This window comes from Salvelinus alpinus, chromosome 2 (assembly GCF_045679555.1).
Source record: "Salvelinus alpinus chromosome 2, SLU_Salpinus.1, whole genome shotgun sequence".
Lineage (NCBI taxonomy): Eukaryota > Metazoa > Chordata > Actinopteri > Salmoniformes > Salmonidae > Salvelinus > Salvelinus alpinus.
Window position 1 is genome coordinate 90561311 of NC_092087.1, and position 129579 is coordinate 90690889.

Below are 129579 nucleotides of genomic sequence, written 5' to 3' on the forward strand. Positions count from 1 at the left end.
ATATAGTGTGAATGGTCTCTGGTCTAAAGTAGATAACTATATATTTTTTGGTCCCGAGTGGCGCAGCGGTCTTAGGCACTGAATCTCAGTGCTAGAGGCGTCACTACAGACCCTGGTTCAATCCCGGGCTGTATCACAACCGGCTGTGATCGGGAGTCCCATAGGGCGGTGCACAATTGGCCAGCGTTGTCTGGGTTAGGGGAGGGGTAGGCCGTCACTGTAAAAACATAATATGTTCTTAACTGACTTGCCTAGTTCAATACAAATAACAAATAAGTATAGGGGCAATGGTCTCTGGTCTAAAGTAGTGCACTATATAGGTAATATCGGGCTATTTGGGACATCACAATATATATTTTCATACATAATGACACCAGACCAACAGCAACTTCAATCAGTACTTTTCTTCTGATGAAAGCTCACCATAGCATTACTTTAGATCAAGGCTCTCTTGTGCATGGTATATGTCCCCCATTCACAATACTCACAACAGAACCCCCCATCTAGTAGGCTGCACAAATGGTACCCTATTCCCCATATAGTGCACTACTTTTTAGTGCACCGAATAGGGAATAGGGTGCTATTTGGGCCGCATGCGTAGGCTTCAACTCATAAATCAGCTCACAAGTAATAATCATGAACATATTGAAGTCATTGGAATCATATTGAAGTCATTGGAATCATATTGAAGTCATTGGAATCATATTGAAGTCATCGGAATCATATTGAAGTCATTGTTATGATAATACCTCATACACATACAGCCACTAAATAAATACACAGTAGTAATATGGAAGTTATACAGAGGGAGGAAAAATAACACAATCTTGGCAGTTTGGTTGATTTGGCATTCTGGAGTTTTATAATACTTTGTGTGAGACAAAAATCACACATACTCGCTGTACACACACACACACACTGACACACACGTAAAAGGGGCACCACCTTTGAGTCGTATCATCATCGCGATGACATCAGCGCGTGGCTGTGTTCTATTGGCTTCAGCACTTGATTAAACCATGCATCTCTAACTATTTACATACTTTAATAAAACTCTTGATAAAACTCTTGATAAAACTCTTTGTTGAAATTTACCACGCTGAAAAAGAAGCTTAACAGTAACTTGGATTCAGAAAAAAACTCAAGTTTCAATATAGGGTTGCAAAATCCAGTCATTTTCCCCCAATTTCCCAGGTTTTCTAAAACATGGTTGGATGATTATGGATTTTGTGCAAATTCCTGTCTGATTCCAGAAAAATTCCAACCAGGATTTCTGTAAAATCTGGGAATTTAGGGAAAGTTACTGAAACTTTGCAACGCTAAATACAGTACAGGGTTTAATGTGTTTGTTTCTCATCCGGCTGTCTAACATGTCCTCACAGCATTATCATTCAGAATAATCTCATAGGCAGAGGTTTATTTAAATCCTGTGTCCACAAGCACATCCCAATCCTTTCAGATCATCGAAAGCAGGTCTTCAACACCTCGTCTTCTCCTCTTCCTCGTCCTCTTCTTCCACCTACGATGAGTCATGGGAGGTAGATTGCTACGGGTCCTTTTTCATTGTGTAAAGTTCTCAAGTCACCCTGGTTCCAATATGAAAAGTTCTAGAAGTCCTGGTGGTTCCAAGGTTCCAGTGGCGTATCACTTCCTACTTCAGGACCAACCAACCACACAACAGCATGGAGATGGTGTCATCCTATCGCAGAGATTTCTCTATTCTCCACCTAAAGATTCACGGGGGGAAAAAGTCATATTGTGATCCTTCTCTTGAGGTTTTGTCAGTAGTGAACTGGTAAAGGGTTTCGTTTTTGGTCAAAGTCTTGAAGCACCGTTAGTTGTCAAACATGTCCTCACCCGTTGTTAATGCAGCGAGAGAAAAGCCCAACTCAGTAGTAGAGAAGCCAGACGGCTAGTTTTCAAAACCAGAAACACCTCCACATGCAGCGCAGGCCATGTAAAACGTCACACGTGTTGTCATAGAAACCATGTTGACACTTGCAACCACAAAGCTTCCACACGGTTAGACATCACTTGGGTGCAGGACTTGAGATGTCTCTCTCCGTTATTTTATTCATTCCTCCCTTTCTCTCTCGCCCTCCTTCGTTCCCTCCCTCCGTCTCCTCTCACTGTGTCTTTAGGCGTGGTCATGCAACAAGCACATAGCTGCCACCCACATTGGTCTGTCTCGTCTCCATCCCCCTCTCTCTCTATCTCCCCTTCTCTCACCTCATTCTCTCCCCCATTCAAATGCATCTACGATCCCTCCCTCCCTCCCTCACCTTATTCTCTCCAAGGCATCTATGATATCTCTCTCCCTCCCCTCTCTCCACCCCCCTCCACCCTCATCTGTATCTCTCCACCCCTCCCTCCCTCCCTCCCTCCCTCCCTCCCTCCCTCCCTCCCTCTTTCACCTTATTCTCTCCAAGGCATCTATGATATCTCCCTCCCTCCCTCCCTCTTTCACCTTATTCTCTCCAAGGCATCTATGATACCTCCCTCCCTCCCTCCCTCCCTCCCTCCCTCCCTCCCTCCCTCCCTCATCTGTATCTCTCCACCCCCAGGACGTTCCTCATGTGTTCATAAACTACGTAGGAGATCTCTCCACCCCCAGGACTTTCCTCATGTGTTCATAAACTACGTAGGAGATGCTGACGGCGGGGATGACTTTCAGGAAGTTGGGGGCGATGCCGCGGTAGAGGCCGGCCACGCCCTCCTGGGTCACAATGTTCTGGAACAGACCTAGCATGGAGAGCTGAGGGCCGCCCTTCACAGAGGCTGGAGGAGGAGAGGAGGAAGAGGAGAGGGAGGAGGAGGGAGGGAGAGGAGGATAGGAGGAAGAGGAGAGGGAGGAGGAGGGAGGGAGAGGAGGATAGGAGGAAGAGGAGAGGGAGGAGGAGGGAGGGAGAGGAGGATAGGAGGAAGAGGAGAGGGAGGAGAGAGAGCGGATGCACATATGGGGAAAAGTGACAGGTAGATAAATGTCAGTTTACTGTTACCCCCCCTCTCACACAGCCCTATCTCCCACCTCCCCCTCTCACACACCCCTACCTCCCACCTCCCCCTCTCACACACCCTACCCCCCCACCTCCCCCTCTCACACACCCCTACCCCCCCCACCTCCCCCTCTCACACACCCCTACCCCCCCACCTCCCCCTCTCACACACCCCTACCCCCCACCTCCCCCTCTCACACACCCCTACCCCCCTACCCCCCCTCTCACACACCCCTAACCCCCCACCTCCCCCTCTCACACACCCCTACCCCCCCACCTCCCCCTCTCACACACCCCTACCCCCCCCACCTCCCCCTGTCTCACCCTGTGCCTGCATGCGTGTCCTGACCAGAGCCAGAGGGTAACTGGCTAGTTGACCACAGGTACTGGACATGGTACCACACCCCACCAACACGAAAACACCTGGGTCTGCTGAATCTGTGTGCCTCGCTAGCCATGCATTCTTCATAGTCTGGGAGAGAGGAAGTAGAGAGAGGGGAGAGAGAGGGGAGAGGGAGAGAGAGAGAGGGTGAGAGAGAGAGAGGGTGAAAGAGAGGGGAGAGAGAGGGGGAGAGAGAGTGGAGAGGGAGAGAGAGGGAGCGGAGAGAGAGAGAGGGTGGAAGAGGGAGGGGAGAGAGAGAGGGTGAGAGAGAGAGGGAGGGGAGAGAGAGAGAGGGAGGGGAGAGAGACATTACCAACTACATCAGTGATGTGGTCCCCCCCACACCCTCCCACATTCTCCCCCCCCCCCCCCCCCACACACACACACACCTCGTAGACGGCGAGGTCAATGCCAGCGTAGGGTATGATGCCTATGATGTTGGGTATGTATCCTTTATAGAAGGCCATGATGCCCTCCCTGTGGAGGATCTGTCTGGCACAGTCTAACACACTGGTGTACTGGCCTGTCTTCCCCAGAGTCAGACGAGTCTTCAGGACCTGGGGGAGGGAGGAGGGAGGAGGGGGGAGGGAGGGAGGGAGAGTTTGTTAGTGCATTTGGAAGAAATAATGTTTTTCCACATCAGTGTATGTGTGTGTATACAAGTGTGTGAATGTGTGTATTTTTGAGTGTGTGTGTGTGCTGGAGTGCATGCGTAAATGTGTTTATTTTCGTGTGTATTTTACTGTGTTTGTGTGTACATTATTTTAGTGTGTGTATGTGTATTTTAATGTGTGTGTTTATGTGTATTTTAGTGTGTGTATGTGTGTGTATTTTTGAATGTGAGTGTGTGTGCTCTAACCTCCATAGGGTAGATGGCTGTCTGAGCGGTAGCTCCTGCTAATGACCCAGCTACAAACCTCTCATGAACCCTCAGAGGTCCCCTCTCCTTACTGCCACTCATCCACCTCTTGATCTACAGAAAGAGAGAGAGAGAGAGAGAAAACGAGAGAGAGAGAAAACGAGAGAGAGAGGAGAGGAGATGGAGGGATGGAGAGAATATAGAGAGAGGAAGAGAGAAAGTATATAGAGAGAGGAAGAGAGAAAGAGGGAATGGACAAGGATAAGGGGGAGAGAGGAGGATAAGTCAGATAAGGGAGGAAGAGATGGAGAGTCAATGAATGAGAGACAATGACAGAAAGAGGGGAAGACAGAGAGAGAGAGTGTACTGTAGTGTAGTATAGTATAGTATAGTATAGTATAGTATAGTATAGTATGGTGTGGTGTGGTGTGGTGTGGTGTACTGTAGTGTAGTGTAGTGTAGTGTAGTGTACTGTACTGTGGTGTGGTGTGGTGTGGTGTGGTGTGGTGTAGTGTAGTGTAGTGCACTGTAGTGTACTGTAGTGTAGTGTAGTGTACTGTAGTGTGGTGTGCTGTAGTGTAGTGTAGTGTAGTGTAGTGTACTGTAGTGTAGTGCACTGTAGTGTAGTGTAGTGTAGTGTAGTATGGTGTAGTGTAGTGTAGTGTACTGTAGTGTAGTATGGTGTAGTGTAGTGTAGTGTAGTGTAGTGTAGTGTGGTGTAGTGTAGTGTAGTTTAGTGTAGTATGGTGTAGTGTAGTGTAGTGTAGTGTAGTGTAGTGTAGTTGTCTGTGGCTCCCAGTCCCGCTCCACTCCACCTGTTCGTAGGCCCAGAACTTGATGGCGGTCTCGGGGGCGATCTTCAGGACGTTGACCCCGTTGCCCCTCCACAGGGAACTGAACCCCCCCTCCTTCACCATGGCCCTCAGCCCACTGATCATGTTCCCCACCCCAAGGGCCCCTGCAGGGTTCCCCGGGGTCGAGCCATGCACCTGGGGGGGGGGGACAGACACAGTCTATCAGGAGGGGTGTCCTAAATGACACCCTCTTTAGTACACTGCTTTTGACACACCCTCTAAACAGCTCTTATTCAGACCTGACTAGTCGATCATGTCATATAATATTAATAGCACAGAGTGATCTGGAGTGAACACATGATGTACAGTACACAAGTTAGATAACGACTCTATAGTTAGAATCTTTCAGTGGTGATACTTCACATTCCCACCAGGTGGAGCTGAATACACGTCTCCACCTCAGGACCAGATCTAGGAACAGTTTACCTTCCCCCTATCCTAACCTGAACCATTTAGAGGAGACATGTGAAGCTGAACTTAGACCAGTGTGTAGGGGCAACTTCATTTCACCAACCACCTTTCTCCTCTCCTCTCCTCTCCTCTCCTCTCCTCTCCTCTCCTCTCCTCTCCTCTCCTCTCCTCTCCTCTCCTCTCCTCTCCTCTCCTCTCCTCTCCTCTCCTTTTCTCTAGTCTGCTCTGCTCCCCTCCCCTCTACTCTTATCTTCCCTCCTTTCCTCTAGTCTCCTCCCCTTCCCTCTACTCAACTCTCCCTTCCTCCCCTCTCCTCTAGTCTCCTTTCCTCTCCTTTCTTCTCCTCTCCTCTCCTCTAGACTCCTACCCTCCACTCTCCTTTTCTCCTATTCTCCTCTTCTGTCCTCTCTTCTCTTCTCCTCTCCTCACCTGCAGGAAGACTTTAAGGCGATCCAGTGGGGCGGTGCCGGTCCGGGAGACTGATCCTGCCATAGCTCCAGCCATCAGCTGTCTCCAGACGAACCCTGACTTCTTCTCCTGCTCGGAGAACTCATCAGGACAGGTCAGGTTGTCTCCTATGTCCAGCATCTAGACAGAGAGAGAGGGGGGAAGGAGGGAGAGGGGGGAAGAGGTAGGGATGGAGGGGGAGGAGGGAGGAGGGAGAGGTAGGGGGGAGGGAGAGGTAGGGATGGAGGGAGGGAGAGGTAGGGGAGGGAGGGAGAGGTAGGGATGGAGGGGGAGGAGGGAGAGGTAGGGATGGAGGAGAGCAAGGGAGAGGAAGAGGGAGGGGGGAGGAAGGAGGGGGAGTCATTTGACAATCTACTTAGTTACTAAACAACAAAGTTGTCAAACTGGTATCCAGGCTACATCTCTGCTGTGTTTCCTGTGTGTGTGTGTGTGTGTGTGTGTGTGTGTGTGTGTGTGTGTGTGTGTGTGTGTGTGTGTGTGTGTGTGTGTGTACATCCGTCCATGCGAGTCTGTGTGTGTGACTCACATGAGAGTGTTTCCAGAAGCGAGAGATGTCTTCCAGACTGTGTATGGGGTTGAACAGGAAGTGATCTCGCCACTCATCCCAGTCGATGGTCATGTTACCATCCCTGTCAATACTGACCAGAGACAGACAGAATGTTACACACAGCACGACACGTACACACACATAGACACATAGCACGACACGTACACACACACAGCCACATAGCACGACACGTACACACACACAGACGGACACACACACACACGGACGGACACACACACACGGACAAACACACACACGGACGGACACACACACACGGACGGACACACACACAGACGGACAAACACACACACAGACAGACACACACACACGGACGGACACACTAGGGCTGACCCCATCTAGTGGACTGGTGGATTGTTCGGGTTGACAGGCTGTTGGTCGACCGACATTTCTTTAGTCCAGCAGTAGCACATGATTATATCTTGTTTTTGTACAAGACACCGTCTGATTGGCTCCTGTCTCAGTGGACTGATCCATTGTGGAGGCCGTGGGGGTGGCACAGTCCATCACTCTAAGACGTGATACTGAAATTGTTTATGGTTATATTATGTTAAAATAATGTTATATATTATTTATTATTATTATTATTATTTCATAACAAATGCTCTTTCTCCCGCGTCGGATACGGTCGCTGTCCGCGGTCCTGAAACATAATCTTCAGTGAGCCGTAGAATTGGCACCTTTCCCTGACAACAAACCAGCGTATTGGGGTTGAGAACAATGTGGCGGAGGCAGCAGAGTCGAGGAAACAGCCCTTCCCTTGAACCTAATAGTCTAAGAACATTGAGGAGAGAGGAAACTATTTAACTAGATCTATAATCAATAGCCTAAGTGTTAAATGTACCAGGCTTTATAAATCATCCATATATATCTCTACAGAAAGAAGACAGATCCTGCTTCTGTCCCCTGTTTGAGTGTGTCTTTAACAGCCTACTGATTCCATGAGCACCAAGCCTCACGCAACGGCAAAATGTTGGATAAAGTCATTTCACAGATTCGGCTGTTTTTAATCTTTGCTGTAATAAAGTAGGAGGAGAGAGAGACAGCCCAATAAACTCTCAGCTGTGGTGCCTTTTCTCTGCAGTAGGAGGAGAGAGAGACAGGACAATAAACTCTCAGCTGTGGTGCCTTTTCTCTGCAGTAGGAGGAGAGAGAGACAGGACAATAAACTCTCAGCTGTGGTGTCTTTTCTCTGCAGTAGTAGGAGAGAGAGACAGGACAATAAACTCTCAGCTGTAGTGCCTTTTCTCTGCAGTAGGGGGGAGAGAGAGACAGCACAATAAACTCTCAGCTGTGGTGTCTTTTCTCTGCAGTAGGAGGAGAGAGAGACAGGACAATAACCTCTCAGCTGTGGTGCCTTTTCTCTGCAGTAGGAGGAGAGAGAGACAGGACAATAAACTCTCAGCTGTGGTGTCTTTTCTCTGCAGTAGTAGGAGAGAGAGACAGGACAATAAACTCTCAGCTGTGGTGCCTTTTCTCTGCAGTAGGAGGAGAGACAGCGTGCGCCAGTCACACAGTGTGACCATCGGACTCTTTCTTGAGTCATTTGTGCGTCTTAATTATTTAGTCAAATCAGTGTGCTTAAAGCATCAGACAAGCTCAGTGCACATGGTTTTATTCAAACACATAGGGGGTGTGTCTGTCTATATACTGTCTATACACTCACATAAAAGGCGCCGACCGAGATGGCCGCCTCGCTTCGCGTTCCTTGGAAAATATGCAGTATTTTGTTTTTTTATGTGTTATTTCTTACATCGGTACCCCAGGTAATCTTAGGTTTCATTACATACAGTCGGGAGGAACTACTGAATATACGATTAACGTCAACTCACCATCGTTATAACCAGGAATATGACTTTCCCGAAACGGATCCAGTGTTTTGCCTTCCACCCAATACAATGGATCTGATCCCAGCCGGGGACCCTATGCGACGCCGTAAAAGGGGCAAACGTAGCGGTCTCTTGGTCAGGCTTCGGAGACGGGCACATCGCGCTCCACTCCCTAGCATACTACTCGCCAATGTCCAGTCTCTTGACAATAAGGTTGATGAAATCCGAGCACGGGTAACATTCCAGAGAGACATCAGGGATTGCAACGTGCTCTGCTTCACGGAAACATGGCTAACTCAAGAGACGCTAACGGAGTCGGTGCAGCGAGCTGGTTTCTTCACGCATCGCGCCGACAGAAACAAACATCTTTCTGGTAAGAAGAGGGGCGGGGGGGTATGCCTTATGATTAACGAGACGTGGTGTGATCATCATAACAACACACAGGAACTCAAGTCATTCTGTTCACCTGATCTAGAACTCCTCACAATCAAATGTCGACCGCATTATCTACCAAGGGAATTCTCCTCGATCATAATCACAGCCGTATATATTTCCCCCCAAGCAGACACATCGATGGCCCTGAACGAACTTTATCTGACTCTTTGTAAACTGGAAACCACACACCCTGAGGCTGCATTCATCGTAGCTGGGGATTTTAACAAGGCTAATCTAAAAACAAAACTCCCTAAATTCTATCAGCATATCGATTGTGCTACCAGGGCTGGTAAAACCCTGGATCATTGTTATACTAACTTCCGCGACGCATATAAGGCCCTCCCCCGCCCTCCTTTCGGAAAAGCTGACCACGACTCCATTTTGTTGATTCCAGCCTACAAACAGAAACTAAAACAACAAGCTCCCGCGCTCAGGTCTGTTCAACGCTGGTCCGACCAATCTGATTCCACGCTTCAAGACTGCTTCGATCACGCGGATTGGAATATGTTCCGCATTGCGTCCAACAACAACATGGACGAATATGCTGATTCGGTGAGCGAGTTCATTAGGAAGTGCATTGACGATGTCGTACCCACAGCAACGATTAAAACATTCCCAAACCAGAAACCGTGGATTGACGGCAGCATTCGCGTGAAACTGAAAGCGCGAACCACTGCTTTTAACCATGGCAATGTGACCGGAAACATGACCGAATACAAACAGTGTAGCTATTCTCTCCGCAAGGCAATCATACAGGCTAAGTCCCAGTACAGAGACAAAATAGAGTCGCAATTCAACAGCTCAGACACAAGAGGTATGTGGCAGGGTCTACAGTCTATCACGGATTACAAAAAGAAAACCAGCCCCGTCGCGGACCAGGATGTCTTGCTCCCAGACAGGCTAAATAACTTTTTTGCCCGCTTTGAGGACAATACAGTGCCACTGACACGGCCCGCTACCAAAACCTGCGGGCTCTCCTTCACTGCAGCCGAGGTGAGTAAAACATTTAAACGTGTTAACCCTCGCAAGGCTGCAGGCCCAGACGGCATTCCCAGCCGCATCCTCAGAGCATGCGCAGACCAGCTGGCTGGTGTGTTTACGGACATATTCAATCAATCCTTATCCCAGTCTGCTGTTCCCACATGCTTCAAGAGGGCCACCATTGTTCCTGTTCCCAAGAAAGCTAAGGTAACTGAGCTAAACGACTACCGCCCCGTAGCACTCACTTCCGTCATCATGAAGTGCTTTGAGAGACTAGTCAAGGACCACATCACCTCCACCCTACCGGACACCATAGACCCACTCCAATTTGCTTACCGACACAATAGGTCCACAGACGACGCAATCGCAACCACACTGCACACTGCCCTAACCCATCTGGACAAGAGGAATACCTATGTGAGAATGCTGTTCATCGATTACAGCTCAGCATTTAACACCATAGTACCCTCCAAACTCGTCATCAAGCTCGAGACCCTGGGTCTCGACCCCGCCCTGTGCAACTGGGTCCTGGACTTCCGGACGGGCCGCCCCCAGGTGGTGAGGGTAGGTAACAACATCTCCACCCCGCTGATCCTCAACACTGGGGCCCCACAAGGGTGCGTTCTGAGCCCTCTCCTGTACTCCCTGTTCACCCACGACTGCGTGGCCATGCACGCCTCCAACTCAATCATCAAGTTTGCGGATGACACTACAGTGGTAGACTTGATTACCAACAACGACGAGACGGCCTACAGGGAGGAGGTGAGGGCCCTCGGAGTGTGGTGTCAGGAAAATAACCTCACACTCAACGTCAACAAAACAAAGGAGATGATTGTGGACTTCAGGAAACAGCAGAGGGAGCACCCCCCTATCCACATCGACGGGTCAGTAGTGGAGAAGGTGGAACGTTTTAAGTTCCTCGGTGTACACATCACGGACAAACTGAATTGGTCCACCCACACAGACAGCGTTGTGAAGAAGGCGCAGCAGCGCCTCTTCAACCTCAGGAGGCTGAAGAAATTCGGCTTGTCACCAAAAGCACTCACAAACTTCTACAGATGCACAATCGAGAGCATCCTGTCGGGCTGTATCACCGCCTGGTACGGCAACTGCTCCGCCCACAACCGTAAGGCTCTCCAGAGGGTAGTGAGGACACCTACACCACCCGATGTCACAGGAAGGCCATAAAGATCATCAAGGACAACAACCACCCAAGCCACTGCCTGTTCACCCCGCTATCATCCAGAAGGCGAGGTCAGTACAGGTGCATCAAAGCAGGGACCGAGAGACTGAAAAACAGCTTCTATCTCAAGGCCATCAGACTGTTAAACAGCCACCACTAACATTTAGCGGCCGCTGCCAACATACTGACTCAACTACAGCCACTTTAAAAATGGGAATTGATGGAAATTATGTAAAAATGTACCACTAGCCACTTTAAACAATGCCACTTAATATAATGTTTACATACCCTACATTACCCATCTCATATGTACAGTGGGGAGAACAAGTATTTGATACACTGCCGATTTTGCAGGTTTTCCTACTTACAAAGCATGTAGAGGTCTGTCATTTTTATCATAGGTACACTTCAACTGTGAGAGACGGAATCTAAAACAAAAATCCAGAAAATCACATTGTATGATTTTTAAGTAATTAATTTGCATTTTATTGCATGACATAAGTATTTGATCACCTACCAACCAGTAAGAATTCCGGCTCTCACAGACCTGTTAGTTTTTCTTTAAGAAGCCCTCCTGTTCTCCACTCATTACCTGTATTAACTGCACCTGTTTGAACTCGTTACCTGTATAAAAGACACCTGTCCACACACTCAATCAAACAGACTCCAACCTCTCACAATGGCCAAGACCAGAGAGCTGTGTAAGGACATCAGGGATAAATTGTAGACCTGTACAAGGCTGGGATGGGCTACAGGACAATAGCCAAGCAGCTTGGTGAGAAGGCAACAACTGTTGGCACAATTATTAGAAAATGGAAGAAGTTCAAGATGACGGTCAATCACCCTCGGTCTGGGGCTCCATGCAAGATCTCACCTCGTGGGGCATCAATGATCATGAGGAATGTGAGGGATCAGCCCAGAACTACACGGCAGGACCTGGTCAATGACCTGAAGAGAGCTGGGACCACAGTCTCAAAGAAAACCATTAGTAACACACTACGCCGTCATGGATTAAAATCCTGCAGCGCACGCAAGGTCCCCCTGCTCAAGCCAGCGCATGTCCAGGCCCGTCTGAAGTTTGCCAATGACCATCTGGATGATCCAGAGGAGGAATGGGAGAAGGTCATGTGGTCTGATGAGACAAAAATAGAGCTTTTTGGTCTAAACTCCACTCGCCGTGTTTGGAGGAAGAAGAAGGATGAGTACAACCCCAAGAACACCATCCCAACCGTGAAGGATGGAGGTGGAAACATCATTCTTTGGGGATGCTTTTCTGCAAAGGGGACAGGACGACTGCACCGTATTGAAGGGAGGATGGATGGGGCCATGTATCGCGAGATCTTGACCAACAACCTCTTTCCCTCAGTAAGAGCATTGAAGATGGGTCGTGGCTGGGTCTTCCAGCATGACAACGACCCGAAACACACAGCCAGGGCAACTAAGGAGTGGCTCCGTAAGAAGCATCTCAAGGTCCTGGAGTGGCCTAGCCAGTCTCCAGACCTGAACCCAATAGAAAATCTTTGGAGGGAGCCGAAAGTCCGTATTGCCCAGCGACAGCCCCGAAACCTGAAGGATCTGGAGAAGGTCTGTATGGAGGAGTGGGCCAAAATCCCTGCTGCAGTGTGTGCAAACCTGGTCAAGAACTACAGGAAACGTATGATCTCTGTAATTGCAAACTAAGGTTTCTGTACCAAATATTCAGTTCTGCTTTTCTGATGTATCAAATACTTATGTCATGCAATAAAATGCAAATTAATTAATTAAAAATCATACAATGTGATTTTCTGGATTTTTGTTTTAGATTCCTTCTCTCACAGTTGAAGTGTACCTATGATAAAAATTACAGACCTCTACATGCTTTGTAAGTAGGAAAACCTGCAAAATTGTCAGTGTATCAAATACTTGTTCTCCCCACTGTATATGTATATACTGTACTCTATATCATCTACTGCATCTTGCCATCTTTATGTAATACATGTACCACTAGCCACTTTAAACTATGCCACTTTATGTTTACATACCCTACAGTACTCATCTCATATGTATATACCGTACTCTATACCATCTACTGCATCTTGCCTATGCCGTTCTGTACCATCACTCATTCATATATCTTTATGTACATATTCTTTATCCCTTTACACTTGTGTGTATAAGGTAGTAGTTGTGGAATTGTTAGGTTAGATTACTTGTTGTTATTACTGCATTGTCGGAACTAGAAGCACAAGCATTTCGCTACACTCGCATTAACATCTGCTAACCATGTGTATGTGACTAATAAAATTTGATTTTGATTTGATTATATATGGAAAAATAAGTTTCAACATTTCAACCAATCGATTGGTCAAAAGAACAGGACGACTCTCGGGTCGACCAAGACAACCCTAGAAGACACACACATACACACACTTGCATGGACCGACGCAAACAACACACACACACATACACTTGCATGGACCGACGCAAACACACACACACACACATACACTTGCATGGACCGACGCAAACAACACACACACACACACACACACCCACATATGGACGGACACACACATGCATGGACGAACACATACGCACGCACGCACACACACACACACACACACACACACACACACACACACACACACACACACACACACGCATGGACGGACAAACTCATGTAAACTCACACTCGCAAACATAAAAGTATAATTGTCTGAAAACTCAAATTGTAGAATACAAAAGCCATTCTACAATTCATACTAGACTGTGCAATTACAGCATAGATATAACCAGAGTAGACTGTATCATTATAGCGTAGATATGAGTAGAGTAGATTGTACAGACCTCTTCATGATCGTGGCAGCCTCCTTCAGACTCACAGCTATTCCCAGAGATTGAAGGGACTGCTGAATCTCTGATACATCTATCTCACCTGCAAACACAGTATCCACGTCAGAGTTGGTGTGTGTATTTGATTGTGTGTTTTGATTGAGTTTTTCAGTGTGTATTTTATTCACATATACCTTACGTACGTACGCAACACAAGAACCCAGTGAGCTTTGCAAAATTGGCTATATTTTATATTTGCATCAAGTTACAAATTGTAGGTCTGCACACGTCTGCGTATTTTGGCTAGACAACTACAGAGACTCTCCATTTAGCTGTAATTCTGGAGCCCGTACATATGTAGGGTTCATATGTATCTTTACAAACCATCATTGTTGCGGTCCAGGCTGCGGAACATGAGTCGCAGCTCTTGCTCGTGGGAGCGGAGGTATTGCCTGAACTCCTGGAAGTCCAACTCTCCATCATTGTTGCTGTCCCCCTCCTTGACAATCTGCTGGGGAGGGGGCACAGAAGGGGGGTGGAGAGGGAGTGGGGGGGGTGGAGGAGCGGTGTAGGGGCAGAGGTGGTGGTGGAGAGGGGGATGGAGAGGGGAAGGGGGAGGAGGAGGTGGTGGTGGGGTTGAAGAGATGGGGGAGTGGAAAGGTGGTGCAGGGGCACAGGGTGGAAGGGTGGAGAGGGAGATGGAGAGGGAATGGAGAGATGTGGGGCGAGGAGAGAGGAGAGGTGGGGGAGGAGGAGATGGAGAGATGTGGGACGAGGAGAGAGAGAGAAGAGGTGAGGGAGGAGGAGATGGAGAGATGTGGGACGAGGAGAGAAAGAGGAGAGGTGGGGGAGGAGGAGATGGAGAGATGTGGGGCGAGGAGAGAGAGAGGAGAGGTGGGGGAGGAGGAGATGGAGAGATGTGGGACGAGGAGAGAGAGAGGAGAGGTGGGGGAGGAGGAGATGGAGAGATGTGGGGCGAGGAGAGAGGAGAGGTGGGGGAGGAGGAGATGGAGAGATGTGGGGCGAGGAGAGAGAGAGGAGAGGTGGGGGAGGAGGAGATGGAGAGATGTGGGGCGAGGAGAGAGAGAGGAGAGGTGGGGGAGGAGGAGATGGAGAGATGTGGGGCGAGGAGAGAGAGAGGAGAGGTGGGGGAAAAGGAGATGGGGAGATGTGGGGCGAGGAGAGAGAGAGGAGAGGTGGGGGAGGAGGAGTTGGAGAGATGTGGGGCGAGGAGAGAGAGAGGAGAGGTGGGGGATGAGGAGATGGAGAGATGTGGGACGAGGAGAGAGAGAGGAGAGGTGGGGGAGGAGGAGATGGAGAGATGTGGGGCGAGGAGAGAAAGAGGAGAGGTGGGGGAGGAGGAGATGGAGAGATGTGGGGCGAGGAGAGAGAGAGGAGAGGTGGGGGAAGAGGAGATGGAGAGATGTGGGGCGAGGAGAGAGAGAGGAGAGGTGGGGGAGGAGGAGATGGGGCGATGTGGGGCGAGGAGAGAGAGAGGAGATGTGGGGGAGGAGGAGATGGAGGAGATGGAGAGATGTGGGGCGAGGAGAGAAAGAGGAGAGGTGGGGGAGGAGGAGATGGAGAGATGTGGGGCGAGGAGAGAGAGAGGAGAGGTGGGGGAAGAGGATATGGGGAGATGTGGGGCGAGGGGAGAGGAGAGGTGGGGGAGCAGGAGATGGAGAGATGTGGGGCGAGGAGAGAGAGAGGAGAGGTGGGGGAGGAGGAGATGGAGAGATGTGGGGCGAGGAGAGAGAGAGGAGAGGTGGGGGAGGAGGAGATGGAGAGATGTGGGGCGAGGAGAGAGAGAGGAGAGGTGGGGGAGGAGGAGATGGAGAGATGTGGGGCGAGGAGAGAGAGAGGAGGTAGAAGAGTTGCCAAAATGGTTAGGAACAGGAGAAAGTGGTGGATGGAATGTTAATGTGGAGGTGAAAGGGGGGAAGAAGATGCAAAGCCAGCCGGATGCACAGACAAGAAGCAAAATCAATACACTGAAACTGACAGACAACCTGAGAAAGACAGAGTTAAAAACCACTCTGAGGTCAATACACTGAAACTGACAGACAACCTGAGAAAGACAGAGTTACAAACCACTCTGAGGTCAATCCTGGATCAGTCACATTACATCACAGACACATTGACATTTGATGCATTCCAAATGGTACCCTATATAGTGCACTACTCTAGACCAGAGACCATTCCTCCTATATAGTGCACTACTCCTGGCCGTAGTAAGTAAGTAGCCTTGGCTTGATCAAGCCGGAACAGCTCAAAGGGGCAGGAACCTATTTTCTGTTTCTGTAGGGTGAGGCAGCTTGATGTACCAGTACACCCCCTGGACAGGACACTAGTCTATCTCCTGTTTCTGTAGCGTGAGGCAGCTTGATGTACCAGTACACCCACTGGACAGGACACTAGTCTATCTCCTGTTTCTGTAGGGTGAGGCAGCTTGATGTACCAGTACACCCCCTGGACAGTACACTAGTCTATCTCCTGTTTCTGTAGCTTGAGGCAGCTTGATGTACCAGTACACCCCCTGGACAGGACACTAGTCTATCTCCTGTTTCTGTAGCTTGAGGCAGCTTGATGTACCAGTACACCCACTGGACAGGACACTAGTCTATCTCCTGTTTCTGTAGGGTGAGGCTGCTTTCACCGACTGGACAGGACACTAGTCTATCTCCTGTTTCTGTAGGGTGAGGCTGCTTTCACCCCCTGGACAGGACACTAGTCTATCTCCTGTTTCTGTGGTGTGAGGCTGCTTTCACCCCCTGGACAGGACACTAGTCTATCTCAGGGCCTGACCCCCAATCCATCTAATTAATGCTCTCTTTGGTATGACCCAGCCGGAGATCAAACTCCCAACCCTTCAATCTCACGGCGGCCACTGAGTTGGTCTTTTGACCGCAGCATAGGGCAAGATGTAGTGCACTATATAGGGAACAGGGTGCCATCAGAGACTCAGGCCGATGTTTGTTAGTCATGGACACAGTAGGCCTGCTCTATAAATCTAGTCCTTCACACAGCTCCAGTCAACCTGTCTGTCTACCAACCTCCCACCAGCCCTACTCCCTCGTTAACAACAGAGCATTATTCTCCCCAGCACACACACACACACACACACACACACACACACACACACACACACACACACACACACACACACACACACACACACACACACACACACACACACACACACACACACACACACACACACACACACGTGTTGCCATAGGTAACAGAGTCATCTGTGTTCTCTGCTCCTCGACCCCTAGGGTCACCACTCAGCACAACTAACATTCCACAGGAAGAGGAGGAGGAGGGGGAATGGAGGATGAAGAGTAGGAAGAGGGGAAAGGAGATAGGGAATGGAACAGGACAATGAGGAGGGCAGGACAGGAGATGAGGAAGATGAGGAGAGGAAAGATGGAAAGGTAGGATGAGGGGAGAGAAGGCAAAGTTCTGGGTTGTCGTCAGAGCAACAACAATAATACTCTCTTCATGAAAAAGTACTACACAAAACCTCTTCTATGCAGAGACCTGTAGGGATTGTGTAGTGAATGTGTAGTTTACTCAAGATACACAAGTAGAGTTGTGTAGTGTTCAGTAGGAAAACAGTCGTGTTTCCATAGTAATCAGGTAGAGTTGTGTAGTGTTCAGTAAGAAAACAGTCGTGTTTCCAGTAGTAATCAGGTAGAGTTGTGTAGTGTTCAGTAGGAAAACAGTCGTGTTTCCATAGTAATCAGGTAGAGTTGTGTAGTGTTCAGTAGGAAAACAGTCGTGTTTCCATAGTAATCAGGTAGAGTTGTGTAGTGTTCAGTAAGAAAACAGTCGTGTTGCCAGTGTTAATCAGGTAGAGTTGTGTAGTGTTCAGTAGGAAAACAGTCGTGTTTCCATAGTAATCAGGTAGAGTTGTGTAGTGTTCAGTAGGAAAACAGTCGTGTTTCCAGTAGTAATCAGGTAGAGTTGTGTAGTGTTCAGTAGGAAAACAGTCGTGTTTCCATAGTAATCAGGTAGAGTTGTGTAGTGTTCAGTAGGAAAACAGTCGTGTTTCCATAGTAATCAGGTAGAGTTGTGTTGTGTTCAGTAGGAAAACAGTCGTGTTTCCAGTAGTAATCAGGTAGAGTTGTGTAGTGTTCAGTAAGAAAACAGTCGTGTTTCCAGTAGTAATCAGGTAGAGTTGTGTAGTGTTCAGTAGGAAAACAGTCGTGTTTCCAGTAGTAACCAGGTAGAGTTGTGTAGTGTTCAGTAAGAAAACAGTCGTGTTTCCATAGTAATCAGGTAGAGTTGTGTAGTGTTCAGTAGGAAAACAGTCGTGTTTCCAGTAGTAACCAGGTAGAGTTGTGTAGTGTTCAGTAGGAAAACAGTCGTGTTTCCATAGTAATCAGGTAGAGTTGTGTAGTGTTCAGTAGGAAAACAGTCGTGTTTCCATAGTAATCAGATAGAGTTGTGTAGTGTTCAGTAAGAAAACAGTCGTGTTTCCATAGTAATCAGGTAGAGTTGTGTAGTGTTCAGTAGGAAAACAGTCGTGTTTCCAGTAGTAACCAGGTAGAGTTGTGTAGTGTTCAGTAGGAAAACAGTCGTGTTTCCATAGTAATCAGGTAGAGTTGTGTAGTGTTCAGTAGGAAAACAGTCGTGTTTCCATAGTAATCAGATAGAGTTGTGTAGTGTTCAGTAAGAAAACAGTCGTGTTTCCAGTGTTAATCAGGTAGAGTTGTGTTGTGTTCAGTAGGAAAACAGTCGTGTTTCCAGTAGTAATCAGGTAGAGTTGTGTAGTGTTCAGTAGGAAAACAGTCGTGTTTCCAGTAGTAATCAGGTAGAGTTGTGTAGTGTTCAATAGGAAAACAGTCGTGTTTCCATAGTAATCAGATAGAGTTGTGTAGTGTTCAGTAGGAAAACAGTCGTGTTTCCATAGTAATCAGATAGAGTTGTGTAGTGTTCAGTAGGAAAACAGTCGTGTTTCCATAGTAATCAGATAGAGTTGTGTAGTGTTCAGTAAGAAAACAGTCGTGTTTCCAGTGTTAATCAGGTAGAGTTGTGTAGTGTTCAGTAAGAAAACAGTCGTGTTTCCATAGTAATCAGGTAGAGTTGTGTAGTGTTCAGTAGGAAAACAGTCGTGTTTCCAGTAGTAACCAGGTAGAGTTGTGTAGTGTTCAGTAAGAAAACAGTCGTGTTTCCATAGTAATCAGGTAGAGTTGTGTTGTGTTCAGTAAGAAAACAGTCGTGTTTCCATAGTAATCAGGAAGAGTTGTGTAGTGTTCAGTAAGAAAACAGTCGTGTTTCCAGTAGTAACCAGGTAGAGTTGTGTAGTGTTCAGTAGGAAAACAGTCGTGTTTCCATAGTAATCAGGTAGAGTTGTGTAGTGTTCAGTAGGAAAACAGTCGTGTTTCCATAGTAACCAGGTAGAGTTGTGTAGTGTTCAGTAAGAAAACAGTCGTGTTTCCAGTAGTAATCAGATAGAGTTGTGTTGTGTTCAGTAGGAAAACAGTCGTGTTTCCATAGTAATCAGGTAGAGTTGTGTTGTGTTCAGTAGGAAAACAGTCGTGTTTCCAGTAGTAATCAGGTAGAGTTGTGTAGTGTTCAGTAGGAAAACAGTCGTGTTTCCATAGTAACCAGGTAGAGTTGTGTAGTGTTCAGTAGGAAAACAGTCGTGTTTCCAGTAGTAATCAGGTAGAGTTGTGTAGTGTTCAGTAAGAAAACAGTCGTGTTTCCATAGTAACCAGGTAGAGTTGGGTAGTGTTCAGTAAGAAAACAGTCGTGTTTCCAGTAGTAACCAGGTAGAGTTGTGTAGTGTTCAGTAGGAAAACAGTCGTGTTTCCAGTAGTAACCAGGTAGAGATTTTCACTACTTGATGTTGCTAGTAAATAAGTGGTCAAAACACTACAGCTTTACAAAACAGGCTTTTCGCGACCGCAGAAGAAGACAAAACAGGAAGTAGTTGGTTATTGTTAGCTAGCTACTGTTTTTGACAATCCTTCGTCATCCTGTCTTCCATAGCCGCTATGCTGGCACCATCTGTAAGTTCAACTTTCCTGTATGCTTTATGAGTTACTTTCCTGTCGTTGTTTAGCCGTTTTATATCACTTTTACCAGATCAAAAAGATTACAAACCAAAACGGTCTTGTGTTTATCCTAGCTGTTTGCTAGTCCCATTGAAATATAGCTACGTAGCCTCTGTTTTCATCATGCTAGCTATTAAGTATTTGTGTTTGTATGCAAATGTACATTATGTTCATATTGCCATACTTACCCATTCTACTAGGGCTCTTTTGACCTGTTGCCAAGAAGGCCCTTGACATAAGAAGACTGAAGGCCATTGTTGGTCAGATTAACATTGTTTCTAAAAAAATATATGTGTGTTGGTTTATGTGACCTCTGTTAGCGGATGTGACCTCTGTTAGCGGATGTGATCTCTGTTAGCGGATGTGACCTCTGTTAGCGGATGTGACCTCTGTTAGCGGATGTGACCTCTGTTAGCGGATGTGACCTCTGTTAGCGGATGTGGCCTCTGTTAGCGGATGTGGCCTCTGTTAGCGGATGTGGCCTCTGTTAGCGGATGTGGCCTCTGTTAGCGGATGTGGCCTCTGTTAGCGGATGTGGCCTCTGTTAGCGGATGTGGCCTCTGTTAGCGGATGTGACCTCTGTTAGCGGATGTGACCTCTGTTAGCGGATGTGACCTCTGTTAGCGGATGTGATCTCTGTTAGCGGATGTGATCTCTGTTAGCGGATGTGACCTCTGTTAGCGGATGTGAGCTCTGTTAGCGGATGTGACCTCTGTTAGCGGATGTGATCTCTGTTAGCGGATGTGACCTCTGTTAGCGGATGTGACCTCTGTTAGCGGATGTGACCTCTGTTAGCGGATGTGACCTCTGTTAGCGGATGTGACCTCTGTTAGCGGATGTGAACTATGTTAGCGGATGTGACCTCTGTTAGTAGATGTGAACTCTGTTTACGGGATGTGATCTCTGTTAGCAGATGTGACCTCTGTAAGCAGATGTGACCTCTGTAAGCAGATGTGACCTCTGTTAGCGGATGTGACCTCTGTTAGCGGATGTGATCTCTGTTAGCGGATGTGATCTCTGTTAGCGGATGTGACCTCTGTTAGCAGATGATTGATAATGGCTTATAATTGGTTGTCTCTTGTCTTTATTTTTTCCCAAAAATGATGTGGTGGACAAATGTGGCTGCAACACAAAAGACGATGTGGAGACAGTTTACGTCAAAGGGATTAACAAAAGTATATCTATTGTAATATGTTATGTAATGTAATATGTATTGTAATATGTAATGTAATATGTTTTGTCATATGTAATGTAATATGTAATATGTATTGTAATATGTAATATGTATTGTAATATGTAATATGTAATGTAATATGTAATATGTTATGTTGTATGTTCTGTAATATGTTCTGTAATATGTATTGTAATATGTAATTTGTAATGTAATATGTATTGTAATATGTAATATGTATTGTAATATGTTATATGTTATGTAATATGTAATGTAATATGTTATGTAATATGTAATGTAATATGTAATGTGTATTGTAATATGTAATATGTTATGTAATATAATATGTTATGTAATATGTAATATATAATGTAATATGTAATGTAATGTAATATATGTAATATGTTATGTAATATGTATTGTAATATGTATTGTAATATGTAATATGTTATGTAATATGTAATGTAATATGTTATGTAATATGTAATGTAATATGTTATGTAATAACTTATCTTTTTTAAATGCTATTACGTTTGTAGAAGGTTATTATGTCTTGTTTGATGATATTAACTCCAGTTAGAAACTAGAGGAAGTAACATGTTCACTGGCCAAGTAGTGACACAGGAGTGAAACAACAGTGATTTTGAGTAGACAAACAGTAGTAAATGGGTCAGTTTCCAAGTAATTCAAAAGGGTTTATGTAGGAAATTAAACAGGATCAGGAGGAATTCAGTAGTGATCAGTAGTGACACAACCCCAGTTGAGAGAGAGAGAGAAAGAGAGAGAAAGAAAGAAAGGGAGAAAGAGAGACAGAGAAAAGACAGAGAGAGAGAAAGCAATGAGAGAGAGAGAGAGAGAGAGAGAGAGAGAGAAAAGACAGAGAGAGAGAGAAAAGACAGAGAGAGAGAGAGAGAGAAAAGACAGAGAGAGAGGGAGGGAGGGAGAGAGAAAAGACAGAGAGAGAGAGAAAAGACAGAGAGAGAGAGAGAGAGAGAGAGAGAGAGAGAGAGAGAGAGAGAGAGAGAGAAAAGACAGAGAGAGAGAGAGAAAAGACAGAGAGAGAGAGAGGGAGAGAGAAAAGAGAGAGAGAGAGAGAAAAGAGAGAGCGTGAGTGGGAAAGGTTAAATGCTTTCTCGGCTTACCAACTCTCTCCTTGAACTAAAATAGGGAACGTACTCTCACCGACACACGTGAACACAGACAAAACACCACTGTGTGTTTGTCTGCTACACTCTTTCTGCCAAGAGAAACAGCCATAAACTGATAGCGGGAGGTGTGTGTGTGTGTGTGTGTGTGTGTGTGTGTGTGTGTGTGTGTGTGTGTGTGTGTGTGTGTGTGTGTGTGTGTGTGTGTGTGTGTGTGTGTGTGTGTGTGTGTGTGTGTGTGTGTGTGTGTGCGTGCGTGCGTGTGTAGAACAAAGTCAACAGTAACACATTCAAACACACAAAACAATGCCCTATAGCTCTCCAACAGAATGGTGATTTAGTAGACTTAAGGCCTATACTGTCTGTGTCCAGAATGGAACCCTAAATTACCTATGTAAAAGGAATAAAGTTCTATATGGGACACAGTCTTAACTGTGAGCAGTGTTTGACTTGGGCAGGATCTTACCGGAGCTGAGGACCGGCACCGGCTTTTATACTGCTTGAGTTCATGCACCCCTCTTACCTATAATAGCCTATATACAAATATATTAGCTTGGAAATATAGTGGAGTTCCTGCAACTACTAAACTAACGTGGACTTTAAAAAAAGGTTACCTTACAAAAGGTTAAGACTGTTTTTTTATGAAGATTGTAATAAAAACCTAAACAGGAAGTGTTAGGATACCTAATGTAGGCCTATAACTGTCACTGATGGATAAGGAATGAAAATACACATATTGGTTTTGGGACATTGATTTTGAGTGACATTGACAATATTAATAAAAATAGATGTGTAATTTTTTGTAGTAAATGTTTAGGCAATAATTAAAAGGATTCCACCCTGTCACTGTAAAACATGTGGAAATGTGTTTGAATCATAGCAGACAAAGAACTGTGGCAGATAACTTATGACCACTGTGAATCTGATAGCAGGGAAGGAGGTCTCCCCACCCAGAGAGGGGGGAAACTGTTGGGCTTGCAATAGATGGTGTAACATATAGCAGGATATGATAAGCAATGTATTGGTATGGATTATTCTTGTATACAATTGATGTATCAGTGTGTATTATTTAGTCATTCAGGGTGGATTGTTAGGTGAAAATGATCTGTTAATTGAATGATTAGAATATTCCGCCCTGAAACATATAATTGTATGGAATTGATTAGAATGTATAAAATCATAATCAATAAATGTGTAGTCCTAGTCAGAATTAGGGTAAAACAATATGTCTTCATGGTATTTTAAACACAGACTGTCTGAGCTCGGTGCTGACCTGACTAGAGATTTGGGAGAGAACAGGGAGTACGTGTCAAGGACAAGGTCACTAATCTCTGGCGGCTGGGTAGTGAGTGTGTGAATGTGTGTGCATATGGTTGTGTGAATGTGTGTGTGTGTGCGTATGGCTGTGTGTGTGAATGTGTGTGCGTATGGTTGTGTGAATGTGTGGGCGTGAGAAGCCAGTATAAAATGTATTGTTTTGTATTCTTGACTTTAGAACGTTCCCGTGAATAAACCTTTTTGACTATTTTAGTCTGTTTCATTCGACCAGGATCTTACAAATTCTGGTTTGCAGACGGAGTAATATAATTAAATTGGGTTATTTACCTGGAGAACATCATTCTCCTATCAGTTACCTATCTTCATATAGCCTGGTAGTCTCAGGAGGTTACCTATCTATCTTCATATAGCCTGGTAGTCTCAGGAGGTTACCTATCTGTCTTCATATAGCCTGGTAGTCTCAGGAGGTTACCTATCTATCTTCATATAGCCTGGTAGTCTCAGGAGGTTACCTATCTATCTTCATATAGCCTGGTAGTCTCAGGAGGTTACCTATCTATCTACATATAGCCTGGTAGTCTCAGGAGGTTACCTATCTATCTTCATATAGCCTGGTAGTCTCAGGAGGTTACCTATCTATCTTCATATAGCCTGGTAGTCTCAGGAGGTTACCTATCTATCTTCATATAGCCTGGTAGTCTCAGGAGGTTACCTATCTATCTTCATATAGCCTGGTAGTCTCAGGAGGTTACCTATCTATCTTCATATAGCCTGGTGGTCTCAGGAGGTTACCTATCTATCTTCATATAGCCTGGTAGTCTCAGGAGGTTACCTATCTGTCTTCATATAGCCTGGTAGTCTCAGGAGGTTACCTATCTATCTTCATATAGCCTGGTAGTCTCAGGAGGTTACCTATCTATCTTCATATAGCCTGGTAGTCTCAGGAGGTTACCTATCTGTCTTCATATAGCCTGGTAGTCTCAGGAGGTTACCTATCTATCTTCATATAGCCTGGTAGTCTCAGGAGGTTACCTATCTATCTTCATATAGCCTGGTAGTCTCAGGAGGTTACCTATCTATCTTCATATAGCCTGGTAGTCTCAGGAGGTTACCTATCTATCTTCATATAGCCTGGTAGTCTCAGGAGGTTACCTATCTATCTACATATAGCCTGGTAGTCTCAGGAGGTTACCTATCTATCTTCATATAGCCTGGTAGTCTCAGGAGGTTACCTATCTATCTTCATATAGCCTGGTAGTCTCAGGAGGTTACCTATCTATCTACATATAGCCTGGTAGTCTCAGGAGATTACCTATCTATCTTCATATAGCCTGGTAGTCTCAGGAGGTTACCTATCTATCTTCATATAGCCTGGTAGTCTCAGGAGGTTACCTATCTATCTTCATATAGCCCGGTAGTCTCAGGAGGTTACCTATCTATCTTCATATAGCCTGGTAGTCTCAGGAGGTTACCTATCTATCTTCATATAGCCTGGTAGTCTCAGGAGGTTACCTATCTATCTTCATATAGCCTGGTAGTCTCAGATGTGTTAGTGCTTTTGCCAGCTCCATTGCTGTCATTGTCAAGACATGTTTGGCATGATAGCACAAACTGACTGGCACTCAGGCTACCTTCGTATAGCCTATACCAGGGATGGGCAACTGCAGTCCCCGGGGCCCTGATTGGTGTCAAATGTTTGCCCCCAGCCCCAGCTAACACACCTGACTCCAATAATAAACTGTATTTGTCACATGCGCCGAATACAACAAGTGTAGACTTTACCGTGAAATGCTTACCTACAAGCCCTTAACCAACAGTGCAGGTCAAGAAGAGTTTAAGAAAATATTTACCAAATAAACTAAAGTAAAAAATTACAAAAAAAGTAACACAATAACATAACAATAAAATTGTAATTAGTTTAACCAGCTGTGTTTGCTAGGGATGGGGGAAAGTGTGACACCACTCGGCCAGAGGACTGGAGTTGCCCACCCCTGGCCTATACTGTGGAATTCAGCGCCCTGCTCTTGTCTGAGCCTAATACAGTCAAATACATATCCAATCTACCCACAGCAGACTACTGTCTGACCTGTAGAGTCTAATAGAGTAGAACAGAACAGAGTAGGATAGAATATGGAAGAGGTGAAACAGTATGGGTGATGCAGATACACGGGGGAATCCTCATCAGGGACATCACACACACACACTCACACTCACACTCACACACACACACACACACACAACATGCAATTGGTGGCTGGTGATGGCTAGGGGGAACCCCCACCGTGTGAGTTTAGGCTATAGCCAAACGTTTCACGTAAAAAAACGTAATTCGTGATCATCATCAAGGTATACCGAATGACAGCCGAGTTGCTGCCCGGGCTCGTTGGCTGCTTACCCGGTCCACCGCGCGGCGGGAGAGTCCACGTTTCGCCAACCCCACCCGGAGCTCGTGGATATCGATGACTCCATCACTGTTCAAGTCCAGTTCGTCGAACAGTTCCACCCATTTCTTCTCCCTCTCCGGGTCGACATCCTCCTGGCAGCGGGCCTGGGTCCTCCAGCCCCGGGGGATCCGAGCCCCCGGCTGACCCATGCGTAGTGACGGTTGGCTGCGTCGGTTAGATCCGGGTGGAATAGCCTATAGAGTCATCGACGTCCGGATGTCCAAATCAGGATAGATTTGTTGTTGTAATATTCAGGCTACTCAGCCAGTCAGTAAATCTCTCGGGAGAAGGACAGAAACAGATGTGCAGATTAAAAACAATCGAACGATGGACCTCACGACGCGTTCCCACTCGCAGTCATGTTATACATGTTATACATAATCTCAAAATTTTAACATCCGTTTTTATTCCGTAATTGGTTGTAAATAGTTGTTTATTTATCCGTCAAGAAACCAGGAAGCGACGGTAACCTAACATAGTAGTAAAGACAGAAAGCCCTTCCTTCTTTCGGTGCTTTAGAACGGAGCGCTGCAAACTGCCAGAACCGAAACCTTAATCCAGTGTCAAATTCATCTCGGTAACGGATATGCCCGAGACGTTCAAAGATTAGGCCTGTACATGTCGTCCTCTTGTTTTTTTTGGGACGCACACCAACCCCGGGGGTTTGTAATGCACCGTCCTGACGTAATGATCCGTCCGAATGTGACAGCAAATGCGCGCTTTACAGCGTTGCAAATAGTTGGTCTGTGTCGGGTCGCTGTCATGCGAAGAAGATATTATTTCGGCCAATGCTGCTAATGTATCCTTGCTTCACGTGAGAAACCGTCGCCGTCGCGTCAACTGAGAAAGTGAAGCGTCGAAGGAATGTGTTGTCTTGAGTCTGCGCCGTAGCCCCCTGTAGACGACCAGGGACAAGCCTTTAGTTCAGTCCCCACGCACAAAGACCCCAAGGTGAATTGAAAAACACCGTTGAAACGGTCTCGTAGTCAATGGTGGGACTCGCTCTCATAATACAATACTGAACTATCGTAGTAGGAGTTCTTGAGTCTATGACAGTTGATTGACACTGTACATTTTCTATACCACATGTTGTGATGTATATGATGTTTTATTTCAGTACATTATGAATCACTCTGTTGGACGGGTGCCAGGAATGCCCCTTTATAAACCATGTTTGCAACAATAACATGGTCCTGTGTTGCAGTAACACTCACAGATACGGGCGCACACACACGCTCAGATAAAGTCAAGTGGCCTTCTCAAACAAATGTCCATGCACACACCCAACCATCTGGCTTATCAACTAGTCACACCTGTTACAACTAGACACCTGTTACAACTACTCACACCTGTTACTACTACTCACACCTGTTACAACTAGTCACACCTGTTACAACTAGTCACACCTGTTACAACTAGACACCTGTTACAACTAGTCACACCTGTTACAACTAGTCACACCTGTTACAACTAGTCACACCTGTTACAACTACTCACACCTGTTACAACTACTCACACCTGTTACAACTACTCACACCTGTTACAACTAGTCACACCTGTTACAACTGGTCACACCTGTAACAACTAGTCACACCTGTTACAACTAGACACCTGTTACAACTAGTCACACCTGTTACAACTAGACACCTGTTACAACTACTCACACCTGTTACAACTAGTTACACCTGTTACAACTAGTTACACCTGTTACAACTAGTCACACCTGTTACAACTAGTCACACCTGTTACAACTAGTCACACCTGTTACAACTAGTTACACCTGTTACAACTAGTCACACCTGTTACAACTAGTCACACCTGTTACAACTAGTTACACCTGTTACAACTAGTCACACCTGTTACAACTGGTCACACCTGTAACAACTAGTCACACCTGTTACAACTAGACACCTGTTACAACTAGTCACACCTGTTACAACTAGACACCTGTTACAACTACTCACACCTGTTACAACTAGTTACACCTGTTACAACTACTCACACCTGTTACAACTAGTCACACCTGTTACAACTAGACACCTGTTACAACTGGTCACACCTGTTACAACTAGTTACACCTGTTACAACTAGTTACACCTGTTACAACTAGTTACACCTGTTACAACTACTCACACCTGTTACAACTAGTCACACCTGTTACAACTGGTCACACCTGTAACAACTAGTCACACCTGTTACAACTAGACACCTGTTACAACTAGTCACACCTGTTACAACTAGACACCTGTTACAACTACTCACACCTGTTACAACTAGTTACACCTGTTACAACTAGTTACACCTGTTACAACTAGTCACACCTGTTACAACTAGTCACACCTGTTACAACTAGTCACACCTGTTACAACTAGTTACACCTGTTACAACTAGTCACACCTGTTACAACTGGTCACACCTGTAACAACTAGTCACACCTGTTACAACTAGACACCTGTTACAACTAGTCACACCTGTTACAACTAGACACCTGTTACAACTACTCACACCTGTTACAACTAGTTACACCTGTTACAACTACTCACACCTGTTACAACTAGTTACACCTGTTACAACTAGACACCTGTTACAACTGGTCACACCTGTTACAACTAGTTACACCTGTTACAACTAGTTACACCTGTTACAACTAGTCACACCTGTTACAACTAGTCACACCTGTTACAACTAGTCACACCTGTTACAACTACTCACACCTGTTACAACTAGTTACACCTGTTCCAACTAGTCACACCTGTTACAACTAGTTACACCTGTTACAACTAGTCACACCTGTTACAACTAGTTACACCTGTTACAACTAGACACACCTGTTACAACTAGACACCTGTTACAACTGGTCACACCTGTTACAACTAGTTACAACTGGTCACACCTGTTACAACTACTCACACCTGTTACAACTAGTTACACCTGTTACAACTAGACACCTGTTACAACTACTCACACCTGTTACAACTAGTTACACCTGTTACAACTAGACACCTGTTACAACTAGTTACACCTGTTACAACTAGTCACACCTGTTACAACTAGTCACACATGTTACAACTAGTCACACCTGTTACAACTACTCACACCTGTTACAACTAGTTACACCTGTTACAACTAGACACCCGTTACAACTGGTCACACCTGTTACAACTAGTCACACCTGTTACAACTAGTCACACCTGTTACAACTAGTCACACCTGTTACAAGTAGTCTCACCTGTTACAACTACTCACACCTGTTACAACTAGTTACACCTGTTACAACTAGACACCTGTTACAACTAGTCACACCTGTTACAAGTAGTCTCACCTGTTACAACTACTCACACCTGTTACAACTAGTTACACCTGTTACAACTAGACACCTGTTACAACTAGACACCTGTTACAACTAGACACACCTGTTACAACTACTCACACCTGTTACAACTAGTTACACCTGTTACAACTAGACACCTGTTACAACTAGACACCTGTTACAACTAGACACCTGTTACAACTACTCACACCTGTTACAACTAGTTACACCTGTTACAACTAGACACCTGTTACAACTAGACACCTGTTACAACTAGTCACACCTGTTACAACTACTCACACCTGTTACAACTAGTTACACCTGTTACAACTAGACACCTGTTACAACTAGTCACACCTGTTACAACTAGTCACACCTGTTACAACTAGTCTCACCTGTTACAACTACTCACACCTGTTACAACTAGTTACACCTGTTACAACTAGACACCTGTTACAACTAGACACACCTGTTACAACTAGACACCTGTTACAACTGGTCACACCTGTTACAACTGGTCACACCTGTTACAACTAGTCACACCTTTTCCAACTAGTCACACCTGTTACAACTAGTCACACCTGTTACAACTAGTCACACCTGTTACAACTACTCACACCTGTTACAACTAGTTACACCTGTTACAACTAGACACCTGTTACAACTAGTCACACCTGTTACAAGTAGTCTCACCTGTTACAACTAGTCTCACCTGTTACAACTACTCACACCTGTTACAACTAGTTACACCTGTTACAACTAGACACCTGTTACAACTGGTCACACCTGTTACAACTAGACACCTGTTACAACTAGTCACACCTGTTACAAGTAGTCTCACCTGTTACAACTAGTCTCACCTGTTACAACTACTCACACCTGTTACAACTAGTTACACCTGTTACAACTAGACACCTGTTACAACTGGTCACACCTGTTACAACTAGTTACACCTGTTACAACTAGTCACACCTGTTACAACTGGTCACACCTGTTACAACTAGTCACACCTTTTCCAACTAGTCACACCTGTTCCAACTAGTCACACCTGTTACAACTAGTCACACTTGTTACAACTAGTCACACCTGTTACAACTGGTCACACCTGTTACAACTAGTCACACCTTTTCCAACTAGTCACACCTGTTCCAACTAGTCACACCTGTTACAACTAGTTACACCTGTTACAACTAGACACCTGTTACAACTGGTCACACCTGTTACAACTAGTCACACCTTTTCCAAACTAGTCACACCTGTTCCAACTAGTCACACCTGTTACAACTAGTCACACCTTTTCCAACTAGTCACACCTGTTCCAACTAGTCACACCTGTTACAACTAGTCACACCTGTTACAACTAGTCACACCTGTTACAACTAGACACACCTGTTACAACTAGTCACACCTGTTACAACTAGACACACCTGGCACTCTCTCTCTCTCTCTCTCTGTCTCTCTCTCTCTCATATGTTATGTTCTATCCTCATGGGGACCTAAAATGTATTTCTATTCCAAATCCTATTTTCCCTAACCCCTAACACAAAACCCTAAACCTAACTTCTAACCCTACTCCACTAACCCCGTACCCTAATTCTAACCCTAACCCCTAAACTTAAAATAACCTTTGTCATCATGGGGAAGTGGGAAATCTCCCCACAAACCAAGCCGCATGCACACACACACACACACACACACACACACACACACACACACACACACACACACACACACACACACACACACACACACACACACACACACACACACACACACACACACACACACACACACACACACACACACACACACACACACACACTTTCCATAGTTGGAGTGGTGAGGCCAGTGTATCACCTGTTCGTCTGTCATCACCCCTCTCTCTGGTGAATGGACTTTTCCCATCACACTGACTGGTTGGCTGAGAAGTGAGAACACACATGCTGACAGACTGGCCAATTGATCTCTGACACACACTGTCTCCTGATTACCTCATTGTGTGTGCTGGCCCGTCTTTCTTTTCCCGGTGTTAACGGTTCCGGTACATTAACGGCCAGGTGGTGTCGGAGCGCACGTACACCTCCTCTCTGACATTACCCTCCATCTCTCCCCATCCATCCATCTCTCCGTCCGTCCATCCTCCACTCTCATTCTGTTCTCAGATGTGTGGTAGATGAACATGTGTGATAAGCAGGTATATTAAAGGGACTGATACACTGTAGGGAGTTAGTTTGTGCACAGACACAGAACAGGAAGGAGCACACAACAGGACAGGAAGGAGCAGACATCAGAATAAAACAGCTGGTTTCACATTTTTTGTTTGTTTCATTCTAAAATGTGTAAAGGACTGTCCTCCCTTCCCTCGTCATGCTTGGAGAAGTGAGTATTGGAAGTATGTAGTACTGTATGTAGTGTGTAGTGTGTAGTATGTAGTGTGTAGTATGAAATGTGTAAAGGACTGTCCTCCCTTCCCTCGTCATGTTTGGAGAAGTGAGTATGGAAGTAAGTAGTACTGTATGTAGTGTGTAGTATGTAGTATATAGTGTGTAGTGTGTAGTACTGTATGTAGTGTGTAGTATGTAGTACTGTATGTAGTGTGTAGTATGTAGTACTGTATGTAGTGTGTAGTATATAGTGTGTAGTGTGTAGTATGAAATGTGTACCACAGGAGGTTGGTGGCACCTTAATAGGGGAGGACAGGGCTCGTAGTAATGACTGGAGCAGAACTAGTATCAAATACATCAGACACATGGTTTCATGGTAATGACTGGAACAGAACTAGTATCAAATACATCAGACACATGGTAATGACTGGAGCAGAACTAGTATCAAATACATCAGACACATGGTTTCGTGGTAATGACTGGAGCAGAACTAGTATCAAATACATCAGACACATGGTAATGACTGGAGCAGAACTAGTATCAAATACATCAGACACATGGTAATGACTGGAGCAGAACTAGTATCAAATACATCAGACACATGGTAATGACTGGAGCAGAACTAGTATCAAATACATCAGACACATGGTAATGACTGGAGCAGAACTAGTATCAAATACATCATACACATGGTTTCATGCCATTCCATTTGCTCCGTTCCGGCCATTATTATGAGCCGTCCTCCCCTCAGCAGCCTCCACTGGTATGTAGTGTGTAGTATGTATTGTGTAGTGTGTAGTATGTATTGTGTAGTGTGTAATATGTATTGTGTAGTATGGATTGTGTAGTATGGATTGTGTAATGTGTAGTATGTAGTGTGGATTGTGTAGTATCGATTGTGTAGTGTATAGTATGTAGTGTGTAGTATGTATTGTGTAGTGTAGTGTGTAGTGTGTGAGGATGCGTCATAGTTTCTAAAGAGAGACCGGTTGATGTGATTGTCGAAGCAGAAGGTTGATGTGATTGTCGAAGCAGAAGGTTGATGTGATTGTCGAAGCAGAAGGATGTAGTGATTGTCGAAGCAGAAGGATGATGTGATTGTCGAAGCAGAAGGTTGATGGGATTGTCGAAGCAGAAGGATGTAGTGATTGTCGAAGCAGAAGGTCGATGTGATTGTCGAAGCAGAAGGTTGATGTGATTGTCGAAGCAGAAGGATGTAGTGATTGTCGAAGCAGAAGGATGATGTGATTGTCGAAGCAGAAGGTTGATGGGATTGTCGAAGCAGAAGGATGTAGTGATTGTCGAAGCAGAAGGTCGATGTGATTGTCGAAGCAGAAGGTCGATGTGATTGTCGAAGCAGAAGGTTGATGTGATTGTCGAAGCAGAAGGATGATGTGATTGTCGAAGCAGAAGGTTGATGTGATTGTCGAAGCAGAAGGTTGATGTGATTGTCGAAGCAGAAGGTTGATGTGATTATCGAAGCAGAAGGTTGATGTGATTGTCGAAGCAGAAGGTTGATGTGATTGTCGAAGCAGAAGGTCGATGTGATTGTCGAAGCAGAAGGTCGATGTGATTGTCGAAGCAGAAGGTTGATGTGATTGTCGAAGCAGAAGGTTGATGTGATTGTCGAAGCAGAAGGTCGATGTGATTGTCGAAGCAGAAGGTTGATGTGATTGTCGAAGCAGAAGGTTGATGTGATTGTCGAAGCAGAAGGTTGATGTGATTGTCGAAGCAGAAGGTTGATGTGATTGTCGAAGCAGAAGGTTGATGTGATTGTCGAAGCAGAAGGTCGATGTGATTGTCGAAGCAGAAGGATGATGTGATTGTCGAAGCAGAAGGTTGATGTGATTGTCGAAGCAGAAGGTTGATGTGATTGTCGAAGCAGAAGGATGATGGGATTAGATTTTTAGATATAGAGCACAAACTAAATGTGTGTGTGTTCCAGAGCAAAGGGGATGCGGGTGAAGTTGAGCCACCTGGCTGACAAACAGGAGTGGACACATCACAAACACAGGTAGCCTGTCTGTCTGTCTGTCTACCTATCTGTCTGTCTGTCTGTCTACCTATCTGTCTGTCTGTCTGTCTGCCTGGCTGACAAACAGGAGTGGACACATCACAAACACAGGTAGCCTGTCTGCCTGCCTGCCTGTCTGTCTGCCTGCCTGTCTGTCTACCTATCCACCATTCTACACCAGTGAGCTACTGCAGTCTTGAGTCACGTCAGGAACTGTGGGATGTTTAACTGACAAAAAAGTGATAATTTTCATCAGAACTTCTCCCTAATCTCAATCTTTCTCTCCATAACCTCATGACTCGTCTAAAAGGGCCCATGAGGACAGGACTCTTCAGGGTCTGGAGTCTCTACTCAACGGCAAGAGTAAGATCTAGTCCATCTCTTCTCTCTCTCTCTTCTTTGTCCCCCTCTCTCTTCTATCGCTCTTCTCTCCCCCTCTCTCCTTCTCTTCTCTATCCTCTCTCTCTCTAATTACACTGATACGTTTCCGTGGCAATGTATAGTTTGACTTGTTGAAATGCCCCCCCCCCCCCCCCCCTCCCAGTTGGCCAGAAAGCTTTCCTCTGGTTCCTGCAGTCTGAGTTCAGTGAGGAGAACCTGCAGTTCTGGTTGGCCTGTGAGGAGTACAGGGTTACCCCCCCATGGCAGCAGGGGGCCAAGGCTCAGTCTATGTACTGCCAGTACATCAACCCTGGTTCACCACAGGAGGTAGGTGGAGTGTTGTGTAGATGCTGTCTAAACGTTGTATATACATTTTACAAACGTTGTATAGATGTTGTGTGAAGGTTGTATAGACATTGCTTGAATGTTGTAGAAGTAAGTAAGCCTTGTCTGAGCCAGAACAGTCCAGAGGGGCAAGAGCCCCCCATTTCTCATATTTCTGTAGCTTAAGGAAGCTTGATGTAAAGTACACCCCCTGGACAGGATGCTAGTGAACGTTGTACAGGCGCTGTCTGAACATTGTGTGTGATGTCGCCAGGTGAACCTGGATGCTGAGACCAGGGAGGCTCTACTGAGAGTGATGGAGGAGCCTGCAGGCGACACATTCCACGAGGCCCAACAACACGTCTACCACCTGATGGCCAAAGACTCTTATCCTCGCTTCCTGCGCTCCCCACACTGCCTGGAGGCCCTTAGGGTTCCTTAGATACTCCACAGCGCCACCTGCTGCCCCGGAGGACCACACAACATAATAACAAGCTGTGTTTTATAACTACATTAGAATTTATATCATTTATATTTATACTCAAGTCTTAGTATACACTCATATGTGAGTAGTAAGATGTTTGTGTTTATCATAAATGTGGAATAACTATGGTACGTGTCCATGCAGTTCTTAATCAAGTGTTTTGACAGGAAATGAGATCATGAGTATTCTAGTCAAATCAAATTGGTCACATACACACATTTAACAGATGTTACTGGTCACATACACATATTTAACAGATGTTATTGGTCACATACACATATTTAACAGATGTTATTGGTCACATACACATATTTAACAGATGTTATTGGTCACATACACATATTTAACAGATGTTATTGGTCACATACACATATTTAACAGATGTTACTGGTCACATACACATATTTAACAGATGTTATTGGTCACATACACATATTTAACAGATGTTACTGGTCACATACACATATTTAACAGATGTTATTGGTCACATACACATATTTATCAGATGTTATCAGTCACATACACATATTTAACAGATGTTACTGGTCACATACACATATTTAACAGATGTTATTGGTCACATACACATATTTAGCAGATGTTACTGGTCACATACACATATTTAACAGATGTTACTGGTCACATACACATATTTAGCAGATGTTATTGCGGGTGTAGGGAAATGCTTGTGTTCCTAGCTCCAACAGTAGTATCTAACATTTCACTGAGTAACTAGTCTTACTAGATGCTCTTCTGTAGAGGGAGTTATAACTGTATTACTATTATAAACGTGTATGTGCCCAGGATTACATGTATGTGCCCAGGATTACGTGTATGTGCCCAGGATTACGTGTATGTGCCCAGGATTACGTGTATGAGCAGAGTTCATTGGATCGCATGCTGAACTAGAGTGAAATGTAGCCGTAACGAGAAACCGGTCTACTTTATGTTCTGGGGAGGTCAGGGCTGTACATTTCCCCTAACTTTACAGAAATCCTGGTTGGAAGATTTCCTGTCATCTGAATGGAGCTCCTCAGATCTTCCCTGTCTTCTCTCTACTGTTCTCCGTCTGTCCAATAAAACCACCAAAAACACAGTTGAAAAAGCAAGGCGTTACCTGAGCAGCATGTGCTTGACTGAGGTAAACACACGCCAGGTGGAATTTCACACTGAGAGCAAAGCATCATGGGAGTCTAAACATAGTGTGGGAGGAGAAAGTGAGACCTGCACTAAAGAGCAGCTCTGAGGTAAAGAGAAAAGTGTATGCACACAAAACACCTGACACAGCCATACAGAGGTCTGGATAGGCCTACACACAAAACACCTGACACAGCCATACACAGCCATACACAGGTCTGGATAGGGCTACACACAAAACAACTGACACAGCCATACACAGGTCTGGATAGGCCTACACACAAAACACCTGACATAGCCATACACAGGTCTGGATAGGCCTACACACAAAACACCTGACACAGCCATACACAGGTCTGGATAGGCCTACACACAAAACACCTGACACAGCCATACACAGGTCTGGATAGGCCTAAACACAAAACACCTGACACAGCCATACACAGGTCTGGATAGGCCTACACACAAAACACCTGACACAGCCATACACAGGTCTGGATAGGCCTAAACACAAAACACCTGACACAGCCATACACAGGTCTGGATAGGCCTACACACAAAACACCTGACACAGCCATACACAGGTCTGGATAGGCCTACACACAAAACACCTGACACAGCCATACACAGGTCTGGATAGGCCTACACACAAAACACCTGACACAGCCATACACAGGTCTGGATAGGCCTACACACAAAACACCTGACACAGCCATACACAGGTCTGGATAGGGCTACACTAAAAAAAAACACCTGACACAGCCATACACAGGTCTGGATAGGCCTACACACAAAACACCTGACACAGCCATACACAGGTCTGGATAGGGCTACACACAAAACACCTGACACAGCCATACACAGGTCTGGATAGGGCTACACACGCCCATACAAGACAAAAGAACTCTGTTGCGTTACAAAATGTCCACAGCTTTTTATTCACGCCCTTTGCATTGGAATACAGTATATGGGAGAAACTAGTGTCTCAGTTCTGAAGACAGTGCAACACAAGACAAGAATCACACAAAAAATACTCGATGGCCCCTTCAATATACACCACAGAGATCACAAATGTAGACCGTTGACTATCTAGGGTGCATCTCAATATTCTTCTGTGGCATCCTCACGTTCCTCGTCTCCTTTCCTTGTCTCCTCGAGGCGATAGCAAGCAGCCAAGTCTACCAGTAAACTCACCAAAACTGACTACTATAGCACCATCTATTGGAGACTTGGATATTACACTCCTCAACCGTCAATAGAGGTATATGACTTCATGTCAGTCCATTCAGCCTAGCAGGAGTGCCAAACACATTGTATGCGTTCCAAATGCCGCCCTACTCACTATACAGTGCACTACTTTAGACAGTGCACTACTTTAGAGCCTTATGGGCCCCCGTTCAAAAAGTACAACACTATATAGGGAATAGGGTGCCATTTGGGAGCCATAATGAACTTCTATCTAGCACAGCGAAAGCAGTCAGAGCAGACAGACAGAATAACAGGGTGTTTATTTGGAGGTGCTGGGTGCAGGGTGGTTGGGATGATTGTTTCCTTTAGAGGGGGTTGGTTTCACCTCCGCTCCCTTCACAACACTCAGCCTCTTGTGGAGTTTAGTACTGGCTCTGTGAGTCACCTCTTCCTCTATCTTGTTCCTGATCGCCACCTCCAGGCCCTGGGGGGAACAGCAGGGGACATGGGATTAGGGAGCAGCCACTCAGATTCATTCATGTATGACGTACATCAGTGCCTAAAAAAAAGCATTCCTCACCTCAGGACATTTCAATGGGGTACTATCCAGGAAAATAAAGAAAAATAAACACGCCATGTATTTATTTAAACATGGCGTATTTATTTAAACATGGCGTATTTATTTAAACATGGCGTATTTATTTAAACATGGCGTGTTTATTTAAACATCTGCATTGATCTGCGTTTTTGTCCGTCAAAGTACAACTCATCTCTACTTTTTCAGATGAGTCGCGTAATAAGATGGACAATTTCTGGGTGATGTCAGGGTCCAGGTTCTCTGAGAGGATTCCATCTGCAGACAGTGCTGACTATCCCAGTGCATGTTGCCTCAGATGGTATGTCCCTCAGAGACAGACAGACAGTAGTGGATTCTCCTCAGATGGTATGTCCCACAGAGACAGACCGTAGTGGATTCTCCTCAGATGGTATGTCCCACAGAGACAGACAGACAGTAGTGGATTCTCCTCAGATGGTATGTCCCACAGAGACAGACAGGCCGTAGTGGATTCTCCTCAGATGGTATGTCCCACAGACAGACAGACCGTAGTGGATTCTCCTCAGATGGTATGTCCCACAGACAGACAGACCGTAGTGGATTCTCCTCAGATGGTATGTCCCACAGAGACAGACAGACAGTAGTGGATTCTCCTCAGATGGTATGTCCCACAGAGACAGACAGGCCGTAGTGGATTCTCCTCAGATGGTATGTCCCACAGACAGACAGACCGTAGTGGATTCTCCTCAGATGGTATGTCCCACAGACAGACAGACCGTAGTGGATTCTCCTCAGATGGTATGTCCCTCAGAGACAGACAGACAGTAGTGGATTCTCCTCAGATGGTATGTTCCACAGAGACAGACAGACGGTAGTGGATTCTCCTCAGATGGTATGTCCCACAGAGACAGACAGACGGTAGTGGATTCTCCTCAGATGGTATGTCCCACAGAGACAGACAGACCGTAGTGGATTCTCCTCAGATGGTATGTTCCACAGAGACAGACAGACGGTAGTGGATTCTCCTCAGATGGTATGTCCCACAGAGACAGACAGACCGTAGTGGATTCTCCTCAGATGGTATGTCCCACAGAGACAGACCATAGTGGATTCTCCTCAGATGGTATGTCCCACAGACCGTAGTGGATTCTCCTCAGATGGTATGTCCCACAGACAGACAGAACGTAGTGGATTCTCTAACCTTCCCCAAAGTGTTTACTTCCCTTCATGGAGTTCACTGTAAAAGCATGGAGTTGGTGTAGGCAGTGGTTGGAGGGCGTGTCCACCGTCCACGACGAGGAGAGAAGGGTGCAGATTCAGAATCGGGACGTAGCCAGCTGGAAGAAGTAGAAGTGTCCCTAAACCCGGGAGAGGGCTGAGACGAGAACACCACGGGAAACTGGCCACCTCCATTTCACCCTTTTACGGTTTTATAATCTTTAAGCGCCAAACGCACAAAAACAACATAGAACATCTTCATTATCAAAAGGCAGCGGGTAGAAGTCAATAAATCCACAAACATCTTAAACGACTGTTCTACGTGTGAATTTGATTCTATAATCTTGAAGCCCATTCAAAACCAGTATGGGACTGGATCTTGGAAGTAAGGGGAAATGAGCGGTCACTTCCCCATCGTATACAAGTGTTAGCCCCCAGGCAGAACAGATAGATTTGAAACCCTCTCATTACTCCGTAAGGGACAGTATGGGCTGTCCTGTAGCTGCTGTCTTACCTTCTTCAACTGCTGTTGCTGTACCACTTTCACCTTCTTTGGTGCAATCGTCCTCCCTGTGAAACAACAACCAGTGAGGGTGAGATCTGTAACCAACAACAAAACCTCGCTGTAGACATTTATGGACCCCCTTACAACACACCGTGGTTAAAGGGGCCAACAATAACAAAGCCAACATCCCGTTTCTGTTTTGGTAAATCGTTGAGGGATGGTTCTGATGGGTTGAACTATGCTCATCGTGAGGCATTTATAAAAGTTATATTCTTCAAGAATCGATGGCTATAACCTTACTTTAAAAGTCAAACAATGTATGTAGCAATTGCGGATTGTACCCTTAAGCCAAACAGATTCGTAACAAGTACTGTAGAAGTTAAGCAAAGTTTCCATTTGGAACAGCCCATAAGGGGATCAAGGTTAGCTAGTTGGCAGGGGAATAGGCCAGGCACTGTGTAATCTTTGTGTGGCTGATAATGCTATTACAAATCTCCCTATAAATAGCTATAAGCTGCCCTACAGTTCTCCTTCACAAGCTGGCAGCAGGGCCAGTAAGTAGGCCTAAACATTGGGACAACTTTCGAATGTGTCTTGTTATGCACATGCAATGGTATGCGATGCAATTCAAAATATTGTGCTATGATGAGTTCCATTTGAGGGGGCGCCCGCACCCTTCATAGTCTAGTTCCCACGCTGTTTTCAATTGAAACTCTCCTCACTGAACCGTGTTTGAGCATGTCTGCCGCCACACGTCGCAAATACTTTGAGTATATATATACGAAGTCCAGGCGAAATCGCTAGAATACAAGATATCAACCATATCACTCTGAACGTACCTCCTTTTCTGGGACCTTTGATTTTTTGAGGTTTCTTGGCTCCACCGGGTTGCGCTTTGAACTTCTGTTTACCTTGCGCCATCTTGCCTCGAAGCTGTTTTCACCGTATTGTTCCAGACCGGATGCAGATGGGCGTTACAACATGGCATTCTGGGATACTGGAGTACTGAGGTGTGGAAAATACGAAAATAGTCTCTCTGGAAGATTTTTTGAACTGAATCAATAAAATGTTTGAATTGTGCGAAGTTAGATACATTACTTATTTAACATGTACCTTGACATGAAATTAATGTATAAATTAGATAGGCTATCATTGTATGTACAAAGAAATGTCCCACGACCTAAAAGATACAACACAGACAGCTGTAATGTTTTTGTTCACTCTTTATTGTATTGTCGTGAAAGAGAAATCTCTTCTTAATTCAGGTATGCAGTTTACAGCATTATATTCATATACATATTAAAAAAAACATCAATTTTTGAACTATTTCCACATGATACAAAACTAAACCCCAGATATGAATATAAACAATAACGTAACTACACGTAGAAAGGCCTTCTAATCGACTACACCACTACCCACACTAATATCACCAGCCATGCTTCCTATTGGCTTATTCACAAACACCCTGTCATCAGGACATTCTCCCGCTGGTTGAAATCTCAGAGGGAGTAGAAGTGATGATAGCGATAGCGTTGCATTTGGCACTTAATTTGGCATGTTCCTCACCCAAGACTAGACTCATTAGGCCATGTCCCGAAGTATCCACCCTTGCATACTACTTAGTATGAAGCAATTCTGCCCGTGCATACTAGATAGTATGCTAGTGTGGTTATTGGGGACAGAGAATAAGAGGGAGGACAGAAGGTTTCCTACAAGTACACTGGGGATTTACTGCATCTTAAGATACCCTCAGTAAAGAGAGTGGGAGATATTTTACACTATTCAATATGGTGCCCTCTGTCTAGATCTAGTATGCGTCCAAATGTCACCCTATTCCCTATATAGTGCACTACTTTTGACCAGAACCCTATAGGGCCCAGGTTAAAAGTAGTGCACTACAAAGGAAATAGGTTGCCATTCGGGACACACACTTAGCCTGCAAAATACACAGATAACCTCTGGGTGACTAACTGGCAGCTAATTCCGATAAAATGTCTGGATAGACTACGTTTAATCAGTGTGTGTGTGTGTGATAGTGCGCGTGACCGAGGAGGCCTCTCAGTGTAGTCTAATTAACAACAGTTTTATCACTAAGAATCACGATAATAACAAAACTGATCACAGCCAAACAAGAGTAGCCTGGGTGCCAGTCTGTTCGTGCCATCATTCCACTCTTTGTCATGCAAAACAATGCCCAGGAGTACAAGGGGTGAAATGTTAACACAGAACAGCATCTAGTTTCCAGTCAACAACAAAAAAAAGTCTGATAAGTCTGTTTTAAGAGACAAACGGATTCTCGTACCCTTTAAAAAAAGTTTTCAACGTAACAATCTAAGGATGGCGACAAAGTTGCTACATTGTTCTCGACCGTTAAAACTCTCCCCTCTGATTTCTTCCAGTTCAGTTTCTCAAAATAAAAGACAAAGAAAGGAACCCAAAAACACAACAGTGGTGTTTGATTCTAGACCCTTGTGGTTTGACAGCCAACAGCATCGTTGTGAGAGGAAGGGAGAGAGGGGTAAGTTTGACAGGGAGAGGTTGGGGATGGAGGGGTCTCTGTTCTACTGCGATTCTAGAATGTGGAACAGTTATGACACTATGGATTCTAGAATTCAAAATAATGTATTCTTTTTTTGACAGGAAAGTTCTAGATAAGAATGCCTGGTGTGGACCAGAAACGGTCCAATGGGTGAGGAGGAGGTGTGGTGTATTTAGAGATCAGAGGTTTCTGAATGAGGGATGATGGAGTAGTAAAGTAGTGGATTTGGGGATGTATTTCACCTTTGACCTTTCAGACTTGCCTGACAACTCAAACTACTGTACATTTCTCCCCTGCTCTATGTTGGCTACATACTTCAGTCAGACTGCCATCGTTGAAGTAGTTTGTGGTGACGTCAAAATGAGGGGTGTTGTAAAAAACAAAGTCATCAGCGATTGGATCATCTCTAACCAATCAGAGTATCAAAGCCAATGATGATTTTTCAAAATGCCGCCTTTCTGGCCCAAACTATCGGTTTCTGGGACCAATCAGAATGGTTAGAATGTGTTTGCGTTCTAGAAATCTTCGGGGGGAGGGGGTACTCAGATCCAGTCTCATTGCGGAGAAGAAACTAACGTCAGTGGGCGTTGCCTAGCGTTTCACTAGAGCAAGGAGTTTGGGTAGCCAGGCAACTTTCAGATCTCCTCTTGCATTTTGAGGGGGGGGTTAAAGGGCTACGTTCCTCCCTGTTAGCCTGCTGTCCTGGGACCTGTCCCAAATTACAACCTATTATTCCCTCTATTGTGCACTACTTACGACCAAAGCTCTGGTCAAAAGCAGTGCACCATATAGCTAATAGGATGCCATTGGGGACGCCTGTCCTGTGGTGTGTGTGAGCGGGGGTGCTGGTGGTGTAAGGCATGGAGCAGTGCAGGCCCCTGTGACATTCAGTACATCATAGAAATACAATCTCTAGAACAAACAGCTCCATTCCACATTCCGTTCAATTGTTGTTTAAAGCCGAGACTTCCATCTCGGGCCAAGAGAAAGAAAAGGTTTTATTTTGCTTGATTTGTTGTCCAGGCCTAATAACACGGAGATTGGTGTTGAGTGTATATATAGTGTTTCTGTGTATTCTGTGTCGTTTGATATGGTACACAGTAGGACGGTGGTTGTTAAACCTCTCCCCAGGGACCCAGGTCCACAGCTAGCTCACCTGATTCAACTTGTCAACTACTTATCAAGCCCTCGACCAGGTGAATCAGGCGACCTAGTTCAGGGCTACAACAGAATTGTGAAACGCCTGAGGAGAGGTTTGATAACCCTGGGAGTAGGGGACGATGTGGTACAGATTGGAACAGCGAGGTACAGACATTATGTGAGGTATAGGGAGGTAGCCACAAGTTATACACATCAGCTGACTAAAGAGGTTTGCTCTAGATAATGTCATATCAACTGGCTTTGATTGTTTTGGTGTGAATAGTTCTAATTTCAGTTACTTTGGTAATGGTTGTGTCTCAAATGACCCCCTATATCGTGTACTACTTTTGGCACAGAGCCCTATTCCTTATAAAGGGAATAAGGAGCTATTTCAGACTCACCCAATGTATTTTCAGCAATCAAGTGTCATCACGGGCTATCAATTTTCTTAAACTCACATTTCTATAAAACACTTTTCCAGAGAAAACTACATGTTAATATATAATATTGTGATTGGGTATAAGTGTTACATTTTTCCTTCCTAACGTTGTTTGGAGAAGTGTGAATATGATTAGGATGTAGTTCAGGCCAGTTCTTCTGAAGGACAGTGGCTAGTTCTGTAGGTGTGTTCCCTACGAGGTCATATTTATTTACAGGTCACGCAGCAGCACAGACACCTCACCTTCAGCACCACAAAGTGTTAAAACAACTTCTAATAGACACATGTGTTCACTAGTAAGAACCCTGTGAGGGAAAACACACAGGCCACTGTTCTCTTCCTGGTTGAACAGGTTTTGTTTATCAAACAGAGGTCAGCATTTTTGTCACGCTACTCATTAACCAATCATTGTTACTGGTCTGATTTAAGGGCGGAGTCAAGCTGAGTGTTGATTGTCACTGCGGAAGCCATTTTGTAGGAGGGAGAGAGAGAAGGAGCGCAAGAGCTTCACACAGCGACAGGGATGTAGATCACTGGACAAGAGATGAACACAGGAGAGACCAGAGAGAGGAGAGAGGGAGGGACAGGAGAGACCAGAGAGAGGAGATGAACACAGGAGAGACCAAAGAGAGGAGAGAGAGAGGGACAGGAGAGACCAGAGAGAGGAGAGAGGGAGGGACAGGAGAGACCAGAGAGAGGGAGGGACAGGAGAGACCAGAGAGAGGGAGGGACAGGAGAGACCAGAGAGAGGGAGGGACAAGAGAGACCAGAGAGAGGGAGGGACAGGAGAGACCAGAGAGAGGGAGGGACAGGAGAGACCAGAGAGAGGAGAGAGGGAGGGAGAGACCAGAGAGAGGAGAGAGGGAGGGACAGGAGAGACCAGAGAGAGGAGAGAGGGAGGGACAGGAGAGACCAGAGAGAGGAGAGAGGGAGGGACAGGAGAGACCAGAGAGAGGAGAGAGGGAGGGACAGGAGAGACCAGAGAGAGGAGAGAGGGAGGGTAAGGAGTGGGAGGGGGTTGGATGTATGTCTGAGTTCCTGCATAATGTGTGAGACCGTAAAACGTGTGAGTTTGTAGAACACTGACTGTGTGTGTAAATGTAACAAAACTGGACTTCCACCTCGTCTGTGTGTGTGAGGACGTGGAAGTCGTATGAGAGAGTGAGAGCAGGAATATTAAGGTGCAGTAGCGCACGGCGGCCAGCGGGTGGTGATAGCGCCGTCTACAGGGCAGTGAGGCGGCCGGTGAGTGCTGCCTGCAGCTCTGAGGGCAGAAACACCCCCAGCTCTGTGATGATGCCCCCCGTTATCAGCTGGTGGGGGGTCACGTCAAACGCCGGGTTCCACACATCAATACCTGGACAGGGAGAGAGGGGGGTAGAAAGAGGGAGAGAGACGGGGGAAGGGACAGAGAGCAAGATAAATTAGGGGGTGGGGGGTTAGGGAGAGAGGGGGCGAGAGATTTGAGAGAGTGAGACGGTAGAGAGAGATATAGGAAGAGGGGGGAGAAAGAAGGGAAGGTAAATAATGATAGAGTGAGGAGGTAAAGGGAGGGAAGAGAAGGAGAGAGAGCAGGAACACCCTGGGGAACAGCGTCTCCATTAAAGGAGAGGATAATATAATTACTGTGATGTCACAGAGCTCCTCTTCTAGTTCTTTAATTAGAGACACATGTCACAAGTCAATCAGCTCCGGTACATTCTCCAGAGAATACACTGTTCCCTCTGTCTGTCTGTCTACCAGAGAATACACTGTTCCCTCTGTCAGTCTGTCTACCAGAGAATACACTGTTCCCTCTGTCAGTCTGTCTACCAGAGAATACACTGTTCCCTCTGCCTGTCTACCAGAGAATACACCGTTCCCTCTGTCTGTCTGTCTACCAGAGAATACACTGTTCCCTCTGTCTGTCTGTCTACCAGAGAATACACTGTTCCCTCTGTCAGTCTGTCTACCAGAGAATACACTGTTCCCTCTGTCAGTCTGTCTACCAGAGAATACACTGTTCCCTCTGCCTGTCTACCAGAGAATACACCGTTCCCTCTGTCTGTCTGTCTACCAGAGAATACACTGTTCCCTCTGTCTGTCTGTCTACCAGAGAATACACTGTTCCCTCTGTCTGTCTGTCTGTCTACCAGAGAATACACTGTTCCCTCTGTCTGTCTGTCTACCAGGGACTATACTGTTATATCTCTACCACTCTCCCCAGCTCTATCACTATCTTTCTATCAATCTGTCTGTTTCTCCCTCTCCCACTCTCTGTCCATCACCACCTAGCTTCTCCACACATTAACTCACGGTCTGTCATCACACACACACACACACACTCGTACCCGGGGCAGCGATGGGGACTCCGTTGATGCTGGTGAGTTCCTCGGCGGGGCGCTCCTCGATGACAATGTGCCGGCCGCTCTCCAGACTCAGGTCACATGACGTGCTGGGCGCCGCCACGTAGAACGGGATCCCATGGTGCTTTGCGGCGATGGCCAGCTGGTACGTGCCGATTTTGTTGGCCGTGTCGCCGTTAGCAACCACCCTGTCCGCCCCTACGACAACAGCTGAGACAGGGAGAGAGAGAGAGAGAGAGAGAGAGAGAGAGAGAGAGAGAGAGAGAGAGAGAGGGAAGAGGTAGAGAGAGAGAAAAAAAATAACAGTATAGTGAAAAGAGATGGATAGAACATCAAACCAGACCAGTTATTGGAGGAAGAAAGAGAGAGATAAGACAGGAAGAGAAGGAAACAAAAAGGCAGGCAGTCAGACAGGCAGTCAGGCAGTCAGACAGGCAGTCGGACAGGCAGGCAGGCAGTCAGTCAGTCAGACAGGCAGGCAGTCAGTCAGTCAGACAGGCAGGCAGTCAGTCAGTCAGTCAGACTGTGTATACCTGTGATGCTCTTCTCTCTCATGGTGAGTGCAGCCATGCTGTCTGTGATGAGAGTAGCAGGGAACCCTTCAGCCACGGCCTCATAGGCTGTCAGTCTGGCCCCTTGGTTATAGGGTCTGGTCTCTGTACAATACATCCGCTTCAGTCTGCCGAGAGCATGGAGGGAACGCACCACACCTGGAGACACACACACTGGTTACAGTCTGGTACTAGAGCACAGAGACACACTGGTTATAGTCTGGTACTAGAGCACAGAGACACACTGGTTATAGTCTGGTACTAGAGCACAGAGACACACTGGTTACAGTCTGGTACTAGAGCACAGAGACACACTGGTTATAGTCTGGTACTAGAGCACAGAGACACACTGGATATAGACTGGTACTAGAGCACAGAGACACACTGGTTACAGTCTGGTACTAGAGCACAGAGACACACTGGTTATAGTCTGGTACTAGAGCACAGAGACACACTGGATATAGACTGGTACTAGAGCACAGAGACACACTGGTTACAGTCTGGTACTAGAGCACAGAGACACACTGGTTACAGTCTGGTACTAGAGCACAGAGACACTGGTTACAGTCTGGTACTAGAGCACAGAGACACACTGGTTACAGTCTGGGACTGGAGCACAGAGACACACTGGTTATAGTCTGGTACTAGAGCACAGAGACACTGGTTACAGTCTGGTACTAGAGCACAGAGACACACTGGTTATAGTCTGGTACTAGAGCACAGAGACACACTGGATATAGACTGGTACTAGAGCACAGAGACACACTGGTTACAGTCTGGTACTAGAGCACAGAGACACTGGTTACAGTCTGGTACTAGAGCACAGAGACACACTGGTTACAGTCTGGGACTGGAGCACAGAGACACTGGTTACAGTCTGGTACTAGAGCACAGAGACACACTGGTTACAGTCTGGGACTGGAGCACAGAGACACACTGGTTACAGTCTGGGACTGGAGCACAGAGACACTGGTTACAGTCTGGGACTGGAGCACAGAGACACTGGTTACAGTCTGGGACTGGAACACAGAGACACTGGTTACAGTCTGGGACTGGAGCACAGAGACACACTGTCAGTCTGGTACTGGCGCAAAGAGACACACTGGTTACAGTCTAGTACTAGAGCACAGAGACACTGGTTACAGTCTGGTACTAGAGCACAGAGACACACTGGTTACAGTCTGGTACTAGAGCACAGAGACACACTGGTTATAGTCTAGTACTAGAGCACAGAGACACTGGTTACAGTCTGGTACTAGAGCACAGAGACACACTGGTTATAGTCTAGTACTAGAGCACAGAGACACTGGTTACAGTCTGGTACTAGAGCACAGAGACACTGGTTATAGTCTGGTACTAGAGCACAGAGACACACTGGTTACAGTCTAGTACTAGAGCACAGAGACACACTGGTTACAGTCTAGTACTAGAGCACAGAGACACACTGGTTATAGTCTGGTACTAGAGCACAGAGACACACTGGTTATAGTCTAGTACTAGAGCACAGAGACAGACTGGTTATAGTCTAGTACTAGAGCACAGAGACAGACTGGTTATAGTCTGGTACTAGAGCACAGAGACACTGGTTATAGTCTGGTACTAGAGCACAGAGACACACTGGTTATAGTCTAGTACTAGAGCACAGAGACACACTGGTTACAGTCTGGTACTAGAGCACAGAGACACACTGGTTATAGTCTGGTACTAGAGCACAGAGACACACTGGTTATAGTCTAGTACTAGAGCACAGAGACACACTGGTTATAGTCTAGTACTAGAGCACAGAGACACACTGGTTATAGTCTGGTACTAGAGCACAGAGACACTGGTTATAGTCTGGTACTAGAGCACAGAGACACACTGGTTATAGTCTAGTACTAGAGCACAGAGACACACTGGTTACAGTCTAGTACTGGAGCACAGAGACACACTGGTTACAGTCTGGTACTAGAGCACAGAGACACACTGGTTATAGTCTAGTACTAGAGCACAGAGACACACTGGTTACAGTCTGGTACTAGAGCACAGAGACACACTGGTTATAGTCTAGTACTGGAGCACAGAGACACACTGGTTACAGTCTGGTACTAGAGCACAGAGACACACTGGTTATAGTCTGGTACTAGAGCACAGAGACACACTGGTTATAGTCTGGTACTAGAGCACAGAGACACACTGGTTATAGTCTAGTACTAGAGCACAGAGACACACTGGTTATAGTCTAGTACTAGAGCACAGAGACACACTGGTTATAGTCTGGTACTAGAGCACAGAGACACACTGGTTATAGTCTAGTACTAGAGCACAGAGACTCACTGGTTATAGTCTAGTACTAGAGCACAGAGACACTGGTTACAGTCTGGTACTAGAGCACAGAGACTCACTGGTTATAGTCTAGTACTAGAGCACAGAGACACACTGGTTATAGTCTGGTACTAGAGCACAGAGACTCACTGGTTATAGTCTAGTACTAGAGCACAGAGACTCACTGGTTATAGTCTAGTACTAGAGCACAGAGACTCACTGGTTATAGTCTAGTACTAGAGCACAGAGACACACTGGTTACAGTCTGGTACTAGAGCACAGACTCACTGGTTATAGTCTAGTACTAGAGCACAGAGACTCACTGGTTATAGTCTAGTACTAGAGCACAGACACACTGGTTATAGTCTAGTACTAGAGCACAGAGACTCTCTGTCTTACCCAGTGCGGTGCCGTATCCTGCCGTGGCCAGTGACCCTGTGTTGCAGTGAGTTAAGATGGTGACAGAGTCTCGGGGAACACCAGACAGGATGTGTTGAGCTCCGTAGTTACCGATCTTCTTGTTGTCATTGACATCCCGCTCCAGCATCTCCTCGATCCAGCCAATCACACTGCAAGATGGGCGGGGATTAGAGGAGAGGGAGTGTGTCTGTCATAAAGCAGTTTTCACTATCATCTTCCCTTTTCAACTTCTGATCTACTCTTTAGTTTAGTCCACTTTCATGTTCTCTCACTGTCTGGTCTCCCTCTCTCTCTCTCTGGGTCTCCCCCTCTCTCTGGGTCTCCCCCTCTCTCTCTCTGGGTCTCCCCCTCTCTCTCTCTCTGGGTCTCCCCCTCTCTCTCTCTCTCTGGGTCTCCCCCTCTCTCTCTCTCTCTGGGTCTCCCTCTCTCTCTCTGGGTCTCCCTCTCTCTCTCTCTCTCTCTCTCTGGGTCTCCCCCTCTCTCTCTCTCTCTGGGTCTCCCCCTCTCTCTCTCTGGGTCTCCCCCTCTCTCTCTCTGGGTCTCCCCCTCTCTCTCTCTCTGGGTCTCCCCCGCTCTCTCTCTCTGGGTCTCCCCCGCTCTCTCTCTCTGGGTCTCCCCCTCTCTCTCTCTCTGGGTCTCCCCCTCTCTCTCTCTCTGGGTCTCCCCCTCTCTCTCTCTCTGGGTCTCCCCCTCTCTCTCTCTCTGGGTCTCCCCCTCTCTCTCTCTCTGGGTCTCCCTCTCTCTCTCTCTCTCTGGGTCTCTCTCTCTCTCTCTCTCTGGGTCTCTCTCTCTCTCTCTCTGGGTCTCTCTCTCTCTCTCTCTCTCTGGGTCTCTCTCTGTCTCTCTCTCTCTGGGTCTCCCTCTCTCTGGGTCTCCCTCTCTCTGGGTCTCCCTCTCTCTGGGTCTCCCTCTCTCTCTCTGGGTCTCCCTCTCTCTCTCTGGGTCTCCCTCTCTCTCTCTGGGTCTCCCTCTCTCTCTCTGGGTCTCCCTCTCTCTCTCTGGGTCTCCCTCTCTCTCTCTGGGTCTCCCTCTCTCTCTCTGGGTCTCCCTCTCTCTCTCTGGGTCTCCCTCTCTCTCTGGGTCTCCCTCTCTCTCTGGGTCTCCCTCTCTCTCTGGGTCTCCCTCTCTCTCTGGGTCTCCCTCTCTCTCTCTCTGGGTCTCCCTCTCTCTCTCTCTGGGTCTCCCTCTCTCTCTCTCTGGGTCTCCCTCTCTCTCTCTCTGGGTCTCTCTCTCTCTGGGTCTCCCTCTCTCTCTCTCTGGGTCTCCCTCTCTCTCTCTCTGGGTCTCCCTCTCTCTCTCTCTGGGTCTCCCTCTCTCTCTCTCTGGGTCTCCCTCTCTCTGGGTCTCCCTCTCTCTCTCTCTGGGTCTCCCTCTCTCTCTCTCTGGGTCTCCCTCTCTCTCTCTCTGGGTCTCCCTCTCTCTCTCTCTGGGTCTCCCTCTCTCTCTCTCTCTGGGTCTCCCTCTCTCTCTCTCTCTGGGTCTCCCCCTCTCTCTCTCTCTGGGTCTCCCCCTCTCTCTCTCTCTGGGTCTCCCCCTCTCTCTCTCTCTGGGTCTCCCCCTCTCTCTCTCTCTGGGTCTCCCCCTCTCTCTCTCTCTGGGTCTCCCCCTCTCTCTCTCTCTGGGTCTCCCCCTCTCTCTCTCTCTGGGTCTCCCCCTCTCTCTCTCTCTGGGTCTCCCCCGCTCTCTCTCTCTGGGTCTCCCCCTCTCTCTCTCTCTGGGTCTCCCCCTCTCTCTCTCTCTGGGTCTCCCCCTCTCTCTCTGGGTCTCCCCCTCTCTCTCTCTCTGGGTCTCCCCCTCTCTCTCTCTCTGGGTCTCCCCCTCTCTCTCTCTCTGGGTCTCCCCCTCTCTCTCTCTCTGGGTCTCCCCCTCTCTCTCTCTCTGGGTCTCCCCCTCTCTCTCTCTCTGGGTCTCCCCCTCTCTCTCTCTCTGGGTCTCCCTCTCTCTCTCTCTCTCTCTCTCTCTGGGTCTCCCCCTCTCTCTCTCTCTGGGTCTCTCTCTCTCTCTCTCTCTCTGGGTCTCCCTCTCTCTGGGTCTCCCTCTCTCTCTGGGTCTCCCTCTCTCTCTGGGTCTCCCTCTCTCTCTGGGTCTCCCTCTCTCCCTGGGTCTCCCTCTCTCTCTCTCTGGGTCTCCCTCTCTCTCTCTCTGGGTCTCCCTCTCTCTCTCTCTGGGTCTCCCTCTCTCTCTCTCTGGGTCTCCCTCTCTCTCTCTCTGGGTCTCCCTCTCTCTCTCTCTGGGTCTCCCTCTCTCTCTCTCTGGGTCTCCCTCTCTCTCTCTCTGGGTCTCCCTCTCTCTCTCTCTCTGGGTCTCCCTCTCTCTCTCTCTCTGGGTCTCCCTCTCTCTCTCTCTCTCTCTGGTCTCCCTCTCTCTCTCTCTCTCTCTGGGTCTCCCTCTCTCTCTCTCTCTGGGTCTCCCTCTCTCTCTCTCTCTCTCTGGGTCTCCCTCTCTCTCTGGGTCTCCCTCTCTCTCTCTCTGGGTCTCCCTCTCTCTCTCTCTGGGTCTCCCTCTCTCTCTCTCTGGGTCTCCCTCTCTCTCTCTCTGGGTCTCCCTCTCTCTCTCTCTGGGTCTCCCTCTCTCTCTCTCTGGGTCTCCCTCTCTCTCTCTCTGGGTCTCCCTCTCTCTCTCTCTGGGTCTCCCTCTCTCTCTCTCTGGGTCTCCCTCTCTCTCTCTCTGGGTCTCCCTCTCTCTCTCTCTGGGTCTCCCTCTCTCTCTCTCTCTGGGTCTCCCTCTCTCTCTCTCTCTCTCTGGGTCTCCCTCTCTCTCTCTCTCTCTCTGGGTCTCCCTCTCTCTCTCTCTCTCTGGGTCTCCCTCTCTCTCTCTCTCTCTCTGGGTCTCCCTCTCTCTCTCTCTCTCTCTGGGTCTCCCTCTGGGTCTCCCTCTCTCTCTGGGTCTCCCTCTCGCTGGGTCGCCCTCCCTCTCTCTCTTTGGTATCTCTCCCTCTCCGCCTATACCCATCACTCCCTCTCTCCCTACATCCATCCCTCTCTCTCTCTCTGGGTCTCCCTCTGGGTCTCCCTCTCTCGCTGGGTCGCCCTCCCTCTCTCTCTTTGGTATCTCTCCCTCTCCGCCTATACCCATCACTCCCTCTCTCCCTACATCCATCCCGCTCCCTCTCTCCCTACATCCATCCCTCTTTCTCTCCCTACATCCATCCCGCTCCCTCTCTCCCTACATCCATCCCGCTCCCTCTCTCCCTACATCCATCCCTCCCATCCCTTTCTCTCCCTACATCCATCCCTCTCTCTCTCTCTCCCTACATCCATCCCTCTCTCTCTCTCCCTACATCCATCCCTCTCCCTCTCTCCCTACATCCATCCCTCTCTCACTCCCTACATCCATCCCTCCCATCCCTTTCTCTCCCTACATCAATCCCTCTTTCTCTCCCTACATACATCCATCCCTCTCTCACTCCCTACATCCATCCCTCCCATCCCTTTCTCTCCCTACATCAATCCCTCTTTCTCTCCCTACATACATTCATCCCTCTCTCACTCCCTACATACATCCATCCATCCATCCCTCTTTCTCTCCCTACATCCATCCCTCTTTCTCTCCCTACATCCATCCCTCTTTCTCTCCCTACATCCATCCCTCTTTCTCTCCCTACATCCATCCCTCTTTCTCTCCCTACATCCATCCCTCTCATCCCTTTCTCTCCCTACATCAATCCCTCTTTCTCTCCCTACATACATCCATCCCTCTCTCACTCCCTACATCCATCCCGCTCCCTCTCTCCCTACATACATCCATCCATCCCTCTTTCTCTCCCTACATCCATCCCTCTCATCCCTTTCTCTCCCTACATCCATCCCTCTTTCTCTCCCTACATCCATCCCTCCCATCCCTTTCTCTCCATACATCTATCCCTCCCTCTCTCCCTACATTCATTCCTCTCCATACATCCATCCCTCCCTCCATCTCTCCAAATTCATCCCTCTCTCCATACCTCTCTGTGAGTTGTTCTGGGTTTTTCTCCATGCTCTCGTTCTCGGCAAACTCCATCAGTTCTCGGGCGGCCCGGCCCATATTGACGGCCGTGGGTCTTGCAGAAGTCAGGTGACACAGAGACTCCCGGATGAAGGTCACGGGGTCGTTGCCCCCGGCACCTGCGCGCAGCTCCACTGCCAGGCTCAGACAGCCCACGATGGCGATGGCAGGAGCCCCCCGCACCTGGAGGGGGAGAAGGAGTGGAGGGGGAACCAGACATCATATTGGAATTGAGCCTTTGAACATTTCTTGTAATCCTCCAGGTAAACCAGAGGGGGAGGACCTGTGTGTCTATCAAACTCTCTCATTGGTCTTCATCATACACCTGTCTCCTCCCATCTCTCCTCGCCACACTCCTCCAAAACTCTCCTGTCCAGAAGACCTTGTCTTGCAGTTAGCTGGATGACTGAAACTATGCAGTACGAGGCAATACCAGGCAGGACCGTCTGCAGGCAATACCAGGCAGGACCGTCTGCAGGCAATACCAGACAGGACCGCCTGCAGGCAATACCAGACAGGACCGTCTGCAGGCAATACCAGGCAGGACCGTCTGCAGGCAATACCAGGCAGGACCGTCTGCAGGCAATACCAGACAGGACCGTATGCAGGCAATACCAGACAGGACCGTCTGCAGGCAATACCAGACAGGACCGTCTGCAGGCAATACCAGACAGGACAGTATGCAGGCAATACCAGACAGGACAGTATGCAGACAATCCCTGACATGACTGTACACACACACACGCCCAACCCTCTAACCACTAGGCTACCTGCCGACACAAAGCAGGGCGATAGTCAGAACACACAGACAGCAGGACAGTGAGTTGTGGTGTATGACGTCACCAGTGTGTGAGATCAGTGTCAGCTTGGTATCATCCACCCCCAGGGACACTACTATTACTATCACCATGACGACATCATACTGTTTAAGAGGCATTCCATCACAGGTCTGAAATTGGGCTGATGCTCAGATGGAGAGTAACTGTGTGTGTGTGTGTGTGTGTGTGTGTGTGTGTGTGTGAGACAAAGAGGGAGATGAAGAGAGGGTGTCTGTATCAATGGAAGGAGGTTTATTATGAAGAAGAAAAAGAAAAGAGAAGCAGTCTATTTGATGATCAACAAAACACCTCTCCTCGTCACAACCGCTCTGATAAAAGCCGTCGCCAAACACTAATAAAACGAGTCAACAAGAGGCAGAGCACCGACTGCAGGCGCGAACAAAACCCCGGGAATCGGTCATTAATAATGCATAGACAATCTTTACCGTGAGAGCAAGAGAAAGGGAGCGAGGGGGGTGGGCGTTTTCATGGTTGGGTGCGGATACCTGGCACGGTGGTTTTGTCGGTTAACGGTAAATAAATAATTGGATCCATTGTAGCTTAGGATCACGTCAAATTGACCAACCGGGCCGATGGCTGGTAAAAACGAACGAGTGACACACTGTGTATGTGATCCAACCCCGACCGTCCACACCGAGGCCGCTATTCCATGCAATACGGCCCTGCGGACGGTAGTAATCGGTGGAAATAGCGGGGACGGTCAAAACACACAGGCCCTGGACTTCAACAAAGAGCCTATCACAGGCCACAAGACCTTCGCCCATGCACAACACCGTCCAGATCTGCTCTGTGACAGAACCGAGGGCAGGGTGCACAGCTCACACAAAATATCCACCCTGTTTGACACAAAGACACCCGCAGTCAACATAGCTACACACACTGTGGTGGAAACACTGCTAGGAAAAACACACACACACACACACACACACACACACACACACACGACGAGGTGACACGTAGTGAGGGTGGAATAGGAAACGGAAGAGGGAGAAGACAGAGTGAGTAATATTTCTTGCCTTCATGGACTTGATCGCTTCATAGCCGTCCTGCACTGTGCGGACCTCGTCGAACACAGTCTCCTGCGGTAGGAGCAGCTGGTTAAGAATCTGCAGAGACCCGGCCCGGTAACGGATCGCCTCGAGCGTCATGACCCGCGAACGAGATGGATCGGATGGCACAACACACACACTCCGCCCGGTTGCTGTTTCGAATCGTCGTGGGTTGGTAGAGGATAAAAGTGCTGGAAAATGAATATTAACTGTCTGGGGGGAAAAAAGAGAAGGGGAGCTCAGAAAACCTCTGTCTGACACACATACGGAACCACGTGCTTACCCCGACAGGAAACCGACCCTGCCTTTCTGAGCTCTGTCCACGCCCACCTCTCGCGCGCTCTTTTCGACGGTGACAGGCCTTCTCTCTTCTCCCTTCTTCTCTCTGCCCTCTGTTTTGTTTGTAGAAATGTAACGTTCAGATCACTTGTATTAGCGTAACTGGAGGAGTTGAGCCGGTGCTCTTTCTTTCCCTTCAACAATGGAGCAGGCTGCAGCCTCCTCTCGGGGTTTAGGGAGAACGACGGAACAAACACCGAAGCCATTGTCTATAGTGTGGGGTTTTATAAAGGTTTTTTGACATGCTTAACTAACTATAAGCTAGTAGGGCTTCGTATGCATTAAAGTTTGAATTGCTGACTCTTGTGAACCTGCATTTTCCATTGTTCTCACTCTTACCAGTGCTCAGGGCCTAACCATGAATATCAGCCTGAAATGTGTGTGTATGAAATATGTGTGTGTATGAAACAAATGTATCAGTAGTGTGAAGCTGTACTGTGTGGCCGAGACTGTGCTAATCTTAGAGAGACACAGGAGGGGGGTGAATCAGGAGACTGCTGACCAGACAATAACAGATAAACTATACACACGAAAAACATATGTGAGGTTCTGAGTCATGCACTATAACCCAATACTATAACAAACATGATTGAATATTAGCAACTGTATGATATGTGATTGAATACTACAACAAACGTGATTGAATATTAGCTGACTGTTGGTCTGGGCGCCTGGGTGTCTGTGTGTGTGTGCCGAAAGTAACAGTTAGCTCAGATAAGAAGCTGGGAAGCTGTAGTTAGCCTTGAGCGAGAACAGTGGACATTGTATAACAGGTGTGAATAGCTCAGACAATATTACAGAGCTGTCTGACCCCAGTCTTTGGGGTGAAGAAGCGTAATCTACACAGCAACAGTGACGGGACAACAGAGAGCGCAAAGGGGCTAGGACTAGCTTATGTGCCAACACCAACGATAGGCTGGGTGAGTCTAAACCACGCCCAGTCTCTACTCTGACAGGCCGGCTCGGAAGTGGGAACTATCTCTGTCATGAGTATTTATTATAATGTCTTTGTCAGTAACAAGTGTCTTCTCTGTTTCCACCCTGCGGGGTGGGGCAGTGGACCCATATATACGAAAAATGCATTTGCCATTTATTAACTTTTGAATTAAACAATTATTTTAATCAAGTTCAGGTGTCCTATTGTTCCTATCTCAGTTGAACTTACGCAACCCTAACAATAGTCCTCTCTCTGCAGCTATAGAGCTACACAGATTATACTGTACAGACTAGACTAGCGCTATAGTGAGTCTGAGCTATATACAACGTTATAAACCTCTCTGTATAGATTGTACTGTAGTAATCTCTGCAGCTATAGACTGTACTATAATCCTCTGTATAGATAGTCCTCTGTGTAGACTGTACTATAGTCCTCTCTGTATAGACTGTACTATAGTCCTCTCTGTATAGACTGTACTATAGTCCTCCCTGGAGCGGTATACTGATTTATAGACTATAGTCAGTCTAGAGTAGACTATAGAGTCTATAGAATGTACTATAGAGACTTGACTAGCTGTATACTGAGCTATATATGATAGTCAGTCTAGAGAGATGATGTAGACAATACTGGTGTCTGGAGATGTGATCTGGAACCTCCACTGACTGGTAGTTCATCAATCACTCTTACACACACACACACACACACACACACACACACACACACTAAACAAACACAATATACAGGCTTAATTCATTCTGATATTTTAATCCAACCATGATTCCCCTCCCAAGACATTTGACCACATCATTGTAATGCCAGTTAATAGTTCATTATCCATCACCTTTGGACACACACACACTTCCTTCATTTAAAAATAGAGCCATAGTCAATGCTGTGTATATAATATATTAACAGGTCTATACTGACTGATTGCCAACAATGGATACATTTTTTAAAACATAAAAAAAAAAAAAAAAAAAAACAGTGCTGATCTGGGATCAGTTTAGCCACCAGGACTGGGGGACTGGGCCTGTATCCACAAAGCTTCTCAGAGCAGCATCTGGGATCAGTTTAGCCTTTTAGATCATAATGAATCAGATTATATGGACAGGTTGGGACCTGATCCTGGATCAGCACTGCCTTTTAGATCATAATGAATCAGATTATATAGACAGGTTGGGACCTGATCCTGGATCAGCACTGCCTTTTAGATCATAATGAATCAGATTATATGGACAGGTTGGGACCTGATCCTGGATCAGCACTGCCTTTTAGATCATAATGAATCAGATTATATGGACAGGTTGGGACCTGATCCTGGATCAGCACTCCAAGTCAGATGCTGTGGATACGGAGACAGATCCCACTACAGTAGGCTACTAAACTACTGTTGTAGTGTATAGAGAGAGAGAGAGAGAGAGCAAGAGAGAGAGACTGATAGGGGTACAGGAGACCTCAGGGTGTCTGGGTCTATAGAGGGGTACAGGAGGAGACCTCAGGGTGTCTGGGTCTATAGAGGGGTACAGGAGGAGACCTCAGGGTGTCTGGGTCTATAGAGGGGTACAGGAGGAGACCTCAGGCTGTCTGGGTCTATAGAGGGGTACAGGAGGAGACCTCAGGGTGTCTGGGTCTATAGAGGGGTACAGGAGGAGACCTCAGGGTGTCTGGGTCTATAGAGGGGTACAGGAGGAGACCTCAGGGTGTCTGGGTCTATAGAGGGGTACAGGAGGAGACCTCAGGGTGTCTGGGTCTATAGATGACGTCATAGTGACATGACGCAAGCCTAATTGATGACATCACAATAGGCTAAATATCGTCCTATAAGAAGGGTCCTTTTAAACGGGCTCCCAAACTCCGTACCATAGAATTACAATGAATAGAGAATCTATATCCCAATTCAAAGACAATCCAGTGGGTTTTACAGCTATAGGTCTGTTCTACACAAATTCTAACCCTGTCCTCTTCAATTTAACCCCTGGGGTACCTCCTCTCCTCACTTCCCTGAATGAGGCGTATCCATGGCAACACTAGTGTTAGCTAATCCCTCATTATAGAATATAGTTCCCGTTTCCGTGTAGTTCTTAAATGTAAATGTAAATGTAGTTCCCATATCACACGGCACCAAACAAGTCAGATTACAGTAATCTGGGAATAGTGGAGCAGACAGATTAGATTAAGGTCATTAACATCGCACGCACGCACGCACGCACACACGCAATGTGTAGACCAGGAGTTGCACACACCACTCTCTGAACAGAGGGAAAGACAGAGAGCCATTGAAGGACTTTAAAGAATATAGTGAAGGCGGCAGCGTTTTAATAATCGGTAGTGTTTTTGTTTTCAAGTGCAAATAAGCCTTTCTCTGTCCTGCCCTGCATTCTGTCTTCATGTCACTATCAATCTCACAGGATCCCATTCTGCCGTGTATCTCAATGGTGCCCTATTCCCTATATTAGTCCCCATGGGTCCTGGTCTGAAGTAGTGCACTATATAGGGAGCCATTTGGGAGGCAGACCTGTTATTATTCAAACTGGTTCTTCTTCCTAACTGATTGAATGAATGACAATACAAAGTGAAGAACAGAGTAAAAGGGAGAGCATTAGTGGAGGAGGCAGAGAGGAGCAGAGGAGTGGCAGGAAGATGTTGAAGGTGATTGGCTGTGTGTGTGTGAGTAACATAACAGTAGTCCAGCCAACTCTCCAGTCCCTCTGTCCTCTTCTTCTCAGACCAGGCGTTTCCTCTTGAGAGATTCCAACTGACGAATGGAGAGAGAGAGAGAGAGAGAGAAAGGGGGGGGAATGAGATGGGGATAGAGAGGAGAAGGGGAGTGAGAAGAGACGAGGAGAGAAGGAGTGGAGATGAGAGTGAGAGAAAGAGAGAGGGAGAGGTGAGGCAGGGAAGGATGGAAGGAGTGGTGAGGGAGGAAAGGAGAGGAGGTGAGGGAGGAAAGGAGAGGAGGTGAGGGAGGAAAGGAGAGGTGAGGGAGGAAAGGAGTGGAAGATAGGAGTGGAGAGGAGGGAGGGAAGGAGTGGAGGTGAGGGAGGAAAGGAGAGAAGGTGAGGGAGGAAAGGAGAGGAGGTGAGGGAGGAAAGGAGTGGAGGTGAGGGAGGGAAGGAGATGGGGAGAGAGGAGGGCAAGAGGTATGTGTCAGATACAATTCAAACTAAATGATATTACACATCACATAGTGCTCGTATACACGATGTGGTCCGATGACTACAGGCTGTTTAAACAGGCAGTCCAGTTCTGATCTTTTGACACTAACTGGTCTTTTTTCTATTTTTATTTTGACCAGTCAGATCAGATCTTTTGGCAATAATTGGTCAAAAGATCAGAATTGGTCTGCCTGTGTAAACTCAGACAGAGTCATATATACACTCATATGTACAGATGATTAGGTATATCCATCTAGTACCAGGTCAGACCCCCCTTTGCCTCCAGAACAGCCTAAATTCTTTGGGGAATGGAATCGTTGCTAACGTAATGTCAGGAAAACATTCCCCACACCATTACACCACCGCCCCCAGTCTGTACCGTTGACACCAGGCAGGATGGGGCCATGGACTCATGCTGCTGACGCCAAATCCCGACTCTGCCATCAGCATGACGCAACAGGAACCAGGATTCATTGAACCAGGCAATGTTTTCCCACTCCTCCGTGTTGGTGATGTCATGCCCACTGGAGACGCTTCTTCTTCTTTATAGCCGATAGGAGTGGAACCCAGTGTGGTCGTCTGCTGTAATAGCCAATCAGTGACAAGGAGGGGCGAATTGTGCGTTCCAAGATGCCGTTCTGCGCACCAAGTTATTTGCCTGTTTGTGGGCCGCCTGTTAGCTTGCGCCAGTCTTCCGTTTTCCACCCACAGGACTGCCGCTGACTGGACGTTGTTTGTTTGTCTCATGATTCTCGGTAAACCCTAGACACTGTCGTGTGTGAGAAGCCCGGGAGGTCGGCCGTTTCTGAGATACTGGAACCGGCGTACCTGGTACCAACCATCAAACCACGCTCAAAGTCTCCTAGGTCACTTGTCTTGGCCATTTTAACGTTCAATGGAACAGTAACTGAATGCCTCGATGCCTGTCTGCCTGCTTTATATAGCAAGCCACACTGTCTGTAGGAGCTAACCATGTCGGTGTACCTAACACTGTCTGTAGGAGCTAACCATGTCAGTGTATCTAACACTGTCTGTAGGAGCTAACCATGTCGGTGTATGAGGTGGAGTACCTAACACTGTCTGTAGGAGCTAACCATGTCGGTGTACCTAACACTGTCTGTAGGAGCTAACCATGTCGGTGTACCTAACACTGTCTGTAGGAGCTAACCATGTCGGTGTACCTAACACTGTCTGTAGGAGCTAACCATGTCAGTGTATCTAACACTGTCTGTAGGAGCTAATCATGTCGGTGTATGAGGTGGTGTATCTAACACTGTCTGTAGGAGCTAACCATGTCGGTGTATGAGGTGGAGTACCTAACACTGTCTGTAGGAGCTAACCATGTCGGTGTATGAGGTGGAGTACCTAACACTGTCTGTAGGAGCTAACCATGTCGGTGTACCTAACACTGTCTGTAGGAGCTAACCATGTCAGTGTACGAGGTGGTGTACCTAACACTGTCTGTAGGAGCTAACCATGTCGGTGTACCTAACACTGTCTGTAGGAGCTAACCATGTCGGTGTACGAGGTGGAGTACCTAACACTGTCTGTAGGAGCTAACCATGTCGGTGTACCTAACACTGTCTGTAGGAGCTAACCATGTCAGTGTACGAGGTGGAGTACCTAACACTGTCTGTAGGAGCTAACCATGTCGGTGTACCTAACACTGTCTGTAGGAGCTAACCATGTCGGTGTACGAGGTGGAGTACCTAACACTGTCTGTATATAACAGTGTTTACCTCAGTCTCCACCATCTTCAGCCGTCCTAGAGCGTCCTTAGCAGCATCCTGAATAGGCAGAGGGACAGACACGTTACACACACACACACAGACAAACATGCGATAACACAAAGACACACACACAACCCTGACCCTTTGCTCACCCTGTTGCCTTGGCTGGAAAACTTCTTCACTGACTCAGCAAGTCCCTGGGCGAAACGCTGCAAAATATTCTCATACTCTACAGACAGATAGAGAGAGAGAGAGAGAGAGAGAGAGAGGGAGGGAGATCAAGAGAGGGAGGGAGATCAGAGAGAGAGAGTGAGAGAGAGATAGAGCGAGAGAGAGAGATGGAGGGAGAGAGAGAGAGAGAGGGAGGGAGATCAGAGAGAGAGAGTGAGAGAGAGATAGAGCGAGAGAGAGAGATGGAGGGAGAGAGAGAGAGAGAGGGAGGGAGATCAGAGAGAGAGAGTGAGAGAGATAGAGCGAGAGAGAGAGATGGAGGGAGAGAGAGAGCGAGAGAGAGATGGATGGAGATAGAGAGAGAGGGATGGATGGAGATAGAGAGAGAGGAGTGGATGGAGGGAGGGAGGGAGGGAGATGGATGGAGATTAGAGAGAGAGGGGGAAGGAGGGAGGGAGAGAGAGAGAAATATATAGATGAGTATGCTGGTGTTCATATTTCTCTGTGTATGAACATGCTTCTGTAGTGTCACCTGATAGTAGAGTAGCTGGTCTTTCTGCCACTGCAGCCTGTGTGTGTGTGTGTGTGTGTGTGTGTGTGTGTGTGTGTGTGTGTGTGTGTGTGTGTGTGTGTGTGTGTGTGTGTGTGTGTGTGTGTGTGTGTGTGTGTGTTACCTGACAGTAGAGTAGGGGAGCCTCTCTCTAACTGGGCTTTCTGCCACTGCAGCATGTGTGTGTGTGTGTGTGTGTGTGTGTGTGTGTGTGTGTGTGTGTGTGTGTGTGTGTGTGTGTGTGTGTGTGTGTGTGTGTGTGTGTGTGTGTTACCTGCCAGTAGAGTAGGGGAGCCTCTCTCTAACTGGGCTTTCTGCCACTGCAGCATGTGTGTGTGTGTGTGTGTGTGTGTGTGTGTGTGTGTGTGTGTGTGTGTGTGTGTGTGTGTGTGTGTGTGTGTGTGTGTGTGTGTGTGTGTGTGTGTGTGTTACCTGCCAGTAGAGTAGGGGAGCCTCTCTCTAACTGGGCTTTCTGCCACTGCAGCCTGTGTGTGACCTCCTTGTGTTGCTGTACCAGGTCAGACGGAGGATCCCGCCTACTCTTCCTGTAATCACCAATCTGACGGACACACAGGGTGATTGACATCATCTTAGACCAATCACAGCATAGATTGGCTACCTCCAATTCTGAACGGATCTAGATGACACGTTCCCACGGAGAAGAGGAGAGGAAAATGAAAGGAAGAGAAGTATAGAGAATGAAAACACACCTGTCTCTCCAGTCTCTCCTTGTCGTAGTGCAGCAGACTGAAACTGTGGAGTTTATACTGGGGAGGAGAGTGGCTGGACTGGTTACACTGCTTGTTCCTCCCATTGTCACTCTTTGGTTTGGAGCGAGGAGAGGGGGCCTGCTGGGGGGGGGGGGGGGGGACTTCAGTTAGACTGGTATTAATATAACATGTTAACTCTGACAGAGACTTCAGACTGGTATTAATATAACATGTTAACTCTGACAGACTTCAGTCAGACTGGTATTAATATAACATGTTAATAACTCTGACAGAGACTTCAGTTAGACTGGTATTAACATGTTAACTCTGACAGAGACTTCAGTTAGACTGGTATTAATATAACATGTTAACTCTGTCAGAGACTTCAGTTAGACTGGTATTAATATAACATGTTAACTCTGTCAGAGACTTCAGTTAGACTGGTATTAATATAACATGTTAACTCTGACAGAGACTTCAGTTAGACTGGTATTAATATAACATGTTAACTCTGACAGAGACTTCAGTTAGACTGGTATTAACATGTTAACTCTGACAGAGACTTCAGTTAGACTGGTATTAATATAACATGTTAACTCTGACAGAGACTTCAGTTAGACTGGTATTAATATAACATGTTAACTCTGACAGAGACTTCAGTTAGACTGGTATTAATATAACATGTTAACTCTGACAGAGACTTCAGTTAGACTGGTATTAATATAACATGTTAACTCTGACAGAGACTTCAGTTAGACTGGTATTAATATAACATGTTAACTCTGACAGGGACTTCAGTTAGACTGGTATTAATATAACATGTTAACTCTGACAGAGACTTCAGACAGACTGGTATTAATATAACATGTTAACTCTGACAGAGACTTCAGACAGACTGGTATTAATATAACATGTTAACTCTGACAGGGACTTCAGTTAGACTGGTATTAACATGTTAACTCTGACAGAGACTTCAGTTAGACTGGTATTAATATAACATGTTAACTCTGACAGGGACTTCAGTTAGACTGGTATTAACATGTTAACTCTGACAGAGACTTCAGTTAGACTGGTATTAATATAACATGTTAACTCTGACAGAGACGTCAGTTAGACTGGTATTAATATAACATGTTAACTCTGACAGGGACTTCAGTTAGACTGGTATTAATATAACATGTTAACTCTGACAGGGACTTCAGTTAGACTGGTATTAATATAACATGTTAACTCTGACAGAGACTTCAGACTGGTATTAATATAACATGTTAACTCTGACAGGGACTTCAGTTAGACTGGTATTAATATAACATGTTAACTCTGACAGGGACTTCAGTTAGACTGGTATTAATATAACATGTTAACTCTGACAGAGACTTCAGACTGGTATTAATATAACATGTTAACTCTGACAGGGACTTCAGTTAGACTGGTATTAATATAACATGTTAACTCTGACAGAGACTTCAGACTGGTATTAATATAACATGTTAACTCTGACAGACTTCAGTCAGACTGGTATTAATATAACATGTTAATAACTCTGACAGGGACTTCAGTTAGACTGGTATTAATATAACATGTTAACTCTGACAGAGACTTCAGACTGGTATTAATATAACATGTTAACTCTGACAGAGACTTCAGTTAGACTGGTATTAATATAACATGTTAACTCTGACAGAGACGTCAGTTAGACTGGTATTAATATAACATGTTAACTCTGACAGGGACTTCAGTTAGACTGGTATTAATATAACATGTTAACTCTGACAGGGACTTCAGTTAGACTGGTATTAATATAACATGTTAACTCTGACAGAGACTTCAGACTGGTATTAATATAACATGTTAACTCTGACAGAGACTTCAGTTAGACTGGTATTAATATAACATGTTAACTCTGACAGACTTCAGTCAGACTGGTATTAATATAACATGTTAATAACTCTGACAGGGACTTCAGTTAGACTGGTATTAATATAACATGTTAACTCTGACAGATGTTAACTCTGACAGACTTCAGTCAGACTGGTATTAATATAACATGTTAATAACTCTGACAGGGACTTCAGTTAGACTGGTATTAATATAACATGTTAACTCTGACAGAGACTTCAGACTGGTATTAATATAACATGTTAACTCTGACAGACTTCAGTCAGACTGGTATTAATATAACATGTTAACTCTGACAGAGACTTCAGTTAGACTGGTATTAATATAACATGTTAACTCTGACAGGGACTATACCCCTTATAGTCCTGAATACTCCAAAAGGTAGGTCTCTCTCTCCCCCTCCCCTCATCCCTCTCTCCCCCTCCCCTCTCTCTCCTTACCTGTTGTCCTCTCTCTCTGTCGGGGGTGGTGATTGGTACAGGGTCTAGGACCAGCCATTTCTCCCCCTCCCCTCATCCCTCTCTCTCCTTACCTGTTGTCCTCTCTCTCTGTCGGGGGTGGTGATTGGTACAGGGTCTAGGACCAGCCATTTCTCTGTGGTGATCTGAAGTTGTGCTCCTCCCAGCGGCTCCCGAATCTTTACCCTCACCTCCAGCTTACCCCCCGTAGCCTTACGACCATCCAACACCTAGCACAACACAGTTAGACAGAGAGGGAGGGGGGGAGACAGAGAGACAGGGAGGGAGACAGAGAGAGGGGGGGGACAGAGAAAGACAGACAGAGAGAGATGGGGGGGAGACAGAGAGATAAGAGACAGGCAGGCAGAGAGATACAGTGGGGAGAACAAGTATTTGATACACTGCCGATTTTGCAGGTTTTCCTACTTACAAAGCATGTAGAGGTCTGTAATTTTTATCATAGGTACACTTCAACTGTGAGAGACGGAATCTAAAACAAAAATCCAGAAAATCACATTGTATGATTTTTAAGTAAATAATTTGCATTTTATTGCATGACATAAGTATTTGATACATCAGAAAAGCAGAACTTAATATTTGGTACAGAAACCTTTGTGTGCAATTACAGAGATCATACGTTTCCTGTAGTTCTTGACCAGGTTTGCACACACTGCAGCAGGGATTTTTGCCCACTCCTCCATACAGACCTTCTCCAGATCCTTCAGGTTTCGGGGCTGTCGCTGGGCAATACGGACTTTCAGCTCCCTCCAAAGATTTTCTATTGGGTTCAGATCTGGAGACTGGCTAGGCCACTCCAGGACCTTGAGATGCTTCTTACGGAGCCACTCCTTAGTTGCCCTGGCTGTGTGTTTCGGGTCGTTGTCATGCTGGAAGAACCAGCCACGACCCATCTTCAATGCTCTTACTGAGGGAAGGAGGTTGTTGGCCAAGATCTCGCGATACATGGCCCCATCCATCCTCCCCTCAATACGGTGCAGTCGTCCTGTCCCCTTTGCAGAAAAGCATCCCCAAAGAATGATGTTTCCACCTCCATGCTTCACGGTTGGGATGGTGTTCTTGGGGTTGTACTCAAAGTTCTTCTTCCTCCAAACACGGCGAGTGGAGTTTAGACCAAAAAGCTCTATTTTTGTCTCATCAGACCACATGACCTTCTCCCATTCCTCCTCTGGATCATCCAGATGGTCATTGGCAAACTTCAGACGGGCCTGGACATGCACTGGCTTAAGCAGGGGGACCTTGCGTGCGCTGCAGGATTTTAATCCATGACGGCGTAGTGTGTTACTAATGGTTTTCTTTGAGACTGTGGTCCCAGCTCTCTTCAGGTCATTGACCAGGTCCTGCCGTGTAGTTCTGGGCTGATCCCTCACCTTCCTCATGATCATTGATGCCCCACGAGGTGAAATCTTGCATGGAGCCCCAGACCGAGGGTGATTGACCGTCATCTTGAACTTCTTCCATTTTCTAATAATTGCGCCAACAGTTGTTTCCTTCTCACCAAGCTGCTTGCCTATTGTCCTGTAGCCCATCCCAGCCTTGTGCAGGTCTACAATTTTATCCCTGATGTCCTTACACAGCTCTCTGGTCTTGGCCATTGTGGAGAGGTTGGAATCTGTTTGATTGTGTGTGGACAGGTGTCTTTTATACAGGTAACGAGTTCAAACAGGTGCAGTTAATACAGGTAATGAGTGGAGAACAGGAGGGCTTCTTAAAGAAAAACTAACAGGTCTGTGAGAGCCGGAATTCTTACTGGTTGGTAGGTGATCAAATACTTATGTCATGCAATAAAATGCAAATGAATTATTTAAAAATCATACAATATGATTTTCTGGATTTTTGTTTTAGATTCCGTCTCTCACAGTTGAAGTGTACCTATGATAAAAATTACAGACCTCTACATGCTTTGTAAGTAGGAAAACCTGCAAAATCGCCAGTGTATCAAATACTTGTTCTCCCCACTGTATATGAGGATGTCTAAGTGAAAATATGTGTGTGTACAGTATCTCTGTGTTAAAAGTGTGTGTGCGTGTTAAAATTGTGTTTACCTCTATAATCTGTCTGATGTCACATTGGTTCTCCAGTGAGTCCAGCTTCAGCTGAGCGTTCCCCAACACTTTGTCCCCCTTGAACAGACCCCTACACACACACACACACACACACACACACATTAATATCCCCAAAGGTCTATTGAAGCACCGGTGCGTCAAACTAAGTGACATAATAAAAAAATATCCATCATAATCTGTCAATTTAAGATAGAGATATGTTTTCTATTTAATTGGATGCGTCTCAATCCACCTATGGCGGCCGTCCACATCGGTGGTGGAAGGTGACCAGCTACAGCGGTGTTTGTCAGACCATGAGACATCGGTGGTGGAAGGTGACCCAGCTACAGCGGTGTTTGTCAGACCATGAGACATCGGTGGTGGAAGGTGACCCAGCTACAGCGGTGTTTGTCAGACCATGAGACATCGGCGGTGGAAGGTGACCCAGCTACAGCGGTGTTTGTCAGACCATGAGACATCGGAGGTGGAAGGTGACCCAGCTACAGCGGTGTTTGTCAGACCATGAGACATCGGAGGTGGAAGGTGACCAGCTACAGCGGTGTTTGTCAGACCATGAGACATCGGCGTTGGAAGGTGACCCAGCTACAGCGGTGTTTGTCAGACCATGAGACATCGGCGGTGGAAGGTGACCCAGCTACAGCGGTGTTTGTCAGACCATGAGACATCGGCGGTGGAAGGTGACCCAGCTACAGTGGTGTTTGTCAGACCATGAGACATCGGAGGTGGAAGGTGACCCAGCTACAGCGGTGTTTGTCAGACCATGAGACATCGGTGGTGGAAGGTGACCCAGCTACAGCGGTGTTTGTCAGACCATGAGACATCGGAGGTGGAAGGTGGAAGGTGACCCAGCTACAGCGGTGTTTGTCAGACCATGAGACATCGGTGGCGGAAGGTGGAAGGTGACCCAGCTACAGCGGTGTTTGTCAGACCATGAGACATCGGCGGTGGAAGGTGACCAGCTACAGCGGTGTTTGTCAGACCATGAGACATCGGCGGTGGAAGGTGACCAGCTACAGCGGTGTTTGTCAGACCATGAGACATCGGAGGTGGAAGGTGGAAGGTGACCCAGCTACAGCGGTGTTTGTCAGACCATGAGACATCGGAGGTGGAAGGTGGAAGGTGACCCAGCTACAGCGGTGTTTGTCAGACCATGAGACATCGGAGGTGGAAGGTGTCCCAGCTACAGCGGTGTTTGTCAGACCATGAGACATCGGAGGTGGAAGGTGGAAGGTGACCCAGCTACAGCGGTGTTTGTCAGACCATGAGACATCGGAGGTGGAAGGTGACCCAGCTACAGCGGTGTTTGTCAGACCATGAGACATCAGAGGTGGAAGGTGTCCCAGCTACAGCGGTGTTTGTCAGACCATGAGACATCGGAGGTGGAAGGTGACCCAGCTACAGCGGTGTTTGTCAGACCATGAGACATCGGAGGTGGAAGGTGGAAGGTGACCCAGCTACAGCGGTGTTTGTCAGACCATGAGACATCGGAGGTGGAAGGTGGAAGGTGACCCAGCTACAGCGGTGTTTGTCAGACCATGAGACATCGGAGGTGGAAGGTGACCCAGCTACAGCGGTGTTTGTCAGACCATGAGACATCAGAGGTGGAAGGTGACCCAGCTACAGCGGTGTTTGTCAGACCATGAGACATCGGAGGTGGAAGGTGACCCAGCTACAGCGGTGTTTGTCAGACCATGAGACATCGGAGGTGGAAGGTGACCCAGCTACAGCGGTGTTTGTCAGACCATGAGACATCGGAGGTGGAAGGTGACCCAGCTACAGCGGTGTTTGTCAGACCATGAGACATCGGTGGTGGAAGGTGACCAGCTACAGCGGTGTTTGTCAGACCATGAGACATCGGAGGTGGAAGGTGACCAGCTACAGCGGTGTTTGTCAGACCATGAGACATCGGAGGTGGAAGGTGACCCAGCTACAGCGGTGTTTGTCAGACCATGAGACATCGGTGGTGGAAGGTGACCCAGCTACAGCGGTGTTTGTCAGACCATGAGACATCGGTGGTGGAAGGTGGCCCAGCTACAGCGGTGTTTGTCAGACCGTTTCCAGCTACAATAGTCATTAACACAGACCTCAATCTGCATGTATTAACCAGGTCTGGTGTGTGTCTGTGTTAATATTCTATGTTACCTCAATCTGCATGTATTAACCAGGTCTGGTGTGTGTCTGTGTTAATATTCTATGTTACCTCAATCTGCATGTATTAACCAGGTCTGGTGTGTGTCTGTGTTAATATTCTATGTTACCTCAATCTGCATGTATTAACCAGGTCTGGTGTGTGTCTGTGTTAATATTCTATGTTACCTCAATCTGCATGTATTAACCAGGTCTGGTGTGTGTCTGTGTTAATATTCTATGTTACCTCAATCTGCATGTATTAACCAGGTCTGGTGTGTGTCTGTGTTAATATTCTATGTTACCTCAATCTGCATGTATTAACCAGGTCTGGTGTGTGTCTGTGTTAATATTCTATGTTACCTCAATCTGCATGTATTAACCAGGTCTGGTGTGTGTCTGTGGATCTCACCCCTTGTGGATGATGTCAAACTTGATGCCTTTGGCCTGGACGACCCTCTTGAAGCCTCTGTGTTGACGGTTGATGTTCAGGTTAAACTGCTCTTTAAACTCTGGACTGTTGCTGTTCTTCACTGTACTGGTCTTGTCCCTCTGGGCCTCTTCCTGCACACACACACACACACACACAAACACACACACACACACACAAGACAGAGAGAGAATATTTGAGTGGATCTAAGTGGAAATGTGTGCATGCAAAATGGTTGTGTGTGTATGCGTGTGTGTGTGTGTGTGTGTGCGTGTGATTGTGTAGAGTGTGAGTCTTACCGCACTAGGAAAAGGAAACTCAAAGCGCACACTGGTGTCCAGATCACTGGCAGAGACTCCTGAGAAGAGGGGGATGAGAAGAGAGAGATCAGAAGAGAGGGGGATGAGAAGAGAGGGGGGATCAGAAGAGAGGGGGGATTCAGGAGAGAGGGGGGATTCAGGAGAGAGGGGGGATTCAGAAGAGAGGGGGGATTCAGAAGAGAGAGGGGGGATTCAGAAGAGAGAGGGGGGAGGGATCACGTGACCCCTGAACGAGATGGCCGCATGAACTAGGAGCTCCGCACAAGTAGTTTCCAATTCCTAATCTTACCTCCACTTCAAGTTTAAACTCATTTAGCTTTAGTCAAAAAGTCATGGCGGCTACAAAAGACGACACTACAGGTGACATTTTTACCCGGACTCGAGCACTAGCGACGGAAAAAGCCTCCAAGAAGCAGCTAGCTTCAGAAAAAGCTAGCGCCATTAGCCAGGAGCAAGAGGACCCGTTCCCCCCCGAGGCCCAACGAAGGCCAACCTCGCACTCTGTCGAAGACATCTTTTCTGAGCTGAGATCCCAACGTACAGAACTCAACACTAAACTAGATGGCATTAACGCTCAGCTCAGTGCGATAGGGGGCAAGGTGACAATCCTGGAAAATGCTTTGCCTGACATAAACAACAAGATAACCATAAACGCGGGGCGCCTGGACGAGGCAGAGGGGCGAATCCTATCCACGGAAAACTTATTGACAGACGCCATGGAAACAATAGCATATGCTAAAAAAAAATAGAGCAGCTGGAAGAGAAAACAGAGGACCTGGAAAACAGGGGGCGAAGGAATAATTGTGTTCTATTAAATCTGGGCGAAAAAGAAGAGGGAAACATGCCACTGATCCGCTACCTGCAAGACAAACTTCCCGAGTGGCTCCACCTGTCCACCGACAGACCCATAGAACTCGAGAGAGCTCACCGAGCACTGAGGCCCCCACCAGCAGCCAGACAACCACCGCGCCCAATCACCATACGTTTCTTGAGATTCACCGACAAGGAACGAGTCCTACAGGCGGCGAAAACCAACACCATTACAGTGGGAAACGCCAAACTCATCTTACTCCAGGACCTGTCAGCTGGAATACGCCGAAAGCGCCGAGAGTTTGACGAGGTGAAGAAATGCTCCATTGACCGAGGCATCTTTAGGGGATTCAAATACCCAAACGAGCTCAGGATTCTTTACCAAGGAGCCCTGCGACACTTCAAAACTCCCGAAGAGGCAAAACGTTTTTTGAAAGACAACCCCGGTCAATGAGAAATGGACCAATGACTAAATGCGATTACTATTATTACTAAAGGAGGTAAGACAACATATAGCCGATATCCAAAGACCCACCCGCCCTGCTAAATGTCATTATAGCCGTCTAATCTATATTTATGTTCCTTTAGCTGAGAGGGATAGGCTCCATATTATAACCTAGGCCTACTATATGTAGGCTGGGCTATTGATTTTATTTTCTCCCATTTTTAATGTGGTCTGGACGGGGGCTACGTTGTCATTTACCCAATGCGGGGCGGAGAGGATGAGGCATTTCTTTGGTGGGGAGGGGGAGACGTTGTGCGTTGCTAACTGTTCCCGTTTTTTTTGTTGTTGTTGTTGGAACACAGAATTGTGACTGAGCGGGGAGGTAATAGATCCAACGGGATATGTCGAGTTGTTTGGGAACTCGGCTGGGGTGTTCAGAGACTGTTATTTTATGTAAACCATTTATTTTCCTTTTATGTGAACGCAGCTGTAACTACTATCCACCTTTACCCAGAGATGACTTGCACTAAAGTTCGATTACTGTTCGATGACGATGACTAGTACCTTAAATCTATTGACATGGAACTGCCATGGTCTAGGTCATGCAATAAAACGGAAAAAGATACTATGTGCTCTAAAAAAGGAAAAAGCAGACATCGCGCTATTGCAAGAGACACACCTCTGTGATGCTGAACATGCCAAACTCCGCAGAGCTTGGGTGGGACAGGTGTATTTCTCATCTTTCAAATCCAACAGTAGAGGCACAGCCATACTTATCCATAAGAATGTTCCATTCATAATTGACAAAAACATATCTGATCCGGAGGGGAGATTTATTTTGATAACTGGGTCACTGTATGGGCAACCAATTACTCTCTTAAACATATACGCCCCTAACACAGATACTCCTGCTTTTATGTCGAAAATGATAACCCTGTTCAATGAGCATTGTGTTTCCTTTGGAGTGTTGGCCGGAGATTTTAATTGTACCCTGAACCCAACCCTAGACAAATCATCTCAAGTCCCCACCACAAATCCTAGATCTGCAAAGATGTTGAACTCTCTTACTAAAGAGATGGGACTGATAGATATCTGGAGAGAGACTAATAGCTCATCTATGGACTATACATACTACTCTAATGTCCATAACACCTACTCCCGTATAGATTACATTTTTATCCCAAAGAGTTTCATAAATTCAGCCACGTGTAGAATCGGACCCATAGCGCTTTCGGATCACGCCTTTGTCCACCTCCGCTTTGACCTCTGCAAAAACATCCCGAGGTCAAAGAGCTGGAAATTCAACACCTCCATGCTATCAAACGAAGCATTCCATACATTGGTAACTACATGGATAGACAACTACACACAAGACAACAAAGATTCTCCTGTTTCTCCGGCCACAATGTGGGACGCTGCTAAAGCCACACTAAGAGGTCATCTAATTGCATATGCTTCCTCTAAGAAAAAAGCAATGGAAGCACACAGGCTAGATCTGGAGAGGGAGCTGGAACGCTGTGAAAAAGTACATAAACAATCCACAGACAGCACCTCCTGGAGTCAACTTAAAGCAGCCAAAGCCAAACTGAATTTGGACTATACTCGGGAGATTAAAAAAAAAGTTTTCTTTACTAAACAGAAATACCATGAGTATAGCAATAGGCCTAGTAGATTGCTTGCTTATCAATTAAAAAAAGAGCAGTCAGAGCGTACAATTATGGCTATCCGAACAGCAGAGGACGAGGTCACATATGACCCAAAAAAGATCAATTGAACTTTTCATGATTTTTACTGCAAACTATATACCTCTGAGAGAAAACACACGGAAGCAGAACTCCACTCCTTCCTAGAGGGAATCTCGCTACCTAAACTATCAGAGACTGACCAAGAAGATCTCAACTCCCCCTTCACTCCTGAGGAGATCCTGGAGGCAATTACCTCCATGCCACCTAACAAGTCCCCAGGCCCAGATGGATTCCCCAGAGAGTTCTACAAAGCTTTTTGGCCCCAGCTTAGCCCTATTTTCATGCCAATGCTGGAGGATTTTTGCAAAAACGGAGTTCTCCCAGACTCAATGCGCACAGCTCGCATTACAGTGTTGCTCAAAAAAGACAAGGACCCCCTATCCTGCTCCTCCTTCCGGCCCATAAGCTTGTTGGATTTCGACTACAAAATAATTACCAAATTGCTGGCCAAAAGACTAAACACTCTTCTTCCCAAAATAATAAAAGCGGACCAAACTGGATTTATTAGAGACAGATACTCTTCTGATAACATTCGCCGTCTTTTTGATATTATTGATCAAGTAAACGCACAGAAGACCCCTGTCCTGCTGGCTTCACTGGATGCTGAGAAGGCGTTCGACAGGATGGAGTGGAGCTTTTTGTTCTCAGTCTTAGAAAAGTTCAATATGGGCCCAAACTTTATTAAATGGATCAAATCACTATACTCTCATCCAAATGCCATGGTGACTACTAACGGACTGAACTCTGACAGATTCCCTTTGGGACGGGGCACAAGACAAGGGTGCTCGCTATCCCCCCTGCTCTACTTGTTGGGGGCGGAGCCTCTGGCAGAGTTGATAAGGAGCAATTCAAGTATTACAGGTGTTCCTGCAGGCGGCCTGCAGCACAAGATTTCGCTTTACGCGGATGATGTCTTGCTCTACATATCCAACCCTGAGAAATCCCTTCCTCCCATTTTAGACACAATTGCTCAGTATGGCACGTTTTCAGGTTATAAGATAAATTTTAACAAATCCACTGTCTGCCCTCTCAATATTACACTCACCAGTTCTATGAAGACACTATGCCCATTCCAATGGAAGACACAGGGGTTTCAATACCTTGGGATATTCATAACACCAGATCTGAATAGGCTTTTCAAGGAGAATTATCTTCCACTCCTGGATCGAATCAAAAACAACCTCCAAACCTGGATCTCCCTCCCAATTAGCTTAGTAGGAAGAATTAATGTAATCCGTATGAACATCCTCCCTAGACTGAACTATTTATTTCAGATGCTCCCATGCTATCTCCCAGCTTCCTTTTTCAAAACAATTAACCAAAGCATCACCAAATTTATATGGGGCAATAAAAAACCTAGGATCAAGCTCTCCACTCTATCGAAACCTGAATCTAAGGGCGGTCTTGCCCTTCCCTCCCTTCAATTGTACTACTGGTCTGCCCAAATCCGCAACATGCTAACATGGATCACAAACAGACAAGAGTCAACGTGGATCCAGATAGAAGCCCAATCCTGTGGTTCATTGCCACTAAGCTCAACTATATTCATTAATAACTTTAGTGAAGTGGGCAACATAGCCAAAACATTTGTGATTTACAGCACCCTACTAGCGTGGAGGGACTGTAAGAAATACCTGGGCATCTCCTCCCAAATATGCTCTCACTCGCCTATAGTAGGCAACCCAGACTTGCCAAAAGCCCTGAGGGATGCCAACTTTAATCTTTGGCATACTCTAGGAATCAGGACCTTTTCAGACCTATTTCATCAGAAGACCACTACACTGAAATCCTTTCAAGAGCTCTGCAGTGAATTCAATGTGCCAAGATCCCATTTTTTTTAAATATCTTCAAATTAGACATGTCATCTCCTCATTTACTTCCAAGAGGAGGTTTAGAACTCAGTTCAACGAAGTTGAAACCCTTCTTGTCACAGCACAATCCATTAAAGGCAAAATATCCTATATCTATAGACTCCTTTCTGAGAAAGGAGGCTCCTCCTTTACTCCTTTGAAAATAATCTGGGAAAAGGACCTTGGTCTGACTATCAGTGATGAGTTATGGGCGGAGGTTTGCGACAGGGTATACTGCTCCTCTACTAATGTAAAAATGAAAGAATCGAATTACAAATTTTTGTACAAATTTTATTACACTCCCTTGAGACTCCATAAAATGAAAACAGACATTTCTCCTAACTGTAAAAGATGTACCTCTGAAAGTGGAACCTATATGCATGTATTTTGGAGCTGTAGAGAGATTGCCAGATTTTGGCAATCTATACATACTGCTGCACAGAAAATACTAGATGTACAGTTTGATATGACCCCGTGTCTCTATCTTCTTAATGCCCAGCAGGACTTTGTTCTTGATCCTGGCAGAGAAAATTTGCTCATGACCATTACATACTTTGCTAAGAAATGTATCCTTCTATTGTGGGCCTCTAGTACCTCTCCTACATTTAAAATGTGGATTGACCAGATTGTTGACTTTCTCCCTCTTGAAAAGCTCACTTATGACCTCCACAAGAGACAGCCCAAGTTTGATAGACTCTGGTCTCCACTACTCCACTATATCTCAAATTGGACAGAGTGAATGGGGGGATCGGGGAGGTGAGCAGATGCGTGTTGTGTAAGGTGCTGTAAAATCTAAAAACTAATCATTGGCTCGTCATCTCAGCTAAGGCTGGAAATAGCAAATAAGAACCTTGATAGTGCTGCTGCAAGTTCTACATTTTAAATTTTGTTATAATTATTATTTGTGTGTATGTGGGTATGTATGTATATGTAGGTATGTATATATGTATATATATATATATAACATTTTTTTATTTTTTATTATTATTATTATTATTATTTTTTTAAAGTTTGTCACATCTGTGAATGTGGAATGTGTTTGGTTGGTTGTTTGAAAACTTAATAAAACTTTAAATTGAAAAAAGAAGAGAGAGGGGGGATCAGGAGAGAGGAGGGATCAGAAGAGAGGGGGATTCAGAAGAGAGGGGGGATTCAGGAGAGAGGGGGGATCAGAAAAGAGGGGGATTCAGAAGAGAGGGGGGATTCAGGAGAGATGGGGGATTCAGGAGAGAGGGGGGATCGGGAGAGAGGGGGGATCAGAAGAGAGGGGGGATTCAGGAGAGATGGGGGATTCAGGAGAGAGGGGGGGATCAGAAGAGAGGGGGGATCAGGAGAGAGGGGGGATCAGGAGAGAGGGGGGATCAGGAGAGAGGGGGGGATTCAGGAGAGAGGGGGATTCAGGAGAGAGGGGGGATCAGAAGAGAGGGGGGATTCAGGAGAGAGGGGGGATTCAGGAGAGAGGGGGGATTCAGGAGAGAGGGGGGATTCAGGAGAGAGGGGGGATTCAGGAGAGAGGGGGGATTCAGGAAAGAGGGGGGATCAGGAGAGAGGGGGGATTCAGGAGAGAGGGGGGGTTCAGGAGAGAGGGGGGATCAGAAGAGAGGGGGGATTCAGGAGAGAGGGGGGATTCAGGAGAGAGGGGGGATTCAGGAGAGAGGGGGGATTCAGGAGAGAGGGGGGATTCAGGAGAGAGGGGGATTCAGAAGAGAGGGGGGGGGATCAGAAGAGAGGGGGGATCAGAAGAGAGGGGGGATTCAGAAGAGAGGGGGGATTCAGAAGAGAGGGGGGGATCAGAAGAGGGGGAATTCAGGAGAGAGGGGGGGATCAGAAGAGAGGGGGGATTCAGGAGAGAGGGGGGGATCAGAAGAGAGGGGGGATTCAGAATAGAGGGGGGGATTCAGAAGAGAGGGGGGGATCAGGAGAGAGGGTGGATCAGGAGAGAGGGGGGATCAGGAGAGAGGGGGGATCAGGAGAGAGGGGGGATTCAGGAGAGAGGGGGGATCAGGAGAGAGGGGGATTCAGGAGAGAGGGGGGATGAGAAGAGAGGGGGGATTCAGGAGAGAGGGGGGGATCAGAAGAGAGAGAGATCAGAAGAGAGGGGGGGATTCAGAAGAGAGGGGGGGATCAGGAGAGAGGGGGGATCAGGAGAGAGGGGGGATCAGGAGAGAGGGAGGATCAGGAGAGAGGGGGGATCAGGAGAGAGGGGGGGTCAGGAGAGAGGGAGGATCAGGAGAGAGGGGGGGATCAGGAGAGAGGGAGGATCAGGAGAGAGGGGGGATCAGGAGAGAGGGGGATCAGGAGAGAGGGGGGATCAGGAGAGAGGGGGGGTCAGGAGAGAGGGAGGATCAGGAGAGAGGGAGGATCAGGAGAGAGGGGGGATCAGGAGAGAGGGGGGATCAGGAGAGAGGAGTCAGAAGGAGGCATATAAAGTTCAAAACAACACACCTGAGGGAGCAGGTAGATTGATGCCCTTCACGATGTACAGCGTCATCTCATTGGCTGTCAGGTCAGTATACATTCTACAACAGACAGAGAAGACAGATTACTTTCCTCCTGCTTTGTATATATGTGTATGTGTGTGTAAGAGATGTATTTTTATATGAATGTAAATTGTATGGCATTGTGGTGTTAATATGTTAGTAACAGTATAGTACTTGACAGTGTTGAAGGTCCTCAGTGTGATATTAATATGTTAGTAACAGTATAGTACTTGACAGTGTTGAAGGTCCTCAGTGTGATATTAATATGTTAGTAACAGTATAGTACTTGACAGTGTTGAAGGTCCTCAGTGTGATATTAATATGGTAGTAACAGTATAGTACTTGACAGTGTTGAAGGTCCTCAGTGTGATATTAATATGGTAGTAACAGTATAGTACTTGACAGTGTTGAAGGTCCTCAGTGTGATATTAATATGTTAGTAACAGTATAGTACTTGACAGTGTTGAAGGTCCTCTCCTCAGTGTGATATTAATATGGTAGTAACAGTATAGTACTTGACAGTGTTGAAGGTCCTCTCCTCAGTGTGATGTTAATATGGTAGTAACAGTATAGTACTTGACAGTGTTGAAGGTCCTCAGTGTGATATTAATATGTTAGTAACAGTATAGTACTTGACAGTGTTGAAGGTCCTCTCCTCGGTGTGATATTAATATGGTAGTAACAGTATAGTACTTGACAGTGTTGAAGGTCCTCTCCTCAGTGTGATGTTAATATGGTAGTAACAGTATAGTACTTGACAGTGTTGAAGGTCCTCTCCTCAGTGTGGTATTTGGGGACAGGTTGGCCCTTGGCGTGGGCCATCTTCAACACCTCAATGTTCTGCATACACTCCTCCGCCAGCTTCTCAAACCTGACAACAGCAACACACACGCACATTACACACACACACACACACAGTACACGCAGGGTTCACACCCGCCAAATGGGGGTAGATGTTGTCATTGGCGGGGTTGAATGTCTATTTCACCAGCCACGTTTGCGGGTGGTCACACAGAGCATTTGGGAACAGTTTTTTTCATGCAAAACCCACATGTAGAAGAAGTTGGTGGAATTTACAAGGCTACTGACGTGTGACTTTGTCCTCGTGTTTCTTGGCCAGTTAAAATGTTTTGTTCACACGCCAGGTTGTTTTTCATTGTTAGTTTGAGTTTGCTGCAACTGTCCGCTGCTAGGAAGACGTCGCAGTCTGAGATGCTTTTCCCGTCACAGACAAGCCAGTGCCACGGTTACCGTGGTAATGGCCCGTCCCTTAAAGGACCAGTTGACAATTTCTGTCTCGCCTAATGATTGTGCTTGATCTAGCACGGATCACTCCAAAAAACGTATTCATCAGCTTTTTTGTCACTTTCTTATCATTAAAACACTCAAATACTTGAAATTGTTCTCCTAGATTTATTTGTGTGCTTCCACATTTCTACTTAGAAACAGATGATGTACTCCTTGTAATACACATCAGTGTGGAGCCCTGAACTACAATATTAAATAACCCATATCACTCAGTATTTTGTGGCAGGGCAGGCACTTGTTGATTGTTGATGTTCAGTTGTAGAACTGTTTATCTGTTTTTACTATAGTATCTAAATGATTTATTTAACTGTTTATCTGTTTTTACTATAGTATCTAAATGATTTATTTAACTGTTTATCTGTTTTTACTATAGTATCTAAATGATTTATTTAACTGTTTATCTGTTTTTACTATAGTATCTAAATGATTTATTTAACTGTTTATCTGTTTTTACTATAGTATCTAAATGATTTATTTAACTGTTTATCTGTTTTTACTATAGTATCTAAATGATTTATTTTAACATACATTGGTTAAAAGACGTAGGTTACAAACATTTTATGGAATTAAGAAATATACCACATTACTTCTTACTGGTGATTAATTTATTGTTTTAAAACATTACAAAACATGCTCATCCGTTACTATTTTTGGGGTGTAATTATGGAGCAAAAAATATTATGGCTGATAAAAAAATCTGAGTGGAACAAAAAGTTACATTTCCCACCCTGATTCACACGGTACACACGGTACACACACACACACACACACACACACACGGTACACACACAGTGAAGATGGCATTTCCCTAAATTCAATGCATCTTCACTTATATTTGTAACATGTGTGTTACAGTAGTTGGGCCCATATTGTATCTTACTATTCAAACATGCCATGGTGTATGTGCATCATCAACTTCACACTCAACAGTTTCAAGTGTTTGTCTGTCAATTATAGTGTGTTCAGGTGTGTTGACCACACCCACTAATTGACCACACCCACAAAATAGCCCCGCCTACGAAATGGCCACGCCTGATCCTAATTATTGTGTGTCTCTTTACAGAGTGTTTCTGAACTGTGTGGGAGGAACGAGGTAGATCTATACATACCGTGTGGGAGGAACGAGGTAGATCTATACATACCGTGTGGGAGGAACGAGGTAGATCTATACATACCGTGTGGGAGGAACGAGGTAGGTCTATACATACCGTGTGGGAGGAACGAGGTAGGTCTATACATACCGTGTGGGAGGAACGAGGTAGATCTATACATACCGTGTGGGAGGAACGAGGTAGATCTATACATACCGTGTGGGAGGAACGAGGTAGATCTATACATACCGTGTGGGAGGAACGAGGTAGATCTATACATACCGTGTGGGAGGAACGAGGTAGATCTATACATACCGTGTGGGAGGAACGAGGTAGATCTATACATACCGTGTGGGAGGAACGAGGTAGATCTATACATACCGTGTGGGAGGAACGAGGTAGATCTATACATACCGTGTGGGAGGAACGAGGTAGATCTATACATACCGTGTGGGAGGAACGAGGTAGATCTATACATACCGTGTGGGAGGAACGAGGTAGATCTATACATACCGTGTGGGAGGAACGAGGTAGATCTATACATACCGTGTGGGAGGAACGAGGTAGATCTATACATACCGTGTGGGAGGAACGAGGTAGGCCTATACATACCGTGTGGGAGGAACGAGGTAGGTCTATACATACCGTGTGGGAGGAACGAGGTAGATCTATACATACCGTGTGGGAGGAACGAGGTAGATCTATACATACCGTGTGGGAGGAACGAGGTAGATCTATACATACTGTGTGGTGTGCAGGTCCTGGTTGCTTTAATGACCTTTTAACGCGGTCTGTTTTTGAACCTCTTTTTAAACACATCTGTTTTATAATAAATATGTATTGAACTGACTTTTATCAGTCCGGTAATTCTTTGAACCTCTTAATGTGCTCTGTGTACTAACGTACGCTCGTGCACACTTACGCTCGTGCACACTTACGCTCGTGCACACTTACACTCGTGCACACTCACACTCGCATACAATTGTTGCCACTAACCTGGAGGTCTCCGCCACGCTTCCCATGTGAGTGAACTGCTGGGAGTAACCCAGACATTTCTGTAGAGAGAAACAGATCATGTGTTATTAATGTACTATCAACATGTTAGGAGTCTATTATAACGTGTTGTACTGACACACACACATATATATATAAAAATATATATAAAATATATATACATACACAGTACCAGTCAAAAGTTTGGACACACCTACTCATTCCATGTTTTTTCTTTATTTTTACCTTTTTCTACATTGTAGAATATTAGTGAAGACATCAAAACTATGGAATCATGTAGTAACCAAAAAAAGTGTAAAACAAATCAAAATATATGTTATATATGATGACAGCTTGGAATGAGTAGCTGTCCAAACTTTTGACTGGTACTGTACATGTATGTATGTATGTATGTACTGTACATGTATGTATGTATATATATATATGTACTGTACATGTATGTATGTATATATATATATATATATATGTATGTACTGTACATGTATGTATGTATGTACTGTACATGTATGTATGTATGTATGTATGTATGTATGTATGTATGTATGTATGTATGTATGTATGTATGTATGTATGTATGTACTGTACATGTATGTACTGTACATGTATGTACGTATGTATGTATGTATGTATGTATGTATGTATGTATGTATGTATGTATGTATGTATGTATGTATGTATGAACGTTTGTACGTATAAGGGTTCAATGAGGCATTTATTATTGGTGAGGTGCTGTATAAATATATTGTTTTAAATATATGCTGAAGGGGTAGGCTGTTTAATAAGTTGTCATAACAGTGTTAATAAGCATGTCATAAGAGTTGTAATAACCTGGTGCTGCTGTCGGAGGAGCTCCATGAGGCTGCTGTATTGCTCTGAGGAGCGAGGAGAGGAACGAGACCGAGCCAGAGAGTAGTCCTCCTCACTGACTGGAGCACTGGGGACCTGTGGGAGGAAACAGAAAGGGGGAAACCTAGTCAGTTGTACAACGGAACGCTTTCAACCAAAAATATGTCTTCCGTATTTAACCTAACCCCTCTGAATCAGAGAGAGGAGATGGGGAGATGAGAGGGGGGGAGAGGAGACAGGGGAGAGAGAGACGGATGGATAAATCAATGAGAGAGACAGGAAGAGAGGATGAGGACGAGAGAGAGAGGAGTGAGAGAGAGGAAGGGGAGTAAGGAGGGGGAGAGAAAGAGATGGAGGAAGCTGAATGTGTGTGTGTGTGTGTGGGGTGGGGGGGTAAGTGTGTGTGAAATTATGTCAAAGGATGAATTTAACACATAACAAATATGTAGACACACCGACACAAAAAGAGAGTGAGAAAGAGAGGTGTGTAGTAGAGGAGGAAAATGAAGTGGAAATAGAGAGATGTGAAAAGTCAACAGCAGGAGATTATATATCACACACACACACACACACACACACACACACACACACACACACACACACACACACACACACACACACACACACACACACACACACACACACACACACACACACACACACACACACACAGGTGTCTTGGTCCCCCCTGTCCTCTCCATCTGTTCCTGGCTCCTCTCCTGCAGTCTCAATGTTCCTCCTTCCCCCTCCCTCCCTCCCTGTCTCCCTCCCTCCTTCCCTGTCTCCCTCCCTCCTTCCTTAACCTTGACACACACAGTCCTCCTCGTGTTGCATAATAAAAAAACTTTCCCCAAAATTCTGGTTGAAGATTTCCTGCTGTATTATTCCCTGCAGATTCCTGGAGAAACTGTGAATGTGAAAAGTAACCCTCCACCAGCCCAAACACACACCTTGGTGATGTCTACAGGCAGGCCTCCCTTGGTGGCGCTGATCATCTGGTCCAGTCCTTTAGCGTGTCGGAGATGGACCGCCGCTCCCTGCATGTCCTTCATCTGTTTAGAACGCAGCGCCGCCCGGACGAACGCCTGCCGCCGCAGCAACAGGAAGTCCAACTGCTGCTGGGCTGCACCACAGGAAGAGACGCCACAGGTGGGAGGGGGGTACGTGTGTGTGTGTGTGTGTGTGTGTGTGTGTGTGTGTGTGTGTGTGTGTGTGTGTGTGTGTGTGTGTGTGTAGGGAGACATCAGAGTGGCTAATGTAGAGGTGTCAATGGGAGAATGAATTTGTTCATGTCAAGGGATGAATTTAACACATCTATGAATATGTGCACACACACACACACACACGTACCGACACACTGACATACAAACTGACACCAACACACACACACCTTTAAGCCCCAGTCTGGAGCCCTGTGTTGTGTTGCCTCCAGAACCTGGTGTGGGAGGGGCCGGGGCTTTGCCTTTCTGGACTGGAGCTCCCACTGCAGGCTGGAGGGGGGGAGAGAGAGAGAGTTAAGTGAACAGAAGTTAAATATTGTAAACATGAACATAGTATCCATATTTTCCCACTTTCCAGAACAATCTTGAGCGTCAAGAAATCTCATGACATCATGTGTGTCAGGGTCATAGGTCATGGTGGTTACCTTGGCCAATTCCCCTGTTCCGTCCTCGTCCTCTGCGTCTGCGTCTTGATTGGCTAGTTTCATGGCCGTCTCCAGGACGCCCATGAAGTTCTGCTGGCTGCTCTCTGTGCCCTGCAGCGGAGGACAGCCTGGCCCACAACAACACAGTAAACACAGAGAACAAAAACACGCTATGGCGTACACGCTAAAAACACGCTACGGCATACACGCTAAAAACACGCTACGGCGTACACGCTAAAAACACGCTACGGCGTACACGCTAAAAACACGCTACGGCGTACACGCTAAAAACACGCTACGGCGTACACGCTAAAAACACGCTACGGCGTACACGCTAAAAACACGCTACGGCGTACACGCTAAAAACACGTTACGGCGTACACGCTAAAAACACGCTACGGCGTACACGCTAAAAACACGTTACGGCGTACACGCTAAAAACACGCTACGGCGTACACGCTAAAAACACGCTACGGCGTACACGCTAAAAACACGTTACGGCGTACACGCTAAAAAACATGATGCTGGCAAGGGCCAGCCTGAGAGTAACAAAGTATAAAAATTAAAAACTCTCGTACAACGAATCCATCATATAAACAAACACGGTACAGACTGAACACACACTAGGCTCAAACACCTATTATAGAGGTCACGTGTGGCTCAGTGGGTAGAGCATGGCAGCTGCAACGCCTGGGTTGTGGGTTGGATTCCACACGGGGAATAAGAGCATCTGCTAAATGACAGAAATGTACATGATGGAGGCTGCAGCTAAATGTTACCTGGTGGTACAGGAAGATCAGCCAGGTTGACTGGTCGTCCAGCCTTATGAGACCTGATGGCATCCTGGTATTGCTGTTACACACACACACACACTGAATATTAGTACGACATATCCAAGCAGGTATACATTACAGTGTGTGTGTGAGGCGTTTCTGCTGTTAAAAGCATGGAACTTTTGGAGTTCTTTCTCATTCTTTGTGTGTGTGTGTGAACCACCAGTCATTTCTTTGATGTGTGTGTGAACCACCAGTCATTTCTTTGATGTGTGTGTGAACCACCAGTCATTTCTTTGATGTGTGTACCTTGACGATGCGCTGGTGCATGCGTGCCTTGCGGTCGTCTCCTTTGCTCCTGGCCCCCTCTGCTGCAGCTTTGTATCTGTCCATCCTCTGTTGTAACGCTTCCCCTACACTGCCTGGGGCTGGGAGGGCTGTCTCACACACACACAGACACACACACACACACACACACACACATCTCCACTGAGCGACCTGGCACAAAATGGCTGCCGTGCATCAACCAGATGGGAGCTACACATCGGTGATGGAGGAGGTGATTTCCCCCTTTAGAAAGGCCCTTTATACATCCAATGCATCATTATTATTAATAGTATGTGTGTTACCGGAGTCGGCCACCGGGGGAGCTGCAGGGGGAGCAGCAGGGGAGGGTCTGGAGGAAGACTGGGGAGGAGGAGGAGCTGAACGCTCTACCACTGCATGAGAGAGAGAGAGGGAGGGATGAGAAGAAAGAGGAGTTATGCCGTATGGGGGGAGTTGAGATCAGATGTTTAGGGGTCAGGGTGGAATGTACAAAGCGTCTCAGAGTAGGAGTCCTGATCTAGGATCAGGTTCCCCATGTCAGCTTTTTCATTGTGATCTAAAAGAGAAAACTGATCCCAGATCAGCACACTCTCAGAGACTGAGACACTATGAATACAGATCCTGGTCTTCTGGTCTCTAACAGGTCTTTAGGGATGAGACTGAGACACTATGAATACAGACCCTGGTAATCTAGTCTCTAACAGGTCTTTAGGGATGAGACTGAGACACTATGAATACAGATCCTGGTCTTCTAGTCTCTAACAGGTCTTTAGGGATGAGACAGACACTATGAATACAGACCCTGGTCTTCTAGTCTCTAACAGGTCTTTAGGGATGAGACTGAGACACTATGAATACAGATCCTGGTCTTCTAGTCTCTAACAGGTCTTTAGGGATGAGACTGAGACACTATGAATACAGACCCTGGTCTTCTAGTCTCTAACAGGTCTTTAGGGATGAGACTGAGACACTATGAATACAGATCCTGGTCTTCTAGTCTCTAACAGGTCTTTAGGGATGAGACTGAGACACTATGAATACAGATCCTGGTCTAGTCTCTAACAGGTCTTTAGGGATGAGACTGAGACACTATGAATACAGATCCTGGTCTTCTAGTCTCTAGCAGGTCTTTAGGGATGAGACTGAGACACTATGAATACAGATCCTGGTCTTCTAGTCTCTAGCAGGTCTTTAGGGATGAGACTGAGACACTATGAATACAGATCCTGGTCTTCTAGTCTCTAGCAGGTCTTTAGGGATGAGACTGAGACACTATGAATACAGATCCTGGTCTTCTAGTCTCTAACAGGTCATTGGGGATGAGACTGAGACACTATGAATACAGATCCTGGTCTTCTAGTCTCTAACAGGTCTTTAGGGATGAGACTGAGACACTATGAATACAGATCCTGGTCTTCTAGTCTCTAGCAGGTCTTTAGGGATGAGACTGAGACACTATGAATACAGATCCTGGTCTTCTAGTCTCTAGCAGGTCTTTAGGGATGAGACTGAGACACTATGAATACAGATCCTGGTCTTCTAGTCTCTAACAGGTCTTTAGGGATGAGATTGAGACACTATGAATACAGATCCTGGTCTTCTAGTCTCTAACAGGTCTTTAGGGATGAGACTGAGACACTATGAATACAGATCCTGGTCTTCTAGTCTCTAGCAGGTCTTTAGGGATGAGACTGAGACACTATGAATACAGATCCTGGTCTTCTAGTCTCTAACAGGTCTTTAGGGATGAGACTGAGACACTATGAATACAGATCCTGGTCTTCTAGTCTCTAGCAGGTCTTTAGGGATGAGACTGAGACACTATGAATACAGATCCTGGTCTTCTAGTCTCTAACAGGTCTTTAGGGATGAGACTGAGACACTATGAATATAGATCCTGGTCTTCTAGTCTCTAGCAGGTCTTTAGGGATGAGACTGAGCCACTATGAATACAGATCCTGGTCTTCTAGTCTCTAACAGGTCTTTAGGGATGAGACTGAGACACTATGAATACAGATCCTGGTCTTCTAGTCTCTAACAGGTCTTTAGGGATGAGACTGAGACACTATGAATACAGATCCTGGTCTTCTAGTCTCTAACAGGTCTTTAGGGATGAGACTGAGACACTATGAATACAGATCCTGGTCTTCTAGTCTCTAACAGGTCTTTAGGGATGAGACTGAGACACTATGAATACAGATCCTGGTCTTCTAGTCTCTAACAGGTCTTTAGGGATGTGACTGAGACACTATGAATACAGATCCTGGTCTTCTAGTCTCTAACAGGTCTTTAGGGATGAGACTGAGACACTATGAATACAGATCCTGGTCTTCTAGTCTCTAACAGGTCTTTAGGGATGAGACTGAGACACTATGAATACAGATCCTGGTCTTCTAGTCTCTAGCAGGTCTTTAGGGATGAGACTGAGACACTATGAATACAGATCCTGGTCTTCTAGTCTCTAACAGGTCTTTAGGGATGAGACTGAGACACTATGAATACAGATCCTGGTCTTCTAGTCTCTAACAGGTCTTTAGGGATGAGACTGAGACACTATGAATACAGATCCTGGTCTTCTAGTCTCTAACAGGTCTTTAGGGATGAGACTGAGACACTATGAATACAGATCCTGGTCTTCTAGTCTCTAACAGGTCTTTAGGGATGTGACTGAGACACTATGAATACAGATCCTGGTCTTCTAGTCTCTAACAGGTCATTGGGGATGAGACTGAGACACTATGAATACAGATCCTGGTCTTCTAGTCTCTAACAGGTCTTTAGGGATGAGACTGAGACACTATGAATACAGATCCTGGTCTTCTAGTCTCTAACAGGTCTTTAGGGATGAGACTGAGACACTATGAATACAGATCCTGGTCTTCTAGTCTCTAACAGGTCATTGGGGATGAGTTCCAAATGGCACCCTATAGGCCCTGGTCAAAAGTAGTGCACTATATAGGGAGTCGGGTAACCCTGAGACTCATATCTCCCTCAATAGCTTTAAGCACCAGCTGTCATAGCAGCTCACAGATCACTGCACATAGCCAATCTGTAAATAGCCCATCCAACTACCTCATCACCATTTGTTACTTATTTTATATATTTTGCTCCTTTGCACCCCAGTACCGCTACTTGCACACTCATCTTCTGCACATCTATCACCCCAGTGTTTAATTTGCCATACTGTAATAATTTCGACACTATGGCCTATTTATTGCCTCAACCCCTTATCTTACCTCATTTGCACACACTGTATATAGACTTTCTCTATTGTATTATTGACTGTATGTTTGTTGATTCCATGTGTAACTCTGTGTTGTTGTTTGTGTCGCACTGCTTTGCTTTATCTTGGCCAGGTCGCAGTTGTAAATGACAACCTGGTTAAATAAAGGTGAAATATATATTTTTTTAAATACAATTGATTTAGGACTCAGGTGTAGTAAGCCAAGCGCACCTGGAGGGGGAGGTAGAGAGCTGAGGTCCACTGGTTCCCCTCTGTCCAACGCCTCTACTACTGGGTCTAGTTTCTGTACAAGGAGAGGAGAGGTGGTGAAGAGGTGTTGAGGGAGAGGAGGGAGAGGAGGTGGAGAGGAGGGTGGGTAAATAAAGGGGGAGGAGGTGAAGGGGTGGTGGAGAGGGAGAGGAGGGTGGGTAAATAAAGGGGGAGGAGGTGAAGGGGTGGTGGAGGGAGAGGAGGGTGGGTAAATAAAGGGGGAGGAGGTGAAGGGGTGGTGCAGAGGGAGAGGAGGGTGGGTCAATAAAGGGGGAGGAGGTGATGGGGTGGTGGAGAGGGAGAGAGGGAGAGGAGATGGAGAGGAGGTGGAGAGGTGGTGAAGAGGGAGAGGAAGGTGGGTAAATAAAGGGAGAGGAGGGGAAGAGGTGGTGGAGAGGGAGAGGGGGTTGGGTAAATAAAGGGAGAGGAGGGGAAGAGGTGGTGGAGAGGGAAAGGGGGTGAAGAGGGAGAGGAGGGGAAGAGGTGGTGAAGAGGGAGAGGGGGGTGGGTAAATAAAGGGAGAGGAGGGGAAGAGGTGGTGGAGAGGGAGAGGAGATGGTGAAGAGGGAGAGGAAGGTGGGTAAATAAAGGGAGAGGAGGGGAAGAGGTGGTGAAGAGGGAGAGGAAGGTGGGTAAATAAAGGGAGAGGAGGGGAAGAGGTGGTGGAGAGGGAGAGGGGGTGAAGAGGTGGTGGAGAGGGAGAGGGAGAGGAGGTGTAGTCAGGTGGGTGTGTTCCTGTACATTGCCGACATGCCTGAACTCACAATGGCTGGATAGGTCACAGGAGGTTGGTGTCACCTTAATTGGGGAGGATGGGCTCGTGGTAATGGCTGAAGTGGAACTAGTGGAACGGTTTCAAATACATCAAACACCTGGTTTCCAGGTGTTCGATGCCATTCCGGCCATTATTATGAGCCGTCCTCCCCTCAGCAGCCTCCACTGGGATAGGTGTTGAACCTATCCGCTAACCACATCATGTGATACAGCAACTTGATGTCAGACTGAGCAGTCGATGATGTGGCACGCAGCTATTGGTTGATGCAATGCAACAGCTGGCATCTAGTCAGACAGGAACACCACCTTGTTCACTTTTACAACACCACATTCCTAAAGACAATAATGGACTTGTTACTCCGTACATTTTCCCCGACTCCCAAAAGTACTTGTTACACTTTGAATGCTTAGCAGGACCGGAAAATGGTCCAATTCACACACTTATCAAGAGAACATCTCATCCCTACTGCCTCTGATCTGGTCGACTCACTAAACACACATGCTTTGTTCTCTGATCTGGTCGACTCACTAAACACACACGCTTTGTTCTCTGATCTGACGGACTCACTAAACACACACGCTTTGTTCTCTGATCTGGTCGACTCACTAAACACACACACTTTGTTCTCTGATCTGGTCGACTCTCTAAACACACGCTTTGTTCTCTGATCTGGCCGACTCACTAAACACACATGCTTTGTTCTCTGATCTGGTCGACTCACTAAACACACAGGCTTTGTTCTCTGATCTGGCCGACTCACTAAACACACATGCTTTGTTCTCTGATCTGACCGACTCACTAAACACACATGCTTTGTTCTCTGATCTGGTCGACTCACTAAACACACACGCTTTGTTCTCTGATCTGGCCGACTCACTAAACACACACGCTTTGTTCGTAAATGAATTTAAGAGTGTTAGCATGTGTCCCTGGCTATCTGTACATTTTAAAAAGATAACTTTTTTTTGCTACATATAAAGAATTTGAAATGATTTATACGTTTACTTTTGATAGTACTCAAGTAGTATTTTGCCGAGTGACTTGAGTTATTTTATATTAAGTATCTTTACTTTAACTCAAGTATGACAATTGGGTACTTTTTCCACCACTGCCATTGCAGTACATCATCCCCCTGGAAAGGTGTGCATGTCCTTCTCATTTAACTTCTCCGAGCTTTACCATACAGGACTTCACTACTGTCTCGTCTTTCTCTGCCATTTTTGACACGGTTAACGATGACGACGTAGTGGTGGAGTCGACTTCAAAATACTTTAACCCCTAGTGGAGGTCCTTTAACCCCTAGTGGAGGTCCTTTAACCCCTAGTGGAGGTCCATGGAGGTCCTTTAACCCCTAGTGGAGGTCCATGGAGGTCCTTTAACCCCTAGTTGAGGTCCTTGGAGGTCCTTTAACCCCTAGTGGAGGCCCTTTAACCCCTAGTGGAGGTCCATGGAGGTCCTTTAACCCCTAGTGGAGGTCCATGGAGGTCCTTTAACCCCTAGTGGAGGTCCTTTAACCCCTAGTTGAGGTCCTTGGAGGTCCTTTAACCCCTAGTGGAGGTCCTTTAACCCCTAGTGGAGGTCCTTTAACCCCTAGTGGAGGTCCTTTAACCCCTAGTGGAGGTCCATGGAGATCCTTTAACCCCTAGTGGAGGCCCTTTAACCCCTAGTGGAGGTCCTTTAACCCCTAGTGGAGGTCCTTTAACCCCTAGTGGAGGTCCTTTAACCCCTAGTGGAGGTCCTTTAACCCCTAGTGGAGGTCCTTTAACCCCTAGTGGAGATCCTTTAACCCCTAGTGGAGGTCCTTTAACCCCTAGTGGACGTCCATGGAGGTCCTGTAACCCCTAGTGTGTGGGGTACCTTGGCGATGTGGTAGTGTTGTCTGGCCAGCTCTGACTCTCCTCCCTGCTTGGCGTGGAGGGCTGCCAGCTTATACTCCCTCTGTCTGTTTAGAACACACTGCTTCAACTCTACAGAGAGAGAGGGGAGGAGGGAGAGAGGAGGGAGAGAGAGAAGGGAGGAGGGAGAGAGAGGAGGGAGAGAGGACGGAGAGTGGAGGGAGAGAGAGAATGATATAACAACCAGAATGTTCCAGGGGACTGCGGTAACATTTACAGGCTGGTGTCTGTCTTCATTCAAGCTGGTATCTGTCTTCAAAAATGTGTGTGTGTGATCTACCTGAGTGCCGTGCGTCTGGTTGAATGGGGGTGAGGGGGGAGATTGCGGGCGTATCCGGGGTAACGGCAGTGTGTTTCTGAGGGGGGGGCAGGAGGCGGGGCTTGGGAGGCTGGGCAACAGGCGGAGCCTCCCTCAGAGGCTTCTGATTGGTGAACGGGGAGGGTGTCAGCACTGGGGTTGGCAGCCCCCGCTCTTTGATTGGTTCAGGCTGCTGCACGGGGGCTGGGGAAGGCTTTCCACCTGTGGAGACAGGAGGCGGGATTTCCTCTTCGTTGATCGGTTTTCCTTTCTTGGCTGACGTCATCATGGACTGCAACGTCTAGGGGGAGACGACAAGCAAGCAAACATACAATTCAGCTGACTGGAAAAGTAGACCTTCACATGTCGAATCCCAGGTTTACATATGGCTAGATGAATCTGGGATAATTCATGTTCCTGGAGCCGTTGCGCCTCATAGGATTGCTGATCTAGGATCAGGTCCATCCTGTCCGGTAATCTTGTTCATTATAATCTTAAGGGAAAAACTGGTGATAGATCAGCACTCCTACTGAGACACATCATCATACAACCAGCCCATAGTCTCTGGCTCACCTTCAATCCGCGGTCGTATCTGCGAGCCTTGCTGGTCTCCCCCTCTGCATTGGCGTTGGAGATGGCTGTCTGGTACATGTCAATGCGTTCAGCCAGGCAGGCCTCCAGCCCGGTTGTACCACTAGGAGTGCTGGGGGTGGAGTTAGAGCTGGGAGGGGTGGCAGGTTTCTGAACCTCTTCATCATCATCGTCCTCCAACACCTCATTCAGCTCAGCCTGGGGATGGATAAAGACACAAATGCATAAAACGCACACAGATAGAGAGAGACACACACACACACACACACACACACACACACACACACACACACACACACACACACACACACACACACACACACACACACACACACACACACTTTAGGAAAAGTGTTGCCATTGGGAATGAAACAACAACAGACAGGAGGAAGATGAAGGACAAGAGGAGTGTGAACATGGTGGATACCAGGAGATCATCATCATCCTCCAGATCATCATCATCATCATCATCAAGGTCCTTCATACACAGAGCCGCCATACGCTCAATGTCAGCCATGGGAACTGGAGCTGTGGAGAGGCAGGCAGGCAGGCAGGTCAGACACACAGACACACACACGGTATCAACCCGGTTCTAGTGGTAGGGTCTGTGGAAGTTATTTCTTACAAGATTGGGAGAAGATAATGGGTGAGGATGATGATGATGAATAGGATGATCCTCACCTTTTCCTCTCCCTTTCGTCCCCTGGGACCCGCCCATCAGAGCCAGTAGCTCCGCCTCCAGCTCTTTTTCATTTCCTCCTCCATCCATCCCTCCATCCGGAGACAGATCCAGGAGCAGCCCCATCTTAGAGAGACAAGGAGAGGGAGAAAGAAAGAGAATTGAAAATGCAAATGACTAGTGTTATCAATGACAACTTGACTTACAGTTATCAATGATAATTCATTATCAAATCAATGATCAAAATGAGGTTACCTGTTTGGCTCGCGCTGCCCCCTGTCCCCTGGGCGGGGGGTTCCGACTGTGACTCATGGAGAGAACCTTGTCAACTGACCTGTGCCACAACTACAACAACACAGTAGAACCAAAGAGACATATTGTGACATCTGGCATATAGTTCCAGTAGTTAGCTATTTTCAGCTTTTATCGTACACGTATTGACAGACAAAAATGGACAGCTAGCTACAGGACTTTGTTGAATTTACACTGCATTTAGCTAGTTGGATAACGTTACGTTTCATTGATATCATGGCTGGTAATAACACATTCGTTGACTGCTCACGTTTTGTGTCAGTCTCTGACAACGCCTAGCAACAAATTAGTAGTGACGTTAGCTAGCTATCAACAGCAAATTCATAGTATCATTCATCGCACAAATGTTGTTTATCCTCATTCGATGTTGAGCAGCTCTGACTTGTAGTAGTTAGCTTGTTAACTAGCTAACGTTAGCTTGCTAGAAGCTGCCATGTCATTTGTAAACATTGCCACTAAAAGCGTTGTTTTACCTTGTCATACGTTATCCACGGACCATATGTTGAGCGCTTTCTTAGTTCATACGACGACTGATCATTTCAAAAACATATGAGAGAACGCCAGTCACGTATAAATTACTGCTAGTTAGAGAGCTATTAAAAACAGGAAAAGGTGTGTACATTGGCTACTTCCTACTTCCTGCATTGGGTAACCATTGGCAACGCGACTACCTTGCTTTACGGCGTTTGAAGGACACGCCCAGAAATCGCTGAAAAATATTCTAACAAGTGTCAAACTGTAAGGTCCAGTCAGTTATGTGTAAAAATCTCATATTCGTCACTGAACATTAGATGTGTTTTAATCTTAGCAAGCCATTTGTACTTGGTATGCACTGTAGCTATATGTTTCAGTGAGAGTGTCAAAAGTTTGATAGCTAGCTAGCTAGCAAGAGAGACCACTCACAATCCGTCTTGATCTGCACTGCCAGGTAGGCTAGCTAGCTACCTACAGTTGTGCCCAGACCAAGAGCTTGAGGTGAAACTAAAATCCACCATCAAAATTCAAAAGTATTAGCTAGATAGATGTTATTGGCTAGTTGTCTTTGTTTTGAATGAGATGTTTTGCCAGTGTCATGATATCTGATATAATTGGCAAATCATTGTTAGCTAACTTAGCCAACTGACACTTTGTCTCTGTTTTGTTTTTGCATGACATTTGAAGAGCTAGCTTGGGAGGATGACCAAAAAACGAAAGCAAACCACAAGTAAGACTGAAATAGCCCCCGTTAAATTCACATCAACTGTATATTGGGGTTTAAATGATCTCCAATGCTTTCATTGGTTGAAATCATTCATTCCTAAAGTGAATACCTGGACATAAAACTTTCATCCAACATAGTTGAATTTCTCTGAGATTTTTATTTTACCAGGTAAGTCGACTGAGAACACATTCTCAGTTTCAGCAACAACCTGGGAAATAGTTACATGGATGAAATGAGCCAATTGGAAGCTGGGGATGATTAGGTGACCATGATGGTATGAGGGTCAGATTGGGAATGTAGCCAGGACACCAGGGTTAACACCCCTAGTCTAACAATAAGTGCCATGGGATCTTTTAGTGACCACAGAGAGTCAGAACCCCCATTTAACGACCCATCCAAAAGACAGCACCCTACACAGGGCAATGTCCCCAATTTCTGCCCAATATTTTTTGGGACAAGAGGAAAGAGTGCCTCCTACTGGCCCTCCAACACCACTTCCAGCAGCATCTGGTCTCCAATCCAGGACCAAACCTGCTTAGCTTCAGAAGCAAGCCAGCTGTGGGATGCAGGGTGGTATGCTGCTGACAAGATATTGAAAAACAAAGTGAAAGGTTGCCAGTCCACCTGTTTGCTTGCTAATGTATGTGTAAAAGAAAGGACATTTCCTTAGCATAAAGTTGACATTTTCTCTCCAGGTTTCACACCTCCCCAGCCTAGGTCACTCAGGTCAAGGAAGAGAAAGTGCAGTGATGAGTCAGAGGAGAGCGCCCCCTCTGGAGAGGCAGTGGAAGCACAGCCCTCACACCTAGAGCAGGTAGCCAACAGAAGTTCCATTTGCTGGTTGAGCGTTTGTCAGTTACAATTCAAATGTTGCTATGTTCTAACTGATTCCTCCTCCTCTGCTGTGTGCAGCAGGACACTGAGGGAACAGTGTTAAACACCACCTCTCCTCCTAAAGATCCCCACCGCCCTCTGACGGCCTGTACTACTCATCCATCTCAGCAGGCTAACAAAGCGGGAGATACCACTGCACCGAAGCAAGAGGGTGATCCAGTGGAGGAAAGTCCGGTTGTGCCTGGCTTCGAGGGAGAACAGGCCATTGGAGGGGCTGTGGAGGGGGCGGGCACAGAGGAGTCAGTTCCAACCAATCAGGATGGTGGAGATAGTCCACAGGAAGACCATAGTGTGGAGTCCTCTGTCAAAGATGACGAGGGTAGAGAAGAAGAAGACATCAAGACACAGAGTTTCCTCAGCTTCCCCCCACACCCACTGACTGTAGCACAGCCCCAGCCCCAGCCTTCCCTGCTTCCCTCCAAGGAGGTCAACGTTGGGGACGGGGACAGTCAAACCGACAATGAAGAGGAGCTCGACAGTGAACAGCAGGAGGCTATAGATGACAGAGGTGTTAGTCTGGGTGGTGGGAGGGAGGGTCCACCAGTGGAGGAGGACAGATCTGTGGAAGAACCAGTGAAGAAGAGGAGAAGGAGAATGGGGATGTGTGGTCTGGGAGAGAGAGAGAGGGAGAGGAGGAGAGGAATAGAGGAGCAGTGGCAGAAGGAAAGAAAGAGTGCGACGGAAGGAGGGAGGGAGGGAGAAGAGATGGTGCTGGGGAGGAAAGCGGAGGAGGAGAAAGTGGAGAAAGAGAGAGAGGAGGACATCGGGCAGAGTGGTGATAGTGGTGGTGGTTGTGACAACCTGGTGGCTGTAGAGGGAACTACAGCAGCATCATCCTCTGATCCGTCCCTCCTTTCATTCATCCCTCCGTCCGCTCCTCTGGGGAGTACCACTGAGCAGGGGAAGAAAGAGAAAGAAGAGGAGAAGGAAGAGGGGGAGAAGTTAGATGAGGAGCAGCTTCAGTCAGGGGGAGAGGCCAGCCATGCAGACCCCAGCGAAGTAGCTTATTCTGGGACAGAGCAGGTCACAGGAGAGGGTCTCCGGACTGGCCTGGAGGTGGACCCACTGGGCAGTGAGCAGCCTGTGGTGTTGGTGGAAGAACAGCTAGACACAGAGGGGGTTGTGGAGAAGAACCAGGAGGGGGACAGGGGGGGCTGTGGGTCTAATGAGCCAGAGGAGAGCCCCCTTAGGGCCCCTACACCATCCTCCACCACCACCTCTACCTCTATCCCTCTGGAGGCTGGGGCAGAGAGGGAGCACCACGGAGAGGTTCAGAGCTCACCTACCCAGAGAGAGAGGGGGGCTGAAGATGGGGCAGGGACTGGGACTGTGGTTGACCCCCGGGCACTCATTCTGGTCCCGGCTGACAGAGGAGAGTCCACCATGCCTCCCCCCACAAAGCCAGGTCCTGGAAGGGAGGGGCACAACCAGGCTGCAGTGACACCTGGTGGCTCGGAGGAGAACAACCATGTGAGTGTTTTTGTTGACGTCTTTGTTTGTTACTTTGTTTGTTTGTTTGAGTCCTGATTGTTTGTGTATTTCAGTCCACCACCCCAGACCTGACCAGAGACGATGATGATGCTGTCGTTGACCCGTTTGGAGCGCTGGCTCTGGACTACGTGTCTGACTCTCAACTCAACACCATCACTCTGACGTGAGAGAGGGGGGAGGAAGGAGGGGGGGGGGGTAGATGCAGGCATGAGGGGAGGAGAGAAGTGCTGATATACAGATGTGGGGGCAGGTAGATGAGGAAATGAGAAAGGAAGAGTGAGAGAGAGAGGGATGAGAAGGAGAGATGGGAGAATGAGAGAGAGGGATGATAAGGAGAGATGGGAGAGTGAGAGATAGAGGGACGAGAAGAATAGATGGGAGAGTGAGACAGAGGGACGAGAAGGAGGGATGGTAAAGGAAGAGTGGGAGAGAGATGAGAGTAGATGCAGGGATATCTCCATCTTTACCTCTGGGCCTGGAGACAGAGATGAGAGTAGATGAAGGGATATCTCCACCTCCTCCATCTTTACCTCTGGGTCTGGAGACAGAGATGAGAGTAGATGAAGGGATATCTCCATCTTTACCTCTGGGCCTGGAGACAGAGATGAGAGTAGATGAAGGGATATCTCCACCTCCTCCATCTTTACCTCTGGGTCTGGAGACAGAGATGCGAGTAGATGAAGGGATATCTCCATCTCCTCCATCTTTACCTCTGGGCCTGGAGACAGAGATGAGAATAGATGAAGGGATATCTCCATCTTTACCTCTGGGTCTGGAGACAGAGATGAGAGTAGATGAAGGGATATCTCCACCTCCATCTTTATCTCTGGGTCTGGAGACAGAGATGAGAGTAGATGAAGGGATATCTCCATCTCCTCCATCTTTACCTCTGGGCCTGGAGACAGAGATGAGAGTAGATGAAGGAATATCTCCATCTTTACCTCTGGGCCTGGAGACAGAGATGAGAGTAGATGAAGGGATATCTCCACCTCCTCCATCTTTACCTCTGGGTCTGGAGACAGAGATGAGAGTAGATGAAGGGATATCTCCATCTTTACCTCTGGGTCTGGAGACAGAGATGAGAGTAGATGAAGGGATATCTCCATCTTTACCTCTGGGTCTGGAGACAGAGATGAGAGTAGATGAAGGGATATCTCCACCTCCTCCATCTTTACCTCTGGGTCTGGAGACAGAGATGAGAGTAGATGAAGGGATATCTCCACCTCCTCCATCTTTACCTCTGGGTCTGGAGACAGAGATGAGAGTAGATGAAGGGATATCTCCATCTTTACCTCTGGGTCTGGAGACAGAGATGAGAGTAGATGAAGGGATATCTCTATCTCCTCCATCTTTACCTCTGGGTCTGGAGACAGAGATGAGAGTAGGTGAAGGGATATCTCCATCTTTACCTCTGGGTCTGGAGACAGAGATGAGAGTAGATGAAGGGATATCTCCACCTCCATCTTTATCTCTGGGTCTGGAGACAGAGATGAGAGTAGATGAAGGGATATCTCCATCTCCTCCATCTTTACCTCTGGGCCTGGAGACAGAGATGAGAGTAGATGAAGGAATATCTCCATCTTTACCTCTGGGCCTGGAGACAGAGATGAGAGTAGATGAAGGGATATCTCCACCTCCTCCATCTTTACCTCTGGGTCTGGAGACAGAGATGAGAGTAGATGAAGGGATATCTCCATCTTTACCTCTGGGTCTGGAGACAGAGATGAGAGTAGATGAAGGGATATCTCCATCTTTACCTCTGGGTCTGGAGACAGAGATGAGAGTAGATGAAGGGATATCTCCACCTCCTCCATCTTTACCTATGGGTCTGGAGACAGAGATGAGAGTAGATGAAGGGATATCTCCACCTCCTCCATCTTTACCTCTGGGTCTGGAGACAGAGATGAGAGTAGATGAAGGGATATCTCCATCTTTACCTCTGGGTCTGGAGACAGAGATGAGAGTAGATGAAGGGATATCTCTATCTCCTCCATCTTTACCTCTGGGTCTGGAGACAGAGATGAGAGTAGGTGAAGGGATATCTCCATCTTTACCTCTGGGTCTGGAGACAGAGATGAGAGTAGATGAAGGGATATCTCCATCTTTACCTCTGGGTCTGGAGACAGAGATGAGAGTAGATGAAGGGATATCTCCATCTCCTCCATCTTTACCTCTGGGTCTGGAGACAGAGATGAGAGTAGATGAAGGGATATCTCCATCTTTACCTCTGGGTCTGGAGACAGAGATGAGAGTAGATGAAGGGATATCTCCATCTCCTCCATCTTTACCTCTGGGTCTGGAGACAGAGATGAGAGTAGATGAAGGGATATCTCCACCTCCTCCATCTTTACCTCTGGGCCTGGAGACAGAGATGAGAGTAGATGAAGGGATATCTCCATCTCCTCCATCTTTACCTCTGGGTCTGGAGACAGAGATGAGAGTAGATGAAGGGATATCTCCATCTCCTCCATCTTTACCTATGGGTCTGGAGACAGAGATGAGAGTAGATGAAGGGATATCTCCATCTTTACCTCTGGGTCTGGAGACAGAGATGAGAGTAGATGAAGGGATATCTCCATCTCCTCCATCTTTACCTCTGGGTCTGGAGACAGAGATGAGAGTAGATGAAGGGATATCTCCACCTCCTCCATCTTTACCTCTGGGTCTGGAGACAGAGATGAGAGTAGATGAAGAGATATCTCCACCTCCTCCATCTTTACCTCTGGGTCTGGAGACAGAGATGAGAGTAGATGAAGGGATATCTCCACCTCCTCCATCTTTACCTCTGGGTCTGGAGACAGAGATGAGAGTAGATGAAGGGATATCTCCACCTCCTCCATCTTTACCTCTGGGTCTGGAGACAGAGATGAGAGTAGATGAAGAGATATCTCCACCTCCTCCATCTTTACCTCTGGGTCTGGAGACAGACAGTAGTTGTGTTTTCTCACCGTTCTAAACTAACATCAGAGAAGATCTCCTGCCGGGTCACTGCTTCTACATCATCTGCAGGGTGCCTCTCAAATAGCACCCTATTCCCTACATAGTGCACTACTTTAGACCAGGGCCCTTAGTCAAAAGTAGTGCACTATAAAGGGAAAAGGGTGCCATTTGGGACATAGTGAGCTCCAAAAGTATTATTATTTTTGTCTCTGTACTCCAGCACTTTGGGAGGTTGACATTTTCTTTGGGGGGGGGTGATATTTGTGCGTATGTACATTTCTGGATGTAGTCATTGCGTGCTATGAATATGGGAACAAATACTTCACTTTTTACTACTTTAATACAGACACTACATGACCAAAACTACACACCTGCTCGTCGAGCATCTCATTCCACAATCATGGGTATTAATATGGAGTTGGTCCCCCCTTTACTGCTATAACAGCCTCTACTCTTCTGGGAAGGCTTTCCACTAGATGTTGGAACATTGTTGCAGGGATTTGCTTCCATTTAGCAAGAAGAGCATTAGTGAGGTCGGGCACTGATGTTGGGCGATTAGGCCTGGCTCGCAAACGGCCTTCCAAATCATCCCAAAGGTGTTCGATGGGGTTGAGGTCAGGGCTCTGTGCAGGCCAGTCAAGTTCTTCCACACCAATCTCGGGAAACAATTTCTTTAGCTGAATCCACTAATCTGAAGGGCTGTTCACATGCTTTTGTATATATAGTGTATATAAGTGAATTTGTCCAAATACTTTTGGTCACCTAAAATGGGGGGACTGTGTAAAAAAAGTGCTGTAATTTCTGAAAGGTTCACCCGATATGCATGAAAATACCCTAAAATGAAAGCTGACAGTCTGCACTTTAACCTCATAGTCTTTGTATCATCTCACATCCCAAAGTGCTGGAGTACAGAGCCAAAAATGATCACTGTCAACAGATGAAAGAGATGTAATGACAAATCAATCAGATAGCTAGAAAAAAAGTGTTTGCCAAAGGTGAACAGTTGTGAACGATTGTCCTGAGAGCAAATCATTGTTTCTGTCTGGAACAGCGGTTCCTTTTCTGTTCCTGAGAGCAGATCATTGTTTCTGTCTGGAACAGCGGTTCCTTTTCTGTTCCTGAGAGCAGATCATTGTTTCTGTCTGGAACAGCGGTTCCTTTTCTGTTCCTGAGAGCAGATCAGTCAAACGCTTTTGGGGACCATCTTTCACAGGGTCGCATCATTATTTAACATAAACTATATTTGCTGTCAAATGTAGTACATTTTACCAGTGAACGTAATACATTAAAGGCCTATTATAAACTATTAGCATTGTGAAAAGTCATGTCAAATGGCTTATAACACCGTTAATAACCTCAACTGTTATTCTTTTTGGAAGATTGTTGTATTTTTATCCCACCGAAATTACGGACCACCTGCAGTACCCAGCGATAACCACTGACCTAGATATTTCATCTTGTTTCAGGAACATTACTGGTCAGTTACATTTATCCATCTTCCTAGAACCAGTACACTATTTTAGAACTTTGTATTCACTTGTTTTGAAGCCTACGATAAACCCTTATTCCCCATATAATGCACATGTGGCCCTGGTCAAAAGTAGTGCATTATATAGGGAATGGTGCCATTCTCTGTCTCTCTCTTCCCCTTAACTAGTGAGAAAGAGGAAGAGGAGAAAGAGGAAGGGCATGAAGACGCTACAGAACTGGTCTGTGGCCTGATCAGAGAACTCTCCTACCTAAAGTGAGTCTTCCTCTCTTTTCCCTCCTCTCCCTCCATCCTTCTACTGCTTCACCACTTTCTCCTAGTGATGACCTTTGACCTAATGAACTTTAAAAGTCAGCCTGATCCGCCCCACAGATCTCTGAGCTCTGATTGGCTAGATGGCTGTCTGCTCAGATAGACATAGATTAGGATCTCTCCTCCTTAGTTAACACAGGAGAGGAGGAGAACAGGGGATGAGGTCCTAACCTTAGTTAACACAGGAGAGGAGGAGAACAGGGGATGAGGTCCTAACCTTAGTTAACACAGGAGAGGAGGAGAACGGGGGATGAGGTCCTAACCTTAGTTAACACAGGAGAGGAGGAGAACAGGGGATGAGGTCTTAACCTTAGTTAACACAGGAGAGGAGGAGAACATGGGATGAGGTCTTAACCTTAGTTAACACAGGAGAGGAGGAGAACAGGGGATGAGGTTCTGAACTCTGCTGTTAGCTGTGTCACATGTTCCTTTCCCTCCTTCTTCACTGCTGTTAGCTGTGTCACGTGTTCCTCTCCCTCCTCCTTCACTACTGTTAGCTGTGTCACGTGTTCCTTTCCCTCCTCCTTCACTGCTGTTAGCTGTGTCACGTGTTCCTCTCCCTCCTCCTTCACTACTGTTAGCTGTGTCATGTGTTCCTCTCCCTCCTCTCCTTCACTGCTGTTAGCTGTGTCACGTGTACCTCTCCCTCCTCTCCTTCACTGCTGTTAGCTGTGTCACGTGTACCTCTCCCTCCCCTTCACTGCTGTTAGCTGTGTCACGTGTTCCTCTCCCTCCTCTCCTTCATTACTGTTAGCTGTGTCACGTGTTCCTCTCCCTCCTCCTTCACTGCTGTTAGCTGTGTCACGTGTTCCTCTCCCTCCTCCTTCACTGCTGTTAGCTGTGTCACGTGTTCCTCTCCCTCCTCCTTCACTGCTGTTAGCTGTGTCACGTGTTCCTCTCCCTCCTCCTTCACTACTGTTAGCTGTGTCACATGTTCCTCTCCCTCCTCCTTCACTGCTGTTAGCTGTGTCACGTGTTCCTCTCCCTCCTCCTTCACTGCTGTTAATTGTGTCACGTGTACCTCTCCCTCCCCTTCACTGCTGTTAGCTGTGTCACGTGTTCCTCTCCCTCCTCTCCTTCACTACTGTTAGCTGTGTCACATGTTCCTCTCCCTCCTCCTTCACTGCTGTTAGCTGTGTCACGTGTTCCTCTCCCTCCTCCTTCACTGCTGTTAGCTGTGTCACGTGTTCCTCTCCCTCCTCCTTCACTGCTGTTAGCTGTGTCACGTGTTCCTCTCCCTCCTCCTTCACTACTGTTAGCTGTGTCACGTGTTCCTCTCCCTCCTCCTTCACTACTGTTAGCTGTGTCACGTGTTCCTCTCACTCCTCCATCACTACTGTTAGCTGTGTCACGTGTTCCTCTCACTCCTTCTTCACTACTGTTAGCTGTGTCACGTGTCCCTCTCCCTCCTTCACTACTGTTAGCTGTGTCACATGTTCCTCTCCTTCCTCCTTCACTACTGTTAGCTGTGTCACATGTTCCTCTCCCTACTCCATCATTACTGTTAGCTGTGTCACGTGTTCCTCTCACTCCTTCTTCACTACTGTTAGCTGTGTCACGTGTCCCTCTCCCTCCTTCACTACTGTTAGCTGTGTCACATGTGCCTCTCCCTCCTCCTTCACTACTGTTAGCTGTGTCACATGTTCCTCTCCCTCCTCCATCACTACTGTTAGCTGTGTCACGTGTGCCTCTCCCTCCTCTCCTTCACTACTGTTAGCTGTGTCACGTGTTCCTCTCCCTCCTCTCCTTCACTACTGTTAGCTGTGTCACATGTTCCTCTCCCTCCTCCTTCACTACTGTTAGCTGTGTCACGTGTTCCTCTCCCTCCTCTCCTTCACTGCTGTTAGCTGTGTCACGTGTTCCTCTCCCTCCTCTCCTTCACTGCTGTTAGCTGTACCATGTGTTCCTCTCCCTCCTCTCCTTCACTACTGTTAGCTGTGTCACGTGTTCCTCTCTCTCCTCCTTCACTGCTGTTAGCTGTGCCATGTGTTCCTCTCTCTCCTCCTTCACTGTTGTTAGCTGTACCATGTGGTCCTCTCTCCTCCTTCACTACTGTTAGCTGTGCCATGTGTTCCTCTCTCTCCTCCTTCACTGTTGTTAGCTGTACCATGTGTTCCTCTCTCTCCTCCTTCACTGCTGTTAGCTGTACCATGTGTTCCTCTCTCTCCTCCTTCACTGCTGTTAGCTGTACCATGTGTTCCTCTCTCTCCTCCTTCACTGCTGTTAGCTGTACCATGTGTTCCTCTCTCCTCCTTCACTACTGTTAGCTGTAGCATGTGTTCCTCTCTCCTCCTTCACTACTGTTAGCTGTGCCATGTGTTCCTCTCTCTCCTCCTTCACTGCTGTTAGCTGTAGCATGTGTTCCTCTCTCTCCTCCTTCACTACTGTTAGCTGTGCCATGTGTTCCTCTCTCTCCTCCTTCACTACTGTTAGCTGTGTCACGTGTTCCTCTCTCTCCTCCTTCACTGCTGTTAGCTGTACCATGTGTTCCTCTCTCCTCCTTCACTACTGTTAGCTGTACCATGTGTTCCTCTCTCTCCTCCTTCACTACTGTTAGCTGTAGCATGTGTTCCTCTCTCCTCCTTCACTACTGTTAGCTGTGTCACGTGTTCCTCTCCCTCCTCCTTCACTACTGTTAGCTGTACCATGTGTTCCTCTCTCTCCTCCTTCACTGCTGTTAGCTGTGCCATGAGTTCCTCTCTCTCCTCCTTCACTGCTGTTAGCTGTGCCATGTGTCCCTCTCTCTCCTCCTTCACTGCTGTTAGCTGTGCCATGAGTTCCTCTCTCTCCTCCTTCACTACTGTTAGCTGTGCCATGAGTTCCTCTTCCTCCTCTCCTTCACTACTGTTAGCTGTGTCATGTGTTCCTCTCCCTCCTCTCCTTCACTACTGTTAGCTGTACCACGTGTTCCTCCCCCTCCTCTTTAAGTTCTCTCACCTCAGTCCATAGAGCAGCCAGCTCTCTCAGACGGCCGTTCACCTCCACCTTCGGCCCCCCGCGTCTTGTTGGGGGGTGTTGTTGTGCTGGTCTGTTTTGTGGGTTTGTTCTGTCTGGATTGTGTGGACCAGCTCTCTGAGCTCCACCATGTCTCTCTCCAGCTCTGTGAATTCATCCCTCAATGATGGAGGACCGGTGCAGTTGTGGGACCTGGGCGTGTTCAGTGCTGGGGGGGGGGTGACTATCCTCGTCTGCAGGACAGTTTGAAGGGGTGTGTTCAGTGCTGGTGTGGGGGGGTGACTATCCTCGTCTGCAGTACAGTTTGAAGGGGTGTGTTCAGTGCTGGGGGGGGGGGTGACTATCCTCGGTGTGGGGGGGGTGACTATCCTCGTCTGCAGTACAGTTTGAAGGGGTGTGTTCAGTGCTGGTGTGGGGGGGGTGACTATCCTCGTCTGCAGTACAGTTTGAAGGGGTGTGTTCAGTGCTGGGGGGGGGGGGGGGTGACTATCCTCGTCTGCAGGACAGTTTGAAGGGGTGTGTTCAGTGCTGGGGGAGGGTGACTATCCTCGTCTGCAGGACAGTTTGAAGGGGTGTGTTCAGTGCTGGGGGGGGGGGGGGGGGTGACTATCCTCGTCTGCAGGACAGTTTGAAGGGGTGTGTTCAGTGCTGGGGGGGGGGGTGACTATCCTCGTCTGCAGGACAGTTTGAAGGGGTGTGTTCAGTGCTGGGGGGGGGGTGACTATCCTCGTCTGCAGGACAGTTTGAAGGGGTGTGTTCAGTGCTGGGGGAGGGTGACTATCCTCGTCTGCAGGACAGTTTGAAGGGGTGTGTTCAGTGCTGGGGGGGGGACTATCCTCGGTGTGGGGGGGGTGACTATCCTCGTCTGCAGTACAGTTTGAAGGGGTGTGTTCAGTGCTGGGGGAGGGTGACTATCCTCGTCTGCAGGACAGTTTGAAGGGGTGTGTTCAGTGCTGGGGGGGGTGACTATCCTCGTCTGCAGGACAGTTTGAAGGGGTGTGTTCAGTGCTGGGGGAGGGTGACTATCCTCGTCTGCAGGACAGTTTGAAGGGGTGTGTTCAGTGCTGGGGGAGGGGGGGGTGACTATCCTCGTCTGCAGGACAGTTTGAAGGGGTGTGTTCAGTGCTGGGGGGGTGACTATCCTCGTCTGCAGGACAGTTTGAAGGGGTGTGTTCAGTGCTGGGGGGGGGGGGGGGGGGTGACTATCCTCGTCTGCAGGACAGTTTGAAGGGGTGTGTTCAGTGCTGGGGGGGGGGGGGGGTGACTATCCTCGTCTGCAGGACAGTTTGAAGGGGTGTGTTCAGTGCTGGGGGGGGTGACTATCCTCGTCTGCAGGACAGTTTGAAGGGGTGTGTTCAGTGCTGGGGGGGGGGGGGGGGGGTGACTATCCTCGTCTGCAGGACAGTTTGAAGGGGTGTGTTCAGTGCTGGGGGGGGTGACTATCCTCGTCTGCAGGACAGTTTGAAGGGGTGTGTTCAGTGCTGGGGGGGGGGTGACTATCCTCGTCTGCAGGACAGTTTGAAGGGGTGTGTTCAGTGCTGGGGGGGGGGTGACTATCCTCGTCTGCAGGACAGTTTGAAGGGGTGTGTTCAGTGCTGGGGGGGGGGGGGGGGTGACTATCCTCGTCTGCAGGACAGTTTGAAGGGGTGTGTTCAGTGCTGGGGGGGGGGTGACTATCCTCGTCTGCAGGACAGTTTGAAGGGGTGGGTTCAGTGCTGGGGGGGGGGGGGGGTGACTATCCTCGTCTGCAGGACAGTTTGAAGGGGTGTGTTCAGACTGACTCAGGATGGGGGAGTCTCGTCACAGGGAGAGATCTTGTCCTGCTATGCTCTCTCTTTGATCTCTCTCTCAATTCAATTTCAATTCAATTCCAAGGGCAGTATTGGCATAGGAAACATATGTTTACATTGCCTAAAGCAATCTCACACCTCTCAAGATCAAACCAACTACATTTGCATGACAGTGGTGATCAGATGTTTTGTAAGTAGTAGTAAAAACAGACAAATAGCAACTGAAAATAATATCACTCTCTCCCAATGCATCTCTTCCTCCCTCACCTATCCTTCTCTTTTCTCTCCCTCTTTTCTTTCCTCCCTCCCTCCATCTCTATCTCTCCCTTCTTCATCCCTTTCTCTTTCAGTCGGGTCGTGATGGCTACCCATCGGGAGCTAGAGTCTCTTCGCCGTGGCAACAAGACAGCGAGGCCTCCCCCACGCCGCGTCTTCCCCCCACGACGCTCTGAGATCTAAACTATCTCCCAAATAGCACCCTATTCCCTATATAGTGCCCTACTTTTGACCTGGGTCCATAGACACTATATAGGGAATAAGGCTCTGGTCAACAGTAGTACACTATATAGGGAATAAGGTGCCATTTGGGACCAACAGCGAACCATCATCGCAACGCCCCCAAAGGCTCATGGGAAAGTCTTCACATAGCGGAGGCTCACTTGAAGTTATTTTGTATTTATGTTTTGACTTGAAAACTCAAGATCAGTTTGAGAACAATGATCCAAAGTATCAACTCAGATTAGAACTGAATGTTTGTCAAGTTATATGGACACAACCTTATAATAATAAAGACGGTTTATAATACCATTTAAGGGTTATTTTCTTCTGCTCTGTCTTTCCTAATGCTGAGGACATCAGTTTGGAACAGTATGTAGTTACTGTGTTTTGTAGAATGTGTTTTAAAATAAATCATTACTAAGGTGAATCTTTGGTTATTGTACATCTCCTCATCTCAGTCGTGGCTCCATGAAACATGTTGCTTTTATAACTAACCAGTCTAAAAAGATTCCCAGCATAAAGACCACCTTTACCACTAAGATCTAAAGTCCACCTGTAGACAATGCCCTATATAGTGCACTACTTTAGACCACAGCCCTATATTGTGCACTACCAGCATAGCATAGGAGAGCTAGGAACACAAGCATTTTGCTACACCCGCAATAACATCTGCTAAATATGTGTATGTTACCAATAACATTTGCTAAATATGTGTATGTGACTAATAAAATGTGATTTATTTGATTTGCGAACAAGGCAGAAAGTAACCTCCACTGCAGCCGATTGTGTTGACGAGCTGGAACGCGCTCTGTATTACGTTGGGTTGAAAGTTGCCGATGTACAGCACTGATCTTGGGTCAGTGTTCCATTATTTTCTGGTCGGCTTGGGGAGAGAAAGCTGATCCTAGTTAAGTTACTACACTACCGTTCAAAAGTTTGGGGTCATTTAGAAATGTCCTTGTTTTTGAAAGGAAAGTACTTTTTTTTGTCCGTTAAAATAACATCAAATTGATCAGAAATACAGTGTAGACATTGATAATTATAGAGCATTGGTTAAATGAGGACATTCATACTATGGAAGAGTGGAGCGGTAGACTGAAAGAACTGTATTTAATGGAAAAGATCACCTATAACATAAAACTGCAGACAGATTTAGTCTACTTGAAAAGGATGGGAACCGCTCGTTGTAAATAATATTGTGTAGACACGACTCAGTCTCCGAGCAACCAAACATATGATAATTGTATATATATATATATATATATTATTTTATTGTTTAATTATTATTACTTTAGTTTCTTCGTTGTAAAGTTATCTTGTTTATTGTATAGCCTACTTGTTGGTGTCTCAGACGACCAGAACCTTAATAATAATCCCCACACTTACGTCACAGACAATAATTCTACTAGTTGACCGCACGGACACACAGCAGGATACTGACACTCAGTCCGCGGTGGTCGGGAATGCGTTTTGGGGCTGGACACACCGCGAACCAGCCCCTACTGTTGTCGATCACAGATACTAATGCCAAGTTCACGTGCAATCGGAGTTATCGGAAATACCTAGTTCCGATTGGGAAGTTTCACTTGAATGACCATCAAAATTGGAATTACAGGTGTGAAACGGAGAAAATGTTGTTGCCAATCTATTGGCTTATGAATTGTTCCGACTTGAAAAGAACGTGAACACAATCATGTCGGAGTTACGACTTCCCATTGTCCAGTGTCATAGGAGAATATAAGCCAGCATTATACAGCATTCAAGTGCTAGTCGGAACTAGGAAACTGACATTTTTGACTCGCTAACATGATTGACACCGTAATAATCATAATGAATCGGCCTTGGAAGAGCCACAAGTGTCAACCAACATAATTCATTATTGTACATTAACCTGTTTAACTTGTATTAAATGCATTATGAAGAAAATTGTGTGATTTAGGCTCCACGAAATATGAAATGCGTTATGAAGAATACCGTGTACTGTTGCCTTCACGAAAAAAAGGGCCTTTCTGACTACAAGTGCACCAGTATCCCAAAGTATTAAGCGAAATCAAACATAGAAAACAGCAGTGGCATTAATAAAAATGTTTTTCCCACGGATTAAGTCGCATATAAATGTGTGTCTTTCTCACAAATTCTGATCAGAAAGTCTGCTCAGAAAAATCGAAAACAGTATATATAGCAATACAAACACCATTTATAAAACGGGATTAAATAAATACAACATTAAGGTATATTCATAACGTTCAATAATGAAGAAAAAAATTGAAATATAGGCTATCGTGTTTAAATTCTTGTCTTTTCTCACGAATTAAGTAACAAAAAAAATGCTGAAACACATTATGTACATGCACGAATTGAATGTGAGATTGTGTTGTCAAATTGGCCTGAACCGGTTTTGAGTGACCATTTACAATTTATTTACAATAAATTTACAGAATAATAGCAAACCACTCAATTCAATTGGACACACGTCGATTCACGGGAGACTGCCAGGGTTGGGTCACTAACCTTGATTTACAGAACAGTGATAATTAATGGCCCATCTCAGGTTCCTATAGACAACAATGGTTTGATGACTGTCCATCTGTGGAGCATTCTAGAAGGACTGATCCAGAAAGCTGGTTGTGTGTCTTCTACTGCCCTACTTAGTCTGTTCATTTGGGAGGTAAAGATTGCCTATTGACAAGATTGAAACAGTGTCTGTTTCCTTACATCAGTGTTTCCCAACAGCACACATCGTTGTTGTAGCTCCGGACAAACTCACCTGATTCAACTCATTGAGGGCTTGATGATTAGCTGCCACCACATCACAGTCTACAAACTAGTCAGTCTGTTCCAAACGACTTCTAAGCTAAATGTCCACTCGTAAATCCTGTTACAACTGTCCGCATCCAGTGTGTTAGAGACGCTAAAGGAAGTCGCCAACACAACAGCCTGAACAGTCTCTTCAGCGCTTCTCTCGCTCTGGTCCCACCCATCTCGCAACAACAAGTATCCTCAGGCCTGGGGCAGTGTACCAACCCATCTCCCAACAAGTATCCTCAGGCCTGGGGCAGTGTACCAACGGCCTGGACCAGAGTTAGGCTTTTCCGACTTGACCAGTGGTGGAAAAAGTACCCACTTGTCATACTTGAGTAAAAGTAAAGATACCATAATATAAAATGACTCAAGTATAAGTGAATGGCACCCGGTAAAATACTACTTGAGTAAAAGTCTAAAAGTAAATGGTTTAAAATATACTTAAGTATCTAAAGTAAATGTAATTGCTAAAATTTACTTAGGTATCAAAAGTAAAAAGTAAAGCAAACCAGATGGCACCTTTGTTGTTCTTTATTAATTTACAGATGGCCAGGGACACACTCCAACACCATTTATAAACGAAGCATGTGTTTAGTGAGTCGGCCAGATCAGATGCAGTAGGGATGTTCTCTTGATAAGTGTGATTTAAACAATTGTCGTGTCCTGATAAGCATTCAAAATGTAAAGAATAGTTTTGGGTATCAGGGAAAATGTACGGAGTAAAAAGTACATCATTTTCTTTAGGAATGTAGTGAAGTAAAGTCAGTCCAGATAACCCAAAAACTACTTAAGTAGTACTTTCAAGTATTTCACACCAATGGACGTGACAGACAGAACTGTAGGTGGTTTCGACCAGGGGACAATGGTGCTCGTTGGCGGCTTGGGCCCCGGTGGCCCCGCAGAGAGGGAAGTCACATAGCCGCAGGTACGGGCACATCATGTCCCCATCCTGGTCCTTGAGACTGTGGGACGCATAAAGACTCAGACTCCCCGTTGTGTTTGCAGAAGCCGCAGAACTTGCGCTCAGGTGATGGCACCTCCTCCGGCGTGTCTCTCCCACTCTGGCCCCAGGTTCCAGCGGGGGATCTGGACGCTGCTGTAGGGGGCTCGGGACCCTCGGTGCTGCTCGGCCATATTTTATTTATTTATTTTTATTTCACCTTTATTTAACCAGGTAGGCTAGTTGAGAACAAGCTCTCATTTGCAACTGCGACCTGGCCAAGATAAAGCAAAGCAGTGTGAACAGACAACAACACAGAGTTACACATGGAGTAAACAATAAACAAGTCAATAACATAGTAGGAAAGAAAAAAAAGAGAATCTATATACAATGTGTGCAAAAGGCATGAGGTAGGCAATAAATAGGCCATAGGAGCGAATAATTACAATTTAGCAGATTAACACTGGGGTGATAAATCAGATGATCATGTGCAAATAGAGATACTGGTGTGCAAAAGAGCAGAAAAGTAAATAAATAAAAACAGTATGTGGATGAGGTAGGTCAATTTGGGTGGGCTATATACCGATGGACTATGTACAGCTGCAGCGATCGGTTAGCTGCTCAGATAGCAGATGTTTAAAGTTGTTGAGGGAGATAAAAGTCTCCAACTTCAGAGATTTTTGCAATTCGTTCCAGTCGCAGGCAGCAGAGAACTGGAAGGAAAGGCGGCCAAATTAGGTTTTGGCTTTAGGGGTGATCAGTGAGATACACCTGCTGGAGCGCGTGCTACGGGTGGGTGTTGCCATCGTGACCAGTGAACTGAGATAAGGCGGCGCTTTACCTAGCATAGCCTTGTAGATGACCTGGAGCTAGTGGGTCTGACGACAAACATGCAGCGAGGGCCAGCCGACTAGAGCATACAGGTCGCAGTGGTGGGTGGTATAAGGTGCTTTAGTAACAAAACGGATGGCACTGTGATAAACTGCATCCAGTTTGCTGAGTAGAGTATTGGAAGCTATTTTGTAGATGACGTCGCCGAAGTCGAGGATCGGTAGGATAGTCAGTTTTACTAGGGTAAGTTTGGCGGCGTGAGTGAAGGAGGCTTTGTTGCGAAATAGAAAGCCGACTCGATTTAATTTTGGATTGGAGATATTTGATATGAGTCTGGAAGGAGAGTTTACAGTCTAGCCAGACACCTAGGTACTTATAGATGTCCACATATTCTAGGTCGGAACCATCCAGGGTGGTGATGCTAGTCGGGCGTGCGGGTGCAGACAGCGACCGGTTGAAAAGCATGCTTTTGGTTTTACTAGCATTTAAGAGCAGTTGGGAGGCCACGGAAGGAGTGTTGTATGGCATTAAAGCTCGTTTGGAGGTTAGATAGCACAGTGCCCAAGGAAGGGCCAGAAGTATACAGAATGGTGTCGTCTGCGTAGAGGTGGATCAGGGAATCGCCCGCAGCAAGAGCAACATCATTGATATATACAGAGAAAAGAGTCGGCCCGAGAATTGAACCCTGTGGTACCCCCATAGAGACTGCCAGAGGACCGGACAACATGCCCTCCGATTTGACACACTGAACTCTGTCTGCGAAGTAGTTGGTGAACCAGGCAAGGCAGTCATTAGAAAAACCGAGGCTACTGAGTCTGCCGATAAGAATATGGTGATTGACAGAGTCGAAAGCCTTGGCCAGGTCGATGAAGACGGCTGCACAGTACTGTCTTTTATCGATGGCTGTTATGATATCGTTTAGTACCTTGAGCGTGGCTGAGGTGCACCCGTGACCGGCTCGGAAACCGGATTGCACAGCGGAGAAGGTACGGTGGGATTCGAGATGGTCAGTGATCTGTTTGTTGACTTGGCTTTCGAAGACCTTAGATAGGCAGGGCAGGATGGATATAGGTCTGTAACAGTTTGGGTCCAGGGTGTCTGCCCCTTTGAAGAGGGGGATAACCGCGGCAGCTTTCCAATCCTTGGGGATCTCAGATGATACGAAGGAGAGGTTGAACAGGCTGGTAATAGGGGGTGCGACAATGGCGGCGGACAGTTTCAGAAATAGAGGGTCCAGATTGTCAAGCCCAGCTGATTTGTATGGGTCCAGGTTTTGCAGCTCTTTCAGAACATCTGCTATCTGGATTTGGGTAAAGGAGATGCTGGGGAGGCTTGGGCGAGTAGCAGCGGGGGGGGCGGGGGGCGGAGCTGTTGGCCAAGGTTGGAGTAGCCAGGAGGAAGGCATGGCCAGCCGTTGAGAAATGCTTGTTGAAGTCTTCGATTATCACGGATTTATCGGTGGTGACCGTGTTACCTAGCCTCAGTGCAGTGGGCAGCTGGGAGGAGGTGCTCTTGTTCTCCATGGACTTTACAGTGTCCCAGAACTTTTTGGAGTTAGAGCTACAGGATGCAAATTTCTGCTTGAAAAAGCTGGCCTTTGCTTTCCTGACTGACTGCGTGTATTGGTTCCTGACTTCCCTGAACAGTTGCATATCGCGGGGACTATTCGATGCTATTGCAGTTCGCCACAGGATGTTTTTGTGCTGGTCGAGGGCAGTAAGGTCTGGAGTGAACCAAGGGCTATATCTGTTCTTAGTTCTGCATTTTTTGAACGGAGCATGCTTGTCTAAGATGGTGAGGAAGTTACTTTTAAAGAATGACCAGGCATCCTCAACTGACGGGATGAGGTCAATATCCTTCCAGGATACCTGGGCCAGGTCGATTAGAAAGGCCTGCTCGCAGAAGTGTTTTAGGGAGCGTTTGATAGTGATGAGGGGTGGTCGTTTGATCGCGGACCCGTAGCGGATACAGGCAATGAGGAAGTGATCGCTGAGATCCTGATTGAAGACAGCAGAGGTGTATTTGGAGGGCAAGTTGGTCAGGATAATGTCTATTAGGGTGCCCATGTTTACGGATTTAGGGTTGTACCTGGTGGGTTCCTTGATGATTTGTGTGAGATTGAGGGCATCTAGCTTAGATTGTAGGACTGCCGGGGTGTTAAGCATATCCCAGTTTAGGTCACCTAACAGAACAAACTCTGAAGCTAGATGGGGGCGATCAATTCACAGATGGTGTCCAGGGCACAGCTGGGAGCTGAGGGGGGGTCGGTAGCAGGCGGCAACAGTGAGAGACTTATTTCTGGAGAGATTAATTTTTTTAATTAGAAGTTCGAACTGTTTGGGCATAGACCTGGAAAGTATGACAGAACTTTGCAGGCTCTCCTCCCCCTCTTGACGGAAAGTGTTATAGTTGGGTATGGAAATCTCAGAATTTTTGGTGGCCTTCCTAAGCCAGGATTCAGACACGGCAAGGACATCAGGGTTGGCAGAGTGTGCTAAAGCAGTGAGTAAAACAATCTTAGGGAGGAGGCTTCTGATGTTGACATGCATGAAACCAAGGCTTTTTCGATCACAGAAGTCAACAAATGAGGGTGCCTGGGGACATGCAGGGCCTGGGTTTACCTCCACATCACCCGAGGAACAGAGGAGTAGTAGGATGAGGGTGCGGCTAAAGGCTATCAAAACTGGTGTCCTAGAGCGTTGGGGACAAGGAATAAAAGGAGCAGATTTATGGGCGTGGTAGAATATATTCAGGGCATAATGTGCAGACAGGGGTATGGTGGGGTGTGGGTACAGCGGAGGTAAACCCAGGCACTGGGTGATAAGAGAGGTTGTATCTCTGGACATGCTGGTTATAATGGGTGAGGTCACCGCATGTGTGGGAGGTGGGACAAAGGAGGTATCAGAGGTATTAGGAGTGGAACTACAGGCTCCATTGAAAACTGAAACAATGATAACTCACCCGAACAACAGTATACAAGGCATATTGATATTTGAGAGAGACATATAGTAAGGCATAAAGTAATCGCAGGTCTTGATTGGGAGAGCTAGCTAAAACAACAGGTGAGACAACAGCAGCTAGTCAGCTAACACAACAGCAGGTAAAATGGCGATGACTAGGCAGAGAGGGTCGGATTAACTACACACAGAGCCTGAGTTCGCGGCTGGGGCCGACAGATAAACACAAATAAACAGAATGGAGTACCGTGTTTAATGGACAGTCCAGCAGGCATCAGCTTTGTAGCCAAGTGATCGTAGTGTCCATTGGGGAGCAGTGGATGGAACAGGGAGGCCGTCACCACGTTAGCACACGGCGTTTAAAGTTAGTAGCCCGGGGGTGGTCTGCTCAGACGGAGGCCGGTTGAGGGCACAGCGGATGGAGTATTCGTCGGCAGACCAGACGTGGTGGTGCGGCGGGGCGCCGTGTCGACAGAGAATCCAAGCCAGATGGCGAAAGAAGTATTGTAGAATTTTATTTGCTAACTGGTGCTAGCTTCGTGGCAGTGGCGTTAGGGGATAGCTTCGGTACTGGGTGCCACCGAGGGTGCAAGCTAGCTGTGAGCTAGCTAGCTGCAAGCTACCTGTGAGGATCAGAAGTAGTGGCTCAGGGATTACGGCAGGAATCCGGCGTTGTTGTGGGGAGACAGTCCGATGTTGGTAGATTGGCGAGTAATATCCAGGCTAAGAACAGGGTTGGTGTCTGTGCAGAAGGTAAAAGCCGCTAGCAGTGGCTAAAAATGACTAAATAGCTGATTAGCTACTGGAGGTTCTTGAAAGTGTTCCAAAGTTAAAAAATAATAGCGATTCCGTATCACATTGGGTGAGGCAGGTTACCGGAAGGTATAATCGAATTAAAAATCGAAAAGAGATAGGAAAAAAAATTAAAATAATTACAAAAAAATACGAAAAATACAAAAGTACATCTGGATTGCGTCAGTGTAAAGGAGCGTCTTCATGCAAAAGGACGATTTCTGAATCCAGGGGTTCCATTTCGTGCCGTAGGGGTGGTGTCGCCACAGGTGTTATCGGTGACAGCAAGGCTCGCGGCAGAAACTCTTCAAATTCCACCATGGTCGAGCATATCCCGGAGTCATGACCCTCAACGGTTGACGGTTCTGAGGTGAAGTTTCCTAACTTCATCTCCCGCACTAGGTCAGCCAGCTTCAAGTAGTCCCGCCACGGGTCGAAACTCTTGTTTTCGGACTCCATGTAAGGCGGTAGGTCTATGAGTTGACAAATCATAGCGTTCATTCTCACACTTGTATTTTTTTAGCCCAACAGACTAGTGTCTGATAACGATCAGAATGTACCAGAATAAAGAACGCTGGGTCTAAACTGACAACTCAACTGAAGGCAAATTTGACAACGTTCACGTTTTAACCTGTCGGTGTTTTATTAAACAGCCAATCAGATGGCGTTGTGCGGAGTCCGTGGCACGTGACAACAGCGGATCAAATGGTTCAATTGACAACTGCTAAATTGGTCATTTTAGAAGATCATCTTTTTGGGATACAATTTTACACCTCAACAATATTAAAAACTTCTAATATAACTTTAATCTATTCTATGTTCTAAATTGATAGGACTTCTAATTCTTAGTTATAGGAAGATGTTTGATAATAGCCTATTTTAATAAGAAAATATCAGTAAAATAACTGTTAAAATTCAAAACTGCTTTTAAAAATATTTATTTTATTTCACCTTTATTTAACCAGATAGGCCAGTTGAGGTCAAGTTCTCATTTACAACTGCGACCTGGCCAAGATAAAGCAAAGCAGTGCGACACAAACAACAACACAGAGTTACACATGGAATAAACAAGCGTACAGCCAATAACACAATAGAAAAAAGTCTATATACAGTGAACTTCCTTGCTGTTCACTATGCTTCGACGTCCTTGCTGTTCACTACGACCAAAACGATTTTAATACACAATGGAAATGACAAAGGAACAACAACTGAAACAGACAATATTATAAAACATACAATGGAAACGACATAAACAGCATCCTACTGAAATGACCAGTCCAGGCAGGGACGGGAGATGGGGGAGTCGGGGTTTGGAGAGAGGAATGGGGGACGGAGGGGAATACCGGGATTAGAGGAATGGGGAGATGGAGGAATTTCGTTACAGTCAAATAAATACACACGCATCAATCTACACAAAAGTCCACGAGTCCAAGATCAATGATTACCTCAATCACCAATAATGATTTTCCCTTTGGGGTGATTAATAAAGTTACGTTGAAATCCATCGAATTGAAGAAAGACGGCAAAGAAGGAAGGATTTAAACAGTTTAGTAACGAGGTCTGCGTCTTAAATGACACCCCATTCCCATCCCAAGTATCAACCCAGATTTGAACTAAAAGTGTGTGAATTTATATGGGCCCAAAATTATAATAATAATGCAGGTCTATAAATCACATTTTATTGTGTCACATACACATATTTATCAGATGTTATTGTGGGTGTAGCGAAATGCTTGTGTTCCTAGCTCCAACAGTGCAGTAGTATCTAACTATTCACAACAATACACACAAATCTAAAATTAAAATAATGAAATGAAGAAATATATAAATATTATGCTGAGTAATGTCGGAGTGGCATTGACTAAAATACAGTAGAATAGAATATAGTATATACATATGATATGAGTAAAGCAGCATGTAAACATTATTAAAGTGATTAATGTTCCATTATTAAAGTAGCCAGTGATTCCATGTCTGTGTATTTAGTGCAGCAGCCTCTAACTTGCAGGGTTGAATTGGCATAAAAAGCTACCACCCGGTTTAAGGGTGGACCGTTTAAGGGTTATTTTCTTCTCCTCTGTCTTTCCTAATGCTGAGGACATCAGTGTGGAACAGTATGTAGTTACTGTGTTTTGTAGAATGTGTTATAAATAAATCATTACTAAGGTGAATCTTTGGTTATTGTACATCTCCTCATCTCAGTTGTGGCTCTATGAAACATGTTGCTTTTATAATGTGCTCTCCTTCTCCGTGGCCGACTTGAGTAAGACATTTAAGCATGTTAACCCTCGCAAAGCTGGCTGTAGTGTTTATGGACATATTCAATCTCTCCCTATCACAGTCTGCTGTCCCCACTTGTTTCAAGTTGTCCACCATTGCTCCTGTACCCAAGAAAGCAAAGGTAACTGAACTAAATGACTATCGCCCCATAGCACTCACTTCTGTCATCATGAAGTGTTTTGAGAGGCTAGTTAAGGATCATATCACCTGTACCTTACCTGACACCCTAGACCCACTTCAATTTGCTTACCACCCCAATAGATCCACAGACGATGCACTCGCCATCGCACTGCACACTGCCTTATCCCATCTGGACAAGAGGAATACCTATGTAAGAACGCTGTTCATTGACTACAGCTCAGCATTCAACACCATACAGGGGCGAAAATCTGATATCAACCTTGGAGGGGACAATTACATGAAATTTTCTCAAGAGCAATTCCTGAGGGGGACACCAAAAGTAGTGCTGTAACACATAGCCTACGTTGTAATATGTTAAATGTATATTGAGGGACCATAATCACTACTACTGGATAATTGTTAGGTACAGTAGTTAACTGAAGGGTTGTCCCAACTTGTTTAAATCATTATAATACTTCTACTAATAATAGTTATAGCAGTGTTCCTTATCAGTCCAGTATGTATGCAGGTATTTGTACTTACAACCAGCAATATCAAGAAAGGCCAGTAGGCGGCAATGGTACTGTACACTGTATGGGAGCAGTTTTCATAAATACAATGAACATGGTGTGATCTCATCGTAAAGAATCTCCATTGAGAACCATCACAAAGTTGGTCTCCGTATTGAATTGACCTTTTAATTTGACTTTGTGATTAAATATGTGCACCTGGCCTGAGTATACTACAATATCTTTACAAGAACAAAAAGCTTAAAATAAGTACAGTTCTAAAAGCAAAATAACTACTTCAATGAAAAACCCAAATAAATCAAACAAAATATCCTTCAGTCAGTGTCTCAACTCTTCAAACAGCAGCTATGGACAAGTATGTCACACAAAGTATGCAATTTTAAATAAAATAACATGAAATAAATCATTTGTAAGTGTACTGTCATGTACTAAAAACTACTAAACAAAAGAACAAATATCAATTACACCAGGGGTTCTCAAACAGGGGTCCATGGACTAATTGCAAGGTGTCCGTGAAATAAAAAAGTGTAATGAATGTAGTCAGTACCACAAGGTTTCCAGTAAGTTTACATATAATATAGAGGGGGTGGTGGTCCCTGAGGACCGCTGAAAACCTTGCCTGCCTTGCCTCAATATGCAGGGGTTCCAGTACCCAAAAAAGGTTGAGAACCACTGCTATACACACTACTGAACAAAAGAACCGAACATATGTTTGCGGGTTTCAATGGATCCAACAAATTGCTGGCAGATATTTTCCCTCTTGAGACTGTCCAGCCTGTCTTTATGTACATTACAGACAACTACGCCGTTCAGTCTCTCTTGGCCCATGCTAGCCCGTAGCCAAGTCTTTAACCTGCGGAGTGCACTGAAACTCCTCTCAGCCTCACATGAAGACACTGGCACCACAAACAAAATTCTGATCAGCACCTCAACTTGGTCAAACAACCCCCGCACCTCCACTGGAAGCCTCCTGAGGACCTCTGCTGCCTCTCCACTGCTGCTACAGGGGTATTTGTTGTGAAAGAGAGGGATCTGCACTGAAAGAGAATCTATGTTCAGCTCAGGGTACTGATCTAGAGACTCATCCAACTCCCCCGTGAGAAGCGCTCTTTCCAACTTTTGCAGGACGTTTAGACTGTCCTGGTCAAAACGGTCGCCAAACTGAACCTCCACACCATCCAACACTTTAAAAAATTCTGCCCTACAGTGATCCACTGCTTTGCCAGCAAATCGTCTTGAGTGCGTCTCAATGGATTCAATAGAGTCAATCAAAGTTGTTGCTTTCTCATACAGTGCAAGGTAGCTTTCGTCATTTCTCTTGCCCCTAAGAGATGACCGCACACACTCGACTGCAGCCTGCATACCAGAGACAGTCTGAGTTTTCTTCTGCAGTGAAATGTTTAGACATTCAAGCTCTCCAAGAACAGCAGAGGCAAGTGTGAGGCCCAACACAGTCTTGCCTTTGCTGAAGTGCTCGAATAAGCCACTGGCAGTTGAAGCTGTCTTGGATGCAGTTTTTGCCATCTCCTCTAGGCTGCTGAGTACCCGCTCATACTGCCCTAGCACAGCTCTAATAGCAGTATTCCGCACAGTCCACCTTGTTGGACATAGGGGTTTCAGGGTGGTCAGATTTGTATCTTTGGACGTGGCAATTGATTCAAACATGCTCTTAAACTTTCCTGACTGGCCATAGAGGACACCTAACTGATGGACCCAAGAAAGGGAATCCCGGATCAGTGGGGAGGCTGAGCAGCCAGCCTGTGTAATCAGATTTACACAGTGTGCTCCACAATGGACATAGAGGGCTAATGGCTGCTGCCTCCTCACAATTGCCTGTGCACCTGTGTATTTTCCTGCCATGTTTGAGGCACCAACTTAAGCCAGACATGGGCAAATTGAGCCTCAACAACACATCAGTTGCCACTTTCGCAATGCCCTCGCCTGTTGTCTCCGACACCCTGTATAGCCCAATAAACTCCTCGTGAGGGACAAGGTCATGGTCAACATAACGCAGACAGACACTCTCCTGTTCAGCACCAGAGACATCTTGAGTACCATCAACAATTAATGAAAATTGTACAATCGGAAGAGACCTAATCTCAGCTGCAATGCCTCGAATGACTGTATTGGCCATGATGTTCAGAATTTCATTCTGTGCTTTGGGGCCTGTGTACATTGTGGTACGCTCTGTTAACCACTTCAGTAAAATGGGATCATCCTCTTCTGCCCTGAGTTTCAAAAGCTGGTATAAATTCCCACTGTCATCCGTGTGGCCTCTAAAGGCTTGTCCCGGTCTTACTACATGCCGCACCGAACTAACAATTTTCATCAAGCAATGCCTTGCGTCCTCCTGCTGTTTACCCCACGCGCTGGATAACTGGACACTGATTGGATTTAGCTGGTGTGCTGTTACAGTTACAAAGTGGCGGTGGGTTTGGCAGTTTTGATGTGCTGTGAATTTTTCAATGGCTTTTCTCCAGTTCCTAAATCCTGCACTAATGAAGGCAGCATCTGCTCTTTGGCCAAAAGATGGCTGGCTTGAAAACCCTTGGCTACAGTGAAAACACAACACTCCTTTTATTGATGGATTATAATGTAGCCAGGGGAAATCGCGAAACCATCTCTCTTGAAACGTCAACACTCTGTTGGCAAGAGTTTGCGGTTCTATAAATTGTGGGTGTGGCTGATATGGTTTTGTGCCATCACTGAGGTAACTGGACGATGCTGTGCCACTGTCCCCTATACTGGTGCTGCTGGCAACAAGGGTGACACCTGGTCCTGCCGTGGCTGTGACACTGTCCTCTGAAGTCTCTCTCCTTGGCTCTTTCCCTTTCACCACCCTCACTGACTCACAGTCTGTCTCCTAGAAAAGAAATAAGGTGTTTGCTGTACTCCTAACTACCGGTACCCAAAACTACACAATTAATCACAACAGCAATACCATTGCCTTAAACAAATCTTAGTTTAGTCACCAGTTTAAGTTGAGTGGGGGTATCCATGGCATTTTCCAATTATGTCCCTATTTTACAACAAAAAAAATTTGAGAACCTTTCATAATGTTGCCAAACAAAGACTCAACAAACTTACCTGAGACTCCCTGTCTCTGCCAATCTGTCCCTGCATATCTGTCCCCAGCTCTGCTGTCTGTGTGCCATCTGTTGCCTGCTCTGCCTAATGACATCATTGTGAAACATTTCCATTAGCATTTCACTTCTTTCTTATGAACATTTTATCAACTAATCTTTGAGATATTAGGCTACTAGAGTTCTTACTTTGCGTTTTGGTATAAGAGAGTGTAGTTCTGTTCAGTTTGGAATTCAGTTTATCGCTAACCTTATCACAGGGATTTTGAAGCACTACAGCTGCATGCTAATCTTGGAATAAACTGACGATAGCAAATATTCCATCTTTGACGACGCCACATAAATGGAATAGGTACTAGCTAGCTTAATAGTTAATGTTTGCTTTAGTTTGCGCGCTAGCTCTGCAAATTCAGCTAGTGTGTGAACCCTGCAACATTAAAAAAATATATACATTGCTATGGCGCGATTGACTGGATTACCTCACGTCAGTTACGTACATTGAGTGCCTTTCGGACAGTATATACGAACCCTCTATTACCTTGCCAGCTAAGGAACTGGCAGTGGATCAAACCATTGTGAGGCAAAGGGCGGGGGGTCGCAATCTTGTGAAATTTAAAAACGCGCTATTAAGTGTCTATAATCAGCACAAGTGCTTTCATTGCGTATTATTAATATTATTGAAATTACATAGTTATGTTTACAGTGATATATTGGGGGGGGACAAATCATATTTTTCCCAGGATGGGGGGGTCGTGTCCCCCCCGTCCCCCCTGGGATTTCCGCCTATGACACCATAGTACCCTCCAAGCTCATCATTAAGCTTGGGGCCCTGGGTCTGAACCCCACCCTGTGCAACTGGGTCCTGGACTTCCTGACGGGCCACCCCCAGTTGGTGAAGGTAGGAAACAACACCTCCACTTCGCTGATCCTCGTCCCAGGGTTCCCACAAGGGTGCGTCCTCAGCTCCCTCCTGTACTCCCTGTTCACCCATGACTGCGAGGCCACACACGCCTCCAACTCAATCATCAAGTCTGCAGACGACACAACAGTAGTAGGCCTGATTACCAACAATGACAAGACGGCCTACAGGGTTGAGGTGAGGGCCCTGGAAGTGTGGTGCCAGGAAAATAACCTCTCACTCAACATCAACAAAACAAAGGAGCTGATTGTGGACTTCAGGAAACAGCAGAGGGAGCACCCCCCTATGCACATCGACAGGACTGCAGTGGAGAAGGTGGAAAGATTCAAGTTCCTCGGCGTACACATCACTGACTTTTGAACGGTAGTGTACAGTCATGGTCAAAAGTTTTGAGAATGACACAAATATTAATTTTCACAGTCTGCTGCCTCAGTTTCTATGATGGCAATTTGCATATACTCCAGAATGTTATGAAGAGTGATCAGATGAATTGCAATTAATTGCAAAGTCCCTCTTTGCCATGCAAATGAACTGAATCCCCAAAAAACATTTCCACTGCATTTCAGCCCTGCCACAAAAGGACCAGCTGACATCATGTCAGTGATTCTCTCTTTAACACAGGTGTGAGTGTTGATGAGGACAAGGCTGGAGATCACTCTGTCATGCTGATTGAGTTCGAATAACAGACTGGTATCTTCAAAACGAGGGTTGTGCTTGGAATCGTTGTTCTTCCTCTGTCAACCACGGTTACCTGGAAGGAAGCATGTGCCGTCATCATTGCTTTGCACAAAAAGGACATCACAGGCAAGGATATTGGTGCCAGTAAGATTGCACCTAAATCAACCATTTATCGGATCATCAAGAACTTCAAGGAGAGCGGTTCAAGTGTTGTGAAGAAGGCTTTAGGGCGCCCAAGAAAGTCCAGCAAGTGCCAGGACCGTCTCCTAAAGTTGATTCAGCTGCGGGATCGGTGCACCACCAGTACACAGAGCTTTCTCAGGAATGACAGCAGGCAGGTGTGAGTACATCTGCACGCACAGTACAGGTACCGGGATTGGACTGCTGAGAACTGGGGTAAAGTAATTTTCTCTGATGAATCCCCTTTCCGATTGTTTGGGGCATCCGGAAAAAAACTTGTCCGGAGAAGACAAGGTGAGCGCTACCATCAGTCCTGTGTCATGCCAACAGTAAAGCATCCTGAGACCATTCATGTGTGGGGTTGCTTCTCAGCCAAGGGTATGTGTATGTGTGCATGTGTATGTGACCAATAAAATGTGATTTATTTGATTTGCCGAACAAGGCAGAAAGTAACCTCCCCTGCAGCCGATTGTGTTGACGAGCTGGAACGCGCTCTGTATTACGTTGGGTTGAAAGTTGCCGATGTACAGCACTGATCTTGGGTCAGTGTTCCATTATTTTCTGGTCGGCTTGGGGAGAGAAAGCTGATCCTAGTTAAGTTACTACACTACCGTTCAAAAGTTTGGGGTCATTTAGAAATGTCCTTGTTTTTGAAAGGAAAGCACATTTTTTTGTCCGTTAAAATAACATCAAATTGATCAGAAATACAGTGTAGACATTGATAATTATAGAGCATTGGTTAAATGAGGACATTCATACTATGGAAGAGTGGAGCGGTAGACTGAAAGAACTGTATTTAATGGAAAAGATCACCTATAACATAAAACTGCAGACAGATTTAGTCTACTTGAAAAGGATGGGAACCGCTCGTTGTAAATAATATTGTGTAGACACGACTCAGTCTCAGAGCAACCAAACATATGATAATTGTATATATATATATATATATATATATATATTATTTTATTGTTTAATTATTATTACTTTAGTTTCTTCGTTCTAAAGTTATCTTGTTTATTGTATAGCCTTCTTGTTGGTGTCTCAGACGACCAGAACCTTAATAATAATCCCACACTTACGTCACAGACAATAATTCTACTAGTTGACTGCACGGACACACAGCAGGATACTGACACTCAGTCCGCGGTGGTGGGGAATGCGTTTTGGGGCTGGACACACCGCGAACCAGCCCCTACTGTTGTCGATCACACATATTAAATGCCACGTTCACGTGCAATCGGAGTTATCGGAAATACCTAGTTCCGATTGGGAAGTTTCACTTGAATAACCATCAAAATTGGAATTACAGGTGTGAAACGGAGAAAATGTTGTTGCCAATCTATTGGCTTATGAATTGTTCCGACTTGAAAAGAACTTGAACACAATCATGTCGGAGTTACGACTTCCCATTGTCCAGTGTCATAGGAGAATATGAAGCCAGCATTATACAGCATTCAAGTGCTATTCGGTACTAGGAAACTGACATTTCTGACTCGCTAACATGATTGACACAGTAATAATCATAATGAAACGGCCTTGGAAGAGCCATAAGTGTCAACCAACATAATTCATTATTTTACATTAACCTGTTTAACTTGTATGAAACGCGTTATGAAGAATATCGTGTACTGTTGCCTTCACGAAAAAAAGGGCCTTTCTGGCTACAAGTGCACCAGTATCCCAAAGTATTAAGCGAAATCAAACATAGAAAACAGCAGTGGCATTAATAAAAATGTTTTTCCCACGGATTAAGTCGCACATAAATGTGTGTCTTTTCTCACAAATTGTGATCAGAAAGTCTGCTCAGAAAAATCGAAAACAGTATATATAGCAATACAAACACCATTTATAAAACGACATTAAGGTATATTCATAACGTTCATTAATGAAGAAAGCATTGAATTATAGGCTATCGTGTTTAAATTATTGTCTTTTCTCACGAATTAAGCCACAAAACAACATGCTGAAATACATTATATACATGCACGAATTGAATGTGAGATTGTGTTGTCAAATTGGCCTGAACCGGTTTTGAGTGACCATTTACAATTTATTTACAATACATTTACAGAATAATAGCAAACCACTCAATTCAATTGGACACACGTCAATTCACGGGAGACTGCCAGGGTTGGGTCACTAACCTTGATTTACAGAACAGTGGTGATTAATGGCCCATCTCAGGGTCCGAGACAACAATGGTTTGATGACTGTCCATCTGTGGAGCATTCTAGAAGGACTGATCCAGAAAGCTGGTTGTGTGTCTTCTACTGCCCTACTTAGTCTGTTCATTTGGGAGGTAAAGATTGCCTATTGACAATATTGAAACGGTGTCTGTTTCCTTACATCAGTGTTTCCCAACTCCAGTCCCCCAACAGCACACATCGTTGTTGTAGCTCCAAGTGGAAAAGTACCCACTTGTCAAGTTTGAGTAAAAGTAAAGATACCTTAATATAAAATGACTCAAGTATAAGTGAATGTCACCCGGTAAAATATTACTTGAGTAAAAGTCTAAGAGTAAATGGTTTAAAATATACTTAAGTATCTAAAGTAAATGTAATTGCTTAAATATACTTAGGTATCAAAAGTAAAAAGTAAAGCAAACCAGATGGCACCTTTTTGTTGTTCTTTATTAATTTACAGATGGCCAGGGACACACTCCAACACTCAGACATCATTTATAAACGAAGCATGTGTTTAGTGAGTCGGCCAGATCAGATGCAGTAGGGATGTTCTCTTGATAAGTGTGTGATTTAAACAATTGTCGTGTCCTGATAAGCATTCAAAATGTAAAGAATAGTTTTGGGTATGAGGGAAAATGTACGGAGTAAAAAGTACATAATTTTCTTTAGGAATGTAGTGAAGTAACAGTAAAAACCTTCATTTAATTAGGCATGTCAATTAAGAACAAATTCATCTTTACAATGACGGAAAAACCCGGACGAAGCTGGGCCAATTGTTCGATACCCTATGGGACTCCAAATCACGGCCGGTTGAGATACCGCCTGGATTCGAACCAAGGTGTCTGTAGTGACGCCTCAAGCACTGAGCTGCAGTGCCTTAGACCGCTGCGCCACTCGGAAGCCCAAGTAAAGGACAGATACCCCAAAAACTACTTAGGTAGTACTTTCAAGTATTTCACTAAAGTACTTTACACCACTGGGCGAGACATAGATAGAGCTGTACATAGGCGGAAATCCCAGGGGGGACACGACCCCCCCATCCTGGGAAAAATATGATTTGTCCCCCCCAATATATCACTGTAAACATAACTATGTAATTTCAATAATATTAATAATACGCAATGAAAGCACTTGTGCTGATTATAGACACTTAATAGCGCGTTTTTAAATTTCACAAGATTGCGACCCCCCCGCCCTTTGCCCCACAATGATTTGATCCACTGCCAGTTCTTTAGCTTGCAAGGTAATAGAGGGTTTGTATCTACTGTCCGAAAGGCACTCAGTGTACGTAACTGACGTGAGGTAATCCAGTCAATCGCGCCATAGCAATGTATATATTTTTTTAATGTTGCAGGGTTCACACACTAGCTGAATTTGCAGAGCTAGCGCGCAAACTAAAGCAAACATTAACTATCAAGCTAGCTAGTACCTATTCCATTTATGTGGCGTCGTCAAAGATGGAATATTTGCTATCGTCAGTTTATTCCAAGATTAGCATGCAGCTGTAGTGCTTCAAAGTCCCTGTGATAAGGTTAGCGATAAACTGAAGTCCAAACTGAACAGAACTACACTCTCTTATACCATTGTGTTAAATATATTTAATGGTCTCGTTGCAAAAGCTAAATTGTCGCTAGTGATTTTTTTTTTTTTTCACCTTTAACCAGGTAGCAAAGATTATAGCAAACACCACAGAAACGGAATTGGTGCTCGCTAGCTTTGCAAATTCAGCTATTGTTGGAAGCCTGCCAATATGAAACAAACTATGTTAAAATTTCAAAACGTTGCAGCATGTGTTGTGTAAATGTGTGTGTGTGCAGCTAGACCGGTCAGCCAGCCAGCCAGCCAGGTAGAAAAATGTCAGAAAAAAGTAAAAAGACGGACATCAGAGTATTTTTCAGTACACCAAAACGCAAAGTAAGAACTCTAGTAGCCTAATATCTCAAAGACGAGTTGATAAAATGTTCATAAGAAAGAAGTGAAATGCTAATGGAAATGTTTCACAATGATGTCATTAGGCAGAGCAGGCAACAGATGGCACACAGACAGCAGAGCTGGGGACAGATATGCAGGGACAGACTGGCAGAGACAGGGAGTCTCAGGTAAGTTTGTTGAGTCTTTGTTTGGCAACATTATGAAAGGTTCTCAATTTTTTTGATTTGTAAAATAGGGACATAATTGGAAAATGCCATGGATACCCTCACTCTCAACTTAAACTGGTGACTGAACCAAGATTTGTTTAAGGCAATGGTATTGCTGTTGTGATTAATTGTGTAGTTTTGGGTACCGGTAGTTAGGAGTACAGCAAACACCTTATTTCTTTTCTAGGAGACAGACTGTGAGTCAGTGAGGGTGGTGAAAGGGAAAGAGCCAAGGAGAGAGACTTCAGAGGACAGTGTCACAGCCACGGCAGGACCAGGTGTCACCCTTGTTGCCAGCAGCACCAGTATAGGGGACAGTGGCACAGCATCGTCCAGTTACCTCAGTGATGGCACAAAACCATATCAGCCACACCCACAATTTATAGAACCGCAAACTCTTGCCAAAAGAGTGTTGACGTTTCAAGAGAGATGGTTTCATGATTTCCCCTGGCTACATTATAATCCATCAATAAAAGGAGTGTTGTGTTTTCACTGTAGCCAAGGGTTTTCAAGCCAGCCATCTTTTGGCCAAAGAGCAGATGCTGCCTTCATTAGTGCAGGATTTAGGAACTGGAGAAAAGCCATTGAAAAATTCACAGCACATCAAAACTGCCAAACCCACCGCCACTTTGTAACTGTAACAGCACACCAGCTAAATCCAATCAGTGTCCAGTTATCCAGCGCGTGGGGTAAACAGCAGGAGGACGCAAGGCATTGCTTGATGAAAATTGTTAGTTCGGTGCGGCATGTAGTAAGACAGGGACAAGCCTTTAGAGGCCACACGGGTGACAGTGGGAATTTATACCAGCTTTTGAAACTCAGGGCAGAAGAGGATGATCCCATTTTACTGAAGTGGTTAACAGAGCGTACCACAATGTACACAGGCCCCAAAGCACAGAATGAAATTCTGAACATCATGGCCAATACAGTCATTCGAGGCATTGCAGCTGAGATTAGGTCTCTTCCGATTGTACAATTTTCATTAATTGTTGATGGTACTCAAGATGTCTCTGGTGCTGAACAGGAGAGTGTCTGTCTGCGTTATGTTGACCATGACCTTGTCCCTCACGAGGAGTTTATTGGGCTATACAGGGTGTCGGAGACAACAGGCGAGGGCATTGCGAAAGTGGCAACTGATGTGTTGTTGAGGCTCAATTTGCCCATGTCTGGCTTAAGTTGGTGCCTCAAACATGGCAGGAAAATACACAGGTGCACAGGCAATTGTGAGGAGGCAGCAGCCATTAGCCCTCTATGTCCATTGTGGAGCACACTGTGTAAATCTGATTTCACAGGCTGGCTGCTCAGCCTCCCCACTGATCCGGGATTCCCTTTCTTGGGTCCATCAGTTAGGTGTCCTCTATGGCCAGTCAGGAAAGTTTAAGAGCATGTTTGAATCAATTGCCACGTCCAAAGATACAAATCTGACCACCCTGAAACCCCTATGTCCAACAAGGTGGACTGTGCGGAATACTGCTATTAGAGCTGTGCTAGGGCAGTATGAGCGGGTACTCAGCAGCCTAGAGGAGATGGCAAAAACTGCATCCAAGACAGCTTCAACTGCCAGTGGCTTATTCGAGCACTTCAGCAAAGGCAAGACTGTGTTGGGCCTCACACTTGCCTCTGCTGTTCTTGGAGAGCTTGAATGTCTAAACATTTCACTGCAGAAGAAAACTCAGACTGTCTCTGGTATGCAGGCTGCAGTCGAGTGTGTGCGGTCATCTCTTAGGGGCAAGAGAAATGACGAAAGCTACCTTGCACTGTATGAGAAAGCAACAACTTTGATTGACTCTATTGAATCCATTGAATCCATTGAGACGCACTCAAGACGATTTGCTGGCAAAGCAGTGGATCACTATAGGGCAGAATTTTTTTAAGTGTTGGATGGTGTGGAGGTTCAGTTTGGCGACCGTTTTGACCAGGACAGTCTAAACGTCCTGCAAAAGTTGGAAAGAGCGCTTCTCACGGGGGAGTTGGATGAGTCTCTAGATCAGTACCCTGAGCTGAACATAGATTCTCTTTCAGTGCAGATCCCTCTCTTTCACAACAAATACCCCTGTAGCAGCAGTGGAGAGGCAGCAGAGGTCCTCAGGAGGCTTCCAGTGGAGGTGCGGGGGTTGTTTGACCAAGTTGAGGTGCTGATCAGAATTTTGTTTGTGGTGCCAGTGTCTTCATGTGAGGCTGAGAGGAGTTTCAGTGCACTCCGCAGGTTAAAGACTTGGCTACGGGCTAGCATGGGCCAAGAGAGACTGAACGGCGTAGTTGTCTGTAATGTACATAAAGACAGGCTGGACAGTCTCAAGAGGGAAAATATCTGCCAGCAATTTGTTGGATCCATTGAAACCCGCAAACATATGTTCGGTTCTTTTGTTCAGTAGTGTGTATAGCAGTGGTTCTCAACCTTTTTTGGGTACTGGAACCCCTGCATATTGAGGCAAGGCAGGCAAGGTTTTCAGCGGTCCTCAGGGACCACCACCCCCTCTATATTATATGTAAACTTACTGGAAACCTTGTGGTACTGACTACATTCATTAAACTTTTTTATTTCACGGACACCTTGCAATTAGTCCATGGACCCCTGTTTGAGAACCCCTGGTGTAATTGATATTTGTTCTTTTGTTTAGTAGTTTTCAGTTTTTAGTACATGACAGTACACTTACAAATGATTTATTTCATGTTATTTTATTTAAAATTGCATACTTTGTGTGACATACTTGTCCATAGCTGCTGTTTGAAGAGTTGAGACACTGACTGAAGGATATTTTGTTTGATTTATTTGGGTTTTTCATTGAAGTAGTTATTTTGCTTTTAGAACTGTACTTATTTTAAGCTTTTTGTTCTTGTAAAGATATTGTAGTAGACTCAGGCCAGGTGCACATATTTAATGACTATATAAATGTATCACAAAGTCAAATTAAAAGGTCAATTCAATACGGAGACCAACTTTGTGATGGTTCTCAATGGAGATTCTTTACGATGAGATCACACCATGTTCATTGTATTTATGAAAACTGCTCCCATACAGTGTACAGTACCATTGCCGCCTACTGGCCTTTCTTGATATTGCTGGTTGTAAGTACGAATACCTGCATACATACTGTACTGATAAGGAACACTGCACTGATAAGGAACACTGCTATAACTATTATTATTATTATTAGTAGTAGTATTATAATGATTTAAACAAGTTGGGACAACCCTTCAGTTAACTACTGTACCTAACAATTATCCAGTAGCAGTGATTATGGTCCCTCAATATACATTTAACATATTACAACATAGTCTATGTGTTACAGCACTACAG

The 129579-nt window shown here is 46.2% G+C and overlaps 6 protein-coding genes, 1 long non-coding RNA gene and 1 pseudogene across 15 annotated transcripts; 3 read left to right on the forward strand and 5 right to left on the reverse strand.

Annotated features, from left to right (window-relative positions):
* Positions 1-2542: 2542 nt before the first annotated feature.
* On the reverse strand, positions 2543-26023 carry slc25a23a (solute carrier family 25 member 23a). 2 transcript variants are annotated; one of them, XM_071389929.1, is made up of 10 exons: positions 25826-26023; positions 14159-14282; positions 13790-13877; positions 6497-6608; positions 5932-6090; positions 5053-5226; positions 4238-4351; positions 3768-3935; positions 3321-3468; positions 2543-2778 (listed from the first exon to the last, which is right to left on the reverse strand). In XM_071389929.1, exons 1-10 carry the CDS (start codon positions 26021-26023, stop codon positions 2588-2590), a joined length of 1476 nt encoding a protein of 491 aa, XP_071246030.1. In that variant the 3' UTR covers positions 2543-2587. The 2 variants fall into 2 exon arrangements, with proteins under 2 accessions (XP_071246030.1, XP_071246029.1); XM_071389928.1 differs by having other exon boundaries at positions 14159-14285.
* Positions 26024-26688: 665 nt separating this feature from the next.
* On the forward strand, positions 26689-34899 carry LOC139568193 (regulator of G-protein signaling 4). 2 transcript variants are annotated; one of them, XM_071389931.1, is made up of 5 exons: positions 26689-26825; positions 33514-33582; positions 33893-33945; positions 34127-34290; positions 34562-34899. In XM_071389931.1, the coding sequence occupies exons 2-5, from the start codon at positions 33524-33526 to the stop codon at positions 34727-34729; spliced, it is 444 nt and encodes a 147-aa protein (XP_071246032.1). In that variant the 5' UTR covers positions 26689-26825; positions 33514-33523; the 3' UTR covers positions 34730-34899. The 2 variants fall into 2 exon arrangements, with proteins under 2 accessions (XP_071246032.1, XP_071246031.1); XM_071389930.1 differs by lacking the exon at positions 26689-26825 and adding an exon at positions 31288-31563.
* Positions 34900-36827: 1928 nt separating this feature from the next.
* On the reverse strand, positions 36828-40447 carry c2h19orf53 (chromosome 2 C19orf53 homolog). The gene is made up of 3 exons (XM_071389932.1): positions 40215-40447; positions 39385-39440; positions 36828-37580 (listed from the first exon to the last, which is right to left on the reverse strand). The coding sequence occupies exons 1-3, from the start codon at positions 40294-40296 to the stop codon at positions 37416-37418; spliced, it is 303 nt and encodes a 100-aa protein (XP_071246033.1). The 5' UTR covers positions 40297-40447; the 3' UTR covers positions 36828-37415.
* A 133-nt stretch (positions 40448-40580) lies between these two features.
* mri1 (methylthioribose-1-phosphate isomerase 1) lies at positions 40581-56447 on the reverse strand. Its single transcript, XM_071389933.1, has 6 exons — positions 54956-56447; positions 53060-53283; positions 49096-49265; positions 46375-46551; positions 45827-46051; positions 40581-44853 (listed from the first exon to the last, which is right to left on the reverse strand). Exons 1-6 carry the CDS (start codon positions 55085-55087, stop codon positions 44720-44722), a joined length of 1062 nt encoding a protein of 353 aa, XP_071246034.1. The 5' UTR covers positions 55088-56447; the 3' UTR covers positions 40581-44719.
* A 566-nt stretch (positions 56448-57013) lies between these two features.
* Positions 57014-92926, reverse strand: cc2d1a (coiled-coil and C2 domain containing 1A). Of its 4 annotated transcripts, XR_011673540.1 has the most exons (28): positions 92749-92926; positions 92219-92308; positions 91966-92089; positions 91712-91812; positions 91267-91482; positions 90676-90994; positions 90358-90467; positions 87687-87759; positions 84535-84624; positions 84215-84342; positions 83912-83984; positions 83133-83260; positions 82878-82977; positions 82438-82610; positions 81470-81583; positions 80624-80682; positions 77983-78099; positions 77194-77267; positions 69878-69936; positions 69561-69712; positions 67001-67091; positions 65012-65167; positions 62581-62721; positions 62303-62429; positions 61302-61378; positions 61043-61206; positions 60871-60993; positions 60091-60821 (listed from the first exon to the last, which is right to left on the reverse strand). XR_011673540.1 is itself a non-coding variant. In XM_071389935.1 (27 exons), the coding sequence occupies exons 2-27, from the start codon at positions 92273-92275 to the stop codon at positions 58987-58989; spliced, it is 2937 nt and encodes a 978-aa protein (XP_071246036.1). In that variant the 5' UTR covers positions 92276-92308; positions 92749-92925; the 3' UTR covers positions 57014-58986. The 4 variants fall into 4 exon arrangements, 2 of the variants coding, with proteins under 2 accessions (XP_071246036.1, XP_071246035.1); XM_071389935.1 differs by lacking the exons at positions 60091-60821; positions 60871-60993 and adding an exon at positions 57014-59019 and having other exon boundaries at positions 61159-61206; positions 62581-62718; positions 92749-92925; XM_071389934.1 differs by lacking the exons at positions 60091-60821; positions 60871-60993 and adding an exon at positions 57014-59019 and having other exon boundaries at positions 61159-61206; positions 92749-92925.
* LOC139568199 (histone-lysine N-methyltransferase SETD1B-like) lies at positions 92891-106270 on the forward strand. Of its 4 annotated transcripts, none has more exons than XM_071389936.1 (7): positions 92891-93013; positions 93437-93479; positions 94172-94290; positions 94389-95840; positions 95915-96024; positions 100459-100545; positions 105698-106270. In XM_071389936.1, exons 2-7 carry the CDS (start codon positions 93452-93454, stop codon positions 105804-105806), a joined length of 1905 nt encoding a protein of 634 aa, XP_071246037.1. In that variant the 5' UTR covers positions 92891-93013; positions 93437-93451; the 3' UTR covers positions 105807-106270. The 4 variants fall into 4 exon arrangements, with proteins under 4 accessions (XP_071246037.1, XP_071246039.1, XP_071246040.1 ...); XM_071389938.1 differs by having other exon boundaries at positions 94392-95840; XM_071389937.1 differs by lacking the exon at positions 92891-93013 and adding an exon at positions 93025-93203.
* A 3164-nt stretch (positions 106271-109434) lies between these two features.
* On the reverse strand, positions 109435-114724 carry LOC139541623 (nanos homolog 3-like; annotated as a pseudogene).
* Positions 114725-125744: 11020 nt separating this feature from the next.
* On the forward strand, positions 125745-126665 carry LOC139568201 (uncharacterized). Its single transcript, XR_011673541.1, has 3 exons — positions 125745-126054; positions 126156-126239; positions 126466-126665. It is a non-coding gene; the product is annotated as an uncharacterized lncRNA (long non-coding RNA).
* Positions 126666-129579: the final 2914 nt, after the last annotated feature.

Coding starts and splice junctions, on each gene's coding strand:
- LOC139568193 (XM_071389930.1), top strand. CDS start 31,520: ATGTGTAAAGGACTGTCCTCCCTTCCCTCGTCATGCTTGGAGAA. Junction 31,564..33,513: donor CCCTCGTCATGCTTGGAGAA/GTGAGTATTGGA, acceptor TGTGTGTTCCAG/AGCAAAGGGGATGCGGGTGA. Junction 34,291..34,561: donor ACCCTGGTTCACCACAGGAG/GTAGGTGGAGTG, acceptor TGATGTCGCCAG/GTGAACCTGGATGCTGAGAC.
- cc2d1a (XM_071389934.1), bottom strand. CDS start 92,275: ATGAGTCACAGTCGGAACCCCCCGCCCAGGGGACAGGGGGCAGCGCGA. Junction 91,483..91,711: donor AGGATGATGATGATCTCCTG/GTATCCACCATG, acceptor ATCCATCCCCAG/GCTGAGCTGAATGAGGTGTT. Junction 78,100..80,623: donor AGCGTGGCGGAGACCTCCAG/GTTAGTGGCAAC, acceptor TGCTGTTGTCAG/GTTTGAGAAGCTGGCGGAGG.
- slc25a23a (XM_071389928.1), bottom strand. CDS start 26,023: ATGGGTCAGCCGGGGGCTCGGATCCCCCGGGGCTGGAGGACCCAGGCC. Junction 13,878..14,158: donor CCTGGACCGCAACAATGATG/GTTTGTAAAGAT, acceptor CTGTGTTTGCAG/GTGAGATAGATGTATCAGAG. Junction 2,779..3,320: donor GACACGCATGCAGGCACAGG/GTGAGACAGGGG, acceptor CTCCTCCTCCAG/CCTCTGTGAAGGGCGGCCCT.
- LOC139568199 (XM_071389936.1), top strand. CDS start 93,452: ATGACCAAAAAACGAAAGCAAACCACAA. Junction 95,841..95,914: donor GCTCGGAGGAGAACAACCAT/GTGAGTGTTTTT, acceptor TGTGTATTTCAG/TCCACCACCCCAGACCTGAC. Junction 96,025..100,458: donor CTCAACACCATCACTCTGAC/GTGAGAGAGGGG, acceptor CCCCTTAACTAG/TGAGAAAGAGGAAGAGGAGA.
- c2h19orf53 (XM_071389932.1), bottom strand. CDS start 40,296: ATGGCGCAAGGTAAACAGAAGTTCAAAGCGCAACCCGGTGGAGCCAAG. Junction 39,441..40,214: donor CAAAGGTCCCAGAAAAGGAG/GTACGTTCAGAG, acceptor GTTGTTTCACAG/GGAGGACGATTGCACCAAAG. Junction 37,581..39,384: donor AGCAACAGCAGTTGAAGAAG/GTAAGACAGCAG, acceptor TGTTCCCCCCAG/GGCCTGGAGGTGGCGATCAG.
- mri1 (XM_071389933.1), bottom strand. CDS start 55,087: ATGACGCTCGAGGCGATCCGTTACCGGGCCGGGTCTCTGCAGATTCTT. Junction 53,284..54,955: donor AAGCGATCAAGTCCATGAAG/GCAAGAAATATT, acceptor CTCCCCCTCCAG/GTGCGGGGGGCTCCTGCCAT. Junction 44,854..45,826: donor AGTCCCCATCGCTGCCCCGG/GTACGAGTGTGT, acceptor CTCCCTGTCCAG/GTATTGATGTGTGGAACCCG.